The 131,855-nt window shown below is 40.9% G+C and overlaps 3 protein-coding genes across 12 annotated transcripts in view; 2 read left to right on the forward strand and 1 right to left on the reverse strand.

Moving 5' to 3' along the window:
- Positions 1-7,126, forward strand: part of LOC140539259 (cation channel sperm-associated protein 4-like) — a 9,774-nt gene extending 2,648 nt beyond the window's left edge. The window contains exons 9-12 of one of the 3 annotated variants that reach the window (XM_072661928.1): positions 1-44; positions 170-332; positions 451-2,887; positions 6,977-7,126. The exon at positions 1-44 is cut by the window's left edge and continues 159 nt beyond it. In XM_072661928.1, the coding sequence (XP_072518029.1) occupies positions 1-44; positions 170-332; positions 451-597 (354 nt within the window). In that variant the 3' untranslated portion in view covers positions 598-2,887; positions 6,977-7,126. Of the gene's footprint in view, positions 45-169; positions 333-450; positions 2,888-3,097; positions 3,666-6,976 lie in introns of those variants that run through there. The other 2 variants (XM_072661927.1, XM_072661926.1) reach the window with 2 other exon arrangements.
- A 4,574-nt stretch (positions 7,127-11,700) lies between these two features.
- Positions 11,701-17,998, reverse strand: esm1 (endothelial cell-specific molecule 1). The gene is made up of 3 exons (XM_072662615.1): positions 17,681-17,998; positions 13,946-14,083; positions 11,701-12,817 (listed from the first exon to the last, which is right to left on the reverse strand). The coding sequence occupies exons 1-3, from the start codon at positions 17,988-17,990 to the stop codon at positions 12,723-12,725; spliced, it is 543 nt and encodes a 180-aa protein (XP_072518716.1). The 5' UTR covers positions 17,991-17,998; the 3' UTR covers positions 11,701-12,722.
- LOC140539822 (probable E3 ubiquitin-protein ligase HERC1) lies at positions 17,903-103,957 on the forward strand. 8 transcript variants are annotated; one of them, XM_072662608.1, is made up of 83 exons: positions 17,903-18,019; positions 31,001-31,614; positions 33,047-33,187; positions 33,426-33,689; positions 35,655-35,750; positions 36,578-36,760; positions 38,143-38,454; positions 39,856-39,952; positions 40,384-40,527; positions 40,977-41,104; positions 41,688-41,832; positions 42,936-43,107; positions 43,517-43,651; positions 47,060-47,225; positions 47,591-47,716; positions 48,641-48,859; positions 49,256-49,408; positions 49,557-49,689; positions 50,614-50,805; positions 51,019-51,231; positions 51,621-51,794; positions 52,211-52,325; positions 52,958-53,084; positions 53,300-53,468; positions 54,437-54,734; positions 55,045-55,129; positions 56,528-56,576; positions 57,310-57,425; positions 57,606-57,728; positions 58,042-58,245; positions 59,015-59,135; positions 59,460-59,700; positions 59,986-60,152; positions 60,422-60,583; positions 61,123-61,220; positions 61,314-61,412; positions 61,607-61,774; positions 62,278-62,517; positions 62,944-63,027; positions 63,290-63,503; positions 64,306-64,609; positions 65,818-66,119; positions 66,836-67,354; positions 68,619-68,811; positions 71,117-71,274; positions 72,400-72,483; positions 74,104-74,296; positions 75,164-75,291; positions 75,827-76,035; positions 76,993-77,261; positions 77,632-77,684; positions 77,842-78,027; positions 78,183-78,357; positions 78,651-78,900; positions 79,480-79,696; positions 79,792-80,054; positions 80,188-80,312; positions 80,738-80,862; positions 81,845-82,075; positions 82,589-82,716; positions 82,957-83,156; positions 83,763-83,877; positions 84,266-84,397; positions 84,506-84,607; positions 84,739-84,912; positions 88,218-88,523; positions 88,857-88,922; positions 90,098-90,223; positions 90,451-90,589; positions 91,305-91,486; positions 92,429-92,584; positions 94,042-94,164; positions 94,714-94,816; positions 95,194-95,363; positions 95,548-95,686; positions 95,895-96,061; positions 97,286-97,455; positions 98,040-98,205; positions 98,614-98,690; positions 99,259-99,511; positions 100,601-100,753; positions 101,557-101,862; positions 102,544-103,957. In XM_072662608.1, the coding sequence occupies exons 2-83, from the start codon at positions 31,039-31,041 to the stop codon at positions 102,727-102,729; spliced, it is 14,472 nt and encodes a 4,823-aa protein (XP_072518709.1). In that variant the 5' UTR covers positions 17,903-18,019; positions 31,001-31,038; the 3' UTR covers positions 102,730-103,957. The 8 variants fall into 8 exon arrangements, with proteins under 8 accessions (XP_072518709.1, XP_072518714.1, XP_072518708.1 ...); XM_072662613.1 differs by lacking the exons at positions 17,903-18,019; positions 71,117-71,274 and adding exons at positions 20,993-21,242; positions 70,255-70,328; XM_072662607.1 differs by lacking the exon at positions 17,903-18,019 and adding an exon at positions 20,993-21,242.
- Positions 103,958-131,855: the final 27,898 nt, after the last annotated feature.

The following is a 131,855-nucleotide window of genomic DNA, read 5'->3' on the forward strand; positions in this document are numbered from 1 at the left end:
AGGAATGAGAGAGAGTTTCAGGAGATTCGCCAGAAGCTGATGAAGTAAGGTTCAACAGCACAGCTGATAAACTCCTTATTTTACTTTCAGTCTGTCAACAGCTGTTATGAAAAGGTCCACCTGGACTGTAGAATGATGCACTGCTCTGACTGTAAATGTGTTCATCCAGAATTGTGGATGAGGTCCGAAACCTGCCCATCAATAAAGAGCGGGAGCTTCAGGCCGAGAGGGAGAAAGAGATGGCCGCCACCTTGACGGACAACTTGTTGGGCGACGACATCGCCTCTGGCCAGGCTGGAGATATTCTGTCCACTTTCATTGCTCTGGAAGAGGTGAAGAAATACTGTTACTGAGCACAAACACTTGAAGCACTGTAATCAGATTAGAAAAGTGTTTTGTTCCTCTAGAAATAAGACTTCTATTTACTCTGAGCTTTCTTCTCCGTTTCAGGCCAACCTTCTCGACTCAAGGACAACAACGGACGTGTTTGGTGAAGGTTTGGTGCAGGAAGGCATCCGCAGACTGGCCAGAGAAGCTGTTTCGGATTTCCCTTCACGCAGCCAGTCTTCAGCAATGTCCGTGACCAACAGAAATTAAGTCAAGCTCCAGCTTTGACCATTGATCATGGGTGGGATGTGATGGGACTTCTGTGCTAGTCATGGTTTGTCCATCACAATCAGCATGTTCCAACACAAGGTTGCTGATAAGTGTACTTAGTACAAGAGCACCTTGGGCCAGAGGTAAGTTATGGACATTGAGGTCTTGTCGTCTGACCTGTGGCCGTGTGTTTGGGAATGCTTGGGTAAAGAGAGGTGCTGAGCTTTCAGCTGATCACCATCTGGTGGTGAGTTGGATCAGCCAGCCCTGGTGGGTCCAAACAAGTAGTAAAGGTCTGTTGGGGAAAATTGGCTGAGGAATCGTCCGAAAAGATCATCTCCAAACTCTAATCTCCAAAGGAGCTTCTCACATGTCCCGGAGGAGGTTGGGGACATGGATTCGTAATAGACCATGTTGAAGACCTCCGTTGTGGAAGCAACTGTTCATAACTGTTACCAAAACCTTGTTTGTGCTTGTTATGACTGCATCCAAAGAACCTGTTGGTGGACACCAGCGGTGAGGGAGGCTGTCAAGAGGATGAAGGAGGATCGGGGCCCTCTTGATTCCGCTAATGGGTACAGACATGCATAAAGGTAGCAGCTTTGTCAGTTGCAGAAGCGAAATCCAGGGCATGGGAGGAGTCCGTAGAGTTTATGGGGACTGATTTTCGGGCGGCCTCAAAGAGGTTCTGGAAAATGCTCTAAGAACTCAGAAAGGGAAGGAGGGACATTGCCCAAATTTTGCTCTGTAAGGGTGATGAAGCTCTGAACTCTGAGGATCTTGTTGAGCATTGGAAGGAACACTTTGAGGAGCTCTTAATCCTGAGGCACATGCCTTCTATCCAGAAGGTAGGGCTGGAGATTTCCGGGCATCCGTCTCTCTGGCTGAAGTCACTGATGTGGTTGAAAAACTTCTCAGTGGCAAGACACCTAGAGTGGATGAGGTTCCCTAGAAGTTTGTGAAAGCTCTTGCATGAACCTCAGAAAGCTCTCCGTTTACCAATTTACCAATTCCCCACCCTGGTCACGGATACAAGCGGCTGAAATGAGGTTTCTCTGTTAGGTTAGCTGAGCTCGTTCTTTAAGATAGAATGATGTGCTCTGTTATCCTGGAGAGGCTCAGAGTAGAGCCGCTGCTCCTTCTCATTTAGTTGAGCCAGCTGAGGTCGTTGGGGTGTCTGATAAGGATGCACCCAGTCGCCTCCTTTTGGAGATGTGCTGGGCACAACCAGCTGGGAGGAGATCCCGAGGTAAAGGTAAAGGTAAAGGTGCACGTATTCGTCACTGTACAGTGTGGACTGTACAGCGAAATGTGTCCTCCGCATTTAACCCATCTGGTAGTGAACACACACTCACACACACACACGTGTTAGGGGCAGTGAGTACACACACACCCAGAGCGGTGGGCAGCCAACTCCAGCGCCCGGGGAGCAGAGAGGGTAAAGGGCCTTGCTCAAGGGCCCAACAGTGGCAGCTTGCCGAGCCCGGGAATCGAACCCACAACCCTGTTATCGATATCCCGGCGCTCTAACCGCTGAGCCACCACTGCCCATAAATTTCTCGGGACTCGAACCCGGGCCGCCGCGTCACGAGACTGACGCTCTGTCGCTTCACCAAAGCGGCAGCTCTGGACCAGAGCTTGCTGGAAGAATTACTTCTCCCGGCTGGCCTGGGAGCGTCTCGGGATGCTGGAGACAGGGATGACTGGCGTTCTGTGCTTGTCCTATTGCCACTGCGTCTCTGAGCTGGAGTAAGTGGATCAGAATATGAGAAGATAATGATGAGGCATTCCACAACAGTCTAACACCTCTTCAAGGTACAAGTCAGTTTAAGGTAAAATCAGGAAAAGTCCAGCAGTAAGATGAGGTAAGTTTATGTGTTTATTTATTTCTCTAGGCTCTGGTTTAAACTCTGCAGCAGTGTTTGAATCAGATGGAGATGTTTAATGATCTTTTTGGAGTCAGTTTGATTTTATATTGTTGAGATTTTAATACAAAGCTTTTCTGGTGATTTCTTTCAGGGTGAAGATCTGAAGACCACTAGTGCCAGGGAGATAACAGCTGCTTGTGACCTGGTTTATTTATTTCTAACTGGTTTTGACAAGAGGAGGATGGGTCCCCCCTTGTGAGTCTTGGTTCCTCCCAAGGTTTCTTCCTCCAGCTTTGAGGGAGTTTTTCCTTGCCACTGTCGCCCTTGGCTTGCTCACTGGGGGGTTTATCTTTATCTTTTTGTTTCTCTTTATTTTATTTTTAACTGGTGGCTCTGGAAAACGACCTTCAATGAAAGAACTGGTAAGTAATACTTTAAAATATCTATACATAAAATATCTATTATTATGAAATACTAAGAATTAGCCAGTTGTTAGTGGTGTGGGGAAATTAAAAGAGCATGGTAAACTAATTACAGATGAAGAGATATATAAATGATCACTGATAACAGCAGTATGGAGCTAAAAATGTGTTAGCTGATATTACGTATCTTTATTTTATGACTCTGTTAAGAACAGACGAACAGAGGTGAACATCTGGCAGCTGGTGTGAAAACGCAGTATAGCGAGAGAGAGACGCAGCAGAAAGTGTGGAGTAGACGTGATGAGATGATGGAGAGAGGCTGAGCAGGCGAGGATGGAAAGGAAAGGGCAAGAAAGTTTGAACTGGAAAGAAGAGAATTATTAAAATCACCAGTAAAAAGAAATCACATCAAAGCCTCGTCATTACTGCACATTGTGAGAAACTGGATAGTGTAACTCTGTGTAAATATGCAAATTAGTTCACTGACTGAAATACGATAAGAGTGGGAAGGAGGAAGTCTTTCAGTCATGAGGTTTTATTTCACTTACAGGACGCTTATTTTTTATTTTAATGTAAGTTAATGTAATGATATTGATTCATGGAGGAGGGATACATGCAGAACGTTGTGAGGCAATAAAGTTTCCTGACAGTGATTCACTTCAAGCCTCCACTAGATGGCTGTAAATGTGCAGGTCATGGCAGTGTGTAGGTCTCACACTCAGACCTTGTAGGAACTGAACTCACTGCATGTGATCAAACACTGATTATTAATTTAGAGCAAACAAATTATACCCAGAGATAGTAGAACTTCTACCCATTAGAAGTAGAACTACTTCACTCCTGTAAATAAGTACCAAAATACTGTATCTGTACCTACTGGAGTATTTATTTATTTATTTATTTATTTATTTAACTTCTCTACATATTTTGGATGAGTTTAATAGTTTTACTCTGTTATATTTTTAATGAGCTGCATCATTACTCGTTATAAAAATAGTACCAATAATTTCAAACCCACATTATCACCAGGCCAGAGCGCTAGATGGATGAACAACCAGAAGAAACTCTATCTTCATCTCCTGCAAATACTCGTATGTGTCTGAATGGCCTGAGATCTTTCAGCTGTAGCTGAGTTTACAGAGAGTGAAGCTCAGGGTTTGAGCTGTTCTCCTCACTGGTTTTACAGATGAAGCTCTTGTATGTGGCAGGTTGAGTCAGGTCTGCTCAGCTCTCTCTCTCTTTTGGGCGAGTTTGTTTAGAGAGTGAACTGAAGACTCGTGTTCATGAACTCTGTCTTCTACAGTCCTGTCCTTCTACTACAGCCAGAGGAACTGAGACAGTGCTTAAGGCTCAGCATTTCTAATAATATAAAAACACTGATATTCAGACTTCTGACTGCTTTCTGTAAGACCTACTGAACACAGTACTGTACTTTTACTTTCAGTACTTAAGTAGTACAGTTTACAATAAACTACTTGCAGTACTTAAGTACTAAAAATGCTGAATACTTTAGTACTTCCACTTAAGTCTGGAGCTTAAAGACACTTCTACTTCTACTCAGGTCACTTTTTTAATAGAACGCTTGTACTTTTACTCAAGTCTGGGTCTCTAATACTTCATACATGTCTGGACATGAGATGATAATAGTATTAATTAATAGTTCAAACAAAAGTTAATAACAATAGTTTTTTACACAACACTGAAATTCTTTAATCCAAAAACAAAAAAAGTTAATTCAAAAACTTAAAATTGATTAAGATTTAATTTGTTGAAAAAAATCATCTTTTGACCTTTGAACTGTCACTCAAAATCATACAGCGTATGAGCTACTCTGAGTGTATAAAGCCTTCATTAAATATTTGAAGTTTTATGTATAAATAGTAAGTATGTGACTTTAGTTGGGGTGAAAATGCTCAGATGTTTTTACCACCCTGTTATTGTGCCTCAGAATGCAACCCTTTTTTTTATTTGTGGAAGAAATGGCTTACAGGCAGTGTAGGTTCTAGACCATCTGAAACATAAGGGGTAGGGGGGTGGGGGTGGGATTAGACTGGGACGAGTAACTGTGTTAGAGAGGCTAATTACTTTTTACTTTATGGTGCATTGTGGACAATAAGAGACACCAGTCAATGTTCAGATATCGATAAACAGCATATTTCTACAGCTTTCTGTTGATTCTTATACAGTTTACTGGATTATTTTCTAGATTCTTATGTTTCTGACAAACACCAACAAATCACAACCAAGGAAACACGGTCCTTCACTTCAACAGGTCAATGTGATTTTACTCTGATCGCCATGTCACCTTCATTTGTTGTCACAGGGGCACTGTAAATACATGGCCACTAAATAAAATGAGTCCAGACTGTTATGTAATAGTTTTGGCGTTTTGAAATTGGCCTGTTTTGGTTGTCACTTTTTTTTGAAGGAAGACACATCAGTGTTTAAGGTTCATGGTTTGTCACTTCCATGTCTGGGCTCTCCCTAAATGCCCTTTGTGGCATGTAACCATGTACCATGTGGCTCGCACAGTGGTAATTGGTGGGTTATACATACACACATACACTGAGCAGCCACAACATTATTACCACTGACCGGTGAAGTAAACAATATTGGCTATCTCATGATAATGGCACCTGTCATAGGAGGCCCTTTGATGCGATCCATGGAGGCCCTACCTCACAACTTACAGGACTTTAAATATCTGCTGCTAATGTCTTGGTGCCAGATTACCACAGAACACCTTTAGAGATCTTGTGGAGGCCATGGCTCGGTGGGTCAGAGCTATATTGGCAGCATGAGGGTTATCTACACAAAATTAAGCACTAAGGGAAAACTTTTATGTTTGCTTAGTGAGATGTTTGTGAGGTTGCACTGTACCAGTGGTATTGCTCACATTGCAGGGTTGTTTTTTTTATAAATTATTTTTTAAATTTTAATAAATTAGTTTGCCAAATTTTTCTTCTTGTTTCCCAATTTGGTGCTGCCAATAAACCCACTTGCCCATAACTCCCCCCTAGCAACACTCCCAGCACTAGTAGGGTAAGTTCTTAAAAAGTCTCCTTCAATACATGCAAAGCCAGCCAACGTCTTTGCCACTGCCACTGATGTTACTGTGAAAAGTTAAGTGAGTAGTAGATGCAGACTTCATTAGCTAGTAAGACTTATCAGATGTCTCAACAATCAGCAGCCATGGGCTCCTCTAAGCAGCTGCCTAGCACTACATAACTGATGCCCACAAAGCAGGAGAGGGCTATTAAAAGATAGCGTAGTGTTTTCAGGTAGCTGCTTCCTCATATAGTTATTCAGAAATGCCAATCAACAGGAATGGTGGAGGTCAAGTTTAGGTCTGGACGACCTTGACAACAAGACATGTCAATACAGCTTTACATTTAACTGCAAATGATCTTTTGCAGACCCTGGAATGGTGATGCACTGTTCTACTGTGCAGCAACTCCTTCACAAATATGCACATTGCTAAAAAACTTAAAATGCTTTTTTAAGGATTAAAACTGCAGGACAGTAACCTTGACCTTACCACCTTTGGCCAAGCTTGAAGCCTGTTTCCAGCAGGTTTTAGCTCAACCTACTTCACAGATCTCTAACATTCCTCTGACACAGAAAATCCCTTTGTGTAAGGCATTCTACCGGTGCCACAGCATCCAGGTCTGCGTGCAAAAATGTGGCCTGCCATCTTCAAAGCCAGCCTCAAGAACCCACTGGAAGGGAGTGCTGTGGAATTCCATTCCTCTAATCAGTTATTTTCACCGGTCAATTATTCCCAGATTTAGATATCCGATTCATTGTTTTTCGAGCAGGGGACCCAGACGTCGCTTCATTTCCTAGAAGGTCACGGCCTGTTGCTTGTGCTGCTCGTCGTTTTGTGCTGGACTGGGACTAATAAACAAGCGGTCGGTGTTGGAGGCAGGGCTGCGGCCATTGCCGTAAATCACTCTTATTTACTAGGTGCTGCGCACACCTTTGTTTCTGAAGGGCGATGTTGACGTGTTTGGGGAGTGCGATAACGGGTATTTCTCACCATGGCCTTCCTGTTATTGAGCGCAGCCTCTTTGTTTGGCTGCTCTTCAGTTCTCTGGGGAACGAACGGGAGCAAGCGTGCCTGAGAGATTTCACCAGCAGCTCACAGCGGATCAGCGTTATCACAGCTTCACCTCCACTCTCAGCCTCTCTCTCTCTCTCTCTCTCTCTCTCTCCCTTTGTCCCATCTTCTTCTCACTGCATCCCATTTGATTTAATAAAATGCAATGATATGTATGGCAAAATACATGATAAACAATATAATATTCTGTGATTATCAAATGATGCTAAATAAACTGCTAACCGCCCCTCACATTCCTCATTTCTGTCCAGACATCACTATCTATCTATAGTGAAGAATTTCTTCTCCACATATTTCCCAACACAGTCCCACAAGCTTTCAATGAGGTTTTGGAAATGAGTCGTCCTGTCTGTGTTTGTCCATTCCTCTTCACCACCACAGTCACCAGTGATGCCAATGTCATGACCGATTGTGGACACTCCAATGGGAACACTTCATTTTTCATCTCCTTGTACTGATCTTGAAATGCAGTCTAATACGATCCAGACGTTCTGATCCATTGATAAGCAGCAGATGTCTGAGATTTCTTTTGACTAAAATTGGATTGTCGCTGTCCTTTATGTCCTCTGCACACAATGTCCTTTTGCTGCACAGCAAGGAAACTATGAGCATAAAAAATGAGTGAATTTAAAATGTTTTTTTGCAAGGTTATATCAATGCAGTTAGTATCAGATTAGTGTTAGATCAGTGATTTCTGTCTGAAGTGATACTGAAGTTTAGGAAAACCTGAGTAGACTGATAAATCACTGTGTCAATCAGTTATTTACAGACAAATACATTAGTAACACTTAACTATCCACATGGAGACCCACTGCAACTACTTTGTCACACCTAACCAAGCACCAGACACACCTGGGACACCACAGCAACTGCCTAGCAACCACTAAGCAACTCCATAGCAACCTTCAATGCCTGAAGTGAGAACCAGTTAAGTAGCATGGTCATTCTGCTCTTCAGGAAATGCACTTTTCGTTAGTTGTTACTGTTCTTTAATACATTTAAACATAAGTGTCTTTTATTCTTTATTCTAATAATAGAAATCATTATACAAATCGTATATATGTTATTTTGTGCCACTACCAAAAAATGTCAATTGTTAAACAACAAATATTCTTGTACATAAAGTTACTAATAACTTTGACATAAAGTAATCTGAAATAAAGAACATAATATGTTTAATCTGTTATAGTTGAAATAATAGAAATATATGCTCTTTTTGCTCAAAAACATGTAATCAATGAGGCCTACAGGCCATAAATAGCAAATAGAAATTCAAAACGTGTAATGTTCACAAGAACTCAAGTTGATTCAAAATCTATCAATACATATAGATAATAATATGCATATTATTATAAACTTTTAATAAGCTATAATGGGCCAAACTAGTTAACATGGAATGAACACAGGTATGAGCAGACTGGTGAGTCCCAGTGATGATCAAGTGTTGACCTGCTTTGTATACATGTATTGTACATGTATTCTGAATGTCACTTTTATAAGTAATGTAGTGAGATATCTTACTGCACTTACTGTAGATATCTCGCATACGTGAGGTAAGACTGGCTCAAAGCATGATTTAGAAGCTCTAAAACAATTGAACATGTTTGCTGTATTACGCAAACGCTCATTGACGCGCTTATTCAAATCCCTGTCAATCAATGGCAGGAACAGTCCAAATTCTTTGTTTTCTTTAATGTAAGGAAGAAAAAGCCAGGTCTGTTGAGGAAATAATAGGGAAAGGGAGGAACATTTGGGGAGAAATGCTGTGAATAGAGTTTCTCTAAAATAAGCATTTTCAGGAAGGTGACCTTTTCTATTAGAAATGTGTTATTTATCATTATTAATAGCCCTGGACATTCCCTGAGCCTTGGCTCTATTTTTCATATGTCAAGGCCTTTAACCCTCCAAGGTTCTTAATTGCACTAAAGAAAAAGCCTCATTTTATCATCATTAGTTTATGCTAAAAGAAACTAAGGGAAAGTACAAAGATGCATAAAATCAGCCAGCATAGGCCCCAGTAGGCCCCAAAGGGCCAATGTGTAAACATTATGTAGAATGAAAATCCACTATTTCCACGTTTATTCAGTGACAGTAAATATTTGCAAATTAGCCATTTGCTAGCATAATTTGCTCCAGGAAAGCCACGTCTGGGCAAAGGCAAAGCCCTCAATGACCTACAGTGTGACGTCTTCCTGAGTAATTATTGTGGGGCTGGTAAATAAATCCGCTGTGTGAAACGCTGTGTGTTTTTCCCATGTCAATGAACCTTGTTTATGTTTAGGTGTTTAGATTTACGTTCTGGGAAGGAAAGCCCAATAATCTGTGGCTCCGGAAGGTGTGCGTTGCTTTCGGCCTTGCCTGTCCTGTGACGTGTGTCACTTGACAAATTCCAGGAGATTTTGGCCTCTGATGCAGACACAACAACAACAGGAAGTAAGGCCATTTTCACAGGTGTCAGGAAGCACAGGAAATAAACAAGTGGACTGCTGGAAAACAGCCTCATACGGAGGGCTCGGAGAGGTGAGGGCTCTGGGTATTTATAACTTGTGGAGGCTATTTTTAATGCTTTCCCAACCAAGGTGCATCTGCGGTAATGTTTAAATGGTGAGAACAAGGAAAGGAACTGTGTGTTTGGGTGTATTTTAGTGTGAAACCCAGTGAAGCACTAAGCAGTGCTGCAGTCATTGAGAAAACCTTTACTTTCATTCAAGTTGGAGTTTAGAAGGTTAAGAACATGATTCGTTTTTAGTAAGAGTGAGTGTTAGGTATAGGTTTAGGTTTTGGGTTTAGGTAAAGTTGTCAGAATTAAAGTTGTTAGGGTTATGGTTTGGTTTAGGTTTGGGTTGGTTTAGGTTTGGATTTGAGTGAGTGTTAGGGTTATGGTTGAGTTTGGGTTTGGTTTAGGTTTGGGTTTGAGTGAGTGTTAGGGTTATGGTTGAGTTTGGGTTAGGTTTAGGTTTGGGTTTGAGTGAGGTTTAGGGTTATGGTTTGGTTTAGGTTTGGGTTTGAGTGAGTGTTAGGGTTGTGGTCTGGTTTAGGTTTGGGTTTGAGTGAGGTTTAGGGTTATGGTTTGGTTTAGGTTTGGGTTTGAGTGAGTGTTAGGGTTATGGTTGAGTTTGGGTTTGGTTTAGGTTTGGGTTTGAGTGAGGTTTAGGGTTATGGTTTGGTTTAGGTTTGGGTTGGTTTAGGTTTGGGTTTGAGTGAGTGTTAGGGTTGTGGTTTGGTTTAGGTTTGGGTTTGAGTGAGGTTTAGGGTTATGGTTTGGTTTAGGTTTGGGTTTGAGTGAGGTTTAGGGTTATGGTTTGGTTTAGGTTTGGGTTTGAGTGAGTGTTAGGGTTATGGTTAAGTTTGGGTTTGGTTTAGGTTTGGGTTTGAGTGAGGTTTAGGGTTATGGTTGAGTTTGGGTTTGGTTTAGGTTTGGGTTTGAGTGAGGTTTAGGGTTATGGTTTGGTTTAGGTTTGGGTTGGTTTAGGTTTGGGTTTAAGTGAGTGTTAGGGTTGTGGTTTGGTTTAGGTTTGGGTTTGAGTGAGTGTTAGGGTTATGGTTTGGTTTAGGTTTGGATTTGAGTGAGTGTTAGGATTATGGTTTGGTTTAGGTTTGGGTTTGAGTGAGTGTTAGGGTTATGGTTGAGTTTGGGTTTGGTTTAGGTTTGGGTTTGAGTTAGTGTTAGGGTTATGGTTTGGTTTAGGTTTGGGTTTGAGTGAGTGTTAGGGTTATGGTTTGGTTTAGGTTTGGGTTTGAGTGAGGTTTAGGGTTATGGTTTGGTTTAGGTTTGGGTTTGATTGAGTGTTAGGGTTATGGTTGAGTTTGGGTTTGGTTTAGGTTTGGGTTTGAGTGAGTGTTAGGGTTGTGGTTTGGTTTAGGTTTGGGTTTGAGTGAGTGTTAGGGTTATGGTTTGGTTTAGGTTTGGGTTTGGTTGAGTGTTAGGGTTATGGTTGAGTTTGGGTTTGGTTTAGGTTTGGGTTTGAGTGAGTGTTAGGGTTGTGGTTTGGTTTAGGTTTGGGTTTGGTTGAGTGTTAGGGTTATGGTTGAGTTTGGGTTTGAGTGAGTGTTAGGATTATGGTTTGGTTTAGGTTTGGGTTTAAGTGAGGTTTAGGGTTATGGTTTGGTTTAGGTTTGGGTTTGAGTGAGTGTTAGGGTTATGGTTTGGTTTAGGTTTGGGTTTAAGTGAGGTTTAGGGTTATGGTTTGGTTTAGGTTTGGGTTTGAATGAGTGTTAGGGTTATGGTTGAGTTTGGGTTTGGTTTGGGGTTTAGGTTTAGGCCAGGGTTTGAGAGAGTTTTAGGGTTACAGTTCGGTTTGAAGTTAAGGGTTCAGTGTAAGGTTTTTGGTTTACAGTGAGGGTTGGATTTAGCCTTTGGGTGGACTTGTTAAACCTGGAGAGTGTTATGTCTAGGCAGAGAACAAGGCTAGGGTAGGTGGGTTAGGTATATCTTTTGGGTCAAGGTTGACGCTACAATTAGAGTGAATAATTATGTAATAATGGGTTAGGGTTTTGGGTTTAGGTTGTCCATTTATGTGTGGAAACTTGTCAGCTGGAGCTTTGCCATGTTTACTTGGATGTTTTTTTTTCTCTGAATTTGAGTCTTGAGTCTTTAAATAGCAATGGAAATGACATTTTCCTAAAGAACCATAACAGAGATGAACAAACACTGACCCAGAAAACAAAGCGAGAATTCATTTTTTTTTTGCATGTTCAGTTTAATTTAATAATAAAGTTCACAATGATAATATGCCATTTACATTCACTGTATGTGTCAAAAGTCTGACAACATTTGGTCTTTATCTGAATTTTTGCTTGAATATTCACTGTTACAATTAAGTGAGAGAAACAGGTTGGGTTCATCTTCAGCAACATCTTCATCAAAGTGCCTTACATGGTATGAAACGTAAATATTTCTTTTCCAACAATATTTACATTTATGCTTTTTGCCGGACACTGTTATCCACAGTAATTTACAGTCAAATCCTGTTACAGAGGTAGGAGAATGTAGCGTTGGGAGTCCTGCCTAAGGACTCTTATTGGTATAGCGTGGTGCTCTTGTTTGGGCAGGGGATCAAACCCCAATGAAACCCTAGCCCTGTGGAGGCAATCCTACCCCCTGCGCTACACTAATCGTGTTCTGACAGTTCTCTTTTCCATATGGTCGCTGGCACGCAGACACCTCATATTTCCAAATTGTCAACTTTACAGAAGAATGAAAAAAACTTCTTAACTTTCAATGGAGGTCAGTGCATTTTGGAGTATTCCTATTGGTCCATTTATCATATAAGTCTGAAAGACTGTGAAGACAACAGCCAGATTCAGATTATGTCAAAAAGTAATATACAGCAAAAATGGACGTACAAGGTTTTTGTGTGACAGTGACAATATATAGAAAAGCACCTATTGAAACATGGTGCTAACAAGGTGGTTAGCACACAATTACAATATGGGAACAAATATGTAGGTTTGTCATTATCCCCAGTGTAGCACGGTCATTAATACTGGCACAAAGCTCTACATTATGTCCCGAAACGTCTGACGCAGTATACATACGTGCATGAAATGCTTTGGTATATTAAACATGAATGGCATTAACAACTCTCAAAATATTGTACAAAAAACTCTGATATAACATTATTACCTTTTTAAACATATTAAAATATATCCTTTTTGTAATTAATTTACTATGCTACATGTAGACTGAGTAGGCCAAGAGTGAATAGGTTATGGTCAGCGTGGTGCAAGTTTTGGAGCAAGTGGCCGCTCTGTGCGTCCGTCTCCAGTGCTGTTGTTGCTCTCTCCGTCTCCAGATGCCAACTCATTACCTGCAGAGTAAAACCAACACTACCATTAATAAACACACTACTCCATAAAATATATATATATACACTGCTTATAATTTCTTAATATCTTAACACCCTTTGAAAGCAGCAACTATTATTTACATTGTTATGAACACATCATGCCAAATTATCCAATTCAATCTAACAGTATTCATGTTTTTTTCCCTGTTATGATATTTGCACCTATATACATTTAGTGTCCACTTTTTTGGAAACACTTACATTGCACTTCCACTCACTGTCCACTTGATCAGATCCACCTACACTTTATGTCCAAATGTTTGTGGACACCCCTTCTAATGAATGCATTCAGCTACTTTAAGTTGCACCCAATGCTAATGCACACACACAGCTTGTCTAGCCCTGTTGCGAAGTAATGGCAATAGAATAGGACTCTCTGGAGCAGATAAACATGAAGCTATTGACACCATGCTGCCTAATGCCAGGCCTGGAATAGAGGGGTATAAAGCTGTGATTGAGCTGTGGAGCAGTGGAAGAACTGTGTTCTCTGGAATGATGGATGGTGCTCCATCCAATACTATTGGGATTAGTTAGGGATGACCTGACCTGACCTCACTGTTGCCAAATGCATTAAACTCCTTACAGCAATTCTCCTCCAAAATCTAATAGAAAGTCTTCCCTAGTCAGTAGAGACAGTTACTCCAACAAAAGCAGGATACACTCTTTTTTATTGCCCTTGATTCCACTACGTTGGTCACTTTCTGACCACAGGACCTTGATTAGATATAACTGACCATCAACATCACAGCAGTGACACTGACACTGAATTATTAATGAGCAAGGCTGAGGGCGGGTCCACCACCCAAAAATATCCAGACATGAGTGGCACTGAAGTCAGAAACTGATGAAAGGATATAAGGGGAGTGATAAATTGGGCATCAGCAGATGGTCTACAGCCTTGGTACATCAGCAAGATGGAGCTATGAGGAAAGAGTTCCTAATAAACTGGACAGTGTACATATAATCATAATGGACTCCTACACACAGGTAAGAACACAAAACAGTGTAAATGTTGAGTTAAAGTGGTGGCTATAAGTGCCAGTTTTAAATTCCGACAGTACACTTGTCATGTGATAGAAGCAGGCTCACCTTCGTGTGCCCTCTTGTTGGCCAGTTTTGCGAAGAATTTAAAGCTGAGGCAGGCTCCAGTCTCTCTGTCACACAGCCCTCCACCTTTACAGTTGCAGGTTTTCCGACACTCTATGCCATACGTGCCATACGTGCAGTCTGAGAAAGAAGAGACATTCATCTGATTCACCACATCCTTTCTCCACATGACAAACACCATCTGAATGGACTGTACAGTACTGTATGAATGGGTACCACTCATGTTAGACTACAAATGCATAGATCAAGACTGTAACACTGCAGTATCTGTAGTAACACATGTAGAGTATTCATACAACAAATGTTATCTGCATAATTTACAGTACCTCAATGTTTTATTATTATTATTATTATTATTATATTAGTACTTACATATATTTAATTTTACCATCAGGACTTTTCAGGAGTCATCTGAATGAAAGTGGGCAAAATCCACACTCTAGTAAGTAAGTGTTGATATTGCAATGAAACTGTGTGTGTGTGTGAGTGTGTGTGTACAGGAGGTTCCACAGAAGATAGAAACTTTTAATGGAAGTCAATGTAAAAAGATGTTATTCCAGAACATTTTGGAGCATTTCTGTTGTTCCATTCATCAAAATACAAAGAACAAATTATAGAGGAACTATAAAAATATATATACAACAAAATATAAATACAAAATATAAAGAACATTCAGTTTACATTTGGTTTAAAAAAGTAAAAAACAGCAAAAACTGAGATTTGTATATTATATTTGATCAATATTATAGCTGTCAGGCAAAAAACCTTATTGTAATCCATTTGTGCAGTTTAAATTTGGCCGCTGTTTTCTATAGTGTCCAAATCTCATGAGGAATGGACCAAAAGAAATGCTCCAAAATGTCTTGGAATAACATCTGTATACATTCACTTCCATTAGAAGTAAGACGATTTTCCGTCTCCTGTAAAGTTGTCATTTTGAAAATAAGACGTTTTTGGGTGGCAAAATCTTCAGTACATAATAAAAAAAAAAACAGAATATCTGTAGGATCTTCTGTAGGAACTGCTTTCATTTTTCCATAGTTACGGCATAGTCTAGCGCACTTCCTGATAAAATGGTCCCAATGGTACATCTTCAGTACATTTGGTTAGGAATACGTGCATTTAGGTTCCCTTTTTTCAAGCATTTTTCATTTTAACATTAGATTTGATTTCTCTTCTGGGAAAGTGAGTCTAGCATACATTTGAAACCCATTTATGTAGCAAACTTAGACCGTAGCCTTTAACCTCACAGAAAATTAACATTGTTCAAACCGCATATCATCTCATACTACTGCACATACCCTGGTCTACTTCTGACAGACTTTAACAGACTTCCAGATTATTCTCCTGTATGATCCTCTTTCTTAGCCTAATTGGATCTTAGGAGGATAGGGGTATGTTGGTATCTCTTAGTGGTACCTACACAAGCTCTTTGTACTGTTCTTTTCCTCTGATGCTTACTGTAGGCATTTCTAGAAGTGTTGTTACTTAATAATTTGGGTATTTCTACAGTGAGACTCTCAAAGTCAAAATTGTACACCTCTCTTCTTCAGATATCTTCAGGTTAAGTTTTACTGTAACCTGCAGCTCTTTTTATTCCTTCGTAAACATCATTAACACCTCTGGACTGCTGTTTATTTCATTTAATTTGCTGTATTTATTGGTTGTCTGTGGATTTTCTCCATCATTTGTTATTCTCCGTCATTTATTTCTACTTTTTTTCACCACAGTTTATGGGTAAGCAGTAATGGGAACAGTGTCAATGCAGAGCTTCACTGCAGTAACAACATGTTTTCTGGAGTGCAGTCAATGTCCTCCCCTGACAGTGTTTGCAGTGGATTTGGGTATTCTGGGACACATTAGCGATGTCTTTTGGAGTCTAAGGTGTACTGACAGCTGTACGGCTCTGACTATATATATATATATATATATATATATATATATATATATATATATATATATATATATATATATATATATCTGACTATATACAAAGTAATATTGATAATAGCAGCTATTAGAGTCCATGTGAAACGTCTACCATTCATTATCGACTACACTGACGTTTTACATGGATTCTAACCGCTGCTATTATCAATATTACTTTTACCAGTAATCATAATTCTACTTTCATTATTCTGACCATTTCTACTATTGGCTATATTAGTACACCTGAGCATAACAGTCAGAGTCAGTCTATGTGACAACACAGTAACTTTATCAAATGTTAAACGTAGTTTAGACCAGGGGAGGATGAGTCGGGTCCCCTTTGTGAGTCTTGGTTTCTCCCAATGTTTCTTCTTCCAGCACTGAGGGAGTTTTTCCTTGTCACTGTCACCTGTGGCTTGCTCACAAGGAGTTGTGTGTTTTGTTGGGTTTTTGATTCAATACTTGGTTCAAACATCATTTTTTAAAATTATTTATTATAGTGGTTGCCCTTGTCTCACTTTATATCCTCAGTATATTTCAACCAAAACAGTCTCAAAGAGAGATGAACAGAGTCTAATGAACTTCAGTTCCTGTGTTGGTTGAAGCTGGATGGACACAGAGGCTCCACTGCCACACCATAGAGCTGCACTCTGGGACCTGACACCTGTTTGGAAGCTAGTTGTGATTCTGCTTTAGCCATAAGTTCACTGGATATGGTGGTTTATACAGGATGGAATGAGAAATGTAGAATATTTAACATACTGTCTATATAAAGTGTTATATTGAGGACGTTGGTGGAAAGAGCACTGGGTTATTAATCATAGGGTTGTGGGTTGGCCACTGTTGAGCCACTGAGCAAGGCCTCTAACCTCTGTGCTCAGGGATGCTGTAGCATGGCTGACCCTGCACTCTGACCCTGGCTTACTAATAGCTGGTGTGTTTCAGTATAATTTATATAAAAGTATAATATCATATATAAAGTGCTTTAAGGCTGTTCACACTTTTCATTTTGCTTATGTATGAAGAGTAGACTAAAGACAAATAAGCTACAGGTGGAATAAACAGTTTGTAAAGATGCTCAAGAGTACCTAAATCCTGAAAGGGTTCTTCACAATCGCATCTCTTTTGCAAATATGGTTCTCCTTAGGTGCTGCTACAAGAACCCTTTATAGCGTCTTTATTTCTATAGCATCATTTTTCAGCTGTGACTTTACCGTACTCTATTCTTACAGGGATTTTTACAGGATGTTAATAACAACTTTATATATTACTGTTTAATGATTATTATTCATGATGTTTTTACTATTATTAAAATTATTTTTATTGGTTTTTTATTTGCATTATTTATTTATTTTATTTATATATTTATTGTATAATATATTGTTTTATTATTAGTGCATTTACACAAAATATTTTACAAAATTCTTAAAATATATTAGGGTTTTAGGTATATAGGTTTTACTTATTAGTTTTATTATTTACTTACTAGGTTTATTATTTTTTAATTTTTTTATTATATTTACAACAGAATATGCTGTCTTTCTACACCTAAGAGAGTTTTTATTGTGTTTGATGATATTTAACATATTTAAAACTGTCATTGTTAGTGAATTTACAGCTTATGTTTCTCTATTTTAACAGGATTTCTATCTTTCCCCTCTTTTATCTCTGCATTTTAATATGTACGTCTCCTCCAGTGCACCATAGCAGGATTACCTCTGTTACATACAGTCTCTTTATATATTTATATAGTCTCTCTCTCTCTCGCTCTCTCTCTCTCTCTCTCACCTCTGCACACCCCGTACTCCTCTCCGTACTCGTCTTCGTCCTTGTAGAAGTGGCAGTAGAGTCCCGGTCCACACTTCACCCCGTGCATGCCGGACACGGTGCGGTAACACGCCTCCCCGCGCCGCGCCGCGCACACCCTGCAGCAGCCGCAGTCATCCAGCACCGTGAACGCGCAGCGCGCCCCCGCGGTCCCGCAAAGATCCGCGCGGCATCGCTCCGGGCAGCTCGTGGCGTACTTGGCGTTCGAGCTCCAGGCGAGAGCCCGCGGCACGAGCGCGACCAAGGCGGCGGAGAGGAGCACGTGCATCATGCTGGAGGATCAGAGGAGCGCTGAGGACGGTGAGTGACCGCGCGCAGCGGCTTTAAGCGCGCAGGGGATTTTACACGTGGTCGCGTCAGTTTCCTCAATCCGGTGCTGTCCCCTGTTTGCCACCCATACCCCCCATACCCCCCACCCCACCACACGCACACCCCCACGCGCACCATCAACACACTGCCCCACTATCACCAACTCACACACGGACCCCAGAAATCCGGTTCTCCACTGCCATCCAGGAATTGAAACCCGTGGCTGGTTCAATTTAGAGCTGAAATAGCGTCTAAACGTCAAGCCCGCAACGTTTAGGCAACCTGGGCACCTCGGACCTTTATCCCCGCCTTCTCTTGCGTAACAGCAACACAGTATTAATAACACTGCAGCTTATTTTTCTAATACAGCTTATTTTACTAAATCATTAATTCTATCATTCGCTTTGAACCCGGTTCCCTACTAAAACTCCGTATCAGCGCTGCGCATGCGCGTTTTCCGCGCATTTCCATGTCCATGAAGCACTGATGAGAAGTTCGAGTCAGTGTACGGAACCGATTCGTTCAAACCGTCCATTTAAATGAATCGAGCTCGAGGATTCGTTGATTCACGTGTCAAGTAGAAGAGGGTAGTGATAAGCTATGAATAGCGGAATTCATAAACCATCCAACAAATATCTCATTATTATGAGACGATATGCTGTAATAACGACGTATGTCATAATTATGGCAGAATATCTTGTAATTATGAGATGTAATTGTGTAATTATGAGTATTTCATTATTGAGATTTGGTGTAATTACGACTTAAACATCTTGTAATTATGAAAGAAAGCCCCGTTATCATGAGACATCATGTGGAATGAGATGATATAGGACATGGGACTTGTAATTATGACAAAGTATGATGTTATTATGACATGTGTCGTAATAGTATATGTAATTATGACATAAACATGTTGTAATTATCAGAAAATATCTTATTATTATGAGAGATCATTTTGTAAAAACAGAATATGACCTAATTATGAATAAAACATCTTAAAACTATGGGAAACTACACTGTTTTGAGAAAAAATGTCGTATCTTGTAATTATGAGAAAGTATCTCGTTATTATGAGATATTTTGTTGTCAGTTATGCAACAGCAACATGTTTACAACACAATCTCATTGTTTTTACAGATATTAAAATCTGACCTCTTAGACGTTGCTTTTTTATGTCTAAGTAAACATATTGAAATGATAGCTTTTGCTTAAATAATAGCTTTATCTGACATAATATCAAATGTAGTTGGTCATTTTGGAATAAGGCTTCACACACTGTGATTTTTTTTTTTGGTAGCCAAATGGGTTTCTGTCTTTCTGCAGCTTGAAGCACCTATTCAGTCAAGAGGCATGGAGCCTTTAAACTATCAAGGTAAAAAATAATATTTGGAGACTTAAATTAGCATTTTGAACAGTTTCTCCTTAAAACATCAACTTTTAGGGTCTCTGAACCTCTACTGCACGAGAACTTTCAAAAGAAATGCGTAACACTGCGTAACCCGAGTCACATTTATGTAAAATCCTGTAATTTTACTCTACTGCCTCAGTCCACATACTTATTTACCTTCACATGCCAGTTCTGCATCTCTCAACTTGTCCTGAAATGCATGTGTGTCCTACACAGATGTACAGAGGCGTGAATTACACTTCCCGACTTTAGGAAGAGCCCAGGAGCAAGATATGGGAACAATCAAGCTTCAAAACATTGCCCAAATATAAGAAATAATTCCCTCAATTTAACAATCTCTTAACCTAATTGAATAAATCCATTCACTCAGTTTAATAAATAATTTCCTTGATTAATTGAGATCAATTAATTTCCCCACTGCGGGACTAATAAAGGACTATCTTATCTTATCTTAAACAATCTGGGTGAGTCTCAGTTGTGTACTAATTAGTAATAATAGCTAGTTTTGAATATGAATTATGTACTGTAGATAAAAGTGTAAAAGTTAAGTATTCTCAAGTATACACAATCCGTCTCTAAATGCGGTTATGATCAATAGCCCTTACAATAATTAATTGAATAAATAAAATAAAATAAATTACATTAAATACAAATTTAATACAATTAATACATAATTCTCAAATAATTTCAACAGTCTGTACCCTTAATTTAATATAGCGCTCCCTCAGTTTAATACATACGTCTCAGTTGTGTACTAATTAGTAATAATAGCTAGTTTTGAATATGAATTATGTACTGTAGATAAAAGTGTAAAAGTTAAGTATTCTCAAGTATACACAATCCATCTGTCTCTAAATGCGGTTATGATCAATAGCCCTTACAATAATTAATTGAATAAATAAATAAAATAAAATAAATTACATTAAATACAAATTTAATACAATTAACAAATAATTCTCAAATAATTTCAACAGTCTGTACCCTTAATTTAATATAGCGCTCCCTCAGTTTAATACATAATTTCCTTGATTTAACAATCTGGGTGAGTCTCAGTTGTGTACTAATTAGTAATAATAGCTAGTTTTGAATATGTAGTATAGATGAAATATAGATAAAAGGTTCAAAGTTGAGTATATACAAGTATACACAATCCATAGTTGGCGTGTGGGTACGATCAATGACTCAATCTATCAATAAAATTTGAATTATTTTAATAAATAAATCTACTAAAATAATTAAATTAAAAATAAATGTAAAAGTAACCGTTTCAATTTCAATATAATTTCATCAGACTGAACCCTCAATTTAATAAATCGTTCCTCAGGTAAACTAAAGCGTACCCTCTTTTTATTAAATTAAGAAGACGATTCATTAAATTGAGGAAATGCAGTGATGTCTCTAAATACTATTTTTCTACGTTGTGAGGCACTGTGTTTATGTAACCACATGTTCATTTGTACATGTGAATCGGTTCAACTGTGTTTCGAAAAGAGTCGGTTCAAAAGAACCAAGTCGTTCACAGAGTCGTTCATCGCTGCTAAGGAGCCGCTCTTCATGGCAACAGTCACGGCTGTTCTCAGTAAAGCTACCGGCTAGCAGGGGCTCAACTGAGCCGTACTTCAGCTGCAAAACAGCAAAACTAAACCCTGTCATTATTGACTAAAACGTGTTGCTATTAATTACGACTACACAAACCCCAGACAGTCGGTTAGCTGCCCAAAATGAGCCGTTAGTGGTCGTTTAGCCGGCTAGCTAAGCTAACTAGCGAAGTCTGACTGGGTGTGAATGACACAGGAAAGAGAGGTAAGCCTGGCTTCGGCTTTTGTGTCCTGATTTTAGGACGTATTTTGAGGGGAATGCTTAGCTATGTAGATAGCTGGCTAGATGAGGTAGTTATGTGCATTAAAGGGCTTTTAATGAACTGTTAATTGTGAACTGTCGCTTTTCTGTTGTTGTGTTTTCTGCTCGTGCTGCCTGTAGCTGTCCCTGTTTCCTAATCGAGCTGTCATGCTGTTGCTTCAGTCACGGCAGATGTGCAGATCTGAGGTTCCCCCCTGCCCAGTCTGGACTGGGACCGAAATATGGCAGTAATGGGGTGTGTATCAGTGCTCCTCTCCAGGTCGAGGTGTTCCTGCTCGTGCTGGTAGTGGGAGAAAGGACAGGGCAGGACTGCAGCTGGTGTTTGGTGTTTGTTTCACATGGAAAATCATCATCATAGTCATCGTAGTCATATAGGAGCTATAATTCCAGACTGTCGTCCGTCTCCTTCTCTGCAGAGCCTCCTTTCACCCTGTTCTTCAATGGCCAGGACCCCACAGGACTGACCACCACAGAGCAGGTAATGCATTATTAACACTGACATGGTGGTGGTGTGTGTTGCTTAACACCTCAGCTTCACTGCTGGACTGAGAATCGTCCACCAACCAGAAATATCCAGCCAACAGCGTCCAGTAAGCCCTGATGAAGGACTCGAGGATGACCAACACGAACAAACTGTGCAGCAACAGATCAGAGAGCTTCTGTCTCTGACTTTAGATCTGGGTAGGGGTGTCTAATAGAGTGGACAGTGAGTGGACGGACACAGTGTTCCTCAGCACTGCTGTGTCTGATCCACCCGAACCAACGGCGCAACACTAACACTACTAACACATCACCACCATGTCCGTGTCCCTGCAGTGCTGAGATTGACCCACCACCCAAGTAATACCTGCTCTGTGGTGGTCAGACCTGTGCGGTCCTGACCATTGGAGAACAGGGTGCAAGGAGGCTATGCAGAGAAGGAGATGGACGACAGTCTGGAAATAACAGTAGAACTACACAGTGCTCCTATATGGGGAATAGAGCTGAAATAATGAATAGTTAGTGTAAAAATTAGGAGGTGGTTTAAGGAATATGCCGTATGCGTGATGGTAGTGGTACAGTGTTGGTTTAAAGATTGTCTGAGACAGATTTTCTTATGATATGGTTGATTTGTTGCCGGCCTTGTGTTGCATTAGGTGATGAGATACGCCGCTGCATTTGTTGCTGGACTGCACGCTTAGCAATAAGGGTCCTACAAAGGGTTGTTTAAGCGATGCCATAGAGCAACCATCTTTGTAAAAACCTTTAAATAGGAAGAACATTTAGACCTTAGACTTCTTTAAACTTTTAAAAGCCTTTTCACATTTACTCTCAATGACAAAAATGGTTCCTTGTGTGGTATTGATCAAAGACCACTGCAGTATCTTCAGTTTTAAGAGTGCAGTGTTGCTTTACTCTAATGTACTAATGAAGTTTGGATTGTTTAATGTATTATTCGTATTATGGAGCTGTAAGCTTTCTGTATTAGGGCACAATACTTCATGTGTATGTGTGTGGTTGGTGTAGTGTAATGGATAACAACACCGCATGTCTTGTGGCAGATTGGGGTTCGATTCCCTGGCCACACCACACCACGCTACGCCAGCAAGAACCTTTGGGCAATGTGCTTAACAGCTACATTGACCTGCCTGTAAAATCCAGGTTTCTCTGGATTTTTATGTGGTTCACTTCCACATAATTGATCCACCCTCCACCATGTTTTTGAAAAGTAGATGTAGATGTTCCTTGTGTAATTAAACCAGCATTAGCATGCAAATTAGCCTGTCAGTTTTGATTAGTCATAACAACATAGTTCAGTTAGCTTTTTAAGGCTTATCATTATGTAGAGTTTTTAAATATGGATGTCAGCCAACCTCTGTAATTTTAATTGTCCAGCCTAGCAACAATTGCGATGACATGGTTAAGTCAGTTCTTGGGCTGTGATTGTCAGTCATATTTCTCTTAGGGCTTTTTCACACCCGCACTTTTTAGTCTGGTTCAATTGGACTCTGGCTCTTGGTGCAATTCATTTGGGCAGGTGTGAATACCCCAATCACACTCTGGTGCGGACCAAACAACCGCACCAAGACCCTTGAGAAGTATTTGTGTCGTTCCCGTCCCAAACAGACCCTGTAGAGGTTGGTTCGTGGTGAGAACATGATCTGACCTCCAGTCGACCCAACTATCGGGCGTACTCCTCAAGTTTGAGCTATTCGGCTCTGCAGGTGTAGTTTAACCTGATGTATTGCCCAGATAATTACTACAGCTATGAACAAACGTCATCTCTGCCGTTGCTCCATGTTAAACACAGAAATATACACTAGTCCAGAACACAGGACCTTCTTCCTGCATTTACATACTGGCTCTGCCCCAGACAGAGCAGTCTGACCAGTAGACAGAAAGAATGAGACACTTAATTAGATACGGCCGTTTTTTGAGTATGGTTTAGATGGACATTCTTGACCCATAATATAGTACAGAAAAGGAGAAGCTACAAAAATGAAATGTGAAACAATGGGGAACATGGAGGAAAGTGCTGCGGTGACTGTAACCGACTCTCAATCTGTGTTCCTGTCTGAACTTGTGTTTCTGTGGACTTGTGAAACCTCATCACTTACAGCCCAAGTACTGTTCCATTCAAAGGTTTGCATCCTCATGCTTGCTCCACTTGTGCCATCAAGGATACATCAGGAGGTGGCTTCTGTGGATTTGGGACAGCCAAATATCCTAGAATGGAGCATAATCGCCCTCATAAAAAGTAGTGAGTAGAGTAAGGGCACTTGAAGAGTTCAGATTTGTTGTCATGGTCAGCTTCCAGTTTGTCCTGCAGAAGCTGTTTACTAAAAGAAATGAAAGCAGTCGGTAAAGAGCAACATAAGCAGCAGCATATTCCGTTTCCAAGCCACATTACTGCTGTTGAAAATATTGTTGGATGATGGTTACCTTATTTCCACCCTCTTTACTGTAAGCACACCTGTCTTTGGTGTTCAGGTCTGGCACATAACCCTTATTTTACATAATCCTAAGTCCCAACAACAATATGACCAGCAGCTTCCCACAAGGTCAGGAACCTTGCTGTCACAGTTGCGATAGCTTTTTCAGGTGTTAAAGCAATCTGTCATTGAAGTGGCTTGCTGCTAATAGTAGTGCAATAAGCTGGCAACTCTTCATCGTGTTTGAGTGGCTGAATACAGAGATATGCTTCATCCAGACCACACTCATTCAAGGTTCAGTGCAGTTCTGATGTCCCTATATAGGGGTTACCAGAGTAAATGTTTATTGTAAATAAGCACAAAGATGTCCGGATTTGCTGAATTACCTCTTAATATCATCTTTTTTATTTTCTATCCGTCTTTCTTCTTGCGAAACAAATTTTGAAGCTATTGCCCGCCTGTCTAGTATTTTTAACCTGCAGTCTAAAATTACTAGTTGCTTAATTTTATATATAGCAACAGAGTTCTACACTTGCACTGCAAGCCCATATGACATTTAGGCCTGTAATGACATTAAGGGTATGCTTTATTTTATTTAAAATATTATATTGTATTTTTATTTATTTTGTTGGTTATTGAATTAAAATCTGATTCAAATGCTTGATTAAATAAATATGGCTAATTCTGTGTTTTTGAATGGCTCACAAATTCCGTGTGGTCATACTTGTCCAAAACACATTTATTATCATGTGGAGTGACTAATACCTTTTCTTAAAAAAAATAAAAATAAATATATATATTATAATTATTATAATTATATTAACATTTACAGGAAAATAAATGCAAACAGTACTTTTCATTTATCATTATGTTACAGTTTTAATCTGTGTAAATCATTTAAGCCAGTGGAGATGTAAAGTAGTCTGGGCTAGTCCCGAGCCCTTGGGTATAACACCACGCTTTGAGATGCTTGGTGTTATATTTTTGTACATTGGGAAACCGTATAGCAGCAGTGGTGTAATAAATTCCTGGTGCAGTGATAAGTTGTGGGCAAATAGAGAAGGAGCAACATCTCCAGACGTGTCTAGGCCAAAGACTGCTGGGTCATGTTCCTCTTGGCCACTAACCAGGGGACAGGAGGCACTCTCACTAAAGCACAGGAAGGCCAACGGGTCTGAAGCCAGTATTTAAGGATGTGAATTAATAGTTGAAATTGAATACACTGTACTGATGGATCTTAAAGGGTCCATATTATATAACACCAAATTCTGGTAGTACTTAAAAATCGTTATTAATATTTATAACGTTAACTAAGCTGACAAAACAGCCTGTTTTGAATTAATTGTTAAAATTATGTCACAAAAACCAATACTTTAGCATATATCATTATTCAGCCTACAGTAGTTTAGCCCCACCCATTAGCCCTGAAGTTCTCGGAGCTGAAGTGAAGTTTGAAGAAACATTCTCTTGTAAAATAATTAATGACAATTTGCAATGTTCTAGTTCACAAATGATATTACAACTTAATGGTGGGCAGTAAGACATACTTTGTTAGATTACATGATAATACACTTTTCTGAGCATATTATGGATATCATCTTTACTTAAAGAACTCTGTACAACTGGATCTTTCATTGCAGAAAGAGCATAGTGCGGTCTGTGCTCTGTCCGGATGGATAGATGGCACCCCCTTGTTACTCTTGAAACGAGGTTAGCTGGCATCATGCCGGATGTGCCGCAGAGCTGGGGACGTGGCACTTTCCTCAGAGTGTGTTGGCTGCCTGATGATGTTGTAAAAGAGGCGGTGGCTGGTTTTTAAATGTATCAGAAGAGACGTCCTCTGAAAGTCCTTACCCTCCTAGTGTTGGGAGCATTGCTAGTGCTAGGAGGGTGCTACGAAAGGGTGGGTTAATTGACTAACTAGATTTCTATGATTTCTGTGCTGAATCAGTCCTATGCTATATCTCAGTGTTGGTATATCAGAATAATCAGTGATGTAGTTTGAAGTTGTGGAGTGTGGTAAATACCAGGAATTCATGGAGAGAAACTGGTCTATGGCAACTGGCTTCATCTGTGTTCTCCAACCTTGCAAACCTCCGTAATACATCCGTATTGGTTCAAGCTTTGGTGATGTGGTCCACAGAAGATTTACAGATGAACACTGATGATGCAGAATGCAAATAAATTAGATTTGAACATCTAATGAAGCTTTATTTCACATGATAACTACACATAACCCCACAATAGGAACATGCCTAGTCAGTCAAACACATTCCCATCCATAGGCTATACTTCCTGGTCGGTTGTCGATTGCAGCCAAAATTACTAAGCGCAAAGCAGGAATACCACCTGGACAGGGTGCTCGTCCATCGTAGGGTACCACACACGCCCATTAACTTGCACACTCACGCCTAGGAACAATTTAGTATTGTTTTTCTTGACAATTTTGGATGCTGCACCATCTCTCTAAAGGCTGCTCCAGAGCCTCCCATTATATAGACAATGCTTTTCTATGGAGAATATACAAACTGTGTGTACATTATATGAGGTGCCTGGATAACTTTGGCTATACAGTGCATTTATGTTTATTTATACACTGGCTGTGAAACTGCCGCTAAAATTAGAGCCTTTGTGTGTTTATATGCTTGTGTTTTAGAGAGAAAGACAAAAAGAAAGACGTGACTCAGGGGGTCAAAGGTTTGCAGTAAATGTCCATTGCGTTTAAACCACAGAGCTGAGCTCCTGAAGCTGACAGGCCAGTTTTTGCCATGGTAGTTCCCTCTGAACAATAAGACCAAATCAGCAGGGAAGAGCACAGGCTTGCGGACAGTCTGATGTCACTTTGAAAAAGGATCTCTGCTTTGAAAAGACAGCACTCAGTAAAACATAGATGTGTAAAGTTAGAGCCAAATGCCAGGTCAGTTTTGTGGTGTTTTCACTGTTGCTTATTGAGGCTTTAGGAGTGATGGAGCGTATCATATTCGAGTGCAACAGAAAGTTGTAGATATGTGAGTATTTTTAGTCTTATCATTGAACACGCTGATTACCATGCTAATAATAGATGTAACGTTTGAAAACTAGCTTTGCACACTACACTGAAAACATGACACTTTTGAATGTACTCGATGTAATCATGTGCATAATTTCTGCGCAAATACAGTATACACTGATCAGCCATAACCTTAGTACCATCTTCCTAATACCGAGTAGGTTCCCTTTGTGCCGCCATTACAGATCTGACAATTTGAGGCATGAACTCAGAATGATCTCAATCGCATAAATTAGCCTTCGGTGCCCATGACCCTGTCGTCGGTTCACAGGTGGTTCCTGTGGTTTTGGACTGCTTTTGGTAGGTAGTATGGCAGAAAAAAAAAAACCATAAGACCTGCATGATGATATTTTTTGTCTAGCCATCACAGTTTGTCCTTTGTCCCTCTCAGATTCACTTGCTGCCTAACTGTCTGACTGATCGGTGTATAAAATCAATGTAATATCAAATATTAATAAAATTCTCATTGCATTCTGTTCCTCAGTGCATCCTTCAGTCGCAAATCAAGACTGAAAAGTAAAAGGAAAAATTCCACTCACCTCAGACCCGGTTAGCAAGACACACATTTTGTGTTTGGAATTTGCATCTTTAGTTTTTAACCTATGACTAATATAACTAATATGTGATGATTACGTTTGATTTCTGATCATGAAGATTTTAGACACTGTTTTGTGATCTGTTGTCTGCTGTTAAGTGGACAAAAGTGTGGACAAAAATCAGGCTTCAGGAGGCCCTTCAGTCATTTATTTATTTATTTATTTTTTATACAATTTATATATTTTTATATATATATATATATATATATATGAGAGAGAGAAATGAGACAATATACATGACTATATTTAGAGAATAGCATGTACATGACAATATGATATAATATTAGATATTTATATATACAAGAACATCCCATTAAATATTTTGTTCTTTGTATAGAAACATGGACAAGTCAGTATTTGGTCTTTAAAACAAGCAATCTCTGGATAAAGGTGATATATTTGTAGGGTCATGGCCTCATGTATTAGCTAATTAAATAAAGAATTCAGAATGAATAGGGGATTCCTGCTGCAGCAAAGCATGCAAAGCATTTCCACGTTCAGTTTGGTTTGTGCAAAACGTGTCCTCTGTTACTGTGCAGATAAATTGACTTTAGATTTTTCTGTCCAAAGCACATTGTTCAAGTCCTGGAAGCCCTAGGTTCTCTCTGGCAATCTTTAGTCTTGACCTGATGATGTTTTTTTTGTTTGTTTTTGTTCTTCCTTGAACACCTCCAATGAAAATTACACTTGTTTGGTCTGCTGTACATTGACTTCAGCTGCGGTGAGCTACCTGTAGGTTTTGTGAAGACATTTTAGGATTTGAGTGGAGACGTCCTTGCACATCTCATGGTCCGTTCTTGAGCTGAACTTGCTAGGACTGATTTCTAATAGTTCTGAGATATTTTCAAATCCATCCCCAGACTCTTTCTAAAGCCTCAGAGAGCTCTTTGGATCTGGCTATTCTTACATCAGGATATTCGCTGAGAGAAAGGGTGGTATAAAGACCAAACATGGCCAAAGGTAGGTGAGAGAATTTTTTGGGCCAGAGAATTGGGATTTGGGCCACTTTACCTGCTGTATGAACGTAGGTTTATACCCAAATTCTCTTTAACAATGTTCTGATCATTTGCAGCTGATGTGCTGCACCTTATTCTAATTTGAGGTGGAAATAAACGTGGGGGTGTTTTCACCCTCCCCCTACAAGAATGCATTAATTGCGTTTAGAGCTGGGCAATATGACAATATTTTAACGTATGTTTAACGTATGTTATCGTAATGCACAGTATGCTTTTCTAGGCATGTTGATTACCAACAGTGTAATTAGACTGGTTTAATTAGATGACGTTCAGCAGATGTTGAATAAATACCACTGTATTCTTTACATGTATCGTGATAAATATCGTTATATAGTGTTTTTACCATATCGGCCAGCCCTAATTGCATTACATTTTGCATTAAATGTTTTTTTTAAAAGACGTTTCTTCAGTTTTATTTGTGTACTTGTATTACCTCCATCTCTGATAGAAATTACTATCAAATGTTTATATATTTAAATATGTGAAAAAATAATAAAGAAGAAGGTTTTCTGGAGGTGATAAGCGAGCTGCTTAACATGTCAGTGGTATATCAGCCCATGCTGAGTTGTATTTTTGTCCTGAAAAGGCTTTTAGAGGGTTGAGTAAGTTGGAGACTGATACTGTACTAGATTATGGCTAAGTCTGCTGCCTACTGCGTCAAAATGCTAAATAGTGTGAGGTCTAGTGACCTTATCCTTCCTTGTGGCCATCGTCACCATCATCATTGGTAGGGCAGAAGTCTTTTTTTGTCGGGGGAGATGGGGAAATAGCCTCTGGCTGTGTTTGTGTGTGCTGTAGTTGCAATGCTCCAGGTCTGTTACGCACTTGCCAAGAGCCTAGTGTGGGGAAATCTGGATTGTGAGTCCTTACTTGGTGTTGTTTACTCTGACATTGTACTGCTGCTCATTAGTCCTGCAAAATAGTTGTTCACTCGGGTTCACTAAAGGGCATGTGTAGTGTTTTTTAGGCTCTGATTCCGAAAAGGTAAAGTATTTTCTGAGTACCATGTTGACAAATATACAGTTTACACTGTTGAACAATACACCTAACAGTGTGCATATACGTACATTTGCTTTGTAATAATGTCTATTGACCTGAACTGCTTGTATTGTTTATTGTAGTGTATTGTGAGGCTAATTTAGGCTGTTGTGCTGTGGTCATCTTTTCCTATTGTCTGCTGCTGTTTAGTGGGAAATATAGCTTTGTGGTTCTGATATTCTGTTTACCTTTCAACACCCAGTGATGAGAGGATTGCCAGTAGGGGTGTAAAATGCACCAGTCTGAAGTACTTTCATTTTCCCCATGTTGAAAAATGTAATTCTAGGCTGTATTTGAATGTAGAAGTAAATAAATAGCTTGTTGTGTTGTTTTCAGTGTTCATACACTATAAGGACAAAAGTTTTGGGACACATACTTTTGTTTTATTAAAAAAGGTTGTTGCTATTGTTGGAGTTGCTAACTGTCTCTACTGTCCAGGGAATGCTGTCTTCTAGACTTTGGAGCATTGCTTTGAGGATTTGATTGCATTAGGTGACAAGTGTTAGTGAGATCAGGATGTTAGATGATCACCACCCCACCTCATGCACAACTCATCCCAAAAGTATCTACCTAATTCCGCCACGCCCACTTTCGCAAGTTTGTTTCTTCCGTCTTTGTGTTAGAATTCTGTTCATCTAATTTCTAATGGTTTACGTTTGTATCATATTCAAGGTGAATGCAGCCTGAAGTAGGCCACTGCTGTGTACCCTCATCATAAAGAACCATAAAGTGGCCAGCTGTGCCAACCCAGCATTCAAATTCAGGCTATTTAATGTTATTTAGAGCTATTAAGACCAGTGTTTCTCAGCCCTGGTCTTGGGGGCACACTGTCCCACACATTTTAGTGGATTCCCTGCTTTAACACACCCCTGCAACTCTGAAACGGCTTGTTGATTGTTTTAATCAGGTGTACTGGGAGCAGGGAAAAGCACTAAAATGTGCAGGGTAACGTGCCTCTGGGACCAGGGTTGAGAAACACTGACAACAAAAGTGAAGTGACACATATAAATCCCTAAATGACAATAAGCCTTTACTTGACTCTCTGCCTCATGCTCTCTACCTGTCTCTCTCTTTCTCTCTCCTTCCCCAGCTGCGTGCCCCCTGTGTGCGTGAGGATAATGTGCAGCGATGGTGCCTTGTCAGACCCACGTGATGTTGAAGTGGCAGGAGCACCTGAACAGCTCCTGGGCGGCGGAGGACACCGTACAAACGGCCACACGCTCCGGTGCCACCTCCCTCTACTCCAAGCTGCTCCAAAACAAGGAGGTGCTGGGCCTGGCTCAGCCCGTACAGGACCTGATGGGCCCACGGCTGCCCGACTTTCAGTATGAGTCTAGCGCCGAGGAGGAAAGGGAGGAGTACCTGTCGGCTCTGCTGCATAGCCAGCGCTGCCTAGCCCACCGCGTACTCGCCCGCACGCCTTATGCCCTGTCCCTTCACCACAGGCTGGCAGTGCTCCAGAGGGTGTACTATGCCCTCCACAGCAAGTATCACGACCGCTTTCGCACCCCACCTCCACCGCAACCGGCCTCCTCTTCCTCCTCCGGCGCAGAGGGGGGAGCCCTGGAGCCTGTTTCGGAGTCATGGCAGGTGGCCGGATCAAGGGCCAAGTCTGGCACGGACGTTCTGATTGAAATGGGCGTGCGGACAGGGCTGAGTCTTCTCTTCGCTCTGCTGAGACAAAGCTGGCAACGTGGGCGGCTGGTAAGGGTGGGGATTTGCAGAGTAACTTGGAAGAAAATACCATTTCAATATCAATAGGGCTGCCTGATACAGGTCAAATCCTAAGGAATGTGGTTATATTACTATATGTTGGGATTTTAGTGCCCTGCAGTGTGTGGTCAGTGAGTAATGGGTGAGAATTGGCTTGTATTCTTTCTAAGACAGTAATTCGATTTTCTTGTATTATAAGAACACCTTGATTTTCTAAAACACCCATAGAAAGAGTCGTGTTTGGTCAAAATGCTCAAATGGCACAGTTATTGGTTACAGGATTTATATGCATATTGAAGCCTTCTGTGATGTCAGTATTGCACAAGCCATTATTGTGATTAGAGATATTAAGGATTGGTCGGCTATATATCTGTATTGTCTGATTTTCAGACCAGATGTACGATTGCCGATCAGCAAATAATGTAGCTGATTCTGAGAGCTGGTCAGATAATACTGTAAGATCCATATTTTGCAAGTTGCTGCATCTACAGTGTGATCACAAGTAATTGTAGCACCCAATTAAAGCCACTGTAGAAACACATGCACAGACAGAATGTCATGGTTGTGTGAGCGTCATTGGGCCCATCATTGGTACGTCACTCAGCCCAGTGAAGTGAGCATCAGTGAGTAATGACACAGTGCAGTTCTGCTTGTATGGGAATTCACAGGCCCTCATGCTTGGAGTTCAGAAGGCGTTTTAAATGTGATTGATTCCAGAAAGCAATATGCATTTCACTTTGAGAGACAATGCAGGAACATTACAGAAGTCCTGCATGATTATCCATTACCAAGAAATGCCTGGAAAGGTTAAGGTGGCGTCCAGCCCCACACTCAGTTGGTATCTGCCAATCTGAGAGGCATTCGGTATCGGCCTGATCGATTATTGTTGTATGGCATCCCACAGCACTCTGATGTTGTAGTTAGTAAGGCTGTTGTTCAAGCGAAATTATTGTGACTCCCTCTAACTGAGCATGTTATACTGCTCATTTTAAATGTTTATTATCACAGTGAATCCGCTGTTGCACCGGACGTTCTAACACAAAGTGAACAAAGATGGCCACCCCCAGTGTTTCATGGAAAATAAGGTGGATTGGAGGGAGCACCATCATTCCAGAGAACACAGTTTCACTGCTTGACAGCTCTACACTGGGGGGCCTTATACCCCTCTAGCCCACACCTAGCATTAGTGTGTGTTAAAAAAAACCTAACAAAGCGTTTGGACATGTAGTGCGTGTCTCATCATTGTCTGGCCTTATGTAAATTTGTATTTTGGAGATTTTAAAGATTTTATGGTGGGTGTAATGGTAACATGCTTAACCGAGAATTCCACATAGAGCACATGTATATTTGAATAGCCTGTATTTGTCAGGACGAAGATTAAAGTTTATAGATTTGCATATTGTTTTCTTTGTTTCTCCCCTAGAGTTTGGAAGAGGACCCCCCTGATGTCGCCCTTTGTAATGAGGTACTGGGCACCGCCTCCTCCGTTCTGGCCGCCCTGCCCCCGCTGTCATTGGCAAATGAGAACAAAATCCCATCAGTGGGTCTGGATTGCCTGGCACAGGTAAGATAATATAAAACAATAACATAAGAACACAGTTAATTGATCCTTGATTGAAAACTGAGCGTTGGTCCTACTATCCAAAGAAAATAGGAAACTTCAGTTAATAAATTCAAATAGAAATGAAGTAAAATGGAATATACATACATCATTGTTGTAAGGAAATGGACATAGAAGGTTTTCCAATAATGGTGACAGCACAAACATATGATTATTTCTCTTTAAATATTCGCATGTGAAGGTGAGCGACTTCCTGAAGAAGACGGCAGTAAGTGGGTCCTGGGCAGACCAGGCTGGTCGGCGTTTGGCATTGGAACTCCTGCTGGGACTGGCTGTGCAGAGAGGATCCTTACGCTTCCTCCTGGAGTGGGTGGAGGTGGCGCTGGCAACATCAGCTTCATCTTCATCCTCATCCTCACCCTCACCATCCACCTCCTCCTCTGAGCCTTCGGGTGTGGGCTACGAGCTGATCAGTCAGATCTTGCAGCAGATGAGGCAGTATTCGGTAAGATTGTGTTTTGTCAGATCTTGCAGCAGATAAGGCTTTATGATATATTAAGCCTGACTACAGGACGTTGGGTAGCTATGTGCAGCTTTTACTAACTAAAGTACACCTACTTACTCTTTACTAAAAGAAAAAAGTCTATCCATTAACACAAAACTACTCAAACAGGCAGGACAGTCTTAGGTTTCCTTGCATTAGCTGTTTTCAGTGATGAAAAAAATACCAAATAATACTCTTAGAACTGAGCTTCAGGATATGTGTGTAATAATTTACATCACTCATATAAAATGATGTGTAAAAATGTACTGTGAAAGCACTTTGGACAATCACCCAGCCCTGCTACCGTAATGTAAACTGATGCTGTTCAAATGGAAGACAGACGGCTAATGACTAATGACGTGTAATGGATGTCAAATGATCTGTGTAATGGACACTGTATGTAAAATGGATGTACGTTCACCTTCCCAACACACACAATCTATACACAGTGTAAAATTACAGTAACCACTGTTATCCTTAACAGAGCACTTGGTGTCCTCCACAGTTATTGGTCCATTAAAGCATTAGTCCTTTCAGTGAGCTGTGTAACACACCCTTCCACTGCTGTGCATCTCAAAGACAGCAAGCAAGGCCCAACATTTCTCCTTCCTTTAAATCCAGTTTTGCCTTTCATTTGACCGGGAGTTCTTGGCCGCCCGCCTGATTCTGAAAGCCCTGGACTGGAGCTAGTCTTGGCCTGCTGTTTGTCTTTTCTGAGATTTATTTGTCTCTTAATCAATGATGAATGCTTTGGCGGCCACAAGACTGTTAATGGTGTAGAGTCTGCCACTGTTGTTCCCTACTGAAGAACGACATTTTACAGAACAAGATTTATGTGTTGCATTACTAGATGCTGCATTAAGTACTGCAGCACATTTAGAGTGATTTCAAAGCCAGCTTTAATCACCAGACACTGCTTTACTACACAGACCTTTTTCTTTTCGGTAAAACTGTAGGCAGAGCCTGATATATGGATAATTAACATGCAACAACTGGTACTGTTTTGTACAGTTGTAAATGTTGAATTTACTTTAAAAAAAAAATACACACATTGCCTCACTTTTTGTAAGTACATTAATGATTACTGTTGAGCCCCTGGGGACACATTTTGATGTATTGCATTTTTTTGTGTATTACAAAACTTGAAATTTGAAATCTGTTAAAACACTCCTCAACAATCATCCAAATGCATTAGGCAGACCCCTAACGGTCTGGGCGTGGTCTTTATATTCTAATAAATATGCATTCAGAACCAAAGAATAGTATTTCTAAGTAATTTTAACTAGAAATGTGAAATTTGCTTTATAGTTTCTGGAAAAAACAAAAAAGTGTGCTTAAAACGTTGTAGTAAAGTATACTGTTATCATTTACATCATTAAACGCCTGTATCCAGTATTTGTCCCAGTTATTGTTGTTTGCATGAATCATGGATTTGTTTGATCTATATTTGATAAAGTAATGCTTAATTAATAAAGGTATAACGGTACACACTCTGTTATGGAAAATATGGTAATTTCACATATACATATACACGTGTACTACCCTGAAGGTCTCCTGCTCGACTCCCTCTGTCTCTTTCTCATCTCTATCCCTCTTGCTGCCGCATGTAGAGAGTGTGACTCGTACGCTTGGTCTTTACTCTATTCTTTATCTTGCTGTTCTGTTTTAAAGTGAAATGACTTTTAAATGAGTTTATTTCAACTTATGAAATCATGGTGGATTGGTCGATGTGTCTGCGTTTTTAGCTACCAGGGGGGCGCTATAACGTACTACATGGAACAAACTGTAACTTCTATGTTTGTTATGGGTTTTTCTTGTAGCGAACACAGAGGTGTGAATCTTTTGTGTACCGTTAAACCCCTATTAATTAATATTGTACCATTTAGCTTACTGAGATTTGTTGTTGTTTGCTGTTTATACTCACAGGGTTTCCGCGGAGACTTCGTAAACACTCAGGTGCTTAAGAAGGATGCAGATGGACTCTGCAGTCTTTCACACGTAGCACTCTGTCTCTTCGAAGAGGTAGGTGTGTGTGTGTGCACGCGCTCGCACGTGGTGCTCTTGGCCTTGATGAAGGCCTCCCACAGTTTCCTTATGTTGTTGCTTTATTTACAAGACTTTGATGATCTGACGTGCAATGAACATTGCCGAAATCCCTGGCATGCTCAGCCAGGCTCTTCTGATGTTTTTCAGATGGAAGAATATAAACATAATTTTCATGATGAGGAAAAATAGCCACAGTCTTTTTGTTTCTCTTTGGTACTCAGTATTTGTGCAGTGCGTTTAACAAGTTAACTAAAAGCTGGTAATTCAGTTACTCGTTATTAGACTTGTTTTTCAGTAAGTACTATGAATTATTCAGGAATTATGAATTTTTTTAATACATTGGAATACATACATTCGTATGTAACATTTAATTATTATCATGATTATGTTGTAAAGCAACATTATGTAGCATGTGTACCTTAAAATAGCAGCTTTCGTATAATTATGATGCTCCACTGACCTGTAATTGTTGCTGCTCCGGGCTTGACATGCTGCTAACTGCACTATGTAACTCTAGTGAAGTGGGGCTGGAAAACGCTCGTCATATACTTTCTGCTATATGTACTTGACTGCATCAGTCCACTTGCTTCTTTTACTGTCAGTGACCGTTCTGTATCTTTCAGCTTATCCAGAAATAGATGCGTAAAGTGTGTCCTTTAGTGGTGGCTCAAAGCCTAAGAGCAAGAAATACCTCAAGAAATAATTCTCACATACTGCTGTAATTATTAAAAAGATATTTAAAATTGCATTTTTAATGTATTGTTGTTTTTTTCTTCTTGTCTCCATTTTTGTTTGTGTTTTAGATTTGCGCTCTGGCGTCTAATTGCCTGTGCTCATGCAGTGTGGGCTCATCCTCCCCTGGCTCTGAGGGTGATGCAGTGAAGGTTTATGTTTGGGGCAGTAACAGCAGTCACCAGCTGGCCGAAGGAACTCTGGAGAAGATCTTGCAGCCCAAACTGGCACAGGGCTTCAGCGATGCACAAATGGTGTGTCCAAATTAGTTTGTCTGCATGTGTTAAAAGGAACCCTGACTGTTGAAATTCCTTTCCATGTTTAAAGGTTTAACACACAGTATGTCATGGTCTGGCTGTTTGACTGGACTGCATTTGGGGTAAACAGAAAGCTGTTTTTTTTGCTGCACTTATTTGTGCAGTACATTCAAAGCTGCAGTGCTGTCTCCTTTAACTGTCTGAGAGCTTGGTCCTACAGCAGACGGTAAATCCTCTGCATCATTATGCCTGTGAGCTCTGGCTCTGGAACATCAAACCCTTTCTATCTAACAGCCATTACCCTTGCTCTGATGCAGTTCGCACACAACAGAGCCATCAGCCTCAGTCTGACATATCCTGCTCGTTGCGCTGTTCTGGTCAGCAGTTATTTAGGGTGAAATGCAGTGTCTAGTATCTTGGAGAGAATAATGCATGCATTTATGCAACATTCATTAACACATTTAAGAAAAACAGACTCCAAGTGTTACCAGACTTATGTAAGCGGTCACTTGCCTTCAAACACTATTTGTGAAAATTTGTAGAGCCACAATACATACAGTGCCATTCCCAATTTAGGGCACCTTTTCTCAAAATGCCTGTTTCTTTGAATCGTTATAAGTAGAAGATGTACCAGTTCCCAGAAGCCATAGACTTAAAGATGGAACATCTTAAAATCTGTGTATTACTTGTTTTGTATAGAGTGAAATAATGGAAAGGGGTATCATGCAAAAGTTTGGGCACTCCAAGATTGGCTTTTTCACAGTCATCATTAGGAAAGACCAGATAATTAAAATTTAATGAAACAAACTGTTTAACACTGGAGTAAATCGCTTGTGTTGCAACCAGTGGCAAAGGGAACGTTGTACTGATAGAAGGAAAAATGGATAAAATTAAATACCAAATACAAATTTATTTCTGGAAGCAAACATTACACCTTCTGTAAAAAAAAAAAGGCTTAAGATGAGAAGTGGATTCCTTCTACAGCAAGATAATGATTCTAAGCGTACCTCAAAATACACAATCAGACCTTAAGAGGCACAAGTTCACAAGTTAAAGGTTTTCATATGATCCTCACTGTCCTTCAACCTAAACATCATAAAAAAACAAATCTGTGGATAGACCTTTGGATAGCAGTGCAGTAAAATCACCAAAAATTCCAAAAACGTATTTCATTAAATTAAATACTGACTATAAAATAAATTGTCTGAATCATCTGAATAAATACAAAATTAGTAAATTCATTATTATTCAGTACATTATGTTGATTGTTTGTTACAATCAATTAAATTGATGCAAGTGAAATGCCTTAACGGACAACAGACATTGGCTCCAAAAAAGTTGGATCTGTAATATATTCATATTTATCTGTCTGTTTGCAGATTGAGGCAGGTCAGTACTGCACCTTCTCTGTATCGGCTGACGGTTCAGTAAGGGCTTGTGGGAAAGGCAGCTATGGGCGTCTGGGCCTGGGAGACTCCAACAATCAGTCTGTTCCAAAGAAGCTGGTACTGGATCCACCACGCACCATGAGGAAGGTTTCCTCTTCCAAAGGCTCGGATGGCCATACGTTGGCAGTCACTGCTGAGGGGGAGGTGTTCAGTTGGGGGGACGGAGACTACGGCAAGCTGGGACATGGAAACAGCGCTACGCAGAAATACCCCAAAATCATACAGGGACCCCTACTGGGCAAGGTAAGGACAAACTGTCTTTGAGGTTTTTAACTTTGTTTTCTGTGTATAGAATATCTGTCTTATAAAAGTGTTGTTGATTGTGCAGAAGATTAACATGTTAAGTACCAAAAAGCACAGAGGGTTTGATTTGAGTTCAGTCAGAAGTTCTCATAACTTACATTTCTACTTCTGCATCTCAGTTTGGTCAATAATACATATTGAGTTGAGCCTCTAAAAATGAGCTGCAACTGAAACTGATTAGATATTGTGTTGTTAAGTGTAGTGTGTAGTTTGTGGCTTCGGCTCCTCCTCCTGTTTACTGATTATTCCCATCTGCAACTAGGAAATTCCCTATTACGTGATGTTCCTAGATTAGGAGGTTTTTGACAATAGAGTGCTGAGCACTTTCTTGGATTTGTGCCTGTTGAGAGCTGTGAAATTACACTACACACAAACACAGTAGGTCTGAGTAAATTTACCTTACCGTTCTTTTTTTGGTGCACAAATCGTCAGGATTTTATCTGTGTCTAACTGCCTGACAAGGAGGAGATCATAAGTCAGAATCCCATCAACACCCAACCCCCCCCCCCCCATGTGGTAGGGTGGTACAATGGTTTTTGCAGTGTAAATGTAAAAATGTAAAGTTTTGAAGGTACTGTTTCTTGCTTTAATTAAAAACATCAGACATTACCCGTAAATATCTAAATGTGCTCAGACTTTTTGAGTGGTGTATATTTTTTTAAATATATTTTATCTGGACAGGTTTCTCAGATGTTTTGTTTAAACATTTCTGTGTTTATGTAGCTCTGCTTACACACTGGATAACTTTCCCTAATAGCCAGTCCTAATTTGCATGTGTTACATTTCGCTCTGTGTGAGCAGAAGGATGTGAGGAAAAGTGAAACTGAGCCAAGCTGCTGGCACCCTCTAGTCATTGTTAAAGAAATAGTTCCTAGTAAATACTGCTATAATGCAGTAGTGTTGCTATAATATATAATAATAGCGATATTATAATAATAATAATAATAATAGCTCCTCCTGGCTGCTGTACAGTTTGTAATAGCCATCCACTAGCCATCCTTAATCTGTGGTCGCTTTCTGACCACTAATTTGCTCTTATTATGGATGTCATTTGGGTAGTCTATATTATATTAGGTGGTGTTCTCAGCACATCAGTGACACTGCCATGCCATTACCATATGAGTGCCACTCATGTGCTGAGAGTGGTCCATCATACACAATATCTGGTTAAAAGCAGAAGTAGCAGCAGCAACAGATGGACTGCAGTCCATACATAACTGTACACTTGTATAGTGGAGCTAGAAGGTGGATAAAGTGTAGGTGGACTGTGTGTATTAGTGCTTTTTGCTGCATGTATGTGCTATTTTCTGACTGAGGGTGTGTGTTTTTGTCTTTCCCTAGGTGGTGGTGTGTGTGTCTGCTGGTTACAGACACAGTGCAGCAGTAACTAATGATGGAGAACTGTATACCTGGGGAGAGGGAGATTTCGGTCGCCTTGGTTGGTCCCTCTTCTCTCTCTTTCTTTCATACTCATGCACATGTGTGTGTGTGTGTGTGTGTGTGTGTATAGTTCGTCTGTTAAAATGCTTTATATTTGTGTTATAAAGCATTTATAAAACAATGCTTTATGTTTATCCGCTACAGAGTCCTTTTCTACAGGGACTAGACAAGCTGTATGTGTGCATTTGCACATCTATGTCATCAATGGGTGCAACTTAAAGTAGCTGAATATGTTCTTTTGCTATATGTCATAGTCTGTATATGTGTGTGTGTGTATGTACAGATACATATGTTATATATGACAATAATTGTGTTGATGTAATATATACTTTTAAATTGAAACTGTATGTAAATGCTAGGAGCTTCGTGACAGTTGGAGTATATTCTCACTCTCTTTCTTACACTATCTTCTACACTCGCTTTTTCTAGGCCACAGTGACAGTCACAGCCGGAACGTTCCAACACTGGTGAAGGACATCAGCGGGGTGGGCCAGGCGGCCTGTGGCAGCTCACACACCATTGCTGTGGCTCAAGACGGGCGCATCGTCTGGTCGTTCGGAGGGGGAGACAACGGTCAGCTTTTCCGCTGCTAAACATGATCACCACTTCATACCAATCTCTCAGCAAGACATATCTGTGCAAGAATACATTCTAGTGACCTTGTAGAAGGAAGTGAAAATGTACATAAATAGCCAAGACATGTTTGGTGTCTCTGCTGGATCTACAAGGCTGGTGTTGCTAATAAGTGCTGTATTGCTAATTGATGGGGTTAAGCTACATTAGCCAAAGTAGTTCTGGGACTAAACTGAAGAAGGAGGCACACGAACATTAAATGCTACATATTTGTGTACATTTTGATACACAATTGATATGTTATACAATATTAAACACTACAGATCGAGACACAGAGCGGAGATATGTCTCCGCTGCTCAGTTACATTTGAATCAAACAGGAAATTGAGGAAACGAGTGTTAGTAAGTGTGAAATATGTTTGAACTGTGTGTATGTGTGTGTATTGAAGGTAAATTAGGCCATGGGGACACAAACCGTGTGTACAGGCCCAAGGTTATAGAGGCTCTACATGGCTACATCATAAGGAAGGTGTGTGCAGGAAGTCAGTGCTCACTGGCTCTCACTTCTGCTGGGCAGGTAATTACATAGATACGCACACACACACACACACACACACACACACACACACACACACACACACACACGCACTCTCTTAAGTGATTTACATATGTTGTTGCCAAAATCTTATTTTTACACAAGTTAATTCAACAGTTTGTATCATTTTTATATACGAATAACTACTTCAAAATAATTGTAATGCTCCACATACTTGTAAAAGAAGTATATCATCTTAATTTTTGCTGGATGGCGCTCCCATGAACTGAGATGCATGTGTTAAGCATGTCCTTTACGGGTGGCTCAAAGCACTAATTACACTTCCTGACTGTAGGGCAAGCCCAAGAGCAAGAAGTACCAATTCTTGCATAATGCTGCCTAAATGTACTTTAACATTTATTAGCTTCTGTAGTTCAGAAATTCAGAGACAAGATTTACTCTGTAACAGGGACAATATTTAGTTGACACATTATGATATAGCACATGTTTCCAGACAGACACAGATTTGCTCGTCTTACTAGACTTAACTTTGGCTGTCCCAGCACACCCACATTTAGTTAAGAGTCTGTGGTTTTCTATGTATATGTGTTTTCTTGTTTTTCAGGTGTTTGCCTGGGGCTGCGGCTCATGTCTGGGTTGCGGCTCCTCAGAAACCACGTCTCTCAGGCCCCGTTTCATAGAGGAGCTGAGCGTCACGAAAATCATAGACATCTCCTGTGGGGACAGCCACTGCCTCGCGCTGTCTCACGGTGAGAGGAACGCAGGAAAGACATGCAGCTATTACAGCTTCTCACACACTGCTTTTTTAGTTGTACACAGCAATAACATCAGGCTGTCAGGACCTATCTGTGTTATGCTCTTGTTAGTTTGCCTGGGGAGGCTCTGTAATTGAATTAATTAATGATAATGTAATTTAATTAAGTGATTTTCATAATCAGCTTGTATCTGCAGTGTGTGTAGTTTTTTACAGACTGACAGCAAAATAATGGACCTCTCTCAGTAATAGTCATAATATTGTTCTAGACCAACTAATGCTAATGGAATAACAAGATCTTCTAATAGAAACCACCAGGCTGTGTGTTGTTGTTGTTGTTATTGAGAGTGTCCTGTGATCTAAAACTGACAGAATATCTGGCTTAAGACCTTTCAGTCCAAAATATCTGGAAATTTGGGGAAAATACACACATGCACAGTTCCGAACTGTTCAGCCAAGCAGATGCATTACTCAGCTTAGACTAGTGTAACCAATACAACTAGAATAGTGCCAGAGACTACATCATAAGTGTATGCATTCAGTTATTGTAAGCCAACTCACTGTAGAATTATTGCCTTATTAGCCAACTGTCAAATTATTAGGGACCATATCTGGGTGTTTAAGGGCAGGGGAGCACTACACTACCTGTAGATCTGTAGTGCTGCGGTCTCCACTGACTGGTTTTGACATTTATACAAGTCTCAGTACTAAAGCATAAATGTCCTCCATAAATGTACAGTACCATCGCTCATCATTTATTTAGTATGTACACTATATGTCAAAATGTTTGTGGACACCCATTCTAGCTGGCTAGTGCTCCATCCAAATGAATTGGGGAGTTAGGATGAGGTGAGACGATCATGCAACATCCTGACCTCACTAATGCTCTTGTTGCTGAAAGCAATCAAATCACAGCAATTATCCTACAAAATATGATAAACAACCTTCTCTGGATAACAGACAGTTAAATCAGTAGAGAGTTTTTTTTGGAAGAAACAATGAACGAGCAAGTGTCCCAATACTTTTGTCCATATACTGTATAATGTATGGCTTTGCATTTATTTTGTATTATGTATTCATTTTTCCTTTCTGTCTCAGAAAACGAGGTGTATGCATGGGGTAATAATGCCATGGGCCAGTGTGGGCAGGGCCACACATCAACACCGATCACCAAACCTAAGAAGGTGATTGGTCTAGAGGGAGTGTCAATCCAACAGATCACTGCAGGAACCTCTCACAGCCTAGCTTGGACAGCCGTTCCTACAGACAGGTAACAAGAACTGCAACAGTATAGTGTATAGTGAATCCTTATTATATATTATGTTAGTTCATTTTGTCCTATATTGCCCCCTAAAAAAAATAAACATTAAAGTAACACTTTTATTGCTCCTTCCACTCTTGCTGCTTATACTAATAATACCCTTAGTGGTCATAATAATAACAATTTGGCCAAGCCAGAGCTAGGTGGCCTCTATAAGGTAATGAAATTAGCTCCTGTGGCTCAGTTCCAGTCTGCTCCATCTGGCCTGAGTTTCCGGCTCTGCTGCATTAGTGTAATGGATACAGTGTCCAGGATTATGAATGGCAGTTCTTTGAGATCATAGTGCAGTCTGAATTATTCATACTGTGTCTGTGTATATGTATATGTATGTGTGTGTGTGTGTGTGTGTGTGAGACAGGCAGCTGGTGGCATGGCATAGGCCATTCTGCGTGGACCTGGAAGAGAGCACTTTCACATACCTGCGCAGTTTCCTGGAACGCTACTGTGACAGCATCGGTGGTGACACACCCCCAGCACCCTTCTCCTCAAAGAGGTAGCACACACACACACACAGTCTTGTACAACACAAAACATCATCATGGTTAAAATAACAGAGTCATATAATATGCATACAAACAAAAAAACGTTATAAGAAAATAACTATAAAAATATTAGACCATTTAAAATGCTCAGAAGCTCCTTCACTGTGCTACAATATATAGATTATGTAAGACTGAGTTTCTTGTATTTATTTGAAAATGTAATAACTGCAAACTGTCAATCACATCAGTCAGTAAAGCACTGTTTATCTAAAACTACTCAAGTCTACTTTGTGTGCATATGGGTGAGATTTGAAGGTTCTTCTGCTCAAAGCACATTTTTCCTGAGATATGTCCTAAACATACCCAAATATCCAAAATCCTGATCATTGTATAGAGCTTTATTATAAGGACCAGAATTCAACAAGATAGTGAATGATTTTGGACACGTTGTTGTGTGTGAGTCACTGCTGTGTGACAGCAGAGTGTGTCACTTAAACAGTCTGAACGTCTGTCTTCCTCAGAGAAGCTGCATGCAAATCTTTAAACCAAACAATGTGAGGAATTACATATTCTATAGTAATTCATAGTCTTAATACATATTCATAGTCTTATACTATTTAATTAGGGGGATTATTAGTGCTCTGGACAATTTGCACTACGTTTGAAGACACCTCTACAAAATGAACCTCAAAGTAGTGCACTGTATAGTAAATAGGGCACCTTTTCTGTGTTCTCTGGCAAGCTTTAATCCTAATGTTTTTTTTTTCTCCTTACGCACCATGTTCTGAATGGACAGTTTTATGTGTCTATATACAAAATAAAGTCACTGCAGAGAAGTATTCTCTATAAAATAGGACTTCCTGGAGCAAATAAACAAGAATCTGTTGTCACTATGCCTAATGCCAGGGGCTAGAGAGGTATAAAGCCCCCCAGAATTGAGCTGTGGAGCAGTGGAACTGTGTGCTCTGGCTTAATAGGTGGTGCTCTATCCAGTACTTCTTGGAATGAGTTGGGGATGAGGTGGGGTGGTGACCATCCAACATCCTGACCTCACTAACGCTCTAATCACTGAATACAATCAAATCCTTGCAGCAGTGCTTCAAAATGTTGTAGAGAGCAAGAGACAGTTGCCCCAACAATTTTACAGGATAAACTTTTTAATGACTTTGATTTTGGAAGAAACAATGAATGAGGAGGTGTCTTAATACTTTTGTCCATATAGTGTGTCCAACACTGACCTGTATCCAGCATCTTTCCCCTCTTAGATGTACTCAACACACTCACACACACACTTTCCACCTAGCGATGTTTGTTTGCTGTTTGTTTTTTCCTCCTTCTCACTAGCGTCTTCCCAGCTTTCAGCACTCAGACTGTTTGCTTAGTGCCATCTCTAGTGAAAGACAGCCTGGTTCTGTTGCAACATAAATAGCACTGTCTCTGAAAACGATGGACTTTTCCTAAAAATAAGTCGTGAGGTGACCCTGCTTCATCCTCTGCTGAGTGGCAGTGTTGTAAAATGACAGCTGAAGCACAGGCTGTGGAGCTTGTGGGCTTGATCCACTGCATTGCTGGGCTGCTGTCAGTGTTCGTGGACTCTGTTGTCATTCTGGTGTAGAATGCAGACCAGCTGACTGCCTGCCTGCTTTGGCATGTGTGGACTAGAATGTGTGGACTGCAGTGATTGCTCTGCCTGCACTCTCTACTCTCCCTAAACAAAGCACTGACTGATGAGGAGAAACGAAAACGCTATCGGAATAACAGCAGTGTTGTCCCCTTTAAATATTTGTTTGCTGTGCTTTGAAGGTTGGATAGGGATCAGAATGAGATTGAAATTATCTCTTGCAGTTCAGATGCTGTGCAGGGGCAGAGTTTAAAGTGTTTTAAGAACACCCCACCCTCTTTCTTTTCATCACTATGTGATACTACCAAATAACCCACCTTTACGTAGCTCCCCCTATAACCAACATTATGAGGGTAAGGACTTCAGATACATGCAAAGCCAGTTCTCTTTTTAAACTGCCACCGCTGGGCAGCCGACACGCTCTGAGAAAAGTGTTGGGTCCCTGGTTGCTGGCCAGCATCACTTTAAGAGTGATGAGGTGAGAGAGCACCACCTACCCACCTGAAGAGAACACTGCCAATTGTACTTTTTCGGACTCCGAACCTGATGGCAAAGCGGCATGGCTCAGGATTTAAACTCGTGACCCCAGGCCTAGAAAGACATTCTTTTTTAATGTTATTTTTGCTAAGGTCACACTTAAGATACAAGTTAAGATCAAATTTTATTCCTCAGAAATTGTCGTAAGGGTATGTTCTTAAGAGACATTTTATGAACAGTTGGTATTCTTAAAAAACTCACCAATATCGTCTCGAGAATTGTCTAAAATTTGTTCTTTGTCAGAAGGTCTAGATCAGATTCCAGATGTGTTTATAAAGTGCTGAATTCTTTACAGCTCATAGCTTAAAGTGATCCCATTGTTATCATAAACTGAACAAATCCCAAATGTTATGATCACCTCACACTTGTCCTAGACTGTAGGTTCAGAAGGTCACCCTCTAAATCAAGGGTGGGGAACCAAGCGCAAGTGTCCAGCACAGTTTGCTGATTTTCCTTCTCCAACACACTTGCTAAACCTGACGGTTAATTCAAAGTTTAATTGAGTCAGGGGCGCTTAAGATAAGATAAGATAGTCCTTTATTAGTCCCGCAGTGGGGAAATTCACAGTGTAACAGCAGAAAGGGATAGCAGGACACTCAGTTACAAAAATTTAGATAAATAATTTACACTATATACACAATATAAATAAGAATTAAAAGAGCAATAACAATATTATTTACAGCAAAAGACTCTTAATTGCACATGGGGGTGGGATATTGCACATAGTATTCCCTGAACAGAAAAAAAGGAGGAATCCAGAGTTCCCCACCCCTGCTCTCACATGATCAGTTTAAATAGTTGAATTACTGGAATTAACGTCTAATCTAATAAGATTTACGTGGAGATTGTTCTCAAAATGCTTTTAGTGTCTACATAAGTTCTTGTATTATACACATTGCATGTTTAAATCCTCACTTCCTCACCTCAGAATGTAGAATAGCTAAAACAGTAGTTGTGTCTATAGCAAGGCTTGGATTTGAGTAAGTGTTTAGTGGAGGGAAGTAGTGAGCTGCTCCAGAAGCCTTTATCTTGACTCTGTGCCCAGAATGATGATGTTACTGTCCAGAAACCCCACAGACTTGCAGACAGGGTTGAGATGCACACAGACACAAAATCACACACCGGGATGAAAGGTCAAACACACACACACACACACACACACACACACACACACACTGTTACATGGGGGAACATATGGCCCAGTTCTGCATGAAGGTCAGCCCAATCTAATCCTTTTAACACTGACTTTCCTTTTTCTCAGGGAGCATCACCAGTTTGTGCTGCTGTGTATGAAGCTCTTGTCCATCCACCTGTCCCTGGCCCATGCAGGAGGCACGGGGGCTACTGTTCTCGGAGCTCAGGGGAGACCCCTCCGGAACCTCCTGTTCAGACTCATCGACTCCAACGTGCCCGAATCATTACAGCAGGTTTTGCTTCTAACAGTCTTCCAGTTACCTAAATCTCAAAGCTCTCAGCATCTGCACTCAGTAACTACTAGTTACTACTACTACTAGTTTAAACAGTAAAGCAGTGACACCCGTTAAGTCTTTGTAATTCTGTATTTACATATAATGATGCATCCTCTTAAAAGAAGACCTGTTGGAGGGGGAGCTTACAGACGTTTAGGTTACTTTTAGTAGTTTGCATTTTTGCTGTTTGCTATATTTGACAGCTTTTGTAAAACAATGTAGGCTTAGTCATCACTCACATTTCTGTAGTCTAGCAGATGAAAATGAGTCATTGACCAGCTTTGGTGTTAAATCTGTATGTGTGTATCTGTGCCTGTGTGTAGGCGGTGATGAACACGTTGTCGATAGGAGCGTCTCTTTTGCTGCCTCCTCTCAGGGAGAGAACAGAACTGCTGCACTCACTGCTACCTCAGGGCCCAGAGAGCTGGGAGAGTCTCTCTAAAGGACAGGTACATGCACACACACACACACACACACACACACACACACATGTATATAGGTGTAGGTGTGGACGTATTTATACTTATGTATGAACTGGGTGTTTAGTTATCCAGTCACTTAAAAAAACACTAATATTAGAATAAACACTAAAAACATTCACGCAGAAAGTCGTAGTGGTTCTCCATCATCATTCATTAAAACACTCCAAAAAGTTTCCTCGTAAAGTCTTGCATTAAAGGTAAAGGTAAAGGTGCACGTATTTGTCACTGTACTGTGTACACTGTACAGCGAAATGTGTCCTCCGCATTTAACCCATCTGGTAGTGAACACACACACACACACACACACGTGTTAGGGGCAGTGAGTACACACACACACCCAGAGCGGTGGGCAGCCAACTCCAGCGCCCGGGGAGCAGAGAGGGTAAAGGGCCTTGCTCAAGGGCCCAACAGTGGCAGCTTGCCGAGCCCGGGAATCGAACCCACAACCCTGTTATCGATATCCCGGCGCTCTAACCGCTGAGCCACCACTGCACCACTGCATTATTTAGAGTTCTCCTCCAACAGCTGGTTTGGTAAATCAGGTGAGCTGCTGCTGCTGCTGCTGATGGAGTTGAACACATCCACGCTGTGCTGGCTGGACTGGGGGCGTCCAGGAGAAACCTGGAACCCAGCTCTGTTCCTCAGACTAGCTCACAAGATCTCACCTACTTTCTTTAGAATGAGAAGCTCTTCTTCTTTTTTACTGGATTTATGTTCACCTGCTTGTGTCTTAGTTGTAAAATTCATGTGATGTGTTTTATTGCAAAGATAAATTAAATAATGTCCTTCCTCAGATACACAATGTTAGTTTCAAAATGAAGTTGCCTTCATCCCTTACTGCCTTAAGCGCTGCTGACCTTGTCTATCTGTGTATCTTGTCTATCTCTCCAGCGTCTGCAGTTGGATATGGTGCTGAACAGTCTCCAGGAGCAAAGCCATGTAGCTTCCTTGCTGGGTTACAGTTCACCAGGGGATCTGAGTACTGGCCTTTTGCCCCCTACACCGGATAGGTCTGCGGGCTCCTCTACCTCCAGCACTGAAGCCCCAGACCACCTTCACCTGGCTGAAGTCCTGCTTAAGACCCTCCTGCTGAGCATTGGATTCTATACGGTAAGTCCTGTATATGCAACCCTGACAAGGGTTCACACCATGCCCATTTTGACCCATTTTTTCACTTTGGTGATACACAAAGTCAATCAAGAAACATTTTTAAAAGTAATTATCTGCTGAACAATCTCATTTACACATAGTTTCAAAGTTTGTTTGGAAAAAATATACATAAATAAAAAAATAACTAACTAAAACGAACTAAAAAGTGGCTGGTCTTGGAAAAACTCAAGCTCTGGCTTTGAGGATGCTGAGGCAGGAGACCATGTTCAATACTATATGAACTACTTCATCTTATGGTGTTGGTAATTGTGTGTCTGGAAGCCATTGTGCTAAGTCAGCTATTATAATTAAACTCTTTAAATTAAACACTGCTTTTCTGCTGAATCTTGTGTGTAGGAGCGTGCCTTTGGTGAGCTAGAGAAGAACAGCGACAAGCAGCAGCCCAGTTCAGCTCAGAAACAGACTGAAGCTCCATCTCACTTCCACCACCTGCTGTCAGCTCTGCACAAACATCTGCTGGCCCACTGTTACATCTACACAAATACAGAGGTACCATTATATTAATAATGTAGGTAACACTTAGTTGCAGTTGCTGACTGTAGACACATTTTTCTGACACTCGCTTTTACTGTGCCATTGTGTTTACCCAGTGGGAAAAATAAAAGTAGTTCATTTGTGTTTGTTTGCCTCTGTGTAGGATGACAGCAGTGTGACATTGCTCCATAAGCACCTGTGCCTGCTGTTTCCATATGCTGCTGAAACATTCAGGAGGTCCACCATTCTGCTGGAGGAGAGCTCCCTGGACAAACATGTCCTTAATAAGCTACACTGTAAGAAAACATTTACTGCTGTTTATGCATTTGGAATCATGAATAATGATTAGAGATGCCCCGGTCAGATTATTTTGCTTTCTGAGACCGTTCTAATCTTATATTTTGTGTATAAATGATAGTCACACAGTTTAATAATAAACATTATAAGATGTTCTGCTTATAAATACTAACTTTATTTTTAGTAGCATTTTTTTTTATAATGAGACATTCTGGACTAATTGATTTAGTTTAGTACAGACTTTTCCTAAAATGACTGTTAATCCAGTCTGACTCCCTGACCAGTCAGCTCCCAGCTCCTGTACAACACTGCAGTCAGGTCACTTTCTGTGTGTGTTTGTGTGTGCATAGTGGCACACACTCTGGATTGATATGTTGTTGGTCTCTTGGTGTGAATGACTAGTTTATAGTGGGTGAATGTGCTGTGTGTGATTTGGGAATAATGTCTGTTAATGGCACCTAGAGGACACTTGATGGCGCTCTGGACATTGTGGTTAAAGCAAAGACTCAGAACTATATTGGAATTAAAATAGCCGATACCCGATCCATTCAAATATGCCTGAATTGGACCAAATCCTGACCCACTTAATCAGATTGGGACATCCATAATAATAACAATAATTATAGTAATAATAATAATAATACGGTACGGTCTATAAGTTTGAAATCATAAATGTAAAAAATATATATGAAAAAGTATTTTTTAGAAAATGTTATTGTTTATTATTTATTATTTAATATATCCTTGTATCTTTGCATACAATACTCACATTTACTCCAGTTTTATACTGTGCTAAAATATGTTATGTATGTTATAGCTCTCTCTCTCTCTCTCTCTCTCTCTCTCTCTCTCTCTGTGTGTGTGTGTGTGTGTGTGTGTGTGTGTGTGTGTGTGTGTGTGTGTGTGTGTGTGTGTGTACACAGTGGTGTTGTTTGGCTCAGTAGCAGGCAGTCTCCTGTGTCAGGTGATGTACTCTCTACTGCTGTTGCCTCTGGCTGTGGTGAAGCCTCTTCTGCCTCACCTGCTGTCTCTACTGGAGCAACTAAATGAGCTTAACTGCTACCTGCCCAACACCAGCCTTTTGGAGACACTGGAGCTAGAGGGAACACCTGCAGGTAAATGCAGAAACAGTCCATGCCCCAAATGAAAGATTATTTAAATATTTATATTAGTCTTTTACTGTTGTTTCCAACTTCTGGCATGTAGTGTGTGTCCTAGAAAGTCTTTTTAAGTGTCTTTCTGTGTAAGAATATGAGATAATACTGAAGCTACATTAGCTGTGAGATGACTGACCTATTCCCCACTCCGCTTAACCCTACCATACCCAGAGCTGTCAGAGGTGACTGATAATGCTGTTGGAGTAGAGTCACATGACTGGGCGTGGCTTCTGGACCTAGAGAGGTCTGTAGCCCTGGCAATTGGTCGATGTCTGGGAGGGATGCTACAAGGCCCTCCCTCTTCTGTTCAAGAGAAGACGTCCGAATATTGGCTTTGTAACCCGCTCCTGAGAAACGGACTAGAGATGGACTTCGAACAGCTGGGTAATGAAATACTTTAGTGTTTCTGAGTCTGGTGTAGAACAGAAATGTGAATTACACAGAAGTCTGATCTGCAGCATGAAAAAAATACAAGATGCTATTTACAAACCCAGACTGTACAGTGCAGGAGTAAGTAGCAGCTAGTGTTCGGGTAGAGAGAACAGTAGGCAGCTTATGTCCAGAGAGAAATTCAGTTAAAATGCAAAGTGTATACAGTCCCTGAGCTGATGGAGCTTTTGGTTTAACAGAATTCCCACAGGAACACTCATCTAGAACTGAAAATAGTCACAGCATACAGTAAAAAACAATAAGTAAAACAGACATCGTCTGCAGCCCCATCTCACACCATGAGTTAGTGTTGTGGGCTGATGGAGTGTTTTTCCTTGCTGCAGATTTGGCCATGGGCTGGCTGACAGAGGCGGTGTTGCTGGGTTGTGGAGATGCCAGGCTGGCTGACCTTCGTCTGTCTGAGGGAAACGCCACACTGGTGGAGCTGGCCCTCGGCTCCCCACGAGAGCCAGCCAGCAGCCTGTGGAGGAAGATGAAGGAGTATGCTGCGAGTAGAGGTGAAACGGAGAAGAGGGACATGAACCCTTTTTCTCTCATTTCAGAATGTTCTGCATCCTTTATTCAGCATCATTTTGAGATTGAGCGGTGACTCAGCCGTTAGCATGCTGGGCTATTGATCACAGGGCTTTGGATTGGATACCTGTTAGTAAAGGGAGACCAGGGTTTATTTCTTGTTTGCACAACATTGTAAGACATTCATGCATTAAAATGGTGAAAGAGAGGCTTAGGTAACACCACTACAGCAGGAGAGCACTGAAAGCACAGACCTAATATATACTAAATTTACAGGAATATACTAAATATACAGAAACAAGGTCCTGTGCATGTTGTGTTACCAAAGTGCAAGCTTTTTCTGTTGGACAGTAACATTTCTGTTAATGTGTGTAATTGTGATTGTGTGTCTGTGTTTTAGACTGGGATGGTGGAGGTGCTGTGGGGGACAGTTTGTTAGAGACGGCGTGTCGCTGTAGTCTTGCTGCTCTGTTGAAGCACACCGGGCTGCAGGATGAAGCCTACTGGCAGGACAGGTGGGTCCCTCTTCTTTAAAACCATCATTAGGCCTTCAGGTATGTGTAGAAGCATGTGTAGAAACATATTTCTAAAGCTTGCAAGTTCAGTGGCGACTAAATGTGACTTCTCCTAATAGAGGCAGCACAGTGATGTGTTGATCAGCTACAGTGTATCTATAATATTTACTTAAGTGTCCTTGTTCTTGATCTCTATTATCTTATATGTCTATATGGCTCCTTTTCTTTCAACCCCCTCCATCTCTCCTTCTTTCATGTAAATACCCACACACGCCACTCTTGTCTACCCCTCCTTATCTCTTTGTCTGCTATATTTCTGTCTGGCTGTGTGTGTGATAAATCCCTTAACCATAACTCCTCATTGGAATGAGTTGAGGATACAAATAAACACTTCAAGAGGAGAACTTATCATACATCTTACTCATTACAAATCACCAGGGGAGTATTTTACAGTGCAGTTTTACAGCTAGATAATATAAATAAGTGGTAGCTCTGTCTGGACACTCTAACATTATTTTGGCTTAGCCTTTAAGCCAACTTTAAGAAGTTTGAAGAAGTCTGATTTGTGCCCTCCTTGTTCTTAACTTTGTTTGGGTTTGGCTGTGTCTATTTGTGTGTGTGTGTGACTGCAGGTACGAACCATGTGAGATGCTTATAGAGATCTATGAGGTGGTGTATAAAGTCCGCACCACTCTTCTGTCTCTTAAGGAGAACATGGCAAACACAGCCAGTACACAGCCCACAACAGTCACTAAGCAGGTAAACTACACAGTTCAGCATCTTTACTTCGGTCAGCTCCACATCTATTTCATATATTGTGTTTCATTCTCCTGAATTGTAACCTAGTCTGTCCATTTCTGTGTTTATTCCCACAAACAAACCTCTCAGTGCCATCTAGTGGACTAAGAAAACATTGTATCCTGTTGGTAATCTTAATAATGAAATAACAAAACACTGTGTCTGTGACCCCACAGAGTTCAGCAGGGTCTCAGAGCCCTGGAGAAGAAAAGCCGGAGCCCAGTAGCTCTTCGGATCAAACAGGGAGAGAGCCAGAGCCCAGCAGCCAGAACATACACCCTGCTGAACACAACCAGGATGACCCTGCTGAGGACGAAACCCCCAGCATCAGTATGTACCTGCCGGGTAAACGCACTGCTTCTTGTGTTTTTGCACACACCCACAACAATAACAGTTTAATACAGTGTCAGTATGTAATGTCTTACATATGTATTACATATGCATAAACACTCAATAAGCACTTTATTAGGACCATGAGAAATATAATAATATTACGTTCTGCCTGCTTTTGACAAAATGGATTCTGGTCCATGTTGACATAAATGCACTAAATGATTAGGAGCACTTTCATTCTGCGAATCTCCTGTCCTACCACATCCCAAAGGTGTTCTATTGGATTCAGATCCTGTAACTAGAAAGGCCACTGAAGAACACTGAAGTCTGTCATTTTCATTAAATTACTGTTACTTTGTGACATGGTGCATCTCCATGCTGGGCATACCCGTTGCAATAGGGGTACACTGTGGTCATGAAGGAACGCATAGGGTCATGGTTCTTGAAATACTCAAACCAGCCCATCTGTCAACAAGTTTCATGCCACGCTCAAAATCACCAAGATTAAGATCATTCGAATGGTTGATGTGAACATTGCCTGAAGCTGCTGGCCTGTATCTGAACATTACCTGAAGCTGCTGGCCTGTATCTGCATGATTTTATGCATTGCACTGCTGTTACTTAATTGACTAAGCATATAATTGCATGAATGAATAGGTGTACAGGTCTTCCTAATAAAGTACTTGGTCAGTGTACATATACGTAAATCTACATATTGGACATTTCCCCACTCAGACTTATACAGTCCACTTAGCAGGAACATTTAACACTTACATGTCTGTACTTTGTGTTTTGTGGTGTTACATGATTTAAGCATTATTGTAGTGACTGGTGTAAACCCTATTTGATAGTCTTGGGTATGTTTATAGAGACATGCTGTATGTATTAATGAATCTGTCTGTCTGTCTGTCTGTGTGTGTGTGCTTGTGTCTCTATGTCTATGTCTGTGTGTGTGTTGTGCATGTTTGTGTGTCTTGCAGAGGTGCTACAGTGTTTCCTAGCCACACGGGAGGCCATGCAGCTGCAGCAGAATGAGACTGTTTACGAGTCTTCGGGCACCAGCACTCTTCCCAGCAGTACAGAGAGTCCGGGGACCCCCGAGAGAGAGCCCCCGCCACGGCCCTGGGACTGCCCCCAAAACACAGAACACACACTTACCTTTCCCGCAGCCTGTCACCTGGTGGTCAACCGCTGCCTGTTCCTGCTGTTGGGGGTCCGGGCAGCCTGGCATGAGCACAGCCAGTCACTTGACACACACACTGAGAACAGTACCACCAGGTCAGTGTGTGTGTTTTTAATTCATGTTTCATGTTTGAATTGATGAAATTCTTAAGTACACTGTACACAGTAGTAGAATGTAGACGATACAATACACCATATTTAATTATTATTGAATATCACTATAAGCCGTAATAATGGATTCTATCATTCAAAAATTAGGGTGGTTGATTTGCCACGTTCAGAGCGAAGCATCTCAAATCATCCATGTGTTTTATACCCCTAATACCAAGCATTTCTTCAATTGCTGAAAAAATGACTATTAAAATATGTGCTTAGGTTATAATCTTTATTGTCTTTGTCTTCACAGGAAGTCAACATCCTCTTCTGAAGGGCAAGGCACTAAAGCAGAGTTTTGTTCATCTTTAGACAGTAAGAGACAGAGTGAAAGAGAGGTATGGAGTACATCTCATATAGTTAGTCTTTAAAGCAACATTATATATAAACTGTACCTTAAAATAATAGCTACAGAATAACTGACTGTAATAGGCAGAACGACATCTCTATCTTTGTCAAGTCATGCTTCTTTCACTTCAGATGCCAGTTCTGTATCTCACAGCTTGTCAACAAATGCATGTTTACAGCTGTCCATGAGGAGTTGCTCAAATAACAATTTGTATGACTGTGGTGTGAACGTAAATTGCACTCCTATATTTGCTCCTACGACTGCAAAAATGAGCAAAAAATATAACTTCTTACATAATACTGATTTAAATGTATGCTTTAAGTCACTGACTCATGACCTTATTTCTACACCACTACTTTCCATTTTGGAAATAACAAACATTTAAAATATTTTATTTAACAAATACATTGTATTGTGTTATTTTGATAAATAAATGTGACTAAACTAACATGGCACTGGGCAGATGAGTTTAAGTTAGCTGTAAGTGCTGGGTCACAAACAGCCTGATATGAATGAATATTTAGAGCCCACACTGTTGTTTAGAAACCCACGCTGAAGTCCAGGGCTACATTACAGTGACCACTCACATAAAACGCATAACTATGAAAATTATAAATCTATTCATAAAACTGTTTCACACTACATTTTATTTATTTATGAGCTGAGAGGTATCATTAAGTGATTGCATTAAACATTTTAACTGCTATTGGCTGGGTTTCCTCAAAGCATCTTGGCACAAAGCCCATTCTTAAATGGTTGTGCAGGCATCACATTCTCTCTACCAGTTAAGATGATCTTAACCCTCTGGTGTTTAAGGGCCTAAATTCACCATTAAAGGCACTTTCATATTAGATAATACCCACATGTTTTATATCAAAACATTCAGAACAACGTTCACAGAGAGAGCTGAGACCTGGAGCACTGTGTAAAAAGATAATCTGACCCTAAACCTGAAAAAACCCTGGAAGTCAAATTTTAAAAAGTATTCATATTTCTTATGAAACATAAGAAACTTACTCATGTGGAAAAATTGTTTTGGTGCTTGAAATGGATTTAGCAGACTAGACTTCAGAGGGTTAACACTAAATTATTTTTAAGAAGTTTTACAGCAATATTTTGATGATGGTGATGAATACTTTATATAGCAGCAGTATCTTTCAAACTAACATTTTTAAGATTATAATATTTTTGGCTAAAGTAAGGATGTTGGAGCCTTTAGCAAAAAAAGATTTGATAAAATAAAAAAAGTTGATAAAAAAACTGTAATTGTAACTCTTGGGGTGCTGCAGTGTAAGACGTGCCCCATAACCCGACTACTTCTACTGCTGTTGTTTGATTTTCTCTAATCTTTTAATCATTTTCTGTCATATCTGTCTTTACTCTCAAGGTGCCAGATCAGTCCAAAAGTTCCTCAGGGTCAGCTAAGAACAAGATGGGTAAGTGAGTGTACATAGCAATACTAATGTAGTAACTATCTAGTTCTGCATTTAATCAGCTTGCCTACAATCTTCTATTTTAACTAGGGATGCACGACCTGATATTAGGATCGTATATCGGTCCCGGTAATAACAAAATTAGCTGTTGTTGTGTGAGACTGCACTAAATGTGCAAATAAATAAATGACAAATGGCAATTTAGCACATTTATATCTATGTGTTAATTTGTTTTATCATATAAAGTAATGTTTAACTAAATCCTGATGCCTAAAGTCTCTCCCACATGGTGAGATATACGGTTTATTAATTCAGCAGTGGTATCGGACTGGTATTGGGTATTGACCGATATGCAAAGTTTATGCATCGGCATCGGAACTGAAAAAGCCGGATAGGTGCAGCCCTAGTTTTAACAGTGGCTATATTCATAAGTGTTCACAGTAAGTTTACTAGTTTTACACTTGAAGGCTTTTACATGCCAAATGTAATTGATTTGTGAGATTTATTTTGACATAAGTAGATTTGAATGCATATAAATGATGATGATATCTTGCACAACCATGATTACACTCACTTAACCAGTCAATGTTGTCTCTTATGTTGAAATAGTGATAACCAAGATGGCATATCTATTTTGTCCCAGCAACGTTTGTTATAATTATATAATATTAATATCATTATGTTATGTTATCCAGCTATCATTAGGGTGATTTTGTGTGTTTGTGTGTGTGCATAGGACTGCCGCTGTGCTCTCTGGGCATTATGAAGGACGCATGGGAGCGACTGCGGCAGTGCATCAGTCCCAGCACAGTTCTCGGTGCTGGAGCTGTGGGCTCACCCATGCTTGACCAGGTCACTGCCAGCTTAAAATAAACAAGTCCTGTTGAATCTGTATTAGACCTTTTTGTTTACTGTAATTTAAGTGAACATCAGGCTTATATGTGGGTCTTTTTTTATTTTTTGTCCTGTAGTCAAAATGACAAGGTTATAAATTAGAACTATTTTAATAATTGTGTTTAAAAATTACTGTAGGTCTTCCATTTTCTGTGTGGGAGCCTGGTCAGGACATCAGCTCTGGTGGAGAGAGCAGCAGGTGGTCAGGCTGATCCCAGAGCCATCACTCTGGCCATGGCCCAGCAACAGCAAAGGGCTGAGGTTAGTAGGGCTATCAAGCTGTTACTCTGTTTGATTACACATCCATTAGTTTAGGTTACCTTTCATAAAAAGTTGTGGAGCTGTATTATTTATCGAAACACAAATATCTGCTCAGTATCGATCAAACCCAGCATTAAGGTACACTGATCAGATGGAGGGACAACAAAAATTGGATCATTGGATCATCACACACCTTCTTGTTAGTTCAAGAAGTGATTTCCTAACTTTCTCAAGCTTTGCAGCCAGCAGTGGAACACATCAGTATTCCTTCTCCATCTGAGCTTTGCTCTTCTCTCCCTCTCTCTCTGTTTAGGTGCGTCTAGAGGCTTTGTGCCAGATTTCTTCTTTTCTGTCTGAGATGGAGGAGAAGAGCAGCGGTCACAGCCCTCTGGCGCCCCCACGCTTCCCAGGTCTGCTGCAGTCTGTGCAGTTGCACTTTTTATCCGGCTGTTTTGGACTGGGAGCTTCTGTTACGGGCAGCTTGGCCACACCCAGCGACAAGATGAATCACTATACTGTAAGATACCAGAACAGTTCTGCACACTGAACTCAGTCCCAGGATTTCTTAGCTGACCAGATCTTTTTAATGAAACATGTAGTTGATCAGTATTGTAGAATTCAAAAGCATTTTGTGGTCCAATTTATACATAAAATAATTAATATTGTCATATTACTGTGTTTCTAATTGACTGATCCTCACCGTAGGCATATATTATTCAGCTTTACTGAGAAATCTGGCTTTATGAAACATCTCTCTGGGATCTTAATCTGTATAAAAAGTATAAAAGGTCAAAATCCAAAACCTCATTTGTAAATGTCTATGTTTATTATTGACATTTAATTTCTGCTGTTCATTTCAATGCGTCATACAGTGGATGTTCATCAAATCTCCAACACCAGGACTGACTAGCATGACGTTTCTTTCCTTTACAATTTCCAAGTACATGCATGTGGACATTGTGATCCCAAGAGTCCTCACTTAACTTCACTGAATCTTGACTCATGAAGGCCGTTGTAATTGACTGACTGGCATTAATAAGGTTTGTTAGGATGTTTAAGTATAATGAACATTATGTTCCAAGTACCCGGACCTGGAATTACTGCCCTTGACTGGAAAGACTTTTCAGTGGTGAACCCCAACCAAATACGATATGCAAATAGTGTAAACACAGAGCAGCCTAAAGAGAAATGTCGTGGCAGTGTAAATACTGAATCTTAACTGTAAAATCAGTGTGTGTGTGTGTGTGTGTGTGTGTGTGTGTGTGTGTGTGTGTGTGTACTTTCAGGCTGGCACTCAGTCTGCGTCTATGAGCTCCCAAAGAGAGCTCCAGGATGCTGCACACACACTCTATCAGCAAGTAGTGCGCGTGCTCAGGCAAAAAGTAGCACTGGAAAAGGAGCAGAAGGGTAAGCCCACAAAACGTCACTCACTTTTCAAAGCAGGCTCTAAATACTATATGTCCTAGTTCACTATTTTTTAACCCCTGATCCCAGAGTCCTTTATTATTGAGCATTGTCTGAAGTGTACATATCTATATGTCCACATGTTGGTGGGCACCCTTTCTAATGAATGTATTCAGCTACTTTCAGTTGCACATACACACTCAGCACTGCTGAAATGTTTTGCCAATTAAATACCCTCCCTGTGGAGCAGATAAGCATACCTAATGCCTGGTGTGGTTCTAAAACAGTGATGTGAACATCATCTCATACTGAAATTGCTCTCCACAGGCTCTTGTCAGCATCTGCTCCTGGCTGCAGTGTTTGCGCTGAACTTCCACTACCAGCCAGCAGATCTTGTGGTGGTGATAAAGAGTGGCCTACTGGAGCTGCTGGCCAGCCTCACTGATAACTCCTGTGTTCTGGTCAGTCAACGCTGGCTAGCTGCCTCTGTCTCAGGCAACATGCTGCTGAGTGGGGCTGTGAGGCTAGCCTCCGCCAGGCTGCTCCAGAGCCTCGTCATCGCAGCCAGGTAAGAAACCGGGAGTGGGCATTTGACCATTTTTGCAAATTGAATGTCCTCATTTTAAAACATTTGAGTAACCCAAAGAAAAAATGCTTTACAGGCACAAGCATTTGAGCATTTGTTTATTGAGTGCAGCTAGCATGTTAGGTGATCTGTACCTGGTCTTTCGGTTGATTTAGAGGGTCTTTCTCTAATTCCAAATAATATTTATACTAAAAATATATAAATAATATTTAATTGATTTTTTTATTCTATATTCTTATTTTATAACTATGCACACTCTATCTCTAGCTCCTGTGAAGGTGCCTTGCCAATAGATGTGTCTCAGGCTCTGATGGATGTGATGTGTGAGCAGCTGCAGGGTCTGTTACACACTCTCCACCAGCAGGAGGCAGTGGAGAGCAGTGCAGAACATGACTCTGAGCTCGGGCCCAATGTAAAGACAACCAAACAAGAGAGTGAGTCAGTTGAACTTGTAACAGTTTGTACTTGCATGCAGTTCTAATGTCTCTGTGGACACTTTTGTTGCCTGTTGTCATTTAATTAGCCCACAGTAATGATCACCTTTTTTTACATTGATCTCCATTCAAAGCTTAGAACATTTTGTGCTAAAGCTAAGAACCATTTTGGAGATGCATGTTTTTTGATGTACTGTATATACTTGCCTAATAAATAGTCATGAAATAAATACATGTGATCTATTGTGTGTGTACATGTGTCTATGTAGGTGCAGAGGTGCCACGCAATAGCAAAGTTGTAGAGTCCCAACTTGCGGACTTCCTCGTCTTCCTCAGGCGCATCCTGTCGCTAAGGGTAACCAAGAGAGTCTCCTCATTCTCCAGGTGGATTGACCCACTGCTGACAATCATTTCCTACCACAGCACCTCAGGTAGCAATGCTCTCAGATTTAAAATCAATAGTTTTTACACTGGTGGTGTAGTAATGGAACATGTGCAGACTGTATGCATGTATAATACATGTTGATTTCTTTTGTTCATAATTATATACACAGATCAGCCATAACATTAGTTCTTAGGTGAAGTAAAAAAACAACAACTAGGATTTCACTTTAGCTCGTCATCCAGGGATGAGTTCCTAAAAGCTTCACAGTGCAAAGATCATGTACAGATGGCTGAGTGATATTAAGAGTAGGTATATGTGTGCAAAAAGTGATTTTTATCCACTTACCCCAGATATGGTAAGTCAGCCATGGCATGTTTGGTATCTGTTGTGCAGATTTAGTTTGTATGATATGACATCAAACATGTCTTGGGTGATGGGTTGAATCCGGGCTAAGTAATAAATAATATTAATTAGTTTTTTTGCCAGACTAGTCCTATATGGTTGCATTCACGCTATATTGCCTTTAAAATCTGAATCCAGATCTGCTCTGAAAATATGCTGGCTAATTGTGAATACGTGTTCCAGGTAATCCTCATTTCTATAATCTCCGTACAAAGCTGTTGGCCTTCCACATTCTAGAGGCTTTACTTCCAGCCTGCTCAGATCCACTTCAGATGAAACAGGTGAGGGAGGTGATCAAGCTGTGAATTTAGTCATGTCCTTTGATAATGCATTTTCAATGATTATGTTTCTTTAATGCTAATATTTTTGTGCAGATTGTTGAGCAGCTGTTTGGACTGTTGTCCACCTACATGTGGGAGGAGCCCCTGGCCATGAGGAGAAAACTAGAAAAAGTGACAGAGAATTCAAGGAAGGTATCTAATTCAGACAAACTTATTGATGGAGTATAAAAAGTAGGGAAAAAAGTGGAGATGGCGTTTCAGTAGTGATTTTATCTCCTCTCTTGCTAAAGCATTTTTTTCTTCTTGGTAAATTTTTAGATTTAGATTGTAGATGTAGATTTTTATTTTTTCAGTACTAATATTATACGTTTTTGTGTGTATTTCAGGAAAGCAGCAGTGAGGATGAGTGTATTCCTATTGGAGACTTCTCCTTTGATCCTCATAAGCTGATCTGCTGTTCTCTGGAGAGTGGGAATGTTCTCTCCCATGGCTCTGGAGGGAAAGGTTATGGCCTGGCAACCACAGCCATCACTTCCGGCTGCTTCATCTGGAAGGTACAGAATAATAGAGGTTCTTGTTTAAATAAGTGCTGTGCACATTTCTCAGGTCTGAACCCAGGAAATTTGGTGGTAATTAAACTTTTTTTCTTTTTCTTCTTCTAACTATTCTTCTTGATAATGATGGAGAGTTAGGAGTCTTGCTGAATGACTCTTATTTCCTGGCTGGGGAATCAAACCCTAGTCTGCCACAGGAAAGGCATTGTTGCCTGTGCTACACCAAATTTAAAATTTTTGCCATTTATCTGTTTAAAAACAGAAAACAAAAAAACAAAAAGGTAGTTTGGAGAAGCAAATTAGGTTGCTAGCCACAAGACAATTTGACTATAATCACTTTCATGCTGAGCTGCTAATATTTATAATTATTATCCATATTTGCATCTTACATACAGTGCAAGGTAACTTCACATCTTTATTGTCTGTTGTACTGTATGGCCAAGCGTGTCACAGCAATGCTCCAAAATTGTGTATATGTCTCTCTCTGTTTTCTCTCCACCCAGTTCTACATCACTAAAGAGAACAGAGGAAATGAGGGCACATGTATTGGGGTGTCCCGCTGGCCCATTCGTGACTACAACCACCGCACCACCACAGACATGTGGCTGTACCGGGCCTACAGTGGCAGCCTGTACCATGGAGGCGAGCTGGGCCGGGCCCTTCCTTCCTTCACCCAAGGGGACACCATCACCTGCATTCTAGACATGGAGGCCAGGACCATCTCTTTTGCCAAAAACAACAGGGTTGGTAGCGCCTGCAAATGCAAATATTAACAAAAATGCTTATATGATTACATATGATTAAAAACCTTTCTTCTTAAAATCAGAATCTTTGTTTCAAGTTTCTTTTGAAAGATATTTCGTGAACCAGGTGCGATTCGTCTATGGCATTACAAACCCATTTTGGAGCCTTTTGTTTTTAAGAGTGTAGGCCCTTGTACATGAATCTGAAAGAATTCTGTTCAGCACTTTATTATTAATTAAGTCCAGCTTGTTTACTAAGAACTGGACATCTATTTTGTTTAATCTTAAAAAGGGCCCACTACCTTAAGTGCTTATAAATAAATACATTGTTACAAACACCTCCTGTGAAACACAGATACATGTGTATGAGGGTACCTGCCATATGTCTATGAATGTTGCTAAATGTACTGAATCTCTGACATGCAGGAGCCCAAGCTGGCATTTGAGGGAGTTGACGCTACAGAGCTTTACCCATGTGTGCTTTTCTACAGCAGTAACCCAGGAGAAAAGGTTTGTCCATCAACACCTTAAAAACCCCTAAGATTGAGATTTGGAATCTGTTAAGCAAGCCTATGTATTAAGTATCTTAAGAGCTGTCTTTTTGAGCCTTTAAAGCTCTTTGGAAGTGATATGTTATCTATCACATATTGTATAGCTTAAATACACTACATACTGTAAATATAATGCAATGTAATAAATATAATTTAATAATAATTCATTTCAGCCTCTTACCCGCTTAATTATTTTCACCATTACACCTTTTTCCCTCTAGGTGGCACTGTGTGACCTGCAAATGCGAGGCATGCCCAGCGACCTGCTGCCAGGTGACCCCCTTTGCAGTCCTCGAGCCACTGTCCTGCTAGAGGCCACAGTGCAGCTCCTGCGCCGGCTTCACCACAGCGACGACTGGGCTCCACATATTAACTTGCACATCAGCCGCAGACTGGAGTTCATCGGCCCGGTCTTGAAAGAGGGAGCCAGACATGGTCAGTATTAGTACTGTGTATTGGCAAGAACCTGACAATATGTAGGGTATCTTAAAGCATATAGATTAGTATATATGGAATATTGTGATTTTTGTATCATATTATTACCATATTATATTTATTTATTGTCATATTATAGATACATATCATCATATGCATGTGCAAATTGAGGTTTTTGTCTGTGTTTCGGCCTGCGTCTGTGTGTCCATACGAACTGCTGTTTTCAGTCACTGAAAACTGAGCTTTTTGGAAACGCTCTTCAAAGGAGCTTTATGAAAATGCTGACTTCACAACGAATGCCTGTCTCTGGCTGAATCTCAAATACCTTCTTACTTCATATATAGTGAACTATATAAGTCATATGTAGTTAACTAGATATTTATACAATCTCTGTAATTTAATGACTTGCATTGTGTCTTTTACTTCTTCATGGTGCCTTTTTGTCTGTCTTCATAAGGTACTATCATAAAGACACAGGACTGGCATGCTCATGCAAGGGAAATCTCTGTTTTTAAAAATATGCGGCTACATGTGGACCTTAGTCCTCCTTAGTAAAAGAAAAGTATTGTATACAGTATTGCGAAACATTGTGTTATTTATTACTTTAGGTAAAATACTCAATGTTGGGTAGTCTGATCCATGATGATGTCAGAAAGACATTAAAGAGCAGGAGCGAGTCTTTGTGAACCAGCGTCTTCACATGATAAACAAAGCCTGGTCCTTTCAGAAGCTTCTTGACTGAGCACAGATATGTGTTCTGTTGGAAAATGAAACAAAGTCACTTGTGTTGTGCATTTTTTAGCAAGCCAGTGCAGTAAGGAGCAGATGGAGTGTGGAATGGTGGACAGGGAAAGGAGTCCAGGGGAGACCTGGAAGAGCCCTGAGCTTTTCTCTGGACCCACGGGTCTGACAGAGGTCCAGCTTGGCGTACTGTGTGCCGAGGTGTGGCCTGTACTGGCGCTGATTGGAGGAGTGGATAGTGGGCTCCGAGCTGGTGGAATCTGCCTACACAAACCCAGTGGTCGCCGGGCAACTCTTTTAGGGGTCCTAAAGGAGGGAAGCCCCTTAGCTAAATTACAATGGGAGGAGACCGATCTGACTGTGAGGTAGGCATGTACACATATATACACACAATATCGTATATACTGACTGTACTGTAAGGCCATTCTTTGGTCCAACATTGACTTATACACTATATGGACAAAAGTATTGGGACACCTGCTCATTTATTGTGTTTTTCTGACATCAAGGCTATTAAAAAGAGTTTCCCTTGCTTTTGTTGGAGTAACTGTCTCTACTGTCCAAGGAGAAGAAGGCTTCCTACTAGATTATGGAGCATTGCTGTAAAGATTTGATTGCATTCAGCTATAACTTCCCAACTCATTCCAAAAGTATTAAATGAAGCACAGTCATTCCAGAGAACACAGTTCCACTACATCACAGATCAATGCTGGGGGCTTTATACCCCTCTAGCCCACACCTGGCATTCGGCATAGTGCTAGTAGGTTCATGTTTATCTGCTTTAGAGAGTCCTATTGGCAGTACTTCTCTACAGTGACTACAAGTTGTCTATGTCATCAATGGGTGCAACATAAAGGATCTTAAAGCATTCATTAGAAGGGGTGTCCACAAACATTTTGACATAGTGTATTTAAAGGTCAAAGCTCAATCTATCTTGCTTCTTGACTACAAGAGGAGGAGCAAAAAATAGTTTTGCTCATTAATACTAATTTATTAATATTTAATTGCTCATAATTACTAAATTACATAGTTAGCAAAAATGTAAATTACATTCAAATGTAAATCATGCTTTTTGTTTTTTTCTAAATAACAAGGCTCTTTTTGACAAGTTGCAAGAACAACAATAACTATTTAATATAACCCATAACACAATATCTCACAAACACATGGGGTATAGAATATATGGTGTGTACTTTTTCAGCTAGTTTTTATGAGCCAGGTGTGAGAAATAATTTCTATAAAATTATTTATGATATGATTAATGATTATTTATGATAAGAAAGTGTTTACCAGCAGAGATAAGTGTGACTTCTAAGAGTTGAGTGATGTTTTGATTTTAGGAAATGTGCTGGCTGTCATCTTTCCTGCTCATGCTCACATTCTTCTCAGTGTCCCTCTCCATATTCATTTCTTTCCTTTCCCTGTCATCTGTTTTCCTTCTCTTAATTTCTGCCTAATCATTTTATCCTTTCTTTGTTTTTTTTTCTCCTTTTCTGCTCTTTGTTTCCCCACTCTCTCTCTTCCCTCATCTCCGTGTTGCTGTGTGCCCTGCCGTGCTCCCATTAATCTAAAGCTTCCTGAATTCTTGGTCACCCAGCGATACCCCACTGTCCTTTCTGGAGCCGTGCGATGTGCCCCAACTGGATGTTTCCCGCTGCAGTGGACTTACGCCTGCAGTGCTCTTTCACCTTATCCTGCTGACTGGTGTACTGGAGGAGCCAGAGGCCGGAGCCGGAGCCAGAGTGGGTGGAAGAGGCTCAGCGAGGCCCAGAAATAACTCTCAGAATAGCTCTGAGGTTGGAGCCCATAGTGAACTTGAACAGAGACTGGATGAGGACATTGCACGCGTGATGATGCTGGAAGAAGGGATGACCGGTAGGACTGGGCAATGTGGCAGAATTCATATAACCTCATATTTTATTTTTAATTTATTTTTATTTTTTTATTTGATAGACTCCAGACAAGCAGAAAGAACAGAACAGAGCTTCCATTCAGAAATTACATATATATTTGTGCTTTCCTAATAATTATCAATAATCTATGGTGGAATTTACCATTTACTCACATACATCATATAGATAAAAACCAAACAAACAAAAAAACATTTTGGGAAGATTGAAAGAGGGCCATTATTTGTCTAGCCTGTAGGTATATTATATGCTTTTTTTGGACCAATAAAAAAAGAAAGGCACATTTTATAAGCAATGAAGTTATTTTTTAGTATCAGTGGAGGATATCAGTTGCATTTCTAATGCATTCTAGATTCTGTAAAGGATCTGTAATAGCAACTGAAACAAGCAGCTTATTTTTCATTTTCATCAAAGAACTTTGGAGCCAGAGGAGTGCAAATGATGGGATGAGTTGTTAAACTCAGCAATACTCCATATTTGTTCATATTTACAATTATAGAAGAAGAAAAGCTAAAAATTAATTTACTTGAATTTAACTTTATTATTTTATTTTGTGTATATCAGTGTATTTTATTGTATTTGTAATTATAAGCTAACAATCAACATATTAAATAATGTACATAAGAATTGTTATCTGTTTAATATATATATATTTATTTATTTATTTATTTTTTGCTTTAGGTCTAATGACCAGCTTGACCAAAGAGGTCGAAAACATGGAGGATGAGCGAAAAGAGGAGCACCAGGTTGAACCAGAATCCCCCAGAACCCCTAAACCCACTGGAGATGAGCAAGAAGGCTCCCCCTGTCCACTTGCTTTGTCACTGCAGCCAAGAACCGACCTTTTTGCCCTAGAGCTGCGTGCCATCCGTATATCCTACCTCCTTCTGGGGTCATTAAAGTCCCTGGCTGTGATTCTAAACTGTGGGAAATTCACGGACCTGCTCTTGGTACCCAAAGCAGAGGCAGCAGCCGGCCTGGGAAGCCCTGACCCAGCCAGATGCCCTGCAGCTGGGGAGGAGAGCACTGAGCTGCGGTCCGTTCTGCAGTTCCTGGTACGCAGCATGGTAAAGTGGGCCGTCAGACCGTGCCCTATCAAACAGCCTGTGGCTCTGGCTGACCTGGAGAGGGCGCAGATTATGATCTTTAAAGGCGCTCTCTGCAGACTGCAGGAGGATGGCACTAGCAGAGAGAACAAAGGTATGGAGTGCAATCATATGCCGTGTACCATCTTCTCCAGGTTAACTACACAAGATGTCATATCATGGTTGTTAGATGTGGTACACACTGCCTGTCAGAAGTGGTTCTCTGTGTTTCTCAGCCTAGTCCTGATGGTCCAACTTGATAGTTGATAGTTCATGACATGAAAATCCCGGTCACATGACAAAATGAACCAGTTACGTTACTCAAAGCAGAGAGCCTGTGGTGCAAATGTACTGTCTTGCAAATTGTATGTCCAAATGTTTGTGGACACCCTTTTTAATGAAGGCATTTAGCTACTTTACATTGCCCCCATTGCTGACACAGATGTTCAAATTCAGTTGGGGTGGTGATCATCCAAAATCCTTGCCTCACACTTGTTGCTAAATGCAGTCAAATCCATACAACGATGCTCCAAAATCTAGTAATAAGCTTTCCCTAGTTACTCCTAAGAAAAACAGGGTAAACTTTTTTTATAGCCTTGATTTCAGAAGAAACAATGATTGAGCTGGTGTCCCAATACTTTTGTCTATGTAGTTTATTTTGCACATTCTGCAGACCACATCATTGTTCACTTGAATCAAACCTCAGTTATCAAGAAGAGCAGGGATGGGCTCTCTGGACCACTCTTAGGCTCCAGCCTAGCTTGACCAAATGTACCAAACTCATGCTGGATTTAGAAACCAGCTGAAGTGTAAAAAACACCCTCAGTCTTGCAGGAGTCTTCGGCTCCGTCAGTTCTCCCCTGCATGTCTGCATGTGTCCCCTAAATCAAGGATATGATGTGGGTTGGACAGCGTACAATAGTTTGGAAAATGACTGTTTGCAGACACTGGCATCTGCAGGCTGGCGTGTTGGTTGCCTGGCGATGTTGCATCAGCGGCAGTTAGAAAAATGAGTGGCTTGACTGCGCGCAAGTCGGAAGGGGCGTGTGCTAGTCCGCCCTCATTAGTGTCGTGGAAATCTCGTGCGATGATGGGTTGGGTAATTGGCAATCCAAACTGGAGAGAAAATATGTGACAATCGTATAAAATAAAGAAGGCAGTGCATTTCTAGAGCAATAATTAAACAAAATTACAAGGGTAGCGAAGTGATGGCATCACCTTTTGGAGGATTAAAAATGTAAAGGGTCTTCTAATGTCTAAAAAAATCTGTCTTTTGAGATTTTAGTCACCAGACTGCATTTCCTGTTTGTATTAATATCAATAGATGCTCTTTTGCAGACTCAGCTGTGTAATCTTCTCCCTGTGTGTAAATTCTGCAGGCCACACTTCATCTCAGCCCGTGTCAAAGTCTTCCAGCTCTGTCTCATTGTACAGCAACGGTTCAGATGGCACTGCCATTTTTGGCCAATCAGCCTCCTCCTCCACTAACGACCTCACAACCTCCCTCCTCACTGCCCTGCAGGCTGACGGCCTGGAAAACTTCAACCCTTTCCTTCCCATCAACCTCCTACAGTGAGTACTGCTCAGTGCTGCTGAGAATAAAAACAAAATCTTTTTGGCTGTAGCCATCCTTATACACTTACCAGCCGTAACATTAGTACCCCTGACAGTCACAAGGGGTGGGATGTATTAGGCAGTAATTGAACAGTGAGTTCTTGAAGATGATGTGTTAAAAGCAGGAGAAATGGCCAAAAGGACCACATTGCTATGTCTAGACGACTGGGTCAGAGCATCTTAACATAACATAACAAAACAAAACAAAACATCATGTAGGTCTTATGTTTTTTTTTGGTGTGCTGTGGTCAGTACGTACCAAGTATGGTCCAAGATAAGACAACTGGTGAACCGGCGACAGGGTCATGGGCACCTGAGACTCATTGATGTGATCCATGGAGGCCTTACTTCAAAACTTAATAGACTTGAAAAATCTGCTGCTAACTTCTTAGTGCCTGGACACCTTCAGCAGTCTTGTGGAGTCCATGCCTTAAATGCTCAGATCTATTGTGGCAACATCTACTCAGTATCAGGCAGGTGGTGCTAATGCTATGGCTGATCGTTGTATGAACACTTTCCAATTCACCCTGGTAGAACCAATTATGTGTGAGTAAAGATAATGAAAGATGACATAATGCATATTTATATTAATACACCAGAACATTTTACTACTGTGTTAATACTTTTTTTTCTCTGTACTGTAAATTATTATATTAATTTCATTTGTAGAAAATTATTCCTGTTGATGTATTGATTGTTTTAGGGAAAATATACCCACACCAGTGCTACTGTTTCTATTAAAAAATACAGTAAAGCATAAAAAGAGCACAATAGTGATAGCAGACATTCACACTGAGATCATACATATATCTCCCCAACAAATACAGCAGGTTAAAGTAGTTAAGCCAAGTACCTTTACTGTCATTATATCTATTGTTGCACTATGACACTTGTACTGTACACTACAACAAGGTTCTTCTTTTCACATATCCTAGCTTAGAAATCCAGGCTCCGAGGCAGCTTGGGGCACATGGGTATTGGGCTCACAACACTGTGATCAATAACTCCGCTCTCCGTAGGCCTTGTTATAGCTGTGTTGTTAATATAGAGTTATTTTATTTATATACTATGTTCTGTTCCATTAAGTGTTCTTTTAGTTTTCAGAGACTAGTTTTATACCTTAGTCTTAATTATTGTACAGCAGCTAGTATACTAGTATACAATTTTTATTAGCCTTATGGTTCTGCCTCTCTGAGTATGTGACAATATTTCTCATTGTTTTTAATATAATTGTAGTTTTAAATACAAATATTATTATTTTTATTATTTATGGATTTTAGTGTTCTTAGTTTTTCTTTAGTTCTTCACTCCGACATCGGCCCTGATACACACAGACAGATTGATACTGACACAAATGCACACACTCCGTAAGCTCCTGATGTGGCTGGATGTTTTCACCAGATCACTGTCAGAAAGTGGCACATCAGAGGCTCAAAATCACACTCTGTTAACGTCAGGTGCGAGTGAGAGAGCAGGTGAGTGTGTGTGTGTGCGCATGCACGCTTGTATGTGTGTGGTGTCGGGGAGAGAAGACGTGTGGAAACTAACCTTCTTAACCTCTACAGCATGTTTATCTAACAGCTGACTTCTTGCTTAGCAAGCAGGAGGTGACCAAAAGGCCTCAGTGGATCTGTGAAAGCTTAGATTACATAGTGTGAATAAACGTTTGCTTTATGGACAAAATTATTGGGACACCTGCTCATTCATTGTTTCTTCCAAAATCACGGGTATTAAACAAGAGTTTATCCTTTTCGCTAAGTAACTGTCCAGGGAAAGCTTTCTACTAGATCTTGGAGCATTGCTGTGGGGATTTGATTGCATTCAGTGACGAGAGCATTAGTGATGTAAGATAGCTCACTAGCTAAATTAGCTAAATGCATTCATTAGAAAGGGTATCCACAAATATTCAGACATATCCAAATACTCAGATCCTCACGGCAACGCTCCAATCTAGTTGAAAGCCTTTTCTGAACAGTTACGCCAACAAAGCAGGAACAATGAATGAGCAGGAGTCCAAATACTTTTGTCAATTAATTGTGAAATGTACATAATTCACTAGTTAGCATTACACACACACACACACACACACACACACACACACACACACACACGCCACATGTAAATCATCACTTTTGAGTCACTATTGACTGAACAGCAGAGACACTACTAGTTGAATGTAAATTGTGTGTATGCCTGATGCTAGCTGCTATCCTCTGTGTGTGTCTGTATGTGTATATGTGTGTGCACTTGTGGACCCCTCCAGGCGGATGGTGCTGGCCCGATTCCCCACACTGGCTGGTTTGGTCCACAGCCCCATATTGCCCCCAGGGCTCAGCCTGGTTGGCTCCACCCCCTGTGAGGGATACACAGAGCAGCAGACCAGCTTTCTGGAGCCCTGCGGCCAGACTAGGACCCCCGTGGGTAAGACCTGGGGCAAGGGCAGAGAGGGGAAATGAGTCAAAATGCAGTCCTATAGTGAAGAAGTGTTGAGGCTGGATCCCCCAATCCCAGCATTTCTCAGTGAACTGTACAATTACAGTCAAAGTGAGGATTACCTAATCGTAGTGTCCCTCAGCTTTCTCAAATATCTGAGTTGATCTTGCTGTGTTGGAGCAGAGAAAAAAAAACAATGCAGGGGAGTGGTTCTCCAGAACCAGGATTGAGAACCTTAATTTGCTTAGCTAGTTGAATTAGTTACAGTGAATGAGTAAAAGGGGTTATTTATTTAAAATTGCAAGTAATATTGTCTATAAAACTCTTAAATGCTTGTTAGCCTGCTTGTTCCGTGTTGGTTGGTTTGTGGGGGTGAGGGTAATTCTAATTAAAGAGAAGGAAATCCTGACTTTAGCCAAGTTCAGTCAGGAGCCTAAAGCTTCTGGATTGAGTTGACAACTTCTTACTAATGACTGAGGAACGCCCTCTTGATCCAACTACTCAGCTCACTACTTAGCATGTAGCACCAATTGAAACTGGTGGATTAGAGCAGCAATAAACACTGGTAGAGTAGTAGGGTTGGGTAGAGTTCTCCAGAACCAGGATTGAGAACCTCACTGGTGTAGGGCAGCGTGTTAATGTGCCTTGTCCTTGGGAAAAACGGGCCTATAATAAGGACTGTGACTAATGATGTTAAAGACTGTAGCTTTTCTTTCTTGCTGTTTGGCTGTTCTTTTCAAACTTGAAATGTTCAGGTTTGTGTTTTTTGTGGTTGATGGATTTCAGAGTGTTACTAATCTACTCAGTGCATGGAAATAACCTTTGTTCCTCACCACCTTTGCATGAGACTCCATCATGGATTTTAAAACTTCTGTAATTGAAAATCTGCATTTTGTAAAATGCAAAAAATCCCTGCTCGTATATATTTCATCCCTGTATGTTACCTTATTTCACTTTACTTTTTTATTCACAGTTTAATTATGATGGAGCTCTCCTTTCTTTTAGAGCATGATACTTTGGTCATGATACCAAGTGCTCTCTTGGTTAGGTTGTGTTTAACACATTTCTGTTTCACTGTTGGATGGCTTGATGTTGTTTTTTTATCTTCTTCAGACCATCCCCAAATGTTTGTCCCTGTTCGATTGTTAGAAATGGGCTTCTCTGTGAGACACATCTACAGAGCCATGGAAGCTGCAGGTACCTCCAAGCTGATCTCTGTTTAAAGTCTTTTTTTTTTTTCCAACAGTTGTATTCTGGTCAGTTTTCCAATAAGTAGTTGTCATTTTGATTATACACGCAAATTGAGGTAAAAATATACTAATATTTTATTTGAAAGAAACACATATTATGGGTTTATTGAGATTTTACATTTTATTCTTCTTAGTGATTTATTTACTATTCATTCATTTATTCATTTATTCATTCATTCATTTATTCAATAAGCTATAGTATAAGCCCTATTTTTCATGCCCTTTAAGTGCATAATTGTAGTTGTAATAATGCACAAAAAAACTTTACCACCCTGTTATGTTTCTTATTAATTCATGCTGTTTAGTCTCTAATTAGTGGAGTAAAACCTCCTGAACCACCACCTGAAATGTCTTTTACACAAAACGCAAGCCAGGCAGATGTTAGTTTTAACTCTTTTTAACAACCAAATGCTGATAACGCGAACTATTGATGGAACACATATTGATATAATGAAAATAAAGCAGTTTAATATAATGAATATAAAGTGTTATAGTAATTTTTATTTATTTTTCTTCCAACCAATGTACCACAAAAAAATAAAATAAATAATAATTAGTAATGAGTAAACCCTTACTTTAAAATACGGAACACTTCCTGATGTATTAGTGATTTGTTAAACTCTTAATAACTCTAAATCCACACAAATTCATATAAGTAAATAAACCTGATGCTATCTATAAGCCACAGGAGTCCATTACAGTAGGAATGTATGCTCACAGAAGTGTTTTACAGTTACTGAAATTATTTTTCAACTATATCCTAATAAAGGTCAAAAATAAATAAAGTATTATGTATAGTAAAGAAATTGTTTAGAAATGCCCAATTCAGGCTTTGAAGAACACAGCCTTGATAAACCCATAATGTTCCTTATAATCAAGTGCTTCATCGCTATTACTCCCAAGCAGTCTTCTACCAAAGAATCTATTTCATTAAGTAGATGAGAAGTAGGAATCGTGCTTGTCAACCAACAAGTCTTTTAAGAGCTTAGTGCATAAAAACTGAATTAATATGAATAATAATACACAACATATTGAGTGTTTTACCACAACTTTAAATGTGGACCAAATGTGAATTCAGTTAAGTTTGAAACTGTTATTAGACAGGAGGAGAGTATGCATTGTGTGTATTGAGCACTCTTTACCTCCCTCACATTGCTCGCCTGCTTAATTGCCTGCCATTGCTCTTGACTGTCATGGCTGAAACGCCACACTGCTCACTCTTTATCACCTTCAAAGCCTGTATTTATCACCTTCTCAGTAATTAGTTGCGTGATATTATAATGGGCCTTGTTTATTAGCTTTATTAGGACATTGAAGTACATTTAGAGCTGGATTCATTTAACCTGCTGCTCTGCTCATTGATCAGATTCATCCTGTTCTAGTCCACCTCACGCTGAGTGCGAGTGTATTGGGCTATGACCTTTCAATGACTCCAGAGATATTTCTAGCCCATTGCCTGTATGAAATCCCTAGCCCATTTTCAGTAGGAAGCTAAATACTGATGCCATTCTATTTTTGTATTTGTTGTTTTGGGTCTCATGCGGTTGACCTTTGACATGTGGCTCAGGGGTCACAGGGGAGGTGGACTCTGCTATGATTGAGGTTTTGGCGAGCTGGATGCTGGAGCACCCACTGACTGAGGAACAGCATGCAGGAGAAAGCTCATCAGCAGGAGGTGCCACTGACACACCCTCATCAGATGGTCCAGAGACAGTGCAATGCCCAGAATCTCCAGCAACGCTCAGAGAACCCAATGAGAGGTAGAAATGCCCTCCCACCCACACACACACACACACAAAGAGTAAGAGAGCAGATTACAAATTATACTGTGTTTAATCTAATTAATGAGTGTTTTGTCATTGATGATGGAAAAATTTAGATAACTGATAATCAATTCATATTATTTTTGGTTCAACAGTGTTTTATGAATATCATCAGCTGGTCATTTCCAGATATGACTGTTAGTTCTTGATGGTATAATAGTTTAATTTTCAAGATTTGTTTTATACTCCAAAGCAAACACAGAGCTGCTCTGAATCCCAATTGGTGTTGCTTTCTTGTAATATTTTTTTTTATCTCATTCCTCTCTCTTTACAAATGAAATCATCTCGACACCTGTTCTGTTTGGATGCATTGGATGTTTTCATTGTAACCGAATCAGTTCATCAGTTCAACCTAACCGACCAAAAACTCCTAAAATCATCAAAGATTTAAGATTTTCAGTTCATCTTATATCAGAAATATCTGATGTATAGAATGACATTTACCACCCCATTACATTGTATTGTGAATATGGCTGCTGTGTCATATTAAAAAGTATAATATTAATAGGGATTTTCTGTCTTAGGTGGAGGATGAACATTATCTTTCATGTTGTGGTTAGAAATAAAAGTGGATAAATATGTTTAGACCAAACTAGAGAACTAGCGTAAACACACACACGCTCACAAAATGCAAAAACAGAGCCGTACCCAGAGTTTCACAAACTAAATTCACTCCCACATACATCACATTGTGTCACGCATCATAAATCTTCATATTGCTGTGTTTGTGTTTGTGTTTGTGTTTGTGTGTGTGTGTGTGTGTGTGTGTGTGTGTGTGTGTGCGCGCGCCTGCCTGTGTGGTAGTCTTTTAGCTGGGCTGGATCTGGTGGAGAGAGAGAACTTTCTGGATGTCCATCTGACACGGAATAGGCCTCCACCAGCCCGAAGACAGCGCTCAGGACTGAGCCAGCGCACGTCCTTCAGGAGAGCAGGTCCGTCGCCCTCACACACATGGGCGTGTGCATGCACAAACAGTATAGTTCACTATAATGCAGTGACTACTGTACAATAGTTTAGAATCACTTTTTATTAATCATATTAATCATCTTCAAGTTACTTTATACATTATAGTAAGTGGTTTGTAGGTTTACACACATAAATAAGAAGTTAAATCATAGTAAAAGTAATATACAGTAAATACAGATCACATCAAATTTCTGCCTGAAGATATTTTATAACCACTTATAAACATGTTATGAATATTAGTTATTTTATTATTTTATTATTTAATTATTACTTTTTTCAAATTAATTCTGTACATTAATATTCTATGAGCATCTCCAGCTCTGGAGACATGTCAAATTTGGTTTTACAGTTTAGCTTAACGTTTTCTGAATTATTTGAAAGCTGTGAAGTTGTTCAGGACACAATTGTGAATGGTAATATGAAGTGAATTGATTTGTAATTGCTGTAATTGTAATTGGAGATGTAGTGTATGTAATATTTGTCCGTACTGCTGGTGTTTAGACTCACCGTCGCCCGGCCCGGTGCCAGCGCTCTACAGACAGGAGGTTGGTGTATCAGACTGGCCGGAGCAGGCAGAGACTCACCCATTTGCTGCAGAGGAGGAGTCAGAACTGGGCTACATGGATGACCCGTATCAGGAGGAGCCATATGAAGAACTACTCACACCTGAATTCATCGCCTCTGAGAGGGACACACTGTGGATGGTGGAGGTGCGACTTCTACTTCCAGAACAAGCTTGAATAATTATAATAACAGCAATGTTCCGATATGACCCAGGGGTTTGGGGCCAATCCAGGCATATTTCAATTGAGTGTTGAGTGGGACCGTTTTAAGCCTGATCCAATCCTTAATTTTAAACATTTTTACAGATGTTTAGAGCACCCTCTAGTGATCTCAAGATGCCATTAACAGACATTATTCCCAGCCCTCTATAGCGAGATATAGTTGTCAGTAAAGAGCGCTCTCCGAAGATAACAGGACAGTTTAGAATCTGCACTGTCTGAGCTATTTTACATTGGCATGTGAAAACCTATTACATTAAATTCGGTGGGAATAGATCTGTTTTACCAGCGGGAGACCGCTATGCCTTTCTTAGGTCTTAAAGCAGCACTAAGCAGCATGTTCAGAACAAAGAGGAGGTGGCTACCGCTAACACACACACAAAAAAAAACTGTGCCTTCTCTATTCTATAAAATGTGTTACTTGACATTAGTACTCAACAAAAAACAACTCACATCTTCTCACGCTTGTAAAAATAAAGGGATTTAACTGAATTAATCAGCAGCTCATCTGATCTATTATTATTTGTATTATGCAAATAAAAACACTAGATCGGATTGTTATCAGCTGATACTCAGCATTAAGAGACACTGGTCGAATTTGGGGGTAGAATAACTGGATCGGGACATCTCAAATAACAAATTATGATAATATACACTCTGTACTTTATACTGAATTTATTGTCAGACTGGATTTTGTGTATACAGTGACCAGTAGTTTTTATTCTTCTTCTTATTATTTTTTTTATATTATTTTTTTTACACCTAAAGTTTTAAATGTGTAATATTAATGTCTGTCTGTTTGTACCATTTGTACCGGTCCTTCTTTCCATTATATCCCTCTTTTCACACTGTCTCTCTCTGTCTCTGTCTCTCTGTCTCTGTCAGGCAGGAGAAGAACACACTGAGGCTCGTGAGATGGTGGAGTGTGAGTTGTGTAACACTCTCACTTTGCAGTTCAACACCCACATGAAGCGGCATCACCCAGGCTGTGGCCAGAGTGCCGGCCGGCGCGGTTACCGTAGCAACGGGGCCTACGTGGACGGCTGGTTTGGTGGAGAATGTGGCTCAGGGAGCCCCTATTACCTGTTATGCTCAGCCTGCAGGGAGAAGTACCTGGCTGCTAACTTGGGAGAACTCGGCTCAAAACATGACAGGTGAGGAACTGTTTTGGAAGGTGGACGAACATCCCTTTCATACTGAAACAAGAAACGGCAAGAAAGAGGACTTATTAAGTATTAAGTATTGGCAGTAGAATAGGACTCTCTTGAGCAGATCAACATAAACCTCTTGGCACCATGCCTGATGCCTAAATTCTTACAGTGGTGCAAAAATGTAGTACCCCAACAAAAGCAGGATAAGCTCTTTTTTCCCTTTTTATATTTTTTAAACCCTTGGTTTCTGAACCAACATTGAATGAGCAGGTGTCCAAATACTTTTGTCCATATAATGCACCACCCAGCCCTGCTCTAAGACTAAGACTGCTCTTAACTAAATGTTAAAATTCATTGGTGATGTTTTTTCCAGAATGAGGGGTCTGGCATCTGATCTGATTGGCCGGTTGGACAGCACCTCTGATGGTATGTATGCCTTTTTCCTGACTGTTGGCTAGAGCTTGACTTTGCAGAATCTGACCATGTATATAGTGTGAGATGAGATATGAGATATATATATATATATATATATATATATATATATATATATATATATATATATATGTGTGCGTGTGTGTGCTAGATGAGTGGGACCCTGGGCACCAGGAGGACTCTGACTCAGACAGGCTGACTGGTTTGGAGGATTTTGGGGTGTTGTTGAGGCCTTTGGGGCTCAGTGAGAAAAAACTGATACCTGACCCTATTCCTTTCACTGAACCTGACCCACTCGGAGCCAACGTCACTGGAGACAAAAGCCTGCAGTGTAGAGGTAAAACACCATACCGTACTATTCAAAAATATACAATTAGATAAGAAAATAAATAATCTGTCTTGTGCACCTTCACACAGATTTCATCCAGCACTTATACTGGTACTTAGTGGCTTTGTAATATATTTTGATATTGTGTGTGCTTTTGTGTGAAGGTGTGGTGAGTACAGAGCTGAAGGGTTCTGCAGGTTTGCTGAGTCTGGGGGAGCAGGCTGCGTCCCTGAGAGAAGCTCAGGAGAGACTGGTGGCCCTGAGGAGAATCACTGCCACTGCACAGATTCTGCTGGGATACAGCATGGTGCTAAGGGCCCTGTCCCAAATTTCCTCCACGTAATACACCTCTTTTCTGTGTGTGCATGCTCAGCTCAGATGTGTTTGTGTTAGTTCTTAGGTTATTGGGTGTGATGTGAGTCTGTATATTGGACCTTCAATTCTGTTCTTATTTACTAGACCAGATTGTGTGCTTAGATGGTGCTAAACTGCAGAAATCGTATAATTGTGTATCCAAATGTAACATTTTTAAATAAAAAATAAGTGTACCATACACATACTCTCTCTCTCTTACACTCCCTCTCCCTCTCTCTCTCTCTCTCTCTGTCTTTCTTTATCTTTGTCTTTCTCAGTAGTTCAATGTGCAATCAGTCCAGTGGGCTGGAAGCACTGGGGCTGGCAGATATTCGGATCCTTGTGAGACTGATGTGTTTGGCAGCAAGTGGCCGTGTCCACATGGATGTGGACCAGCAGGGAATGGGGCGAGGCTCTTTGAGTGACAGCTCAGGCTCTGCCTTCCTGTCCTTCCTCAGCTCTGCTATTGGCAGCTTGGTGTGTCACAGCCCTACAGCCTACAGAGAGCTAGTGGACATCTGCACTCAGGTACATACAAACATATTCACACTTTGGGAAGCATGTATCTATGCAACAATCAGCCAAAGCATTAAAACCACTGACAGGTGAAGTAAATAACATTGATTGGCTGGTTCTGGTGGCACCTGCTAAGGGGTGGGATCTAGGCAGCCACTAGGAAGCATAATAATCAAGAGCTAAACTGTCTAGATAATGTCTAGACGACTGGGTCAGAGCTTCTCCAGACCTGGGTCAGGTCTTGTGGCGTGTTCCCAGTATGCAGTGGTCTGAGGACTGACAACCGGTAAATCGCTCACATGGTCATGGGTGCCCAAGATTCATTGATGAGATCCATGAAATCCTCACCTCAGAACTCTTAACATTTTGAGGATTTGCTGCTAGCATCAAAGCAACCATCTGGGATACCATAGCAACTGCCTGACAAAAACCCAGCAACACCATACTAATCACTAAGCAACATCAAAGCAGTTACCTGAAATACCATAGCAATCACCTTGCAAAACTATAGCACCCATCTAGTAACCACTTAGGACCACCTTAACAACCTTCAGGGTTTCTATTTTCACAGCCCCTCTTTATCACCCTCAGGATCTGATGGCTGCCGCTACAGGCATGAATCTTGGAGCCATCGTTGACCCGCAGCAGAGAGAGCGTCTGAGCGCTGGCCTAAAGGGGGCACCAAGGGACCCCAAAGAGTTCACACCCCCTACTTTTCTGGTCACCCAGAGCCTGGTGTCACTCCTGACAGAGAAAGGGGTCCGTTACCGCTACACTGCAGAGAAAGCAGAGTCAGCTGATTCTAAGGGTAAAGGTTATCTGTGGCCAGGTTGAAGCCTAATTAAAACAATTGCTATACAAATGATTAAGAATAATAATACTAATTATTTACATGTTTAACAGAGGCTGGAAGCCCCCCAACCACAGTCCCCCCTCTCTCTCAAAGCGGGCTGCGTGTGGGACCTTTGGAGCTGGCGAATGCACTAGCAGCCTGCGCTCTGTCTGCTAGGCTGACCAGTAAACACAGACAGTGGGCTGCCCAGCAGCTGGTACAGGCTCTTGCAGCCTCCGAGAGGGACAGCCCAATCCGGCCCCAAACCTACAGCGACATGGCTGGAGACCTGCGAAAGTGTCCAGTCAGGAAACTAGAGGGTCACCACAGCAGGGTATTGCTTCTTTTTTTTGCCACCATCATTCCTGTTACAAGTAATTAAAAGTAATATACTGCATTACTGGTCTGTCCCAGCTCACTGAAGTTTTTGTATTCAACTGTGTGTCCAACTGTGCATGTGTGTGTAGGTGACTAGCTGCAGTTGGAGTGCAGAGCAGGGACTGTTGGCTACTGGCTCTCAGGACGGGACGGTTCGCCTGTGGGACATCTCTCAGAACACAGCTGACCTGCTACATACACACAGTTGTAACAGGTACACGCACATTGCACACTGGAATAAATTATGTCTTAGCAAGTGAAATCCTCTTAAATCTTGTCTAAATATCTAATGATTTTTTTTTTCCATTTTGAGATTGTTGTATGAATATTTAAAAAATGTTCAAAGTGTTTTTAGTTGTTTTAAGTAATGTTTCTTGAATATTGCAACATTATCTGCCAGTAGATTAGGACACTTATAGTAGATTAAATCACCTAAAACAAAAACAGTTAATGTAAGTTGATAAGTGTTATAATATTACTACCGTAATCTCAAAAATACAAATATTATATATTTAGAGTACGTTTACAGCATCAGTGCACAAGTCAGATTATCAGATTATTTTGGGTTATTGGAAATGAGCAGTTTAACTGATTCATTTTTATGAGCATTGTTTTCTGTTTATGTGTCTGTGTGTGTAGTGAGACTGCATCTGTCTCTGATGGCTCGGTGGGAACTCATCTGCTGTCTCCAGTGATGTGGAGTGCACGAGGAACACTTTTAGCTGCCTTCCAGAACAAACTCATTAACATCTGGACTGTCCGTGGTGAGAGCAGATATATGTGCAACCAAACTCTCTTTGAAAGCTACCTGAAGGCCTTGAGCTTTCTTTGGGTTAATGCAGACAGTGGATAAAATGATTGGAACACCATCAGTGGGTGATGCTACATTTTTAAAATGACTAAAATCTAAATTTAACTTCTTCCCTGAGGTTTATGAAGACATGAGCTGTGTCCAGAACTGTGCCCTATTCACTGTCCCCTACTTACGGAAATACAGATCACTATGTAGAGCACTATTAAAGGGAACAGAATTCCACAAGGTAGTGAATTATTTCGGCCAGCTCATTATGTGCATGACAGCAGATGATTTTCTTCCTCCGGGAAACTGTGCATGAATCTTCAAACCAAACAGAGGCACATTGTTTGTACACTACTTATTGTGGTGCGTTGCAGGATTATTATAGTTCTGCACTACATTTCCAGACACCACAACAAAGTAGTGGAACCCCAAACTAGTGCACTACGCAGTAAATAAGTCACAGCTTCAGAACACCTATAGTTTGTTGTCCAGTTTCCCCGTCGACTGACATTAACCCCATTGAACAACTCAGAATTTAACTCCATATTAATGGCCATGGTTTTGGAATTGGAATTGTCCAACAAACTCTATAGTATATAACTATAGTTTAGGTGTGATGGTCAGGTGTTTACATACATTTGGCTATACGGTGTCTTCTAGAGCTGTAATGTATTGAATTAGACAGTGTTAAATTGTCAGCTTATTTTAATAGTAGTACATATTCTTTGTTTTATATGCAATAATGCTTAAATGGCAAAAAGGGAAGCAGAGATTAAGAAAATATGAGGTTTAAGTAATTCATGTACATTTTAATGCCTATAGAAGGAATCATAGAAAATGCACAGACATGGAAAGTCTGCACTGTATATCTATTTTTTTATGTTTAAATTTCTCTTTAAGGTTGGGCCTTTAAGGTTGTTTTTTTTTTTCAACGTTGCTTCTTGTAGGCTCTCAGGTTCATGTTGAGGCACAACCTTCCTGGGTGACCACCATGTCGTGGGTTCAAAGCTCCAGCCCCTTCCCCAGCCAGGGCGCTTCAGGACAGGACAGGACAGCTGAGAGCCTGCTGCTGGGGCGACTAGATGGCTCCCTCTGCTGGCTTGAGGTGTCAGAGGACGGAGGAGTAGGAGGAGTGCAGGTGGAGAGCAAAGAACTACCTCACTGCCAGAGAAAAGAAGGTGATCATTATTTCCCAGAGAGCACACTCAACTACGTCCCTAACTGTAGTTGATCAGTCAGTACAGGGTTGGTTTACTTTAGTTTTGCACAGCAGCTATGGGGCTAATGTAGCTAACACGTAATTGACTCTTATAACCAGCATAAGTGAGGTCAGGTTGGATGATCACCACCCCAATTCATCCCCTACTCCCTAGCTCATCCCAAAAGTACTGGATGAAGCACCATCCATCATTCCAGTGAACACATTTCCACTGCTCCACAGCTCAATGCTGGGGGCTTTATACCCCATCTAGCCCATACCTGGCATTAGGCATGGTGGCAGTAGGTTCATATTTATCTATTCCAGAGTACTATTCTATTGGAAATGCATATATTGTCAGTAATTGGTGCAACCTAAAGTAGCTGAATGTGTTTACTAGAAGGGGTGTCCACAAACATTTGGACATAGAGATATAGATATATATGACAATGTCTATTTTTGAATGTTGTCTCTCTCTCTCTCTCTTTCACAGCTCCTCAGTGTTTGTCTTGGTACAGTACTGACAGGCCATTTGCTGTGGGTTACCCTGACGGGAAAATCCTGTTAGCAACGACAGAGTGCTATGACACGGATCAGCCAGTACTGCTAACTGCTTTCCATGTGTGTGGTTCCCCTTTCTCTGAAGCCCAAAAACATTACTTTACTTTTTTTTTTACTGTATACTCTATCAGCACACACTCACAAATGCTAATGACACTTAAAACACTTGGTAGACCATATGTGGGCTCACAAGTCAATTCCTTACGATCATATTTTATAATAACTACAATTTACTACAAAATAGCCACAAAGATTCTGTAGTACTGTACTAATTAATAAGCATGTGTGTTCTTTATACAGGAGAGTGTAAGTGCTTTGCGGTGGGACCCCACAGGCCACCTACTGCTGTCAGTGGGCCGTTCGGAGGTAGTGAAGATCTGGTGCCGTGCCGGAGGGACATGGGTCATCCTGCACTCGCTCTTTCACACTGGTACAGTCAATGCTGCAGAGTGGTGCCCTCTGCCTGGACGGGGGACAGATCCACGCCTGCTGATGGCTGTGTGAGTCCAGAAACTAGAGTGACATTATTTTGTTGGTTGATTGATTGATTAGATACGGCAAATTATATTGTATTATGATATAATTTGCCATATATTACACACATCATAGTAGTTATTATTATATAATAACAAAATTATATTTTATATGTTTTAGTTACAGAGTGGCCCATATTTCTTGTTGAATCATGACGTTTCATGAGAAAACACCCAGAAAAACACTCTTCAGTGATTGGTCAGGATGGTCTCAGTTTACAGCACAGTGTTTAATAGGTTGTCACAGAACTCATCAGAATAAAAATCCCTGTAAATGTGTATCATTGCCTCCCTACATATTATTCATTGATATAAAAGCATCAACATGAAGAACCATTAAACACGCAGAAAATGATTTAAGCATTCAAATGGGTCTTTAAGTTGTCCCGATTCTTTATAGAAACATTGCCAGAACCTTTCCTATGATTATAGAACTGGTTTCATATAGATTTTTGTTTGTTTGTTTTGTGTTATATTGTTTTGGAAAAGCAAAGCATTTCCAAAACAATATCACTGTATAATATAACACAATAATATAACAGTCACTGTATTTATTTTTGTCTTCCCCCTCAGTGGATGCCAAAATGGTCTCTTGTATGTGTGGACTGTTCCACAAGGTGGCACTAGTGTCACAGTGCCTAATTTCCTCGGTGCCTCTACCAGCCAGGACAGGAGTGCTATGCTCAAGGTCAGAGGGAGGCTTTTACCTTGCCTCCAGCATCAGCTTCACTTTTTACAAATGCTTTTTGTGTGCCATTTTAGTGGGTAACTTTTAAAGGCAGTTTTTTTCCTATTGCAAATTGTTTTGTGAATTGTAAATGTAACATAAAAAGTGAATTAAAAATATTATAAAAATATATATAAAAATATTATTGAAACTATAATGTTGTACCTTTCCAGTGTTTATCTGGTTATGCTGTGAAATAATAGGTGGTGTGAAATGAAAAACAAGCATATATAATCTATAATACATTGTTTATATAAAATAATAATTGTATATATAAAATATAACAATAAAAAAGCATATGTATGTGAGCTAGTAGTAGTAATACTACTGTGTGTGTTTGTTTCTACAGCGTGGCAATGCCAAGTGTGTGTTCAGACTGAGTGGGCACATCACAGCAATAAAGACGCTGTCCTTCTGTCCCAATGGACAAGCACTCATCTCTGGAGGAATTGGAGGCCTACTTAATATCTGGTCTCTGAAGGTGAGTTTATTCTCCTCCCTTCGCTTCTAAATGAATTAGGGATGTTCTTTTGGACTTCCTTTACTTGTTTGTTTGTGTATTTATTTGTATTATTATGTTTTTTTAAAGGATGGTTCGGTACTGCAAACTGTGGTTACAGGGCTTGGCTCTGTTGTCTGTACCACTTGGATACCACATGTGGGTGTTACTGCCTGTTCTGGAAGGTCCAAGGTATGAATGAGACTGTAGTAGTTTTGAAGCAACAGTTAAATATCTCTGGAAATGACTGAGCGTAAACTGAAAAGAACCCCGTACTGTACTGTTCCAGGCAATATGATGATTGCATAACTGTTTCCTGTTAGGATGTGTTGCTGATTCGCTGCAGTCCAGACTGGATCTCCCAGAACCATGTCCTGGCCTCCTGCCGCACTGTTCTCCGCACCCAAGGCATTCTGGGGTTAAACCGTGCCCCCTGCATGGCCGTCTTCCTGGAACGCCTCCCTGCTCTTCTGCAAGAGCAGTACAGCTACGAGAGGGTGAGGGGAAAAAAAAACAAGCACATCTTCACAGCTTTGGACTTAAACAACCATAACATTTAGACTAAAGAGCTAAAATTAAATATAATAATTGTACTATATTATACCGTCAATTTCAAACAGAAATAGAGACAATTTCTCCCTTTCTTAACAGTAGTCAATTTGTTATTTTGGCTGAATGCAGTTAAATTTAATCTAACATCTAGTGTAAATCTTTCTCAGGTGAGTACAGGCTGCTATTGCAGCACAACCATTTGATTATGTTAGATATACTTTTTAGACATTTAGGATATCAGGCACAAGAATATCGTCACGCACCATTCTCAATTTTTACCTTTTTCCACTTTCTGAGCAATAGAATCGCTCCAAATTGACTGGGATTACATAGAATTTCATTTAAAGTTTAAGGGGGTTGTTTTTCCTCCTCCTTTTCCTCCACGAGGTGTTTGTGTTGCAGCAATAATATCTGACCGTATACATACAGGCCCACTTAAGCTAAAAAGCTTGAAGTAGGGCATATGGCTTGTGTATCTGTTTCTGTGTGCTTTACAATGTTCCACTTCATAAAGAAATCACCTGGATTTCACCCAGACTTTGTAAAAGTAAGAGTTAAAGGGGCTCGCTGTTTGCTGGCTTTCCTCAAAGTCCTCTCCAATGCCAGTTCTACATATAGCCAGGCCATTCACAACATGTTAGTGTTAAATGAATCTGTCTGTTTCCGCTCTCATGGGATCAAACCAAGCCAATTCAGGCTGTTAATCAACTGCTATTCCTCATTGAATTATCCTTTGTCCTCTTGACTTGGCTAATCTGTATTTTCTGTAAATCTCAGTTAATCAGTATGTTCTGTAAATCAGAGGACACCTCGGTTACACCTCAGTATTGTAAAGTAGTTGTTTTTCATGATTTTTGGATTAATTCCAAAGCCATTGGATACTTTCACTGTATACTCAGGTATTTCTGCATTTCAGCCTACCTAGTAGACATTTGTACAGTGTAAAAACTGAAAACAGACGTTTCTCAGTTAAGAAGATGAAATTCTTAGGTCTAGTTTGGTATGGTAAGATTGCTAATGTAGAAACTCTCAGATGTATTGACACTCCGGACCTAATCTAAATCGCTGTGGTTATTTTTTGGTCTTCAAACTAAAGTTAGCTTCTTATAATTTCTCACATGCTTAAAAAGATGCTAACAACCGTTGACCTCCACATCAGTCGAAAACAGTCAATCATATGAATATAGTATGCTTCATAGCTACAGTACTTGTACAGGCAGTTAACACAGCAGCCCTCTCGCAAACCTGGTGAGTCAAATATCGTTGCTGTCATGCAAAAACTATGTACCTTCATTTTTGCAGTTTTTCACTTTTTGAATTAATATGAATCTGGCATTTGAAATTTCATCATGAATGGACCAATAGAAATGAGTAATACAGTCTTTAACATTGACTTAATTAATTTACATTTACGGCATTTAGCAGACGTGACTTACAATAGTGCTTCACTGTTTACTCAAGAATAACCTCAGCTAGTTTGAATAGACTAAAAACCTCTAAGTTTAGACTAAGTTTAGAATTTTACTAAACACAAGTCAATAAGGAGACCATAATACTCTACTCTTTGCCCAAGTCCTCTCGGAAGAGGAGGGTTTTCAGTCTGCGTTTGAACACAGCGAGTGACTCTGCTTTTCGGACACCCAGGGGAAGCTCTTTCCACCACTTTGGTGCAGGACAGAAAAAAGCCTGGACGCTTGTCTTCCGTGGATCTTAAGGGATCTTAAGGGTCGAGCTGAGCCATACTTGAAGCTTGAAGGGCTCTTGGTGCAGATCGGCTTTTGACCATTGCCATTCAAAGTTATAAAAGTTTGTTCCTTCTCCTGTAAAGGTTTTGTATGACAGTGATGGTATGCCAAAGATTAGGTGATTAGGAGACTTCACAATGTTATCATTGCAGAGTTAGTCTTCACTAATGATTGACTAATGATTTGGGTTGAGATCGTGATCAGCAAATTAACTACGTAATAATGTGTACACTCACCAAGCACTAGGATTAGGACCAAAATACTGGCCAGGGTCTCCCTTTGCTGAATTGTTTATGGCGTGGATTTCACAAGATGTAAAACATAAGATGTCTTTTGAGATTCTGGACCATGTTGACCTCATGCAGTTACTGCTGATTTTTCAGGAGTACCTTTATACTGCAAATCTTCAAGCCTGCCACATGTCAATGTTCCATTTGATTCAGATCCAGTAACTGTGACCCATGGTCATGCTCATGAAACCAGTTTGAGATGACTTTTGCTTTGTGACATGGTGCATTATTATGCTGCCTCTACTTCACTACATTGACCTCTCTCATCGGCAAGGCTTTTCTGTCTTCAGATCTGCTGCTCACTGGCTTTTTTTTCTTCTTTATTACACCATTCTGAGTAACTCTAGAGACCGTTGTGGTGAAAATCCCAGGAGATCAGCAGTTTTAGAAATACTCAAACCAGACTGTCTGGCACCGACACTCATTTCACACTCAAAATCATGAGATCATGTTTTTTTTTTCCGTTTTGTTTTTTTACCCATTGTGATGATACTTGCTGTGAACGTTACTTGAAGGCGTTCCTAATAAAGTGCTTGGTGAGTGTATGTTTGTGTGTGAAAGAAACTGTGCATGAAGAAGACTTTGTGGTAAAGCACCAAGTACAATCACAGAAGTCTGATATTTTTAAGGAACTGCAAAAAAGGAATGATCTTTTAGTTAGACCATCAGCGTTACTGCAAGAAGCTATTTAGTGTCATGAGGCCACATAATATTACATTCTTTTAAAAATGAGGGCCATGTTTTAATATGGTCATTTATATAATGAATATCTTCTAACTATGGGTGTATAATTGTAAAAAAAACAATGTAAATAAAATGTAAATAAATTAAAAAAAAACGTAAATAAAACATTCTGCCTGGTGTTGTCTAGAGAAAGTTGAATATGACCATGTTTGTCCAGACTCTATGCCAGATGACTTCAATTCTGCACCTTGACTCCAGTTCCTGGATTTTGAGATTTTAAGGGTTGATGTAACTGTTTGGCCTTTTAGTGTCAAATCCACCAGTGATTACAAAATCCATGACCGGAAACTGGAGGTCATGGAGGTCAAGGTCCGGATTTGAGGCTCTGTGCTGGATATATATAGTCTACAACAATGAAAGATGAACCCAGTAATGACACAAAATCATTACATCTCTACACCCAACTGCATAAGCCTTGAGTGACCTAACTCTACATTTCCACTGACTTCAGACCTGTGTATCCTTCTTTAGAGTCATGTCATGGCCGGAGATCAGCTGGTCCACAGCGGTTTCCTTCAGAGCCTTGCCTCTCTCGCCATTGGGCTATCCCTGGACCAGCTGCTGAGCCGCCAACCTGTACCTCCACACCACATTGGGTCAAGCACTGGGCCAGAGACCACCGGAGGCCCCTCTGCCCAGTCCGAATGGGCATGGCTGTCCACCTTCTCCATTACAGTGAAGAGCGCGGAGGCTTTTGCCCGCGGCACTGCTTTCCCAGAGGCTTTCACCATGCCAGAGCTCCAGCAGCCTGGGGTCCCTGACAGTGCCAGAGCTTTGGTGAGTGATGGTGTCCCTGGACAAGCACCAAACCCAAACGTTAACATGCTAACATAGAGAAACGGAAAACCCAGAAATACTAACTGAACCAGAGCTTAAATTAACCTTTAAATTTAAAATTAAGCTTTTAAATAAACAAAACATAACAATATTTTACTGGACACAAGCAGTAGTCTTACTTCTTACTGTCACACTGGACACAGATTATGCCAAAGATATGCTCTTGCATATGGTAAATGCTAGTGGAAACACTTTGGTCTGAGTGGAAAATATGTCAGTGCGCATTCATTAAAAGACCGTCTGCACTTCAACTATTGTGTTTCTGATTTGCAGGATAACAGTAAATGGAGCTTTATGATGGATGAGCAGCTCATGTTGTGGGCCACCAGCAGACCTGAGGTAAGAGCATGTGTTTAGTGGTCTCTCATTTCTCATTGTCAGCAAGAGCCCAGCTCAATCAAGGCCAGTGCCGTGGCAGTTCTCCATCACTAACCACTCACATGCTCCCACCAGAGTTATAAATACTCTCTCTCCATACCACTCAGCCTCAGGCAGGCCACTGTCTGACCTACATGTTGGAAATTTCAAATATTGTTTTTCTTCAGTGTAGTTTTATAGTGCATATATACGGGTTGGACAGAGGAATTATAATTACCAGGATGTATTCATATATCAGTAAAGTGCAGGGGTGTAACGGTACGGGTTCACGGTTCAGTGCATGTAGTTGCACAGAGAATACATGGTACACGCTCATAGGGTAAATACGACAATTTTACAAGCTTTCGTGCCCCTGGAAACCTGGAGTATTGCTATGGTAACTGTAGTCTTGTTTACGGTTTTAGTGTTATTGGGTGTGTAAATGCATTGATCTGCCAACATTTACACTTTACTGCTTAATTAACACACTACAGGCTGTATTAACTACCTCACTACGGGGACTAACTGTAACTGTCTGTTCAAACCGCAGTGCAAATCGACCAGTGTTTGTCTATGGTTGCACCCCTAGTAATGTGCGTTTGAGGTCTTTTTGGTTTCCATTTTTTTTGGTGTTCTAATTTGAAATCAGCAACACAAGCTTTAGTACACGAAGTCGAACAGCCTTTTACTTGCTACACGGGAAGAAAGAAGAACTCTAGCCATTCACTCACAACAGCACGAACCAGCAAATCAGTTAGCCACTAAGGCTTACAAAATGCCTATAATAATTCTCAATTAACAAATTATATTAGGTATGAAAAAGTATGTCATAATAAGCTGTTTGGTCGTATCAGCACCAGTACATTTACATTTACATTTATGGCATTTAGCAGACTTACAAAGTGCTTTGCTATTTACCCAAGAAAAACCTTAGCTAGTTAGAATAGACTAATGATTCAAAGGATACATCTAAGCTTAGACATTACTAAACACAAGACAATAAGGTGACCATAGTACTCTAATCGTCCAAGTATTTGTATCTGCTGATGATCTTTGCTTGGGGTGTTGAACAGGAACAGCAGAAATAGCCAGTGACTAGTTTTATGAAAGTAGCTAGTAAGTTGGTAAAGTGTGTGTGTGTGTGTGTGTGTGCGCAGGATTGGCAGCAGGGTGGAAAGAGTGAAGTGTTCCTGTGGGGTAATGGACGCCATGGGCAGCTAGCTGACGCTGGCACTAACGTTTCTGTGCCCACCCTCGCCCCCTCCCTATCTCAGACGCAACAGGTAAATGGTGGTTTCACACAGAACACATACAGACATACACACACAGACACAACAAGCAGGGTACAATTGAACACACACATACAAGCAGACTGGGATGTTATCAAGGTGTTACTTCACTGGCCTGGTACACTGCTTTGGAAATGAGTGCATGTATTGAAGAATGATAAACCTTCCTTGTAAAAATTCTGGCAGAGCTCACAGTTTGATTCTTGTTTTTGGTGCGTTAGGTGGTGTGTGGACAGAACTGCACTTTCCTGGTGCAGGCTAATGGGACAGTGCTGGCCGTGGGGGAGGGCAGTTATGGCCGGTTGGGACAGGGCAACTCTGATGACCTTTACACACCTACAGTCATCTCTGCCCTGCAAGGTGACCTACCCAAAATGTGCACACACTTAATATTGTGTATTGTGTTTCTTTATTGTGGTAAATATTAGGCTTCATGTCCTGTTGCAGAACCTAGCCTCTTCTCAGCTTCCTAACTGACTGCATCGCATTTGCTTTCAGAATTTGCTAATATTTAGTGGAATCCTCTCTTCTCATCTACCTGTGCAGTTGTCCTCGGTTAGTGGTACAACCTTAAGGGCATTAAAGGTTCACCCCCTTTTGTGGTCATATGCTTTGCCTTTCTTGCCAGCATATTTCTTGATGACAATTATTGATGTTTCATTAAGAACTGACTAATTAATTATTCAGTGCTTGACAACTGGAAGACTAACAAACATGAGGCATCCGCACTCCAAGTAGCGGCTTAAGTTTTAGCTTCCCAGGTTAAGCTTTTACTTTAGCTGTAGCTCTCCAGGTTGCTCACACTCAAAGACAGGTCGGGCCATGTTAGCCTTGTGATTGGTTAGGGGTATACTAACATAAACCTGTCCCACTTTTTGGACCATCCATTCCACAGCAAGAGGAGAGCAATACTGGTGAAATACAGGAGACATTCATTAGACTGAACATTAAGATGTTCATAAGACATACTGTGTACATTTACTCTGGGGGCCCTGAGGAGCCAGATTAACTTAATTAGAAAGACAACTCAGATTCCACCCTTATTCTACAGTAGTAACTATACTTTGACTTGCAGGTTATGTAGTGACTCAGCTGGTGACGTCATACGGTTCGGATGGTCACTCTCTGGCGCTGACTGAAACGGGCGAGGTTTTCAGCTGGGGTGACGGAGATTATGGGAAGTTGGGCCATGGCAACAGTGAGAGACAGAGACGACCCAAACAGATTGAGGCTCTGCAGGGGGAGGAAGTGGTGCAGGTGAGTGCACTCCAGACCAGGATAAACGCATTCATGTGCTGTAGATGGCACTCGGACCAATTTCTGATCATGTCCAGGAAAGATAATGCTCTCTCCTCCGTTATTCATGCATTATTTTGTATTGTTGAGGCAGAGTGTGTTCTACACTGTAAGAATGGACGCTGTTCTTTTGTTTGGTCGTAACACCCCATTAAAATATTGAAGTTTTTATTTGAGCTACATCTGCTCTGTTGACATTCATCCTAAGTGGCACCCTACAGTCGGTCCTCTCTGAATGTCCTTTTGCTCATTACCTCTTGGCATTCCAGTGCGGATGTGAAATTCTTCACATCAATACAACAATGAATAATAAATAGGTACAGCATCAGCACAAAGCATAACATTAGCTGTAGTAAAAAACTAAATATAAATAAAAATGTAAATAAACAATTGAAATGAGATAACTAAGAACCAAACCTGGTTCTCCCAAAGATTTTCTTCAATTAGAGAGGCATATGTTTTTATGAGATTTTTCACCCATTTTCTCCCCAATTTGGACTGCCAATTACCCAACCCTTATGTACTCGGCTTTAAAGCACCAGCATGCAGGAGCCAGTGAGGGCCAGCACCGCAGCAAAGCGATGTGGGGAGAGAGCGCCATCTACCTGCTCTGGAGAAAGCATGGCCAATTGTGCTCTCTCATGGCCTCATCTGCCGATGGCTAGCAGCATGACCGGGATTTGAACCAGTGATCCTCTGATCATAGTGACTGCGCCTTAGTCCACTGGACCACTCGGCCGGATAAGCGTGTATTTTCCAAAAAAAAATAAAAATAAATGTTGGCGTCGTAAAGACGACTTAAATTAGAAGATCAGGAATTGGAGTTGGAGTGTTGGACTCATAATTAGTGCGATTGGATGCTAACCAATGCTTATACATTTTTTTTTCTCTTCTCTCCTGAAGCTGGCGTGTGGTTTTAAACACTCCGCTGTGGTCACGGCCGACGGAAAGCTGTTCACTTTCGGAAGTGGCGATTCTGGACGCCTAGGTCAAAGGTCAACCTCGAACAAGATGGTGCCAGAGAGGGTCACAGCACTAGAAGGCTACCACATTGGGCAGGCAAGAAAGATGATCCTTTTTACTAGGCTTTCATTACCAGTAATTATTATAGTAGTATTTTAAACTAGTGTCCTGTGTTATTAATAATTAATGAGCATACTTTACGAAGACTGATTCCTCAGAACACCCACAGATACACTCATCTGGAAGCGTGATTGGTCAGGATGCTCACAGCAAACACTGTGGTTGGTTAGAAGGCTGATTTACATACTGCAGCCTTCTGTGATATCAATATTCCAAAGAGCAATATTGCAACAACAAATGACTTATTAACACTTCCACATTTGCTGATTAGAAAAGGGCATGTCAGCCTCCTTTGGTAGAGTTTTTGAAAAATATATGAGGCTCATCATATCTGAGCTGCATTTGCTAATAAAAATCATCTTCTGGACGAACGCTGCATTAAAATGCAGTTTGCATGAATACTGATGGCTCTCATGCTCTGCATTAATTTCAGTGGCAATATTGCTCGTCTTAATAATAAATGGGGTTGAATGTGTTTTATTCAGTGTTTTGTTCAGTTTTTGACAACAAGCAAAAATGATAAATGATATGCTGTAATTATGTTTTTATAGGATTTTAACATTAAACTCAAAACCAAGTCCGTCTCCTCAGCCTAACCTTCAGTCAACAAAGTTTTACCAGATAGTTTGATAACCGTTTTAACATCTGTGGATAATGTATTATTCTATACTAAATAATTGTTCTATACTGTACTGTACTTTCTTTAGCAGAATATTTAGCCACCTAGTCACATACTTTTAAAACCATTCTCTCAGTAATAAGAGTATTTACTGTAGAAACTCTAGACCTCATTAGAACAGATGCAGATAAACATAAATACAGTAAAAAGTGACAAGAGCTTCTCATTCTGAAGAAAGTAGTGAGATCTTGTGAGCTAGTCTGAAGAACAGAGCTCAGTTCCTCCAGGTTTCTCCTGGATGCCCCCCAGCCAGCAGCAGCACAGCGTAGAGGATGTGTTCAACTCTAGCAGCAGCAGCAGCAGCTCACCTGATTCACCATCATTAAGCACTGATTTACCAAACCAGGTGTTGATATGAGGAGAACTCTAAATAATACTAGATTCCATGAGAGAGGAGAACTTTGGAGATGTTTATTGAACACAGTGATGGAGATATCTAATATTAGTGTTTTACTGAGGAATTAAACACTTACTACCCAAAGAAGCAGAATTTTATATTTTATTTTTGCAGTTGACTAAAACAGTATATTTAAATTATATATATAATATATGTATTATTATTATTATTATTATTTTTTTTTTTTTTTAATTTTTAATTTTACATTTCCTAATAATGATTTTAATTTGTTTACATTATAGACTGGGACAGAAAAGCGAGCACAATGTAAACTAGTGTAAACTAGATTAATCGTTAGTTATCCTGCTGTGTGTTACTGTCTGTTCATTCTCTCTCTCTCTCTGTTTCTGTGCTCAGGTGTCATGTGGTATTAACCACACTCTGGCGCTGTCTTCAGACGGGATGACCCTTTGGGCGTTCGGTGATGGGGATTATGGAAAACTTGGGACAGGGCCGTGTACAGTGAAGTGCTATCCTCAGGTACTGCTTATTACCTAATATTAAACCAATACTTTTGGGAAACATTATTTACAGTGTTTCCACCCCAAGCCTCATCCAAGACTTGTTTAGTGTCTAAAATTCACATCTTCAGTTTTGAAATTCAGTTTGAAATAATAATTTTTATAAAATTGCTTATGTGGTTTATGACCCTGAATGACACACTTCTCTATAAATATACATTTCCTAAGCCAGTATTACATGAGAATTGTGTTTTTTATATATGTGTTGGCAAGTGGAGTAATATTACAGGATTTTACCCAAATATGAGGTTGCACAGTTCTGGCAACAGGTCTCATGCAGCTCCACCTAAGTTGTTGTTGTAGTGCAGAAGCAGCCCAGAGTGGCAATGACTGAGAAGCCAATCTCCCCATTACAGTTAGTGGAGCATCAGCATGATTCTGAAGCTTATTTTAAGATCAAACTGCTACATAATGTTGCTGGATGCTTTGTGTTTATTCCTTTCTCTTTTTATTGTACTGTTCTGATAAGAATTCTGGGCATTCTTCTGTCTGAATCTCTGACTCATAGAAAGTGGAGACGCTCTGTAACAAGGGGATAAAGAAGGTGGGCTGTGGAACTCACTTTTCTGTAGTGCTGGCTAAAGATGGACATGTTTACACATTTGGTCAAGGTATGTCAAAGGAAAAAGAAGATTGCACATAAAGAAAATGCATCTTTGACTGTGTAAATGCTTTGAAAGTAAATTAAAAACTAAAAATAAATAATATAGGCAGATGTTTACACACATCTGCTAACATTCACTGGACAACCATTGGTGTCTATTGGTGATTATTATTATATTGATTGATATATTATCATATTGCAGCATCCTAAAACTACAATACACCTTGCAGTATATTATAAAAAAGTAAAAAGTGCAATGGTTAACGACTGGCTTGCCTTATTTTGATCCAAAAATGACCTTTATTCTTAAATATAAGCACCCATTTGCTGTTTTAGTATTGCAGAGTACAAATGTGCTTGTGTGTTCTGTTGTATGTTCTTCAGAGCGTCTGATAGGGCTTCCTGACTCCATGCTGAAGAACCATAATCGGCCACAGATTGTACCAGCTTTAGAGGGCATCTTCATCGAGGACATTGCTGTGGGTTGTGAACACATCCTCGCTCTCTCCAGCACCGGAGACGTGTATGCATGGGGCTGCAACTGTGAGGCTCAGGTATGATCTTGCATACAGTATACATGGAAACATACCTGTATAGAGTCACTTTTGTGAATTCAGACTGAGGTCCCTAACCCAGTTGGGATGGGCGTGGTTACATGCTGTACATACATTGAAACTTACTCCTCTTGTATGTAGTGTAGCTCTGATAGCAGGGTTGGTTTTTATGATGTGTTTGTAGCTGGGTCTGGGTCACTCCAGTCCAGTGAAGGAGCCCACGCTGGTCACGGCTCTACAGGGAAAAAACATCAGACAGATTTCTGCTGGCCGGTGCCACAGTGCTGCTTGGACGACACCATCTTTGTCATCAAGGACTTCAGGTACACACACACACACACACAAACACACACACACACACACACACACATACAAACACTGAAATAAAGATTTTCTGTAACTGTTTGACACTGAATCGGATATTTATTTAAATTAATTTAATATCTGAGGCAACAAATGCAGATACATCATAAAATAATAAATCTGTTTTAAATCTGTCTTATGTATTTATTGATTATATTCTGTGTGCAGGTTCTGCAGGCCTACAGCTGGGTCTGCCCCAGTCTATCCCCCCTCAGTACAATGCCCTGAAGGACTGGAGCCCTGAGACGTTGGGCACACGTCTCAGAGTGTTGTACCACTTCTCTGACCTCATGTACAAATCATGGAGGCTGCTTAACCTGGACCCACGCAATCAGGTGTGAAAGACCAGTTCTAAGCTTAATACTGACACTTTATGTCCACATCCTACTCACTTTTAATCTCCCGTGTGAAATGTTTCCACTGAACTGTGAACTTTAAAAACCCTAGTAATATGGTATATGTATAGATGTGTACAGAATGATGGACAAAGCTATAGACTTTCATAATAACAGAGACGTTTGTATAACTTTGAGAACTATGTTATAATGAAAGTAACAATATGAACTCAAAAGGTGATAAAATCTTATATTTAACTTTACAACATTATTTATCATTTAATAAAAGTAATCTTTATTACATATACTATTCCATATATTTTATAAATAACACATCACAATCTACAGTATTTGTTACTGAAAATAAAAATCTTAATATGACAAATGATTAAAGGAAAAAAAAATCAGCAAACATTTGTTTTTTTTTTGTTTTTTTTACTTTTACGACTCATTCAGCCAAGACACATTTGATGTGTGATGAGCACTTCTTTAGATTATAATAGGAGAGTCTAGACTCACTTTGCTAACAAACATTGGATTTAGACCATCACCAATGTCATATTGTTAAATACTTACCAAATAATCATTAATTTGCTCTAAAAATGTAAGTAAAAGCTATGTAAACAAGTAAAGAATAAATGTTTAGTAAAATAATAGTGATGGACCTTATATTAACATGTGAAGCTAAATATTTATTTTATGTTTGTTATAGGCTAAAGTAAGTCCTACCATCTTCTGAACCACTTTGATTTGTCTGTGAAAAACAACTGAATATTTAGATGCATTTTGATTGGGCTGAAAGACAATATTGGTGTAATATTGGTGACAGTCAAAATCCAGTGTTAGCTTAGCGTCTCCTATTCTAAACTAAAGAATCAAACATACCGAACATGTCTTGACTTATTGACTCCTTCTGGGATCAGTGATAGATCATGTTTATTGGATTTTTATTCAGACTATTCCATTAAGAAAGACAGGCGTAATCTTATAGAGTAGATGAGCAGACCTGCCCTGATTTTTTTTTTAGGATGTGTTAATTTATTCTCAGTACTCTCCACCACCTCAGCTTTATTTCCTCTGTGTCCTCCACCCTTAACTCTCTCTAGTGTTTCAGACATGTGGATGTTTGCACTTGTTAAGTGCTGCTCTTTCTGTCTGCTGAATAATTGATCAGTGTAATGCAGTGGCTGGACATAACCCTGGTGCTCTTTGGCCTGTGTCCAGGTGCCTGCATCCCGCTACAGTTCGGGCACAGCTGCCATAGTGCAGGGTCAGCTCCGAGGACTGCTGTCCCCCAAAGTCAACACATTGCCCCTGGTGCGCTCCATCGGCCGCACCATGACCCAGGGCAAGACTTACGGGCCACAGATCACGGTTAAAAGAATCTCCACTAGGTACAGTCTGCTCAGCACCGATTTTCACACTCCTCATAATGGGCTCTATTTAACAATCATTCTTAAGAACAAATGTCTTGCACAGTTTTCAAGAAGATTCTGACATCCACCAGTGTTTTTTTTTTATTTGGGATATGTTCAGCTCACAAGGACAATGGGATCCATCATTGTAAGAGCAGAGCTGTGAACAGTTCTGTGCTTTATAAACACATCATGAACCTGATGTAGATTTTTGTCAGGGCTCTTCTTAAGAACCAAATGTAAGACATTTCTAAGAAAGGTATTGGTAAATAATGTTCAATGTTTTTAGACCAACTTCTTATGTTTCTTGTTTGAATTATAAATACAAAGTCAATTAATTATTAAGTATTTTATTTATTTAATGGTTTGCTGATTGGGTTTGCTGTAAGGGTGCACGTGTGTTCTGTTTTGCTTTTCTTATCTAAATGTTTTTTGTTCAATGGACTTTACTGCAATAATATTTTAAATACATGCCCATGCGTCATTAGATCATAAAATGTGTTGGTTAATAAAGTGCCTTTTTTGATGAATCAAATTTTCTCACTTGGTCCTCCAATCCACAGGGGGCGCTCCAGCAAGCCCATCTTTGTGCAGATTGCTAAGCAGGTGGTGAATCTGAATCCCACTGAGTTGCGACTGCCCTCCAGGGCCTGGAAGGTGAAGCTGGTAGGGGAGGGTGCAGATGACGCAGGAGGTGTGTTTGATGACACCATCACAGAAATGTGCCAGGTTAGTCTGACTCTCCCCGCTCTCAGAACTCACTGTGATTACTGATATAATGACACTTTATTGAACTGCATATAATAAGTAGAAAAAATGTAACACATTATTGTTATGCTTATTAACTATTAGAAGTTAGGGGCAGACTGCTTACTTGTAATACATGAAAAATGTCATCGCTTTCACACAAAAACGGCAAAAAAAGATGAAGGTTAACATAATTGACCAGAAATGAAATCTTTTCATATTGACTTCCATTGAAAGTTAAGAAGTTTTTTTTATCTGCCATTCTGGAGATGCAAGGTATTTGCCCGACAGCACAGATAATTTATTTTTACAGTGCAGTTGGTTTATTATACTAATTTCTATGTTTCTTTCGGACTGGCTTTTTACCCTCTCTCTCTCTCGCTCTCTCAGGAGTTGCAGTCTGGAGTCGTGGATCTGCTCATTCACACACCCAACAGTTCTGCAGATGTGGGCAGTAATACAGACAGGTGCAGTTTCTACACATACACACGTAATGTGTGACACTATGGTTCATCTGTGGAATACTCAATAATTATACTTTTCATTTGTGCAATAATTTCAGCAGCGCAATAATTGAACTGCCGTAGACAGCATGTTCTATTTTTATGATCACAGTTACTTCCACTTTGCTGCTTTATTATATTCACATAATTTATAAACATGTACATTTATTTTTTTTGTTTTTGTTTTACATTATTACATTTTTTTAAATTTTATTATTATGTTTATTCTTACACAAACGGTTGCAAATGTAACAACTGCAATTTTCCTCCTGGGATTAATAAAGTATTTCTGATTCTGTATTCACTTACGCAGACATACACATTTAATTGATTATACACAGGCACACACACACACACAAATTTAGTAAACTCATTTACCCTATGTTTAAATTACGCACTGTGTTCTGGGTAGTTGTATTTGATGTTTTTTAATTAGTATTTTATTAGTACATTTAAAGTGTACACTGTTTTCTGGTGATACTGTAATGTAATTGCTTCTTCTGTGATCCTGTGATGTGATTTGCTGTGGCAGGTTCTTGTTGAATCCTGCGGCTGTCTCGGACGAGCACATGGTGCAGTTTCGTTTCCTGGGCATTCTGATGGCTGTAGCTGTCCGCACCAAGAAGCCTCTGGACCTGCACCTGGCCCCCTGGGTGTGGAAGCAGCTGTGCTGTATTCCTTTGGGGGGTGCGGACCTGGAGGAGGTGGACCTCCTTACCTACCGCTCACTGCAGGGCATCCTGCACCTAGACAACAGCAGCATCAACGAGGACAACTTCACAGTGGTGAGCCTGAGGCACCGTAAGGGCTTTTAAATTAGGCTGGGATACTCTCCTACAGTTTATACACTACCCGTCAAAGGTTTTAAAACACCCCTAATATTTTCAGAACTCCACTGTCAGTGCTCCATAGTCCAGGTCCAGCTGAAACTAAGAAGCTCTGCTGCTACAAGGTGCTGTTGTGTTAGCCACAACAGCACCTGCATGCAGTAAATCACTATTTTTAGTACCAGTTTCTATAATCAGACTAAATCTGATCTACATTGGAGCTTTGGAGTTTGGAGCAACTTTTTAAACAGTTTTAAACTCTATAGTGTTAAATATCTTACTGTCCAGTCTGACTGACCTACCTGACCATTCGGCTCCTAGTTCCTTTACAACTTTGCAGTCAACGTTAAATCTTCCCAAATGGATCTAATGGGAAAATATATTCGTATCATTACAGAACTACAACAAACTGGGTGGTTTTTGGCAGCAAGGACAAAACCGGCAGAAATTAGAGCACCTAACACTCTTTTCCTGCTGCTCTCTCGTAACTCTAAGCTAAAGTTTTCCTCTTCCCCAAACTTTCCAATCCACCTTAAATAATCCAACAATTGAAACGAACTCAATGAAACTGCGGCACCATTTAAGGTGGAATGCAGAGTTGTTTTGGTTGCTAACTGTTAAAATAAAGCTCTGTTTAGTTTTCCTCACTAGAATAAGGTCTCAGATTAACTCTGTCTGGGGAAGCTTTCCAAAAAAATTGAAGTACGCCTGTAGCAGCCATAGGTTAATATCTATTAACGGAGCATAGAGGATGGCAGATTGCACCCTGCTATAGTGAACCTAGGGATCTGAAGTGGATCGGAACATTTAAAACTGATACCCGATCCATTAAAAAAAATGCCTGGATCGTCCTCGATCTTGAGTCACTGGATCGGATCGGGGCATCCCTAATTCGTAACATTGCCACAGTTTTCCACAACAGCAATACTTCATATATTCAAATATCTATGGATTTCTCTCTCTCTCTCTCTCTCTCTCTCTCTCTCTCTCTACCTCTCTTTCTCTCTACCTCTCTCTCTCTCTCTCTACCTCTACCTCTACCTCTAGATGATTCCTCTGGACTCGTTTGTGGCCCACAGCGCTGATGGGAAGTTGGTGCCTGTGGTCCCGGGTGGGCATAACCTCCCTCTGACCTTCACTAACCGAAATGAATATGTGGAACGGGCACTGGAATACAGACTGCACGAGATGGACAGACAGGTAGAGCCCTCATGATCACAACAACATGCTACAAAACACCCTGGCTCAGGACAGTGGCTTTCTCTCTCCTAATACTGAAAAATCCCACATGCTGCAGATTTGTCTGTTCCTCACTTCTGCCTGTACAGTTCATTTAACTCAGCGGGTAATTAATCAAGACCTTCCTGAGGGGAGTCAGGAGTGTGTTAGCACAAAAATGTGCAGTTCATGGCATCCCTAGCAATAAGAATGAGAAAGACAGCCTTATGTGACAAATATCGATATAATATATTTTATATAATATGGGATTTTTTCATCTCATTCTTACGTTATCATTTAGCACAAATGGTTATTTAGCCTGTGTCTGTAAATGTTGGATTTTTATTTCTCATTTTTTATGTGGTTTGGTTTTCATTGTGCAGATATTCTACCACAGCCATGCAGGTTTACTATAGTCAGTATATGTGCTGCTGACCGTTTCCCTGATATTACTTGCATAGTGTCTTTGTTAATGTTTCCAGTGGAAGTGGAAGATGTTTAATGCTATTATATAAACTATCAATTACAATCAAAACAGCATTATGGGAGAAGAACTCCCTACTCCCCATAAGTAAGGAAGTGTAATTCTTGCTTCCACATAATTTGGTGGCATCTTTAGTACCTTAAAATACTTATTTCGTTTAGGCTAATATACCTAACACTAATGTAATAATGGAAGCTCGTAGCCCCCAATTAGCATTGTGCAAATGAGTACCATTTAAATTTACCATGTGAATCAAAATTTCGATGAAAAACTGTTTGTTTGTGTGTGTGTATGTGTGTAGGTTGCAGCGGTGAGGGAAGGCATGTCCTCAATCATCCCCGTACCATTACTCTCTCTTCTAACGGCGCGGCAGCTGGAGCAGCTGGTTTGCGGCCTCCCTGAGGTTTCCGTGGAGATGTTGAAAAAGGTGGTGCGCTACCGCGACATCGCTGAGAGCCACCAGCTGATTGTTTGGCTTTGGCAAAGCCTCGAGGAATTCACCAACGAGGAGAGAGTACTGTTCCTGCGCTTCGTCTCCGGACGCTCAAGGCTGCCGTCCAACCCTGCTGACATCACGCAAAAGTTTCAGATCATCAAAGTGGATCGGGTAAGACTGAGCTTCTGCATTTACTGTAGATGATGTTTGTCAACACCATTACTAGAGACGTATTTGGTGTCTGAAGTTTGCTTGCTTTGTTTTGCACTGTAGCTAACAAGTAATAGAAGCTTAGAAGCACCCCACTGATGAGCAGTATGTCAACTGCATGCCTAAATCGTTCAACAGTGGCATCAATATATAGTGAGGAAAAAGTGAAATACAGTGAAATGATGAGGTGGGGTGGTTATCTTCCAACATCCTGACCTCACTGATGTTTATGTTACTGAATGCAATCAAATCCTCACAGCAATGCTCCAAAATCCAGTAGAAAACCTTCTTTCCTGGACAGTACTCCAGTCAGTTACTTCAACAAAAACAGGATAAACGGTTTTTAATACCCTTGGTTTTGGAAGAAACAAGGACTTGGCAGGTGTCCCAATACTTCTGTCCAAGTACTGTAGATTATGTATTTCATACTACTGCAACCCTACCTTGTGGACATGTTGTCCCCATTATACCACACACCATGTATTCTCTGTAAATTCTCTGCCCTTTGACATCCGTACTGTTTTTGCAGCGCTTTCCTTTTAGTTTTTCCTCCCTGTAGTTCAGGCTTTGCTTTCTGTGAGATCCAGTAAATTGTCTGTAATTCAGATTAATTTGGTTTGTCTGTTTGTGTTTCCCCTCCAGCCTGTGAACGGGCTTCCCACTGCCCAGACGTGTTTTTTCCAGCTGCGTTTGCCTCCCTACACCAGCCAGGCAGTGCTTGCTGAGCGTCTGCGCTACTCCATCCACAACTGCCCCTCCATAGACATGGACAACTACATGCTGTCCCGCAACACGGAGCCAGCCGACGGCTCAGACACTGAATACTGACCCTCTCGTCTCAGCATGAACAGCGTTACATCTGGAAGAAAAAGAAAAGCACAAAATATGTTTGTTGTGGTCTGTTTATTTTTTTTCCTCTCTCCGAATGCCTCTGGCTACTTTCTTCCTTTACTGGTGCAATACAGAAATCTCACTTCCTGTGGTACAGGCCAAGAGTGCTGAAGCAATCCACTATTTATTTTTATTTAATGTCTCTGCTTGGTACAGAATATAAGAAAAGGTACGTCTTGGCTGAGAAGACTTTAAAAGAAGAAAAACAATAAACACGGACTCATCGAAAGAAACTCGTAAAATGCATTAAAAAAGCTCTGTGCCTGGAACGAGTCGAGTTAGCGTCAGCTGACTGGAAGCGAACTGATCAAACTGGGGAAACGTGTAGACGGGTGAAGTTCTGAAAGCATCAGGCAGCTTCCTAATCCCAGTTTACGCCAAAGGCTCCTCCACCGCTGTAACATAGGTTTGTCGCAGCACCGCGTCGTCCAGACTCTGTGATAAAATGCTAGGGGGGAGCGTTGAGTGAGTGAGTGTGTGTGAGTGTGCGAGCGTGTTTGTGTTTTAAATACTGGGCGACAAAGTAAGGCTTCCCAATACATTGTATATCGAATGAATGTATACCTGCAAATGCCATGCACATATGCACTCGGATGCATTTTTTATTTGCCAAATAGTGTAACTGCTCCTACATTACATAGGATTCGATAGAACTCCTGTTATTTATTTATTTTTGTTTGTAGAATTACATGCTGTGAAATGTGTGGGTGTGGGTGTGGGTGGGTGTTTCTTCAGGGAGGGGTGTGTGTGTGTGTGTGTGTGTGTGTGTGTGTGTGTGTGTGTGTGTGTGGTACACCTTACTGCTCAGCTATAGGTCATTATTGCGATCATGAGGTCTTGGCTTCATGCCTCAGTACTGTAAGTAGAATGTGTTTGGACTGTTGTAGGAAAAGCCTTTGCTGCTCTGCAGAGGCTTCGAGGACTGCTGTGTGCCGTGGTTTACAGTATTGATAACTTATTCTCCTGTTTTGTTCTTTTGTAAAAGAGGATTCTTCTTGACCCAAGGGAAGTCTTGTCTGTGGTCAGTTCCACCGTGGTTGAGGCCGAAGGAGCAATGGATGTTGTAATGGTTTGCACTTCAGACTTGTATGCATTGTGCTTAACTATTAAAAAATCCTGTTGATGATAATATTAAAAGATTTAGAGCTCCTCTATCTGGACAAAATACGTCTTTGGCTGTTTTTCTTTTCATCTGCAATTTTAGCATAAACGCAGGGGAATCTTTATTAGACCCCAAATGTCCATATTGGCAAAGCCATGATTGCTCAGAAAGATCCAATTTTTTCATAATACACAGCGCTGTAAATTGAGACTGGGCAACCCCAGACCAACGTTATCTTTTAAAACATGTTATATGTTTAGATATATTTTTAATTCTGATTATACTCTTACCTCTGCACATGTACTGTCTCCTTAAAAACATACTGCCTCATGTGACTCCACCCCATCCGGCGTACAACATGGAAGCAACATAGGGGGAGAACTCCAACACCTAGCCAACTGAGCAACTTGCCATGTCTACCAACACTACACTTTTGCCCTCTCCTGATTTCTTCTGTTTTACATATTTGTCACACTAATTTGAAGGAAAAAGCAGGAGTAACATAAATACTTCCACAATAAGCACCTTATACCAGCTGTCAAACATGGTGGTGGTACTGTAATGTTGTATGTATGCTTTGCTACTTCAGGGCCTGGGCTACTTCCCGTAATTCTGCTCTCGACCAGAAAATCCTGCAGGTGTGTCCGGTCATGAGTCCATGATCTGATTTTTTTTAGTGACCAGTCAAAGGTCTAATTTAAAATAAAGAAATTGAGGCTCTGAGTGACTCAGCGGTCTAACCACTGTGGCCCGGGCTGTGATGTCAGGTGGGTAAACTGGCAGTACCAAATTGTGAGAAAGGGGGAGGGGGAAATCAACTGAAAATAGGTGAAGCGAGGTTTTAATAAGTATAAATGATGCAGATTTGTGATGTTTTATTAAAGATCTAACATAACTGTTCGAATCTGTCTTCCAGTGGACCTTTCCTGAACAAATAAGAACAAATGTTACTATATATTTTTTTTCTGATAGCAGCACTATGATGTTTTAAGTTAAAATGATGCAATATGGTCAAAAGTATTGGGACACACCATAATCAACAAATTCAGGTGTTTAATTCAGTCCCATTGCCACAGGTGTATAACATGCATAGCAATGCAGTCTGCCTTTACACACATTAGTAAGAGAAGGGGCTTTTGGTGCCCCAGTACTTTTGTCTATACATTGTAACTCTGTGACCCAACTTGGAGCTTTACTCACTTCAAGTAAGTCAAGCAGTTCTGCTGATCACTGCTTTACACTCTATACTCTAGCTGTCTACAGTGTGCTTCAGCTGAAGGGGTTATTTGTATTTCTCCAGTAGGTGAGGAGACGAAGTGGCCTGAGGAAACATTTCTGTTTTCTTTCATTGTATACTCCATGCACACCTCTGAATCCCCAACTCTGACATCTTTCAACACTGTAGCTCTGTGTTTAGCCCACGCATTTGGATTAAGCTGCTGCAAAGAGGAAAACAACACTCTGCCCTTTATATAAGGTTTTCCTCTCCTTTTCAGGGTGGTGTGTTCCAGAGAGCTATTCTCTAAACTAATGTTTTTGCCTTTTAGATTCAACTGGATTCAACTACTGGATCATAACACATCTTAAGAACTACTGATTACATTTCCAAACAGTATTCATGAATGCAAAGAGGTGGTGTAATGTCCTCTTGAATGGTAATCTGTCAAGTGCTAGGTTGTGTTAAGTCTGTAAGGCCCTCCCTTGAGATGCTTTGCCAGGCCTTTACTGCAGCCGCCTTCGATTGCTGCTTGTTTGAGTTTCTTTCTGCCCTCAGTTTTGTCTTCTGGAAGTGTCTTTAGAAGAGCTGCTCAGTTGGGTAACTTGGTGACTTGGCCATTCAAAAATGGCTTTCCATTTCTTTGCCTTTAGAAGCCTTTAGGTTTCTTTCACAGTCTGTTTTGGGCCCGTCTATATCCATCTATACTGTGAAGTGCTGTCCTGTCCTGTGAAGTGCTAGCCAACCAACCATGCCCATGCCATAGCAGTGCCTCCGCCATGTTTGAAAGATGATATGTGGTACGCTTTAGACCATGAACCCTTCCTTTTCTACTTGTATGTTTCAACTGCTTGTCTGAGAGTGGTCCACCACCCCTCCAAAAATAACTGGTCAGGGGTGGTCCTGTGGAGATCCCTTTCCAGTGATGAGGGGTTGATAACTCTACACTTTAACTGAAGAACATCAGTTCTTGGGACAGAGTACAACTGTATGGTGGGTATAGTATGGCTCTCTGATAAAAATGGCCAATGAGTGTCGGTCAAAAGGTAGGTGGACTGACTACACGTCATTTGGCACGGTGCCAAAGCAGCCAAATTAGACAGTTCCATAATTAGATCTATTAGCATAATTAGTGCGAATAGGTAGAAGTGTGGTAGTGCGATGTGCTTCAGCAAACCCAGGGTAGTCCAGCAAAGCAGGCAGCCAGTCTGTCCGTCCTCTGCATGCAGAGTGATCTGATGAGCAGAGTGGCGTTTAGCTTTCCTCCCCGAGATGCTATCATTTTGATAAATTGCACGCGGCAGCAGTCCAGCGAGAGCGGGGGAAAGTGATGGTGATAATCAGTATCCTTGACTTGCTCCAGTGAGTTATGGAGGGAGGTGAAGCCCTCGGATGATGACTAAGAGGGGAAAAAGCTAGAAAGAGAGAGAAAAAGACACATTCTCCAATCAGAGAACACCGCTGAGGAGGCCGTGTTTCTGTCATCCTGAACTCAGGGGGGGCAATCTGAAGAGCCCCGTTATTGAGGATTCTGTACAGACAGATGGGCTACTCTTAAAGAGTACCGCTTCTCTTCAGAATGTTCTGGAGGATTCAGAGTCAGCGCTCTGAAAAAAATTAGCATTTTTTGAAGCATGTCTCCTAAAGTAGCATTAAGCATAAATTACACTGGATTCTGAATTCACTGAAATGAGGACAGTTTGAAAGAATCGGTTCTGCACGACAATCATTGACCAGTCCAGTGATTTGTCATTAATTGGCGTTACTACTTGGATTCAAATGCTTTGCTGTTAAGAAAGGCCTGAAGTATGTTTCCTCCCTGGAGATGCTCTACTATCCCCTTACTGTAAACACCTTCAGTTGCTGCTTGTTTGAGGGTCTTCCTGCATTAGTTTTGTCTTCAGATTGACCCACCACCCAAATAAGACCTGCTCTTTGTTGGATGAAAGGAGGCTAACAAAGTCCACACAGAAAAGATGGACTACAGTCTGTAATTACAGAACTACAGAGTGCTCCTAAAGAGATACTATAGCTCTACTAGATATACTGTTATGGTGTTAATGTTATGGCTGATGTGAGTATGTAGATTTTATTTTGTCTATACTGGAAGAATATCTCTAATAGAAGCCCAGACGATGGTCTCCTCTCGGCCTTGCTGTATATGTTGGTTAGATTTATATTTAGAGCTGTGGTGCTCGCGACTATCTAGGCTACAGCCCGTTCTGGCCACTAAGTCAGCATCCGTGAACACATTTCTCAGACCTGCTTGTTTTTCAGTGGAGGAACAATGGTCGACCTTATTAAGCATCTGTTTAGTGCGTGTACCTGCGTACGATTCAGCAGGCTCGCAGCTGCTCCAGGATCAGTCGAATCATCAGCTTTGCGCCAGTTTTATAGCTTCATTCATCACCGCCGGCAGGCACACGTTCAGAAAGGGCACTGGAGAATGTCAAACTGAACATTAGTGCTGAGTCTGAAATGCTAATGGAGAATAAACACCAACCGGAATTTAATACGTTTTAAATCCTGCAGAGTGGATTCAGTGTTTTAGCTGAGATGTGGGGATGCTCAGGTTTGGGTATCTGAAGCAGTAGGATAAAAGTTGTGCATGTTAATGTTATGGTGTTGAGTAGTCGTATGAATGGTGGTTTGAAATTTAGCCCCTTCAACTTCTACCACAGACAGGTCCTCTTATTTGGAAGGCAGATCTTTTGGTGTTGTGTTCATAACACTGCTGTTGAAGCGAAATCCTCTTCTTCTTCCAGTTATTGTGACGCCCTCTAACTGAGCGTATTGCACTACTCATTGTATGTCTAGATCAACGGATTCACTGTAGCAGTGGAAGTTCTAACACAAAGTAAACAAACTGACCACCCCCATCAAAAGCATACCACATCATCTATCAAACATGGTGGAGGCAGTGTTATGGCATGAATGGACTGAAACTGGGTCGCTGGTGTTTATTGATGATGTGACGGCTGATAATAAGTAGTAATAGGGTGAATTTAGAGCTGTGCTTTGTGCTCAGATTCAGTCAAATACTGTAAAAGCTTGACGGGACAGATGCACAATTACGAAAATAAGATGTCCATCCTCATTGTTTACAGGAAAATGAGGTGGATAGCTTGCTTGTTTTGGGCTACTTTGGGAAAATGCACTTACTAAGCACTTTTTAGCCTCTAGTTAGTTCATGGAACTAATGGGGAAGACCTCCAAAGGTAGTAGTGGCTCAATAAACACTTATTAGCTAGTCGTAACTGCCAAAAGTCATCTGATACAATCTAGAACCTTTGTGAAGCCAATGTTGTTAATAGGTCTGACGATTATGCACTAATACAGGTCTTGGTAATAACACTTAATGCACACCAAATGACTTGGGTTTTATTGAACAAGCAATACAGCCTTCTCTAAGCTCCAGGCAGTCTTTACATTGCAAGCGTATAGCTTGGCACGTGTGGGGGTAGACAGGAATGTGTCGATAAATCAATAACTTACTTATTTATTTATTTTAAAGGCTTTATTTAAGGACTATTGATCACATATCTTGGTGAAAGCCTTGTACAGAGTAGCCCATTCATTATATTGGCTACAACACCCATTTGCTGTCTTGAATGAGATAAAGCTGTGTGTTTAAGGGCCTGTGCAGCCTGTGTTGTCATTATTGGAGAGCCTTTGGTGCTGTAGCAGTAGTGAAAACACTGAGCTGCAGAGCTTTCTGATTGGAGCTGTGAGTGCAGGTATCTGTCTGTTGTCAGCGAGTCCCTTCCCTGCAGTGGCGTACGGCTAGCGTTCCTGCAGAGGCGATTAGACGGCACTCTATCAGGCTGAGGTAGAGCCACTCTGCTGTACTGTACAATACACTCGCTCTGACACTCTGGCCTTCTGGCTGTGATTTAAAAACTCACCCCTCATGAATAATTCACAAGCCAGGGAATTCAGAGCGTGAGCGATGGACACTGTGCCAATCCTCTCCTGGCCAGGAGGGGGCAGTGTGGTGACTGGGATTAGGCCATGCTCTGTCTGCTTGGTTTTCTCCCTCGCAACACAAGGTTAGGAACCTAGCGTCCTAGCCCCCTGCTGTCCCTGCTGTGGAGCACGAACTCTCTTAAAGGAATAGCTTAGCTAAATACGCTAATGTGACTGGCAGTGAGCAGTTTTCCACAGTCAGTTAGCAGTATTTCATGGCATTTTCACTGAACCATTCTTTAATAGCTCATCCATCCCTGCTTCATCTGAGCAAAAGGGATCTTCTATGTCCCTTAGAATGGAAGAGATAGGCAGAGAAGCAGAAGAGAGAGAGATGTTTAAAAGGAGCTGGACAAAGGAGATGTTAGAGAAAGGAGATGTTAGAGAAAATGGGCCCCTGTTCTGATCAGAGTTTAATATAACTATACAATCTGGACTGCATATCTATATTTTTTAACCCTCCAGGTTGATAGAAGTGCTACGCAGACTTTTTCTGGGAACAGGAGAGCCACCTTTAGTCCCTCAAAGAACCATTTGTTAGAAAAATGTATATTAATATACATATATATTAATATACATATATATATATATATATATATATATATATATATATATATATATATATATAATATACATATTATACCATTTAAAATTGTTAAGGAACCTCTAAGTCAAGTGAAGCTTCTTTAAACCTTTAAAGGGTGAAAAATGCACAGTTTTAGTATCATTATATTATTATTATTATTATTTAGTCTAACTCCATATTGTGATGAGGGTATTACTCTTGGATTCATTCCTGAGATGAATGACAGGTGCGTGTTCTGACCTCTGCTGACCCTGTGCTTCCCCTGTCAGACGGCCTGATGTTGACAAATGGCTCTCTAGGTTTTCGTCAGTGTCTGTGGCTCATTCTCTCCACAAGAAACCTCATTACCTCACACACCCTGAGCCTGGGCTACATACCACAAGCTGATTTCAGCTTAGTGGGTGAGATATATATGCTTTTGCATGGATGCAGTAGCATACCAGGGCTAGTAGATCAGCCATAACATTAGTACTGCCTTCCTAATGTTGAGTCTGCCCCCTTTGTGATCCTTTAGGTGCTGTGAGTTGTGAGGTGGGGCCTCCATGGATCACATCAGTGAGTCTCAGTTCACTGACTGTCCTTTCTTGGACCAATTTTGGTAGATACTGACCATTGCATAGCAGAAAAACCCCACAAGACCTGCCTGATGTGTTGAAAAGGTTCTGACCCAGTTGTCTAGCCATCACAGTTTGGTTCCTGTCAAAGTGTCTCAGATTCTTATGCTTGACCAATTCTCCTGCTTTTAATGCACCACCTTTAGGGACTGACTGTTCACATGCTGCCTAATATAACCAAGCCTATGGCAGATGCCACTGCAGATGAAGATCATCAATGTTTCTCGCTTCACCTGGTACTAATGTTATGGCTGATCTGTGATATTACAAACTGATATAACAATGCATTGGTGAGTCAACAGTGTGCATATTACCTACATTACTACATATTTCTGTTGATTGGTTATATTAATAAAAACAATATTTTAAAAGGCCCACATAACTTATCTGGACAAAAGTATTGGGACACCTGCTCATTCACTGTGGAATGGTGGACAGAGAAAGAAGTCCAGCGGAGAGCTGAAGGAGCCCTGAGTTTGTGTCTGGACCCACAGGTTTGTCAGGTCCAGCTTGGTGTACTGTGTGCTGTGAGCCGGTTTAATCTGCCTACATAAACCTGGTGGCTGTGGGCAATTCTTTTAGGGGTCCTAAAGGTGGGTAGCCCCCTAGCTAAATTACAATTGGAGGAGATCGATCTGACTGTGAGGTAAGCATGTATATATGCACATACACACACAACATCATATATACTGACTTTACTGTCACTGACTGACATGTACATTATATGGACAAAAGTATTGGGACACATGCTCATTCATGTTTCTTCTGAAATCAAGGGTATTCCAAATAATTTATCCTGTTTTTGTTGGAGTAACTGTCTCTACTGGGCAGAGAGGAAGGCTTTCTGTGCATTGCCCAAAAGTACTGCTCAAAAGTACAGCTCAATGTTGGGGGCGTTATACCCATCTAGTATCACACACCTGGCATTAAGCATGGTGCCAACAGGTTTATGTTCATCTGCTCTAGAGGGTCCTATTGTATTAGCAATACTTCTCTGCAGGGACTAGACAAGCTGCATGCGTGCATTTGCACATCTGTGTCAGCAATGGGTGCAACTTAGAGCATTAAAGCAGCTGAATGCATTCATTAGAAGGGGTGTCCACAAACTTTAGGACATACAGTGTAGAAATCTTCTCTGGGCCTCTAAGCCTCACTCAGGAGTAACTTAAGAGTAGTAATGCTTTGGCAGGCTGACGCTGTTTCATCTGTATCACGAACATTTAGCGACAACGTAAACACTCCTGAATCATCCCTCTTATTCAGATCCCAGGTACGAGCGTCTGATGGTGTGATAATTTAGTGATTAAGGCGCTCTTTGAAGAAATCCCAGTTGGGAACAGTTGTAGAGAATGTTTTATTTTGGTGTGCTAAATGTCAGATGTGATACCGTTCTAGACTAATTAACTCCCACAGCGTTAGACTCGGTTCCTCCGGTCCTCCATCTGATCATCCTACATCTAACCAGAGCTGGTAATGAAGGGTGTTTTTTTTTCCTGATGTGTTTAATATTTGAAAAACACTCATCGAAGGAAACCTTTCTCTTGTAGCTCTTCTCACTTGGTTGAGTGCAGTGCAGACTGAATGTGTTTATGTGATGTATTTCACTGCCTGGACTATACTCTACAGAGAATACACCTAGATATGGCATTCCTGAAACATTTACTATACTATACATTTACATTTACGGCATTTAGCAGATGCTCTTATCCAGAGCGATTTACAAGGTTACTCGTATTACAGAGGTGGGCCAATGTAGTGTTAGGAGTCTTGCCCAAGGACTCTTATTGGTGTAGCGCAGCATAGTCACCCAGACCGGGAATCGAACCCTGGTCTCCCACATGGTGTTGTTGTAACACAATGGTAGGTGGTGGTGTTATCTGTTGCGCCACACCAACCACACTATATTAACTGTTTATGTGCTGAAGAACTCAAGCATAAGGGATAAAACATGCCCTGATCTTTCTACATTCCACATTTTGTGTGACCTAGGCTTGGAAAACGTTGATGGTATCTCAAAATCACGACCTGTCTGATGTGTCAGATTTCTGTTCTGTCTGTCTGTCTAGGACATGGCCAAACGAGCTCATTCCCCCATGTGCATTTAAGAGAGCCACAGGGTGGGGGCGCTGTAAGAGCTCACTGATTGATGAGGTCACTCTGAAAACAGGTGGGTAAAAAAAACAAAAAACAAAACAAGCCCACTATAGTTTATCTACAAGTTTATCTACTGCTTCGGCTACTACTGGCTTCGGCTGGAAGACCAAGCAAGCATGCAAGCCTGGAAAGAACTAGCTAGGTTCATGTTCATCAGGTTTATGTTCATCTGCTCTAGAGGGTCCTATTGTATTAGCTGTACTTCTCTACAGGGACTAGACAAGCTGCATGTGTGCATTTGCACATCTGTGTCAGCAATGGGTGCAACTTAGAGCATTAAAGCAGCTGAATGCATTCATTAGAAGGGGTGTCCACAAACTTTAGGACATAGAAATCTTCTCTGGGCCTTTAAGCCTCACTCAGGAGTAACTTGAGGCTGACGCTGTTTTATTTGTATCACCACATTTAGCAACAACATAAACACTCCTGAATCCTCCCTCTTATTCAGATCCCGGGTACGGGTACTCTCTAGCTAGTCTACTTAGTGAGCCTGAAAACAGCGGAAAACACTCCACTTGACTCCATGCTCTCAGATATGAGGCTTTCTCCTCTAAACGGGTGTGGTTTGAGCCTGAGTTTGCTGGCTGGATCACGGCCTGTGCTGTGGGTGGTGTCTCTGTGCTAAGCCTAGCTAGATAATCAGCAGAACAGGCCTCATTTTGCCTTTCCTTTACTCCAACACCAGCCGCTTGACACGTGTTTTTAGGGTCAACTCTCAGAAGTTGCAACAGCAGCTGCTCTGGGCTGTAGCTGAGCTAGCTAAGCAAAGGCTTGGTACCTTAGTGAGTGGCTACAGATCCAAAATCACAGGCTTTACTTGATCATTAGTCACCGTTAGCCCGAATGCTTGTGGTCTAAATGTTTTTAAACGTGGGCTGTTGGTCAGCCAGGCCTGAATTTGTGGCAAGATACAAAATAATATCCTGCTAGCTAGCGCTAGCTTACTAACTGAGCTAATCGTAACCAGCGTCTCTCCTGATTCAGAGCCGTTTAATGTTTGTAAATGTCAAATTTTTGTAGAGTGGTTGATTTAAAATTGTGAAGTGTTTACTTTGTCACCCTGTGGTCATTTTAAGGTTTTAAAATAAGGTGGTGCTTTATTGCAGGAGTCCCCTGAGTATTACTGTGGGACTGTAACAGTGTGAAAACGGTGGACACTGCCCAACCCTAGCGTGGCCCATTGGATTTTATCTGGTAGTAAAAGTAATTAAATTTCTCTGTTTAGGATCTTTATTTATTTATTTGTTTATTATCATAATCATCATTATTATTATTATTATTAATGTATTTAATTGTTATTAATGTACTTCAACCATCAATCATCTGCACACATTACTGATGCAGCCCGAACCACACCTCAACCTAACCCTAACCTAACCTACTACACCTCAACCAACCACACCTCAACCTAACCCTAACCTATCCTACTACACCTCAACCAACCACACCTCAACCTAACCCTAACCTAACCTACTACACCTCAACCAACCACACCTCAACCTAACCCTAACCTAACCTACTACACCTCAACCAACCACACCTCAACCTAACCCTAACCTAACCTACTACACCTCAACCAACTACACCTCAACCTAACCCTAACCTAACCTACTACACCTCAACCTAACCCTAACCTAACCTACTACACCTCAACCAACCACACCTCAACCTAACCCTAACCTAACCTACTACACCTCAACCAACCACACCTCAACCTAACCCTAACCTAACCTACTACACCTCAACCAAGTACACCTCAACCTAACCCTAAACTTCACCTACTACACCTCAACCAACCACACCTCAACCTAACCCTAACCTAACCTACTACACCTCAACCAACCACACCTCAACCTAACCTAACCTACTACACCTCAACCAACTACACCTCAACCTAACCCTAACCTAACCTACTACACCTCAACCAACTACACCTCAACCTAACCCTAACCTAACCTACTACACCTCAACCAACCACACCTCAACCTAACCCTAACCTACCCTACTACACCTCAACCAACTACACCTCAACCTAACCCTAACCTAACCTACTACACCTCAACCTAACCCTAACCTAACCTACTACACCTCAACCAACCACACCTCAACCAACCACACCTCAACCTAACCCTAACCTAATCTACTACACCTCAACCAAGTACACCTCAACCTAACCCTAAACTTCACCTACTACACCTCAACCAACCACACCTCAACCTAACCCTAACCTAACCTACTACACCTCAACCAACCACACCTCAACCTAACCTAACCTACTACACCTCAACCAACTACACCTCAACCTAACCCTAACCTAACCTACTACACCTCAACCAACTACACCTCAACCTTACCCTAACCTAATCTACTACACCTCAACCAACTACACCTCAACCTAACCCTAACCTAACCTACTACACCTCAACCATCTACACCTCAACCTAACCCTAACCTACTACACCTCAACCTACTGCACCTCAACCTAACCCTAACCTACCCTACTACACCTCAACCAACTACACCTCAACCTAACCCTAACCTAACCTACTACACCTCAACCTAACCCTAACCTAACCTACTACACCTCAACCAACCACACCTCAACCAACCACACCTCAACCTAACCCTAACCTAATCTACTACACCTCAACCAAGTACACCTCAACCTAACCCTAAACTTCACCTACTACACCTCAACCAACCACACCTCAACCTAACCCTAACCTAACCTACTACACCTCAACCAACCACACCTCAACCTAACCTAACCTACTACATCTCAACCAACTACACCTCAACCTAACCCTAACCTAACCTACTACACCTCAACCAAACACACCTCAACCTAACCCTAACCTAACCTACTACACCTCAACCAACTACACCTCAACCAACTACACCTCAACCTAACCCTAACCTAACCTACTACACCTCAACCATCTACACCTCAACCTAACCCTAACCTACTACACCTCAACCTACTGCACCTCAACCCGACCCTAACTTTAACCTAAACTTAAGCTACTACGCCTAATGCAGAAACTGATGCACGTAGGGAAGCATAATCTAGCTAAGCTCAACCAAACAGCTTTTTAGTTGTTGTTTAAAATTCATATTTCAGAGCAATGAAAAAAAAAAAGCTCAAAGTTTAGCTTCAGAACCACAGAAACACCCCATGGAAACAAAAGGTGCTATAAATGTAAACATTCATTTCACTAAATGTCAGTTAATAACTATTTATGATTGGCTTTTACTGGTTGTTTAAATGTTTGTTCTTTTAATAACAAAGTATGCAAAGAAAAATGTTTATAGAGAAAAAAGTGGGGCGTCAGTAATCTTCATGGTATCGGTGCTCTCTAGTGCATCAATGCAACACTACTTTTAACAGCCAGATAGTCAGATTCTGTTTCTCTGTGTGGGTTTAAAGAGAGATTATGCCTCAGAGAGTGGAAAATAAAGAGAGTCCCCTGGTCTCATTATTTTCTGTCTTATTTGGTTCTCTTTGTTTTAAACATGACTGTATAACATGATTTTATTAGTGGCGGAGGCATTTGCGTCACAGGTATTATGAGCCAGTGAATGGGATAGCCCTTCGTTTGACGTCAGCTGCAACAAATACAGACGCCGCACAACAAATCAAAGTGTTTGCAGCTGGAGATGGGGAAACTTTCTGGAGTGTGACGGTGCTTTGAGGAAGGCCTTGGCAGCAGCTGTAGATCGGGGGGGAAATTATGGTTACATTTATTCAGTGAGTGGCATTTTAATGGCGTTGTGCCTCTCTGTGTGTTGAGTGCTTTTACCTCGACCAAAGTACGTATATATGTGAGGAAAATAATCTAGGTACTTAGTCTTCTCTGAGTGTAATTACATTCTGTACTATTGGATCACTTTACCGTTTCCACTTTCTCACTTAGATGCATCAGCATTTTAGTTTTAGACTAAAAAAAGAGCCCCTAAAAAAACCCCAGTTCCTGTGCTTATCCATTTGTGTTAATGATTTGACACTCAAGCTTCCTAAGGCTTCCAGTGAGGAGGCCTGAGGTCAAGGTTTGCTCTAGAGCAGGGCAATATGGCACACATGTTATCCCAATATTTAAAGACGTTGTTTACGATATGATATTTATCTTAATATGTTAATATATTAAAATGCACCATCAATGTAAAAATGTAAGAACTACTATCCAAATGCCAGCCCATATGGAGTACCCTGATTGTTGCGCAAAATACACTGCACTCTGTTCAATTAAATAGGACTAATTGCACTTTTTGTAATGAAATGTGCAGTTAATCAGTGCTGCTTAAGCACTGATGATATCCACTATGTAATCCTAAAAGCATGGTGTGTACCACGATAACATAATTTATCATGATACGATAAAATATTGTCATATTGCCAAGCCCTACTTCGCTCCCAATCCTTGTCTCGGGCTTCTCATTGGGAGACCTTCCCAGGCAGGAGCCTGCCTAGAATCAGGGAGCCTAGTCCGACAAGATGAATTGACCCACATGATGACGTGATCAGATCATCAGGCCTCATTCAACAATTATCTTCCGTAGAATTTTCCTAAATTTGGTAAACAGGAAAGTCTAGGTCAGGTTTTAGGAAGTTATTTCTTCTTGAGAACAGTCGGTGAATAAGGCCCACTGTCGTGGTGTTGATGTCTTGACTTGAGCTGATACTGGACCTACTGCTCTATTCATTCGTCCTATCCTTAGACAAAGTAGCACCGTTTAAAAATAAAATGATGAGGCAAAAAAGACCCGTACCGTGGTACAGTGATCAAACTCGTACCTTAAAACAAACAGTGCGGAAACTAGAGCGTAAATTGCAGACGACCAAACTAGAGGTGTTCCACTCTGCGTGGAAGGACAGTCTTTGTCAATATAGAAAGACACTCATTAAAGCTCACTCAGCGTATTTGGCCTCGCTGATTGAGAAAAACAAAAACAATCCCAGAGTTCTTTTTAATGAGATCTCTAAACTTACTAAAACTCAGGCAGATACTCAACCCCAGATTCCAGCTTCTTTAACCAGTAATGATTTTATGGACTATTTTAATAATAAAATAGAAAATATTAGACAACAAATCCAACCCTTATTAAATCAAACATGGCCGTCACCTGGTGGAGCTGCTTTAGAACAAAACTTAGTTGTGGAACAAAGGCTGGAAGCCTTCTACCCACTTCCACAGCCATAACTAGAAAAAATGATTTCCTCACCTGTACACTTGACCCAATTCCCTCTAAAATACTAAAAGAATACTCCCCATTATAATCAGACTTATTTTAACAAATTGTAAACTCATCCCTTAGCTTAGAGCATGTACCCAAAACCCTTAAAATAGCCGTCATAAAACCTTTATTCAAGAAACCAAATCTTGATCCTAGTGTATTGTCTAATTACTCATCTCCAACTAAACATTTATATCTAAGATATTAGAAAAAGCTGTGGCCCAACAACTCTGCTTATACCTGAGTAAAAATGACATGTATGAGAAATTCCAACCTGGATTCAGACCCCATTACAGCACAGAGACATCCCTAGTGAAGATTATAAACGATCTCCTTCTTACCTCTGATCAAGGCTATGTATCTTTATTAGCCCTACTAGACCTCAGTGCAGCCTTTGATACAATAGATCATACTATATTACTAGAAAGATTAGAGAAAATGGTTGGAATCACAGGAACAGCCCTATCATGGTTCCAATCATATCTAACGGGACGCTATCAATTCGTAAAGATAAAAGATTTATCTTCAAATTACACAGAAGTAAGATATGGAGTTCTGCAAGGCTCAATTTTAGGACCACTACTATTTACATTATACATGTTACCACTGGGCTTAGTTATAAGCAGACATGGGGTTAATTTCTATGCAGATGACACACAGCTCTATATATCAGCCAAACCTGACGATAAATTTAGATTACAGAAAATGAAGGACTGTGTAAAGGATATAAAACTTCCTTCTCCTCAACAGTGACAAAACCGAGGTTCTCCTTTTAGGTCCAAAAGACTCTAGATATAAACTATCTGACCTATTGTTAGACTTGGCTGATGCTTCCATTATTCCTGGTCTAGCAGCTAAAAATCTTGGCGTCATATTCGACTCAGATTTGTCATTTGAGCAACATGTAGCTAATATTAGTAGGACAGCCTTTATGCAGCTTAGGAACATTGCCAAACTAAGAAACTGCTTATCTCTACAGGATGCAGAAAAGCTAGTACACGCTTTTATTACCTCAAGGCTAGATTACTATAATGCACTTTTGTCAGGTTGTTCCAGCAGGAACCCCAATAAACTTCAGCTGGTGCAAAATGCTGCAGCCAGGGTCCTTACTAAAACTAGAAAATTTGACCATATCAGTCCAGTTCTATCAGCTCTTCATTGTCTCCCAGTTAAATTCTGTATTGAATACAAAATTCTTCTATTAACATATAAGGCCCTACATGGCCTCGCTCCTGAGTACCTGCAGGATCTTATTGTATATTACGAACCATCAAGACTACTTAGATCTCAGGGTGCTGGCCTCTTACTCGTGCCCAAAATTCAGAAAACCTCAGCAGGGGGAAGAGCCTTTTCTTATAAAGCCCCCCAACTCTGGAATAACCTTCCAGATAATGTTCGGGACTCAGACACAGTCTCAATCTTTAAATCTTAGCTGAAAACTATGTTTAGTTTAGCTTTTGGTAATTAATGTGTCTTAGATAAAGGTTGAAGGTCCAGGGGTTCGCGGACCCAGGGAATTGTAGTACACTGAGATGCTGGAGCTGTCGTCTCGCTGCTTACACGCGATCACTCAGGTTTGTTGACGGTGGAGCAGATAGATGCTGGTGTTTTCAGGGTGCTCCCGTGTCCGTGTTACCTTCTGGCTTTCTCCTTTTAATTAGGCTGTTATAGTCAGACCTGCCGGAGTCGTCAGACATACTCTGATGCTGATGCTCAACATTCTCTGCCCTCCATAAAATTCCTCTCAGAACTAACTTTCTCTTTTTACCTTCTCCGAGTAAATGGCCACCCAGCCCGACCTACTGGAAGATTGCCCGCTGAGGTCCCCTCTACCTGCGTCAAACCAGCTGCCACCTACCAGTCCGGCCAGCAGGCCCCTCCACCCGCCACCACCCATGGCCCGCCTGCCGCTGCTGCCTGTTTGGTGGCCGTGTTGAAACCTAGATGGACTCGTGTCTGTCTGACACTATTAATATCACCACTATCAACTTTCTGTTGTATCTGCTTTGGTAATTTTTATCATTAATGTTTAAATAGTCTGGCCAGAGGAGGACGGGTTGGGTCCCCCTTGTAAGTCTTGGTTCCTCCCAAGGTTTCTTCCTCCAGCTCTGAGGGAGTTTTTCCTTGCCACTGTCGCCGTTGGCTTGCTCACGGGGGGTCTTTGATCCTTCATGTTATTTCTTCTTTCTTCTCTGTCTCTGTCCTTTATTAAGTACTAATTATGTAAAGCTGCTTTGTGACGACAACAGTTGTAAAAAGCGTATACAAATAAATCTGACTTGACTTGACTTGACTTGACTATCCTCCTATTCCTGATCAGGGTCGCAGTGGGACTGCAGCTCACCGAGAATCATTGGGCTCAAGGCGGGAATTCCTGCACAGGGCAGCAGTCCGTTGCAGGGTACTACACATACCCATTCACTCACACACTGGAGCCACTACTAACTACTACTACTACAAAAGACACTACATGTCCAAATGTTTGTGGTGTCCCAATTCTTTTGTCCATATAGTGTAGACTCAGACCAGATTGCAGTTAAGAACTTCAGTGCCGTCTCTTTTGTTTTAGAGGAAATTGAGCATATCAGTCCTACTCTGGACTTCGTCGCTGCTCTTGTCCTGGGAGCCAGCAGGCTGAAATATGGCTAGCTGGGTGACTGGAAGGCTAATAAGCTAATGGAAGTTCACCTGAAACAAGGTGAACTCCCCGTGCCCCCTGACCTCACTCTAATCCATTTTGTGATGATCGGAGTTCAGCAGCATAGTCAATCATGGCGAGCGTGGTCACAGAAGTTTGTTTTTAGCCAGGTGTGCATTCACATACACCATACGGACAAAAGTATAGGGACACCTGCTCATTCTCTGTGTCCTCTGAAACCAAGGATTAAAAATAGTTGATACTATCCGATAGTTGCTTTTGTTGGAGTAACTGTCCAGAGAAGACTTTCTGCTAGATTTTGGAGGAGCATTACTGTGAGGACTTGATTGCATTCAGCGACAAGGATGTTAATGAGGTCAGGATGTTGGATGATCACCACCCCACCTCATCCTCAACTCCTCATCTCATCCCAAAAGTACAGGATGGAGCACCACCATCCATCATCCAGTAGTAATTTTTTTTTCTACAGGGACTAGGCAAGGTGTGTGTGTGTATGTGTGTGTGTGTGTGTGTGTGTGTGTGTGTGCATTTGCACATCAGTAATAGTGATGAGTGCTATTTAAAGAAGCTGAATGCATTTATTAGAAGGGATGTCCACAAACATTTGGACATGGTGTAATTATAGTAATTTTATGACTATAATAGTATTGCGTGGACTAAATTTCATATTATTTGTCAATATATTATATTTCCAATGTATGATAAAATACACAAGACTAATACAATATATCACAGTGTAAAAATACTGTACGGCTTCAGGGAAACACCTGTTAAACTGGATTATTTAAAGCAAAAGTGAAATTGGATCTTTTGCAGCTTCAGCAGCAGCAGCCCATTCTGGAGGCAGAAAGGAAAGCACCAGGGGCTGCACACTTGGCACTGGCCTTTTCTTTCTGAAAGCGTCTCTCTCTCTCTCTCTCTCTCTCTCTCTCTCTCTCTCTGTGTGTGTGTTAGAGTGGGTTGGTCATCAGTCACACTGTTGCTCTCTGGCCCCCCTCTGGTCATTTGCTTGGTTATGGTTTATATTCTGAAGCATTAGCCAGTATCTGCGTCAGTATGGGAATTTATGAGTTGGTTGAAGCAGCACGTGCCGCTGCAGCACGGCTGATCGGTCAGTGGGAAAGTAACGATTACTCTCCATCTAATTCCCCCCTGCCCTCACTTACTCTGATCAGTGTAATGAATAGCTTGGAGTTTCTCACATCCCTTCTCCCCATCCTCTCTCTCTCTTTCTCTCTCTCTCTCTCTCTCTCTCTCTCTCTCTCTCTCTCTCCCCAGTTGTCTCTCTCTGTCTTGCTACCGGTTTATTCTCTCTCTCTCATGCTTGCTCGCTCTCCCTCCCTGTTTCTGTTTCCTCTCATGTCTCTCTGTCTTTGTGTCTCTCTATCCATCTCTCTCCCTCTATCGTTACACTCTCTCTCTCAGACACATTCCTTATCTCTCTCTGTCTGTTTTTGTCTCTCTGTCTCTCTCTCTCTCTCTTTGTCTGCATCTTTCACTTTCTGTCTGCTCACCCTAATATCCATTGTGTGTGATTATGTGTGTGTGTGTGTGTGTGTGTGTGTCTGTGTCATATGAGACATAATTCATCAGCCAGCAGTATTTTCTGGAATTGGATTGTGTCTCGGAGCACCGGGAACGTCCTCTCTGGAACGCTGTAATGATTCACACTCCAGCTTTTTGTAATGTTTGTAACGGGGAGGCACAGTCTTCCTTTTCCTCACTGCTTGCAGGTTCAGTGGCTGATGGCAGTCTGCCACAGTGACAGCCTTGTCTGACACTTATTTTCTGCTTGTTGTGTGTAAATAAACCGTGATGAAGCATTTCTGCATGTTACTGAAAGGCATACTCATCAGCTTTAGGGAAGTTAGCTGATTCTAGCTGTTTCAGACTGCTGAGATGAGCAGACATCAGTTTGTTTGGTAAAGGGGTGAAATAGCCAAAGTTACCCTTGTTGTAGCCTGTTGTGTTAGTATTAGGTGGGTTAAGTGTGGGCTAGAGGGGTATAAAGACCCCCAGTGTTGAGCTGTGGAGCGGTGGATGAACTGTGTAAAGGGAAACTACTCCTGAGAATGACTCCACTATGTTAGCAAGCTAGACAGCTAAAACTATTCGTAAATCTGTCCACTCGTTGACGAGGTAACAGCCTCTGCTTTTTTGGGATAGCTTAAAGCAGCATTACATAAAAATTGGCACCTTGAGCCAACCTTTTAAGAAGGAAACGCTTTACATGTGCATTTCTGGACAAGCCGAGAGGCTGAAAGATGCAGAACCGCCACAGAACGTGAAGGAAGCATGTGGACTGAGGTCTTGCTAGCTGAACCGGACACAGTTCTAGCTGGGATTGCCGTACCCACTTCACCAAGTTACATGGTGTAGTTAGCAGTGTGCTGAGCCGCGATATGTAGCAGTGATGGGTATGCTATTCTCCCTCTTACAGTCAGTGAAGCATCACAGTGATTTGGAGGCTGTTATTTTAACATGAATGTTTTTTATAACAACATGGATTTGATTGTATTCAGCCACAAGAGCATCAGTGAGGTCAGATACCCATTAATTCTTGATCATACAGTGCTGCAAAGGTATCGGCTAGTGCTCATCTCTCCAGAGAATGCAGAGAATAGGTGTAACGTCCCCAGATTCCTACAGATGGCCTAAACTGGAGGGCCCTGGACAGTAGATAGCATGTAAATGAAGATCGAACCTGACCCATGTGTATGAGGTTGAAAGGCCCAGCTGTGTATAAATGTTTGTGGATGGTTTCCCCGTTCTTAAGGATTGATATTGAATATTTAAATGATCTCTGTTCTGATTGGCTGCATTGTATTGGGCCTCATTCAGTAGTAGTCATCCTACTTCAGTCCAGCTACACTTATTACCTGCCAAAACTTACGCTCATAGCCGTGTGGTCTATCATCCAGGCAATGACCTTCTAATCCATGGTGTCTGGGGGAATTTGGAGAATTAACACAGACGCTATATCCACCTTTATACACCCTTCATTGGTAAATGCGCAAAGCTAGGCTGATTTAGTGTATGGATGTCTCGGGTGATGGCAGTTCACCTACAATGAAGGCAGCTACAGCAGTGCTGTGTTATAAGAGGCCAGGCTCAGACTGTTTTTTCCCTTCTCTGCTGCTCTTTCTCATCTCTGGCTGTGTGTGCACATGGCCTGCCGCGGGCTCATATGCTTCCCTCCATGGAGCCGCACCCGTACACCTCGGCATTACTGCTTTATCCACCAGATAGATTTAGAGAGTGAGAGAAACAGAGGCACATGTAGAAAAGCAGGGACAGAGGCAAGCTGGGATATGGGATTCAATAATTAACATTAGTGTAACATTAGCTCTCTCTAGTGACAACACACTGGCTGGTCTGTGACGTATCCAAAAAAAGCACACACACACACACACTTTACCCCACTAAAATCTTTGAGAACACACTGATTTAATCAAAGTTTAATTTAATAAAGCCTTTGATGTTCGGAAAGTACCTCTCTCTCGCTCTCTCTCTCTCTCTGATTATATAACACTGACGTTCGCTCATTCAGAGCTGTGTGTTATGATTTTTTAATGTGTCTCTGAAGCTAATCTGTAACAGCCCTGCTAAAACCCTTGTTCTCTAAGATCTCTCCTACCATCCCAGTGATGGAATGAGAGCAAGAGGGAGAGAGAGAGAGATTGAGATAACAGATTGGAGGTCACAGTAGCTGCATGTTGGTGGGTGTATTTGGATCATGCTGTGTTTAGCTTTTAACCTGTGCTGCTTTTAACAATGCAGGAAATACTGAAATAACTTGTGCATGTAACCATCGCAGCTCAGTCCACTTAGGATGCTTGTAGAATTTTAGGAACCAATAGTTACTGTCTGTATATGTGTGTATTTATATATCATTCAGAAAGCCAAAAAGCAGCCCGACTGAATCTGCTATAGGCTGATCATGCATATACATTCTATAGCCAAATGTTTGTGGACACCCCTTCTAACTTAATGCATTCAACGATTTTTAAATTGCGCCCATTGCTGATGCTGGCAACTTGTGGAGACGCATTGCCAATAGAATAGGGCTCTCTCGAGCTAATAAATGCAAACCTATTGGCTAATGGACCAACGCCTAATGCCAGGTTGTGGGCTAGAGGTGTATAAAGCCCCACAGCATTGAACTTTGGAGCAGCAGAAGAACTGTGTTCTCTAGAATGATGGTGCTTCATCCAATTCCTTTGGGGTGAGTTGGGGAGTTTTCACTGAATACAATCAAATCCTCACAGCAGTGCTTCAAAATCTAGTAGAAAGCCTACTTCCCTGGACAGTGGAGACAGTTACTGTTTTACTATGTATTTCAGAAGAAACAATGAATGAGCAGGTGTCCCAATACTTCTGTCAACTTCACAATTTCTGAGACTGAAAATTATACAGTTGCTCTTTTTCTCACCTCCCCCAAATCCTCGGATTGATGAAGATGATGATGACGTCACACTCTGGGTCATCCAGACCAGCTAAGCTATGGTGAACCACTGGAAAATGTAAATGGCAGCGTGCGAGAGGGCTGATCATCAGCTCATTAGAGAAAGGGCTCTGGCACAGTAGGCGGCAGGTGAGCACAGATGTTATTAGCGGCTAATGGAAGCACTTCAAGGTCTTCTCCATCTGTCCCTGAAAGACAGGAAGTAAAAATTCTACTTATGTAAGATTCAGAGCGAGGTGTTTTTGATTCCGAGATGGAGATGGAGATTGAAAATGAAATTGGAGGGCATTTAAAGTTGCTGTCAGAAAGCACAAATGGATTTGCCTTTCAGGAAAAAAGGGCACTAGCTTGGATAAAACAGCTGAATGAAACAGAAACATGTGGCAAATGATAGCCCAGTTGTAGCACAGAGAGAAGGCCCTACTCAAAAACACCTCGACCAGCCTGGCCAGAGCAAGGTGCTTCAGCCGGTTGACGAGCTTCACTCTTGACCAGCATAGGGTATATTTTGTTATTTTCATGTCTGACAGTTTAACTGGCCTACAAACAAGATCAGCCTGACTAAGTTAGACAACCAGTATGACCTGCAAAACCAAGCTGGTCAACCAGCAAGTCCAAGCATGGACCAGCGTGACGAAACTGGTTGACCAGCATGACCAAAATCAGATGCAACATGTACTATGCTCAAGAGCTAGTTAACCAGTTAGCTTACCAGCACAGGGTATGTTTTTTATCTGGATAACCAGTTTCCAGACACCTTGACCATCAAAGATCAGTTCAGACTGGTGTAGTTTGCATCATGCGTTTGATCTCATGGTTCAACAAAGCACACAAAGAAGCAGCTGCCGTTTTCAGAACAATGAACTGACCATCCCAGAGTCCAGGCCTCAACATCACTGAATGTATTTAGGATCACTTGGTTAAGAAACAGAAAACGCTTCTAAATATCTGATCTTTAGTGGTGTAGAAAAATCTCTGTGGTTTGGTCTGATTACAAATTGGGCTTGTAAGCAGTTTTTCCTTTTTCATCAGATACCATAGTACCAATCTAGCAACCACTTAGCAGCTACTTATCAGCACCAAAGGAGTCACTGGTGATGCCTTAGCAACCATCTAGCATCTACAAAACCAGTCATAGGTCCATAGCAATCATTTAGGCAATGTCCTAGCAACTGCTTTTTACATTGCTTTTCATTCAGGGGATAGAACAACTGCCGGGTTCAAAAGGTCAAAATTGCAAAAGTGGAGATTGGGGGTTTTGCATGCCTGCAGCGATAATGTATGTTTCCAAGTCAGATCACCCAGAGATGCAAAGTTCTGGACAGTGAGAGATGATGTACACATTTTAGTACATGAAGATGAACTCCTGTACAATTACCAATATTCACTGTATCTTCCAGCTTATAGTGTGTTTACTTCACAATTCATCATCCGAGCATGTCCCAGGAGCTGACATATACGCTATATGAAAACGAATGTAATCCCGAATGACATGAGGGGTGATTATGGAGGAATGTATTATATAATCTTTTAAGTCTTTCAGCTGTGTCCACCTGTATGCACCTGTATTAACACTCATAGATCAGTCTTGAATAGGTAAATTTACTGTTATTAAAATCACCAAAAGCCTACTCTCTTCCTTTTGGGGTTTGGAATTGACATTAAGTTCCCAGAAGAGAGACCCTCACTGTAAAGTTTGCGTAATTTCAAAGAATTAATAATAGTATGGGCATGCACATCCTGACCGACCAGTTGGCCCATGAGCCGTGCTGTGTCCAGGCTGCGCTTGGATTAGCTAATGGTGGTCATACCTTTGACTGATGTCATTGAATTGTTGACCCTGGCTGAACACATTCACAGCACTGACCCGCCTGATCGATACCACAGCCATAAAATGGCTGAATGCACCTCTATAGCAATATCGATTTCCATTTCTATTGCATGTAGCAGGGAGAGAGTTTTGATCTTTTGGAGTTTAATCATATTTACTGAGCCATTGATGATGAAGTATAGGAAGAAAGGGGAAAATGGTGCAGACTCATTTTGATCAGTGGTTTCGCACCCTGTTCGGTTGAGCTGGGCATTCTTATGTGGTCTTTAGATTGTGATGATTAGCATTGCTTTTTTTTTTTCCGTCTTTAAGCACCACATATCCAAAGGTGTCTAGATGCTTTAATGGGTGGAGTTGCTTCAACACCACTTTAAGTGGCTCTCTGGACATGGCTATGACCTAGAACTTTACAAACCCACCTTACTATGACCTAGAACTTTACAAACTCCTCTTACTGAGGCCCAAAATTTTACAAACCCACCTTACTATGACCCAAAACTTTATAAACCCACCTTACTATGACCTACAATTTTACAAACCCAACTTACTATGACCCAGAACTTTACAATCTCCCCTTACTATGACCTAAAACTTTACAAACCCACCTTACTCTGACCCAAAACTTTACAAACTCACCTGTGACCCAAAACTAAAATCCACTTACTATGACCCAAAACCTACCATACCATGGCCTGGAACTTTACAAAGCAACTTATTACGACGTAAAACTTGACAAACCCCCTTAGTGCTGGACAGAACTGTACAGACATTGGCTACATAGCCCAGTAACTTCAGTCGTCTTTAAATTATGCTGCTCTTGGCTGGGTTCATACTTAGAAAATGTCCCATGGTTTGGCCGAGGTATTGGCACTGATCTGCTGTCGGTATTATCAAGTTGCTCCACCAGCCTTTTATTGGTGGCATTGCAGAATTCAAATGACAAGACCCAGAGATAGTACAGCCCTTGCCGCAGTGAATGCCATATTTCCCTTGGCCTCTAAAGTGATACAGTCTGCCAACAGCCACTTTACAGGTTGAGGGAGCGAAACCTTTGACCACACTGTGAGCTGGCAATATGGTCAAGGGCATTGTTGATATGAGCCAGCAGCTCTGAGTCTAGCTTGATGCTGACATTAAGGCAACCAGCCCATAAGCTGCTGTCCTTTTTCTCTATAACAAGGTTGCTAGCACCACCCCACTGCAGCCACTGCCATCTCCTTGGTGGCAAGGAGGTCTGTTCTGCTGTTTGCTGAGTGACATACTGAGGAAGTAATAAGTGTGTTTATATGTGAACCTTATTAAGTCAATACAGGGTTTAGTGGGATGTTTAGGCACACCTGTAGGACTGTATCACATGTTGTGATAAACACTGGGATCCAACATGACCCAGTACCTACAGTATATGTCCAAGTGTTTGTGGACACTCTTTTCTAACGAATGCATTCAGCTACTTGAAGGTGCACCCTTTACAGATGTGCAAATGTGCACACACTAGCTTGACTGGTCCTTGTAGAGAAGTATTATCAATAGAATTGGACTCTGGAGCAGATAAACATGGTCCAACATGTCAGGAGTGGGCTAGAGGGGTATAAAGCTCCCCAGCACTGAGCTGTGGAGCAGTGGAAGAACGGTGTTCTCTGGAATGATAGATGGTGCTCCATCCAATACTTTTGGGATGAGTTGGGTGGTTGGGTGACCTCACTAACACATCTGTTGCTGAATGCAATCAAATTCTTACTGCAATTCTTTGAAATCCAGTAGAAAGCTTTCTTCCCTGGACAGCAGAGACAGTTACTCCAACAAAAGCAGGATAAAATTTTTTAATACTCTTGATTTAAGAAGAAACAATGAATGAAGAGGTGTCCCAAATACTTAATGTTTGATGTCTATTGCACCCAGAGTCTTGTCCATAAGTATATTGGACAATGATGCAGTTTTTGTTTTGCCAGTCCACACCGCCTTTTTTTTATTATTTGTTACACAAAGGTGCTGCATAGAGGCAACATTACAAAAATCAAGTCACCGTCCAAATACTTATGGACCTGACTGTATGTATAGTGTTCAGAATTCTTGGAAAGGAGATATTCCTGAATGTCCTTTTAGATTGTCTAGACAGGAATATGTGCATTAGACGAGCTCAGAACACTTCAGTCCATATAGAAAAGGCAGTGCTGGAGGAAATGAGATGGAGTAATGTGAGGCGATGTCTAGCCCTGTGTTGACCCCAGGCTGTGGCTAACACATGCAAAACACCAGAAGCTCAGAAACCTGCTCTGAAAGATAACAGCTTTGGGGAGAAAACAGGCATTTTAATGCCCAGAATTAGCATAAAATCATTACAGACAGACTCAGCCATTTATTTCACTGCTCAGTGGTTTTAAGGAAATGTTAAACCAGACTGATTTGAATAAGGTCTTCTGTTTCTGTGCATGTTGTTGCTCTCTTTAATAAAGGGTAATATGGTAGATGGGTTAGATAACATCAGCACCACTGACAGGTGAAGTGAGAAACATTGATTATCTTTGTCTACAGTGGCAGAATCTGTCAAGAGGCAGCAAGTGAGCAATTTGTTCCTGGAGGTGATGGAGGAGAAATGAGGCATCAAGCATAAGAATCTGAGCCACTTTGCCAAGAACCAAACTATGATGGCTAGACGACTGGGTCAGAACATCTCCAAAACATCTTGTGGGGGTTTTCTGGTATGCAGTGGTCAGCACCTACCAAAAGACCCAGCGGCAAGACCTTGGACACCTAAACCTCGTCAATGTGATCCTTCGAGGCCCTACCTTGAAACTTGTGGGACTTAAAGGAGAATGTCTTGGGGATTCCTTAGAACACCTTCAGAGGTCTTGTCCATGCCTTGAATGCTCAGATCTGTTGTGGCAGCACAAGGGGGGCCTACTCAATATTAGGCAGGTGGTGTTAATGTTATGGCTTATCAGTGTAAGTAACATTGGTGTTACATCTAATCTTTAATGTTGTTATTATAGAGTCCTTATAGAGTACTGTGGTCTCCATTATGACTTGTGTTTAGTAGCATCTAAGCTTAGGGGTATCTTTGAATTTTAGTCTATTCAAACTAGCTGAGGTTATTCTTGAGTAATTGGCGAAACACTTTTGTAAGTCGCTCTGGATAAGAGTGTCTGTTAGATGCCATAAATGTAAATGATAATGATCTCTTTGGGTGTCCTGTAAGAATAGTGCATTTTTCAAGGAGTAGCTAATCAGTAAATGTGTCCAGTAGACAGTTCTGGTAAGCAGGAAGACAGATATAGCTTCAGTTTTGTTGGGCCTGCAAAATGTTTCACCCCGGGCAGAGTATTGGTTGCTTAACAGCGAGGTCTCTTTGTTATCTTGTGTAAACTTGTAACCAAGTCAGCATTGCTGCAAGCTACTTTGCTGAGCTAGCCGAACACAAGTGCTATAAATACCGTACAAAATGACTCATCCGCACGACCCTCCCAACGGTGATAACTAAAGTGGAACGGCAAAGTGGCAGAATACAGCTCCCTGCCTTAGCAGAGTGGTCTGAGCAGTGCTAATCCCCCCATAATACAGATTGATTAGTATTATTGTGTGTTTTTATACCTGAAAGTCCAGACCAGAGTCTGTTTTGGTTGCACCCCTGAAATCTCAAGAATGTTGCCTGACATACCCACGTCCAATCTCCATCACTTACATGGGTTTCGCCTTCCTATAATTGACATTGATTAGTCTGTAGAGGGAGGAGAATCTGATGTCCACCTGTTAGCAATTCGGTGGGTCGTCCTTTCTGGAAAAAAAAATGATAAATTGATTGAACTGATTGATTTGGTTCCATTAAACTCCTGATATTACAGCACTACTACCAGAGAACCAACTTCAAGAGCAGAACCCGAGACTGGCTCCAGTTCACCAAATGAATGAGCTCATCCTGCAACAGCTGTATCATCACCGCCAGATATGATGGACACCATGTGCTCGTTTTTACTTCTTTTCTGCTTCTTTTTCTTCTTATTCTGTTGTTTAATGGGAACAATAGCCTGCCTCAACTTCCTGTAATTGGTCAGAAGATCGGTTGATTCGGACTAAGCCCACTTCTTTTGATTGACCATTCTAGTTGAACAGTTTCATTGCTCCACAGTAGTTTTGGGATTCAGTTCTGGGCCTTTTTGGGTGTATGGATCAGCAGTATGTCTGGAGGAATGACTAAAAAATATCACCCTGCCTGCAGACACGCATGTCAGTGGCTCTGTGATGCTTTGGGGCTGCTTTGCTTCCTCTGGCACTGGAAACCTACAGCATGTGCAGGACAAGATGGATTCAGTCCAGTATGAGGAAATCCTAGGACTATACAAATATTTGTGAACTGGAGGACACTGCTCATAAGGAACAGGCTACGATTCCTCAGGAACGCTGTCAGAAGCGTTTACAGCAGGTCATAAGAGCAGAAGGGAGCTCTACTAAGTACTTAAGATGCTTGTCAGGAAGGGGTTGAGTAATTCTGAGACTGCAGTCGTCTTTAAAAGTGGCATTTTGTGTTGAATGTGAATATAACATGTTAGCAGGTGCTGAAATGACCTTAATATAATACATTGAATTTGGTTCATTTGAGAGTAATACCCTTTTGGCAGACATTTTACAGCTAAAAGGACATGCTTTACACATGCATGTCTGGACAAGCTGAGAGATACAGATCCTCCTCTGAAGGTAAAGAAGTATGTGGACTGAGGCTGTAGAGAAATACTATGGGATTTTACACTAATATGTCTCGGGTTCAGCGTTACGCAGTTCTTGTTAGGGGTTTTCCTGCCCACTTCACTAGAGTTACATAGTGCCGTAGCCGGTTGCCAAGCCCAGAGTACAAATGACCGAAACTTTTACTTTTTACAGTCAGTGGAGCATCATAGTGATTTTGAGACTGCTATTGCTAGTGATTTTAAGGAAAGCATGCTACATAATGTTGCTTTAAGAATGTATATTATTAATAATATTATTGTTATTATATTTTCTTAGTATAGATGTTCTAGATATTATACACACATGCATGCATGCACATGTATTTTACATATATTTATTTTATTTATTTTTAAAGCTAAGCTGGCTGCACTGTCTGCAGAAGGCAAAAGGACAGAATATAGGACAGAATATAGAATATACTATTTATTGCTGCTTCACATGGACTGTTTTTGGGTGCCAGTGGGATCCAGGGGGGGAAAAAGGCTGTCTACATCTCCCACCGTTGGAATGCATCAGTCA

The sequence above is a fragment of the Salminus brasiliensis genome, chromosome 18, assembly GCF_030463535.1.
Source record: "Salminus brasiliensis chromosome 18, fSalBra1.hap2, whole genome shotgun sequence".
NCBI classification, from domain to species: Eukaryota; Metazoa; Chordata; class Actinopteri; order Characiformes; family Bryconidae; genus Salminus; species Salminus brasiliensis.

Excerpts from the sequence above, each read along its gene's own strand:
- esm1 (XM_072662615.1), bottom strand. The coding sequence starts at position 17,990 with ATGATGCACGTGCTCCTCTCCGCCGCCTTGGTCGCGCTCGTGCCGCGG. Across the intron at positions 14,084-17,680 it reads GGAGTACGGGGTGTGCAGAG|ACTGCACGTATGGCACGTAT; the intron begins GTGAGAGAGAGA and ends CTTCTTTCTCAG. Across the intron at positions 12,818-13,945 it reads CAACAAGAGGGCACACGAAG|GTAATGAGTTGGCATCTGGA; the intron begins GTGAGCCTGCTT and ends TTTACTCTGCAG.
- LOC140539822 (XM_072662608.1), top strand. The coding sequence starts at position 31,039 with ATGGTGCCTTGTCAGACCCACGTGATGTTGAAGTGGCAGGAGCACCTG. Across the intron at positions 98,206-98,613 it reads CCATCACAGAAATGTGCCAG|GAGTTGCAGTCTGGAGTCGT; the intron begins GTTAGTCTGACT and ends TCGCTCTCTCAG. Across the intron at positions 101,863-102,543 it reads AGATCATCAAAGTGGATCGG|CCTGTGAACGGGCTTCCCAC; the intron begins GTAAGACTGAGC and ends TTTCCCCTCCAG.